Genomic DNA, 144,179 nt, shown 5'->3' on the forward strand with positions numbered 1-144,179 from the left:
TGTGCCTGCTGTACCATGTGCTTGTATAAAAAAAGTATCCTGTTATCTTTGTAATTCTTCCTTTGTGTGAAGTACCTGGTGTTTCTGACAGTCGCTTTGCTTTCCTATTAAAGACTGACCACATTAGGTGGGAGAGCACAGCATTGTCAGTTTTCCAGCTGTGCTGAGAACTCAGCCTGCTCTCCTCCAATGATATGACTTTTGCTGACACGACACCACCAACTCCCCCCCCAGGGAAGACCAGTGTTCTGCTGTTTTTCCACCCTTAGCTCTCTATGGTCCTTATGCAGCTGAAAACAGAGGGCATGTGGTCACTTATAAAAAAGGGGGGGAAAAGTATTTATAATGTTTTTATATGTATACACAAATGTTTTGCCTTTCACTTCTATTTTAAACTGAACAGGTTGTTTTACAAGGTAAGGTTCTACATATATTTTAAGATTAATGTCTGAATGCTGTAATCTGAAATCAAAGAATATGTAAGCTACTGTATTTTTAAAACTCTGTTACATTCCTATTTGGAAGTGGAATGTCACAGACATTCTTAAAGGTAAAAACTGCAACAGCAGATGCTGTGAATGATGTGTGTTTCTGTTAAAATACATGTCCATTGACAATCGCTCTCATCCTTCAGGTACTTAAATTGTCCCAGGAGCTGGAAAACCTCTTCTCAGTGTGAGGCTGATTATAAAAGCATTAATCATCATAGTATGTGTGCTGTGTGTTTGTGTATACATGTATATACCATTTATACAATGCCTTGAAAACGTATTCATACCAGTTTTGTCATGTTACGACCAAAAACTTAAATGTATTTTATTGGGATTTTATGTGATAGGTCAACACAAAATGGCACATAATTGTGAAGTGGAAGGAAAATGATAAATTGTTTTCAACATTTTTTACAAATAAATATGTGGAAAGTGTGGCGTGCATTTGTATTCAGCCCCCCTGAGTCAATACTTTGTAGAACCACCTTTCACTACAGTTACAGCTGCAAGACTTTTTGGGGATGTCTCTATCAGCTTTGCACATCTAGAGATTGACATTTTTGCCCATTCTTCTTTGCAAAATAGCTCAGAGCTGTCAGAGCTGTCAGATTGGATGGAGAGCGTCTATGAACAGCAATTTTCAAGTCTTGCCACAGATTCTCAATTGGATTTAGGTCTGGACTTTGACTGGGCCATTCTAACACATGAATATGTTTTGATCTCTAAACCATTCCATTGTAGCTCTGGCTGTATGTTTAGGGTCGTTGTCCTGCTGGAAGGTGAACCATCACTCCAGTCTAAAGTCTTTTGCAGACTCCAACAGGTTTTCTTCTAAGATTGCACTGTATTTGGCTCCATCCATCTTCCCATTAACTCTGGCCAGCTTCCCTGTTACTGCTGAAGAAAAAGCATCCCCACAACATGATGTTGCCACCACCATGTTTCACGGTGGTGATGGTGTGTTCAGGATGATGTGCAGTGTTCGTTTTCTGCCACACATATCGTTTTGCTTTTAGGCCAAAAAGTTCAATTTTGTTCTCATCTGACCAGAGCACCTTCTTCAACATGTTTGCTGTGCCCCCCACATGGCTTCTCACAAACTACAAACAGGACTTCTTATGGCTTTCTTTTAACAATGGCTTTCTTCTTGCAAATCTTCCATAAAAGCCAGATTTGTGGAGTGCATGACTAATAGTTGTCCTGTGGACAGATTTTCCCACCTGAGCTGTGGATCACTGCAGCTCCTCCAGAGTTACCATGGGCCTCTTGGCTGCTTCTCTGATTAATGCTCTCCTTGCCCGGCCTGTCAGTTTAGGTGGACAACCATGTCTTGGTAGGTTTGCAGTTGCGCCATACTCTTTCCATTTTCAGATGATGGATTGAACAGTGCTTCATGAGATGTTCAAAACTTGGGATATTTTTTATAACCTAACCCTGCTTTAAACTTCCCCACAACTAATCCCTGACCTGTCTGGTGTGTTTCTTGGCCTTCATGACCCTGTTTGTTCACTAAGGTTCTCTAACAAACCTCAGAGGGCTTCATAGAACAGCTGTATTTATACTGAGATTAAATTACACACTATTTACTAATTAGGTGACTTCTAAAGGCAATTGGTTCCACTGGATTTTAGTTAGGGGTATCAGAGTAAAGGCTGAATACAAATGAACACCACACTTTTCATATATTTATTTGTAAAAAAAATGTAAAAAACATTTCCCAATAAAGTACATTTACGTTTTGGTTGTAACATGACAAAATGTGGAAAATTTCAAGGGGTGTGAATACTTTTTCAAGGCACTGTATGTATATATTTTTTTTCTTTGAGGTTGGGGGGATATCTGAAAGCTAGACTTCTGCTTTAAGTTAGCTGGTAAAGGTTATGTGACTAACACAGTACAACATTACTACTAATATTGCTGGCTAGAAGTTTGGAGGCTGTGATTTCTGCCAAAGTGGGTTCTACTAAATAATAACTACTGACTGAGCCCACATTTTTGGACTTTATGCTTTATTTTTTTTCTAGGCTATTAAATTTAGGATACAAATAGTAAATGTGCTTTACATTTTGCAGAGACATGTTTACATTTGTTCCCTTGAGCAGTTATGCTAACTTTTTTATACGTATAATTCAAGCAGGTGCTCAATTTTTTGTAGAAGACTATAAATATATACTGTATATTTACATCCTTTCAGAAGGACATGTTATTTATTTTTTCAAGCAGGCTGGTTCAGAGAAATCTATTTATTTGATGTTGGAAAAACATCCAGCTGAAAGTTGAGGAAGGATCCCAGAAAAACAAGCATACCAGGACATTAAAAACAAATACGTCCCTGAAAACTAAAACAGTACAAAAAAACTCCTGTTTCTTTATTAGCACCATGATTTACTTTAAAACCTATCTCTGGGCAAAGCTCAACATCCCTCCAACCCCCCTCACCCATTTAGCTTTCTTTTTAACCTTCTAAAGCTTCATCCATGTCCCTCGCTGGCACATGTTTCTGGGTGCAGAGGAGCGGTAATTCAAAGCTGCAGATGTATCTACATTGACGGCCTGTCCCCTCTTACTGATATCATTGTTGCACACTTCTCATCTCGATCTTGAGAGGACTTCCCCTTCTGGAAAGCCAGTAGGAAGGGTCCACATCATATAGGCAGTGACGAGTATACCCAGTCAGGGCCTACAGTAAACAGAAGAAGAGAGTAGAACATCACATGACTATGGGTTTAGGTACATTAAGGTGGTTGTAAACCCTCACATATACCCAGAGAAGTGAATAGCCTCAGGTGATACACAGAGATAAAACAAATCCTCCTACATAGACTTTACTTGTTCATCTGCAGTCTTCTGCTCACTACATTTTTTTGAATGTGCAGATCATGTTAAAAATCTTTCTTCCTCTTTCAGCAGCACATAGGGGTGGGTGTGGAGTCTGGGCTTACACTGTTTGTGCGCTAAATGGAGGAAAGGGACCCCCCCCTCCACATAGGCAGAGGAACAAAGGAACATGCAGAGCTGTAGTCTGAATAGACAAGCTCTCTGCTAATCTCCCTCTAAGCACCCACTCCGACACAAATTTTAAGCTACTGTTATCTCATGTGTTGGAGAGCTTGTCAGAAGTGCCTCATACTGATAACAGAGGAACGAAGCACCAGAGAGAAACAACACTCAGATCTTTGGAGAGAAATAAGTAAACACTGCAGATATATGTGCTTAGTTCAAGTTTCATGAATGGGGTTTAAAACCACTTTAGGAATGTAGATTGCTTTTTATTTATTTTCTATGGCAGCAAATAGTTACAGGGGGGTAGGCTGGTTGACATTCTGCGCCTCACCTTGAACCATCATCAGGATATGCAGCCTCATTGACCAATAGAGAGGTGCAGGAGGCAGTATTAGGTGGGGAAACGCACCTATTGTTTAGTAGAAATCTGTATTTTTGGGCAATAGAGTACCCTGGGTTTTAACTCCACTGGGGTACCCTGAAAGAAAAAATAAGCATGTAGGCACATGATGTATATGATAGTCTATTCAGATCTCTATACCCTCTTCTCTATGTGCTGTTCCTCGGACTCCTTACTCCTCATGTGCCGTTCCTCAGATCTTTTACCCCCATTTCTGCAGTTCCTCAGACCTCTCAATCCTCTAAGTGCAGCTTGTTAGACCTCTCACCTTTATCCGTGCTGTTTGTCAGTCTTCTCACACTCTCCTTTCTATGGGGCTACTCATACCACTTACCTTCTCCACTCTGTGAAGCTCTTTGTACCTCTTATCTCTTCTTCTGCATCTACTTCCACTTCTAATCTTTGTTTTCTGTACCTTGGACCTTTTATCTGTATGCAGCTCTTCATATTTTTCACCACCACCTGCCATGCCCTGTGCAGCTCCTCAGTCCTATCATCCTTCTGTGCAGTCCCCCAGGCCTCTCACCCCTCTGTGTGCAGTCCCCCAGACCTCTCATTCCTCTGTGTGCACATCCACAGACCTCTTACGTCTCTGTGTGAAGTCCCTCAGGTCCCTCACCCCTCTGTGTGCAGTCCCCTAAGCCTCCCATCCCTCTGTTTGCAGTCCCCCATGCCTCCTACCTCTCTGTGTGTAGTCCCCTAGGCCTGTCACCCCTCTGTGTGCAGTCCCTCAGGTCTCTCACCCCTCTGTGTGCAGTCCCTCAGGTCTCTCACCCCTCTGTGTGCAGTCCCCCTGGCCTCCCACCCCGCTGTGTGCATTCCCTCCGGTCTCTCACCCCTCTGTGTGCAGTCCTCCAGGTCTCCCACCCCTCTGTTTGCAGTCCCTCAGGTCTATCACCCCTGTGTTTGCAGTCCCCTAGGCCTCCCACCCTTTTATGTGCATTCCCACAGGCCTCTCACCCCTTTGTGTGCAGTCCCTCAGGTCTTTCACCCCTCTGTGTTCAGTCAACCAGGCCTCCCACCCATCTGTGTGCATCCCCCCAGGTCTCTCACCCCTTTGTGTGCAGTCCCTCAGGTCTCTCACTCCTCTGTTTGCAGTAAATCAGGCTTCCCACCCCTCTGTGTGCAATCCCTCAGGTTTCTCATCATTCTGTGTGCAGTCCCCTAGGCCTCTCACTCCTCTGTGTGCAGTCCCCCAGGCCTCTCACCCCTCCGTGTGCAGTGCCACGGGTTGCTCACTCTCTGTGTGCAGCTCCTTGGACCTGTTAAATCTGTCTTCTGTGTACAGTTCCTGAGAACTCTGAGTGCAGCTCATGGGATCTCCAACCTCTCTCTCCTTTGTGTACAATTGAACCACATTCTCTTCTTTAACTGTGCTCCAGGGATCTTTCATCCTTCTACTTTTCTTACAGCTCCTCAGTCCTCTCACTGCTCTAGCGCCTCTTCTCTCTCAAGCCTGCTATACCATTTCTTGCTCTTGCGGTTCTATTTAGTCTTGTAACTGCCTGCTTTCTTTGTTACTCTTAGTGTTTCCCATTCTCACAATTTTCTTTTCACCATCTCTGCTATTTTACCTAATGTGCCACCTCTAACTTTTACCTTGTGCTGCATTCCACTGCTCTACACACTGTCAATCTTCATTCCTCTGTCCTTGCACCATCTCTCAGAGTTCTAGAGAAAAAAAAAATAAACAAAAAAAAACCTGGCCCAGAGATACTAGGACAGTGTATCAGGAAGTTCATAGCTATGCCAGTGTTGGCTTGGCGATTTAATGGAAAAGGATCCAAAAACACTGTTGGCTGCTTTTCTAGAGTACCAGCCTGATGCTTAATGGTTTCAAATTCTTCCTCCTCTTCAGTGCCCCAAATGTTGGCCCAGTTCTGATAGACCTACTAAATTGATGAGCAGGGGGCCTTGCATGCTCACAACCCCCTTTCTGGTGTCTGACAATATAGTTGGTTTCTGCGTATGTGTCAGTTCTCCCATTTCCATCTGCTTGTTGACTTTGGTAACCCACTACTTTGGTGCTGGAGTAGTTGATGTTTTTCAAGGTTCTGGAATGAAGTACTTGGCGACCTTCAAGAGGTAATACAGATTTTGATGATTTCCCAACAGGGGATGTGGTATTATTAAAATTGCTTTGGATGCTTTCCAAATGTTGTCTAGTGATTTTATTACATAAATGGATTACTTTTTTAGAATAGTTCTCATTGTGTGTGTAAATGCTCACAAATAGTTAAAGTGTCTTGAATAATTCAGCATGACTTCTAGATATATAATATGGAAGTTTGACAGAGCACGCTACCACAAAATTATCAGTCTATGGCTGCAGTTCTGTTTTTGGAAGCTTAGAGATGAGATAATATTCTTATGGCTAATGTTTTATTTTTTTTGGGAGCCCTCCACCTAAGTTTCATTTTCAAGTTCCCACTCTTAAGTGTCTTGGACAGTCAGTAAATACTGCTTTTTGAATTATTTTGTTTCAAAAGAATGTGAAGTGAGTAACACAGATGCCCAAAGAAAGTGAGTGTTTTGTTTAATTGTTAAAGACATTGGGAGAAGAGAAACATATTGGTAACCTTTTCATTAGTTAGATGGGTGGGTTTTAAACTCTGATTTAGTGAAGGTTTCAGGGGGATGGTTATTTGTCATCAGGTATGAATACAGTTGACTGTCATGTGACCAGTATCTGAAATTTCCTGGGTTTCTTTATCGATCATCTATGCAAAACATTTTGTTCTGGCTATCCATTATTAAACATGCACGGCTCCATGTAGATTATTTTTTCAGTCAATTCACAGTTTTCCTGAGTACTGGTTTCTTGTTTATTCTCCTTCCAACAAATACTTTCTTGCATACATTCAAGAGATAAATCAATGATTTGCCATTTACAAAATGCTGGTTCAGCCTCATCTTGAATACATAGTTCAGATTTGGTCTCTAGTCCTAAGGAAAGATGTTGAATTAGAAAGAGTGCAGCAAAGGGTAACAAAATGAATAAGGGGGATGGAGGACCTCAGCAATGAGCATAAATTACATAGATTACAGTTAATAATTACTATGAATAAGAGGCACTTAAAGTGATACTAAAGGTTTCATTTTTTTTAAATTAAAAAAAAAAAAAAAAGATATTATACTTATCTGCTCTGTGCAAAAATATTGCACAGAATGGTCCCTTACTTCCTTTTTGGCAGTTCCTCGCTGATATTGTCCGCTGCTCTGTCTTCTTCTGAGTGGCCCCTTAGCAAACCGGGTGCTAGGGGGGCACTCGTGCATGCGCTCCCTGGATGGGCTGTGTACAACGTCCATAGATACTCACAGAAGCATATGACTCCAACTGCTTCTGTGACACCAGGAAGTGAGAGAAGTAGTGCTGCAACCAGTTACAGCGATGGAGCGGTGAGAGCAGTTAGGTAAGTGTTTAGGGATGGGGCTGGGTAGGATAGGTGGTGGGGAGTTTTTTACCTTAACATAGAGAATGCATTAAGGGAAAAAAACATTAACTATAGAAATTAACATAAACTATTTTGACTGTAGAACCAAATTAAGGTGGATATGAATTCATTGTACAATCATATCAAAAGTGACTTCAGTAATTGCAATAAACTGTAATGCCCCGTACACACGGTCGGATTTTCCGATGGAAAATGTGTGATAGGACCTTGTTGTCGGAAATTCCGACCGTGTGTAGGCTCCATCACACATTTTCCATCGGATTTTCCGACACACAAAGTTTGAGAGCTTGCTATAAAATTTTCCGACAACAAAATCCGTTGTCGGAAATTCCGATCGTGTGTACACAAATCCGATGGACAAAGTGCCACGCATGCTCAGAATAAATAAAGAGATGAAAGCTATTGGCCAGTGCCCCATTTATAGTCCCGACGTACGTGTTTTACGTCACCGCGTTTAGAACGGTCGGATTTTCCGACAACTTTGTGTGACCGTGTGTATGCAAGACAAGTTTGAGCCAACATCCGTCGGAAAAAATCCTAGGATTTTGTTGTCGGGAATGTCCGAACAAAGTCCGACCGTGTGTACGGGGCATTACTCTTACGTCCTTGAAGAGGACACAGGGCCACAATTTGAGGTTAGAAGAAAGGAATTTTAATCCTTAGATTGAGGAAAGGGGTTGTTACTGTTAGAGCAGTAAAAATGTGGAGCTCCCTTCCCCAGGACATACAGTAGTCCTAGTTGAGAGTGTCGACAACTTCAAAAAACTTTTATATGTCTTCCACAGGAAGCAGAATATACAGGGCTATGGGAATTGTTTGAAAATTATAGGTTGAACTGGTTGGACCTGTGTATTTTTTTTTCAACCTTATAAACTATGTAACTATGTAATTAAAAATCAGCATTACAGTCTGGTATATGACTACTGGTAAATTTATTCTAGATGGCTAGGCATACTACTAATAAATGTTGAGATTAATAAAAACAACAGCACCACAGAGAAATTGTTTAGGGACTTAAATACCAAAAACAGACCGCTGCCACCCTAGCTTTGATAGAACATCAAATAAAATACTGTTAAGAAAATGAGCAGCGCTGGTCTGTGCCAACCCTCTGTATTATACTAATTCCCCCCACTAGTGAATCATAAATAACCCCTTCAACAATCCACTTCACAATACATATGCAAAAGGTGCTAGTGCAAAAACACAAAATATTTTATAACATATCATGTGCAAACAATACATATGCTAAAAGTGCTAAAGTGCAAATAATGTGCAATAATGCATATATCCAATCAATTGCATAAAAGTGCCCAAAAAATATATGCGAAAATCAAAGAAAGAAAAGTCAGTGTTATGTCAAAAAAGGGGAAAGCCCCAAGAACAGTCAAGTCTGGTGCTGTGTAAACTTCTCAGAGGTGCTTCTCATGCCACTGTGTGTAACATACCCGGTGTGATCCTTCACACTAAATTGACTCACCAGAAATAGTGGCTAGTCAAGTTATAAACCAGCTAATGTGCAAAATTCTGATCCATTCAATGATTAATGGCTCCAGACAGGGTCTCTTGCAATAAACCCTCTCGCACAAGTCATCATCGTACATGAAACGAGGATAGAACAGAGGAGGCTGGCTTTTCTACCTGGTGGGCCCGCTTCCGGTGATTGCGTTTCAAGGTGGTCTTGATTTGGAAATCTTGGTTATATAACCCACACTAACACTGTGATTCAAGGGGTGATTGTATGGAGACCACCTCTTAGTGCTTACAATGTTCCTGTTGTTCTATATCTATATTATAACACAAAACATGTTATTTCTGTTCACTTTAGTAGGTGGCCAAATGCTTACCTACGGTTCAAAGAAGACCTAACCCAACAGCCAAGATATTTTGTATTTTTGTTTTCCCCCAATTCTTATTGTTTTTACAGAGCATGCAAGAATTCTTCGCTGCTGTGCACAGTTACATAGTTACATAGTAGGTGAGGTCCATCAAGTCCAACCTATGTGTGTGATTATATGTCAGTATTACCTTGTATATCCCTGTATGTTGTGGTCCTTCAGGTGCTTATCTAATAGTTTTTTGAAACTATCGATGCTCCCCACTGAGACCACCGCCTGTGGAAGGGAATTCCACATTCTTGCTGCTCTTACAGTAAAGAACCCTCTACGTAGTTTAAGGTTAAACCTCTTTTCTTCTAATTTTAATGACTAGCCACATGTCTTATTAAACTCCCTTCCGCAAAAAAGTATTATCCCTATTGTGGGGTCACCAGTACATTATTTGTAAATTGAAATCATATCCCCTCTCAAGCATCTATTCTCCAGAGAGAATAAGTTCAGTGCTCGCAACCTTTCCTCATAACTAATATCCTCCAGACCCTTTATTAACTTTGTTGCCCTTCTTTGTACTCTCTCCATTTCCAGTACATCCTTCCTGAGGACCGGTGCCCAGAACTGGACAGCATACTCTAGGTGCGGCCAGACCAGAGTCTTGTAGATTGGGAGAATTATCGCTTTATCCATGGAGTTAATCCCTTTTTTAATGCATGCCAATATTCTGTTTGCTTTGTTGCAGCAGCTTGGCATTGCATGCCATTGCTGAGCTTATCATCTACTAGGACCCCAGGTCCTTTTCCATCCTAGATTCCCCCAGAGGTTCTCCCCCTAGTGTATAGATTGCATTCATATTTTTCCCACCCAAATGCATTATTTTACATTTTCTACATTAAACCTCATTTGCCATGTAGTTGCCCACCTCATTAATTTGTTCAGATCTTCTTGCTCTGCTTAGCTTGCTATCGTCTGCAAGTACAGACATTGAACTGTTTACCCCATCCTCCAGGTCGTTTATGAACAAATTAAATAGGATTGGTCCCAGCACAGAACCCTGGGGAACCCCACTACCCACCCCTGACCATTCCGAGTATTCCCCATTTATCACCACCCTCTGAACTCTCCCTTGTAGCCAGTTTTCAATCCATGTACTCACCCTATGGTCCATGCCAATGGATCTTATTTTGTACAGTAAACATTTATGGGGGGAACTGTGTCAAATACTTTTGCAAAATCCAGATACACCACGTCTTCGGGCCTTCTTTTATCTAGATAGCAGTTCACCTCCTCATAGAAGGTTAACAGATTGGTTTGGCAAGAACGATTCTTCATGAATCCAGGCTGATTACTGCTAATGATACTGTTTCATTACTAAAATCTTGTATATAGTCCCTTATCATCCCCTCCAAGAGCTTGCATACTATTGGTGTTAGGCTAACTGGTCTGTAATTCCCAGGGATGTATTTTAGGCCCTTTTTAAATTTAAATGGGCTTTTCCCCTATCCGCTGGTACCATTCCAGTCAGTAGATTGTCAGTAAAAATTAGGAACAATGGTCTGGCAATTACTTGACTGAGTTCCCTAAGTACCTTCGGGTGCAAGCCATGCGGTCCCGGTGATTTATGAATGTTAAGTTTTCCCAAATCTAATTCTAATTCTGATAGCCATGAGGGTGCTTTCTGTGATGTGTCACAAGGATAAACACTGCAGTTTTGGTTACTGAAGCCCCCCTGATTCCCCCGAAGAGAAGAATAAATTTAATACCTTCGCCATCTCCCCATCCTTTGTAATCAGATGTCTTTCCTCATTCTTTATGGGGCCATTATGGTCTGTCCTCCCTTTTTTACTGTTTATATACTTAACCACAGAACGACAAGCTGCCGCAGTTTTACTGCGGCAGAATGGCACGTCTGGGCGAAATGACATTATGTAACGTTGCTTCGCCCTGTGACCACTAGGGGCGCGCGTGCCCGCTGCTCGCCCCCGGAGTCGATGCGAGTGCCCGGCGGACGCAATCACCGCCGGGCTCCCGCAATCGCTGGTGACACACAGAGAACCGGGATCTGTGTGTGTAAACACACCGTTTCTGGTTCTCTGAGGGGAGAAGAGACTGATCGTCTGTTCATACAAAGTTGCATTCTTTATAAAGTCTGAATGCTGATGATGATCCCTCAACCTTGTATTTTTTGAAGGCCTTCTCTTTTGCTTTTATATGCATTTTTACATTGGCATTAAGCCATCCAGGACTTTTGTTCGCTCTTTTAAATTTATTACCCAATGGGATGCACTGGCTAATGCCCTTATTTAATACACTCTTAAAGAGAACCCATCTCTCCTCCATGTTCTTTGTTCCTCAGATTTTATCCCAGTTTATGCCTTCTAGCAAGGTTCGTAGTTTAGGGAAGTTGGCTTGTTTTTACTTTTCTTACAATATTAATAAAAAATATTGAAACAGAAGAGAGGAGGCTTCCATAGTGTAAAATAATCTAAAAACAGGCTTTTATTTAGAATATTCAAAACCACTCACATATTCAAAGTTTTTTCCCGACACTAGCCTAACAACGCTCAATCGTGTAGCCTATCATCTGGCACAGACCAGCGCTGCTCATTTTCTTAACAGTATTCTACTAATAAAGTATTTGTAAACTCAATCATTTTATTCTTATATAAACTTTATTATGTTAAGTAATCTTCAATATTTTTAATCTGCATCTGTCATTAAAACATTATCTGGTGGTCCTGCAATGAAAGTCTGTTCTACTACTTCATGTTATAGCTTGATAACACTGCCCACGTCTTCTGGTTGTGCTCCTGCATTGTCATCCTCACATATGCGTTTGATGTAGACTACAAGTTGCTGTTTCAACAAATATTACGCAGAGAAGGTCAGGTGTTGTCACTATCACGAAACCCACTATGCTTCCATTGCTGAAGTACATGCATATAGTCAGGAAGTGACCACAGAAGAGCAGCAGCACCAAGATGCAAAAAAAAGAGATGGAAAACAGGTAAAAATTAGTATTTTATTTAAAATAATATGTCAAATGACAAGATGACTTGCTACAATAATAATAAGACATGGCAACCTTGGATACAGTATTTGTCATTGGATGACTGAAGCTTGGGGTGGCATAACCCAGATTGCTCTTGACCTTTATTCCCCCCTCTTTCCTCTTTTCATACTCTTTTTTTTCTGTTCTACCTATTGTATTAACTAGATTTTGAGAATCCTAGATATATTGTCCTTGGACGCATGGTGACATCTATGAACACTACACCATGCCTGTTTTCCTATAACAGCTCTTATACAGCCTTAACCTGACACTGTTCTGTTTGTGAATTTTGTGGTAACTTGCCTGTTCATATGTGTGACTTTGATACTACAAAGAGGCTTGCACTTTGAAGGGATACCCCTTTATCAACGGTCACATTAACACAAACCTCGGCTTTGTTTGTATCTCATTCAGACATGTTTTTAAGTATCCCTTTTTTGTATAACTCACTAATGCTATGATGTCTGTTTGAATACTGGTCACTTTTGTACTTTGCACAAAAACCAATAAAAATATTGTAAATAAAATAATATGTAGCACCCCTCTACTTATGTGCTACTAGTAGTAAGTGTAGGTAAAAACATAGCTGGCTCTGGGTTAGACCTGAGTCATTAAATCTGGGTCAGGGTTAATAGAGGGCTGGGTGACTCATCCTGGCAGCTCTCTGGTGCCTCCCCCTGTTTCTAGGATATTTGAGAATGTTCTGGAACTAGAGGGTGGAGCCTAGGAGGGGCTGCCATAAATATTTATGAGACCTCAGCCAGTCCCCAGGAATGGGCCTGCCAGGGGAATGAGAAAACCCAGAAATAGACATAGGCCATGCCAGCAAGTGTGTTTGGGTGAAAGATGGAAAAGCAGTACTGAGGGAGGCTGTCGGTGGCCCTTAAGGGGAACCCTTATTGGGGGGGGGGGGTACCTGGGGCTGGAGCTTGGGAGTCTGGCCTGGGCTTGGGAGTCTTGCCTGGAACTATCCCACCACAGGAGGCAGTTGGAGGGATTCAAGCTGAAGAGGCAGCAGAGAGAGCTTCATTTGTGCTACTTTGTCAAAGGAACTGAGAGTTCCTGCATGTAATGGCCTTTGCTGAACCACCAGGAGTGAACAGCAGGTGCTGTACAAAGGAACCAAGTTTGTGCAAAAGCAAGGAAGAAGATAATTTTTGTAAATAGGGAGGAAGTTGTCCCTTGTTCTGTGTTTTGGATGTTTTCAAGTTGGGCATCCCATAATTCCATACCCCATTCAAGTTATCATAAAACAACAAAAACAAGCCAAGGACTGTTTTCTGCATTGAATAAACAAAGGAAATGCTGTGTGACTGGTTGTGCAGCATTGGGGAACCCTAACTTCAGCAACTTCTGCGGGGGTAGTGCTACAAATATATCAATTGCTTATAATACAGTAAGCCTTTAACAAACTAAATGCCATTCAGTTAGGGTTTCATCTACTTTAATTTGTTGAAACATTGCAGAGGTAGGGTGGCAGGGTGAACACAACCATCTTGAATACATTTACTATAGTGATTATAACAGAGTATGGTGTCACACAAGTTATTCCTTTTATTTTACCTATAGTACAAGGAGAACTTGTCATTTACAAAAGCATGTTTTACTAATTAGACAAGATAACACATTTCAGAAGTCTGTAAGTGTGGAAATTAAAATAACAATGTAAAAAAATCATTCTGGGAGCAGTCATAATAATCCTCAGCATCACTTCTGCATGAAACAGTGCTGAGAGTTTGGAAGGTTCTGGAATCTATGAAGCCCTGGACTACCCACCATTCTGTTATGGCTCTCCACAGCAAGCCAGTCACAAGTATTCACACTATGCAAGATTTGGAGTGTAATCACAGGCTGCGTACCCCTAGCCTATACCATGGCTGCTAAAGTCACAAATTACCAAGAATGTGTGGTCTACAACTCAGCTGGATCACAACCACATTGCCGCAGTACAACCGCTTTCTGTTTTCACACATTGCCACAGACTAAAATATGGATGTTTTTCTGGTTGATAGGAAAAAAAAGTGGAACTCATGGCTTTTTATCATTTAAGAATATTTAAAGCTAATATCATCTAGAATATGCAACATAATGCAGACAGACTAGCATTGTTTGTCTTTGCCGTGTGTTTTTTTTTTACCTTTTGCTGGCGTTGAAGTCTTTTCAAGAATTTGCTCTTGTCAATGTCTCTGACTGCAGGGTGGTAATATGGGTACTAATCCAGGGCAGGGATTCAGGAATTAGTGCTCCACACATTAAGTACATCCCCAACATTAGGGGTGCCCAAACTTTTGAGTAGCAAGGGCCACTTTAGCGACTTGGTAACCGGTCGCGGGCCACAATGAGCAGAGTGGGCGGATGACAGGTCCGTGTCCACTCTGCATATGCAGAGTGTACATGGACACAGCTCGCTCTACTCTATGGGCCCCCCGATCCAATACGCCCAGACAGAGGGGGATGAACCCCCTTCTGTTTTTTTTTAAGTGGATTGGATTGGAGAAAGGCGGGTGTAAAAGGACACAAGTCCGTTTACATCTGCTGCTCTGTAGAGGCGAATGGAGGGTCTGATTGGGTCCACCTGAAAAACAGACATGTGGACCTGATCTGACTGATCGTGTGAAAGGGGCCTAAGGCTGCTTTCACACTGATACATTGTGGTACCTGCACCTCAACTGACCTCACTCTTCACTTCTTCCTCAGGATTCCTGCAGGTATCGCTGGCTGCTGCTGTCTCCCAGGTGGGTATGGCTGGTGGCTACTGCTGGCTGTCCTCCAGGACTGGTACTGCTGGTGGGTCCTGCTGACAAGTCCTGCTGGTGGGTACTGCTGGTGGGTACTGTTGCTGGATACTGTTGACGGGTACTGCTGGTTGGTACTGTTGCTGGGAACTACTGGTGAGTACTGTTGGTGGGTACTGTTGCTGGGTACTGTTGCCGGGTACTGCTGGCTGGTGCTGCTGGTGGGTACTGCTGGTAGGTAATGTTGCTGAGTACTGTTGCTGGGTACTGATGGTGGGTGCTGCTGGTGGGTACTATTACTGGGTACTGCTGGTGGGTACTGTTGGCGGGTACTGCTGGTGGGTACTGTTGGTGGGTTCCCGATGCATCATTCCTGAGCATCAGTGTGAGGAATGGAGCTGGCGCTGGAAGAAGCATGCGGCTGCAGTAGAGAGCAGAGCCGATGCTTCCTGTATCGCTGCTGTCACAGGCAGAGTACATTTGGTATCACTCTGCCCTATGACAGGAGCCGACGCTATACAGGAACCATCGGCTCTGCTCTCTACTGCAGCAGCATGCTTCCTCCAACTCCAGCTTTGTTCTACAAACTGATGCTCGGGGATGGCAGGTCGGGAACCCGCGATCTGGACTTGCCAAACCGCCATCCCAGAACATGGTTTGTTGCTGTGGGTACTAGATGGGGGCATGTCGGTGGGTGCACTGTTTAATCTCACAGGGACTTCTGCACACATGGACCTGATATTTCCTGCTACATCTATTAGTCTGGCAATAGTCAGTGACGTACCCATAGGGAAGGGCGGTCCTCCCCAGGTACAGCCATGTTGGGCTTCTTCCCACTAACAGATGAACATTGCTACAGGCTTTGAAGTACTACCTTCTGTAGACCTCAGACACAGGAGTGACACAGAACCATGGAATGCTCCTCCTTGGCTCTGATGTTTTACATGACACCACCAAAGGGAAGTTTAGGAGAACTTCCCTCCAGTGGTGTATTTAGGTTTTATGCTGCCCTAGGCCTGACTAAACTCATGCACCACCCCTAATTTAAATACGACCCACCCCTTTCTGCCGAGGCCCCAACCCTTCCTGTTTAAGACCCACCCTATCATCTGTAAACCACACCCCTTCCTCTTTAGGCTCATTTGGCACCTTTCAGGGGGGAGGGGGGAACAGGTACCTGTTTTTGACAGGTACCCTTCCCCACTCCCTGGAGACTGCGCTGCCCCCTCTGAAGTTCGGCCCCCCTCCTCCTTCCTCCACTGGGGCATTCAGAAAGTGCAACGTGTTTCGCACACGGGCAGTAGTAAACCGTCCGGTTTCTCTTACTATGAATGATGGTGGCAAAACCCGAGAGCCAATCCAAAAATCGGCTGAGGTGTCGACATCTCGGGATCCCTGGACAGGTAAGTGTCCTAATATTAAAAGTCAGCAGCTACAGTATTTGTAGCTGCTGAGTTTTAATGTTTTCACGGGGTGGGGGCGGGACGCCTCTTTAATGAGTTTGCATTGATTTCAGCATTGATGGAGCACTTTATTGCAATATCATGATCTGCATATTAATGCACTTTCACTAAATGTGGACTGTTTAAAGGGATTGAATTGATTTTAGCATGCATGGAGCACTTTACACATGCCAGTGGCGGCTGGTGCTCAAAATTTTTGGGGGGGTGCAAACAAACTAAAAAAATTCAGAAAAAAAGACATCAATTGCAGCCTCACTGTGCCCCATTAAACGCAGCCACTGTTCCATCAAACGCAGCCACTGTGCCCACCAAACGCAGCCACTGTGCCCAAACGCAGCCACTGTGCCTATCAAACGCAGGCACTGTGCCCCACCAATCGCAGCCACTGTGCCCATCAAACGCAGCCACTGTGCTCACCAAACGCAGACACTTTGCCCATCAATTGCAGCCACTGTGCCCATCAAACGCAGCCACTGTGCCCCATCAAACGCAGCCACTGTGCCCATCAAACGCAGCCACTGTGCCCCATTAAACGCAGCCACTGTGCCCACCAAACGCAGCCACTGTGCCCACCAAACACAACCACTGTGCCCACCAAACGCAGCCAATGTGCCCATCAAACGCAGCCACTGTGCCATCAAACGCAGCCACTGTGCCCCATCAAACGCAACCACTGTGCCCACCAAACGCAGCCACTGTGCCCATCAATTGCAGCCACTGTGCCATCAAACGCAGCCACTGTGCCCATCAATTGCAGCCACTGTGCCCATCAATTGCAGCCACTGTGCCCATCAATTGCAGCCACTGTGCCATCAAACGCAGCCACTGTGCCCATCAATTGCAGCCACTGTGCCCATCAATTGCAGCCACTGTGCCATCAAACGCAACCACTGTGCCCCATCAATTGTAGCCACTGTGCCCTCAAACGCAGCCACTGTGCCCTCAAACGCTGTCACTGTGCCCCATCAATTGTAGCCACTGTACCCTCAAATGCAGCCACTGTGCCCCATCAATTGTAGCCACTGTGCCCTTAAACGCTGTCACTGTGCCCCATCAATTGTAGCCACTGTGCCCTCAAACGCTGTCACTGTGCCCCACCAGTTGTAGCCACTGTGCCATCAAACGCTGTCACTGTGCCCATCAAATGCCAACACTGTTCCCATAACACTGATATAATTTATTAAATGACTTTACCTGCTGTCCTGGGGGGTTCCCTTGTGCTTCCCTCTCTTCTCCTGACGTCACTGCCAGACCTCGCCCCAGTGCCGAGTAGAAGCAGTGCGGAGGAGGGTAGGCGGAGCATAAGGCTCCACCTCCGCCAGTCAACGGCCGCTTATGGGGGCGTGAGTCACACGCCGCCCCCCGCATGAGAGAAAGTCCCCCCACCCAATTCCTGGCTCCCGCCCCCGCACACATGCAGCCCACGGCGGCTGCCTTGTTGTAGCGGGCGGTGCTGCTGTGTATGGGCGTGCTTGGCAGAGGGTGGAGGGGCGTGAGCTCTGCTAAGCACGCCCATACACACGCCTCTCCACCCTCTGCCAAGCACGCCCATACACAGCAGCGCCGCTACAGCAAGGCGGCCGCTTCCCTCACTAGACATGATAAAGCAGCTTTTGGTATTAACTTGTGAATGCTCATCAAAGTTGTAATCTACTGTATATATGAAAAAGTATAGAGAAAAGCAATGTCCTCCTTTATGGATTCTGGTGTTGTGCTGTGCCTTATTGCAATTAATACATTGTATACAATAGAAAATAATATATTCAAAGGAATACAGTACCCCTAAATATGAATTTTAAAGTGTTATGCCACAACCTGTGTAAGATTACCTACAGAACATTTTTTTGTATGGTAACTGTGACGAGAGTCACTTTGGGCGGGGGCCCATGGAACCCAGAATCCCTTGGAGAGGTTGGGAAACCCTTGTTTCAGCTCCCCATGCACCTCCTATGTACCTCCTAAGTAACCCTGTGTCTATTAGGGGCACAGAGTGACTGAGAAAATGATGGAACATTGTAAGAGTTTTGTAGACTGTTGCCATGCCCTCTGAAATCCTTGCTTAATCAAAGCATTGCTTAGATATGGATTTCATGGTCTTCAATGTAGGAGCTGGTCCGTCTGCTACTGGGGGCTCCTGCTATTGTGTGATGGTGTTCTGTGTTTATACTTATGATAATGTGTATTGGGTCTTCTGAGCTAGTAGATGGCAAGTCTGACCTGTAAGGTCAGACCTCTGAGTCATAAACAAGGCCAAGGATAAATCCAAGGAAAAATTTCAAGCCTATTTACCGACCAGCCTGCGGACAACCGAATCAACCCGTCTAACAGTATGCGTTAAAAAAGGGGTTTAGACTGCACACATTTGCAAATACATGCGTAAGCTACAGGCCACGTCAAGGCACCCTGGTATCTGTAGTTCCTATCACTGACTAATGAGTGACTCCACAGTGGAAGCACATGCATTCTGTTGAGTAGGTGGAGGGCAGATGGACTGAAGGGAGCCCATCCCTTCTTAAAGGTACAGGTGCACACTGAGCATCCTGCAGATCGCACAATGGCTGTAAAGGTGTCAGTGCGTTGCCTGACCAATATAACATTTGTTGCAAAAAAGGGGTCCACTACGCCCACCTATGACTCGCTATTACAGTAAGCAGCGTTGGAGAGCAAATAGATATAGACAAGACCGAGGATAAATCCAAGGAAAAATTCCAAGCCTACTTACTGACCAGCCTCCTTTTTGGCAGACCTCTGAGTCACCTAGGCTGGTTAAATGACTAGTTAATTAGCTCATATTAATTTATGTTTCTGGTTACAGTTTGCATTGTTAGGGTAATATGATCAGGAGGGGGAACCTCCTTCTCAAGTGTATAAAAACCTGTATTCTTGTTCAAATAAACAGTTCCAGCTTTGCAGCCAAACGAGTCCTACCTAGTTCTTGGTTGTAATATGTGGCTATAATATCTAATATCTATAATCAGCCTTGAGTAAGCGGTATATGACGGAAGCACTTAAAGCAGAGTGTTGGACATTTCTTTACAGTAACCTTGCTGCACATTAGCCCCTTGTCAAACACATTCTGGCTATGATTGTGTGTTTTTGCCACTGTATTTTATCACCCAAAGATAGGTACATATATTATGGTGGTAATATGGTTGAATATTACCAGGAAAGTGACAGGAGGCGTTGATGATGGTGATGGGGGAGAGGGGATTTTTGCTGGGGATGAGTGGGAAATGAGAGACAGATTTTGGCTTGAGGAGGATAAAGAAGGAATTTCTTCCCCAAATATTGTCACAATTGGCCATTTGTTGTCTGCTTATTATCATAATCATAGATTATATATTGTCATGATCGTTTATTTTATGTCCACATATTGTTACAGTTGCCATTTTGTTGCCCCCATATAGTGATGATTGTCTGCTTATTGTTTTCCTTTTTTTTCCTGCGATGCTCTACATGCCCTACTATTAAAACCTTTTTTTACCAACATAATTATTTATAAAACATTCAGATAAAGAAAATCATCAGTTTTCATTTTTTTGTACATTATTAGGATTTATTTAATTTAATGATTACTACTGAAAACATTTTTCACATGTGTATGTGGTTAAAAATGAATCCCCTCCAGGTGTCATATACACTAGGTACATCACTGCCAATAAATAATTCAGGGAGGTTGTAGGCAGGTGTAGTCTATGTTCTCCACCGCAGGTGGCGCTTAACCGTAGTGGCAATGCAGATGGGAAAGTAAGTTGTGAGGAACTTGGTTCCTCTATGATTTTGTCGGTCACAGTGAGACAGCTATCTGATTGGATGTTGATGCCCCATGTGACTTCAGTGACCATCTTGGATGAGGGCACAGACTATTTAAGGCCCTGACTTCAAGGCTTGGTGCATATTTGGCGAATGGCTAGCATAGGGACAGGACAGGACTCCTCATGGCAGATGCTGTGGGTATCGGCAGGTCTTCAGACTACTGCTCTTTTTGTAAGTGGCTCCGAACAGGTTTCCTCCCCACTGGACCTGTTTGTTTACAGTATGTTGTACTTTTCTACAATATATTAATATTGCTGAAATTGGTCTCTGTGTGCTCACTGCCTAAACTACAACACCTAGCCCACACTTGGCATCAGTCAGCAGGAAATGTCACTCTTTGCAGCTGGTGCAGAAGGAGTTGCGGGGACCATTATGGCACCATTAACAGCAGCCTTGGCCCTGGTGCCTAAGTTTAATGGGGCTAACATCTCCCTATCAGAATGGGAGGAGAGACTGGAGAAGGTTGCTCGCCTGTACCAAGTCCCTCCTGGCTGGTCATGGAGTTGGCCATTGGTGGATGGCGCCCGTCAAGTGGTGATGGTGCTACTGGACTAGCCTAGAACAAATTATGGCACACCTGGAAGGCCTGTTCAGGGAAAACATTACAGTTCTGGAGATAAGACAGAGGTTCATTGTCTGCAGACAGCGGGAGGAACAAAGCCTCATCCACTTTTCAGTAGCCCTGGAGAAGGATGTACATGGCTGTCCCGACATAAGCTTCTCAGACAAGGTACCGAGGGATCAGTTTGTGTTGGGGATGAAGGCCGGCCCCGTTAGAAGAGCCATGCAAGAATGAATAAATGCGAAACCCTCTCTCACCTTCAACGACATTGTAATGGAATGTGGTTGCATGGTAACAGGAAGACGCTGAAGCAACTGTAGCTGTGACAAAGAGACATGAACTGCTACACATGAGGGAAAAGGCCTTGGCCTCATCACCCCTGTTGGCCATGCAGACTGCCATAAGGGAGCTAACCCAGAACTTGTCATCAGGGGGCAAGAGATGTCCACATTCAAGCAGGAGCTAGCCCACATTTCTAAGGGTGAGGATCCACTGCATAGGGATCCTGATGAGGACCAGAAATGCCACCGTTTATCTAGGAGCTCTCGGGGCTGAGGGATGACTGCCGGGAATGGCAACACAAGGTAGCATCAAGCCCATTTATCAATGACCTAGTAAATGACCAGCTGGTCCCTTGCTTGATTGACACTGTCTGAATTGTGCTGCTGGAGTGGTATTCGAAAGTCGCATAGCACACCTTACCACCCTCAAGCAACAGGGTCTGTTGTTCTGTTGTGGGTTGTTTCAACTGCACCCCACTGAGACTGTTACAGACTCATGAGCAGGGCCACAGAGACCGCTGGGACCAGGTAGGGGCAGTATGCAGTGTAAGTTTGGGGCAGAATGCAGTGTCAGGCTGGGGCAGAATGCAGTATTAGGTTAGAGTAGAATGCAGTGTCAGTTTAGAGCAGAATGAGGTGTCAGGTTGAGGCAAAATGCAGTGTCAGGCTGGGGCAGAATGCAGTGTCAAGTTAGGGCAGAATGCAGTGTCAAGTTAGGGCAGAATACAGTGTCAGGTTGGAGCAGAATGCAGTGTCAATTTTGGGCAGAATACAGTGTCAGGTTGGGGCAGAATATAGTGTCAGGCTGAGGCAAAATGCAGTGTTCGGCTGAGGCAAAATGCAGTGTCAGGTTAGGGAAGAATGCAGTATCAGGTTGGGGCAAAATTTAGTGTCAGGCTGTGGCAGAATGCAGTGTTAAGTTGGGGCAGAATGTAGTGTCAGTTTAGGGTAGAATGCAGTATCAGGCTGGGCCAGAATGCAGTGTCAGCCTGGGGAAAAACGTGGTGTTAGGTTAGGGCAGAAGGTAATGTCAGGTTGGAGCAGAATGCAGTGTCAAGCTGGGGCAGAATACAGTGTCAGATTGGGGCAGAATGCAATGTCAGGCTGGTCAGATTTCAGTGTTAGGCTGGGGCAAAATGTAGTTTTAGGTTAAGGCAGAATGCAGTGTCAGGCTGGGGCAGAATGCAGTGTCAGGCTGGGGCCAAGTACAGTGTCAGGCTGGGGTAAAATGAAGTGTCAGGTTAGGGCAGAATGCAGTGTCAAGCTGGGGTAAAATGCAGTGTTAGGCTGGGACAGAATGCAGTGTCAGGCTGGGGCAGAATGCAGTGTTAGGCTGGGGCAGAATGCAGTATTAGGCTGGGGCAAAATGCAGTAACAGTTTGGGACAAAATGCAGTGTCAGGCTGGGGCAGAATGCAGTGTCAGTTTAGGGCAGAATACAGTGTCAGGCTGGGGCAGAATGCGGTGTCAGGTTGGGGCAGAATGCAGTGTTAGACTGGGGCAGAATGCAGTGTCAGGCTGGGGCACAATACAGTGTCAGGCTGGGGCAAAATGCAGTGTTAGATTAGGGCAGAATGCAGTGTCAGTTTAGGGCAGAATGCAGTGTCAGGCTGGGGCCAAGTACAGTGTCAGGCTGGGACAGAATGCAGTGTCAGGCTGGGGCAGAATGCAGTGTCAGGCTGGGGCAGAATGCAGTGTCAGGCTGGGGCAGAATGCAGTATTAGGCTGGGGCAAAATGCAGTAACAGTTTGGGACAAAATGCAGTGTCAGGCTGGGGCAGAATGCAGTGTCAGTTTAGGGCAGAATACAGTGTCAGGCTGGGGCAGAATGCGGTGTCAGGTTGGGGCAGAATGCCGTGTCAGGCTGGGGCTGAATGCAGTGTCAGGCTGGGGCACAATACAGTGTCAGGCTGGGGCAAAATGCAGTGTTAGATTAGGGCAGAATGCAGTGTCAGTTTAGGGCAGAATACAGTGTCAGGCTGGGGCAGAATACAGTGTCAGGCTGGGGCAGAATACAGTGTCAGGCTAGGGCACAATACAGTTTCAGGCTGGGGCAAAATGCAGTGTTAGATTAGGGCAGAATGCAGTGTCAGGTTGAGGCCCAATGCCGTGTCAGGCTGGGGCAGAATGCCGTGTCAGGCTGGGGCAGAATGCCGTGTCAGGCTGGGGCAGAATGCCGTGTCAGGCTGGGGCAGAATGCAGTGTCAGGCTGGGGCAGAATGCAGTGTCAGTAAATTCAAATTCAATCACTGTGCTAGTAATGATAGTAAAGCAGGTGACGTAAATTGTATGGTGACAATAAAAAGCATAGAAAATATAGGTGTACGCAGCGCTAAGAACATAACATTAAAAATTAAAGTCCATAGTGTTTATGATAAAGTCCTTGTTTAGGGAAAAAAACTGGAACCACCCACGGTGTAGACATTGACACAAATCAGGTGAGCAGGAACTTATCCTCCACCGAACATCAACACACCAGGACTCTTACCAAAAAAAGAATGGACCACTAAATTACAGGTGGTCAAACAAGCATGATAAATCCACAGAGCCACGAAACCATTTCATGAGAGTCATAGATGGCTGGATCTTGTAGTCTCACCAGATGGATAGTCAGAGGTGCATACATAAGATACAAAAGAAGGAACTCCTCATGGTGTAATACAAGATCAGTGATGTGGGAGTAAGTGACTCCAACACTGGCCTAGCAGGACCTCCGATGGTCTGGGGCAGAATGCAGTGTCAGTTTAGGGTAGAATACAGTGTCAGGCTGGGGCAGAATACAGTGTCAGGCTGGGGCAGAATGTAGTGTCAGGCTGGGGCAGAATGCAGTGTCAGGCTGGGGCAGAATGCAGTGTCAGTCTGGGGCAGAATGCAGTGTCAGTCTGGGGTAAAATGCAGTGTTAGGCTGGTGCAAAATTCAGTGTCAGGTTAGGGCAGAATGCAGTGTCAAGCTGGGGTAAAATGCAGTGTTAGGCTGGGGCAGAATGCAGTGTCAGTCTGGGGCAGAATGCAGTGTTAGGCTGGGGCAAAATTCAGTGTCAGGTTAGGGCAGAATGCAGTGTCAAGCTGGGACAGAATGCAGTGTTAGGTTAGGCAGAATGCATTGTCAGTTTGGGGCATAGACATACAGAGGACCAGTGATCACCACCCCAATGCCCATCCATGGACACACAGGGCACCAGTGATCAGGACTTATCCTTCAAGACCCCTACTTTTAGGCTCCATGCACACTGGAGCTGATAAAGTGCAGTTTATTGGCGTTTGGGCGTTTTCTTTAAAAGCCCATTAAACTCCACTCTATGTTAGCCTATGTGTCTATGCACACATGGACGTTTCTTAGCTTTAATGAGCAGTGGAGTTTATGAGCTTTTTTCTGAACGCCAGAAATTCGCGTTCAAAGTGCCGTTTTTCATCGCTGAAAAAAAAAAAGCCAAACGCCGATAAACGCTCAGAAAAAAACGCGTTAATTAGCGTTCGGCGTTCTATTTTTTCAATACATTGTGGGAGTTTGGAATGCATTGTGGGATTTTTGGAGTATCCTCTGTGTATTTTTATTAACGTTAACGCTAAAAAACACTCATAAACACTCATTAACGCTAGTACAAAACGCTGTTAAAAGCTAGTTTTTCAACCAGTGTTTTCTGCCAGCAATCTGGCGTCAAGAAAAAGCTTTTTTGAGCTCCAGTGTGCATGGAGCCTTAGGAATAATGTAGTCATTTTAATCAATAACAAGCAGTACTGACAGCAGAGAGTGGCTAAAGCTATATGTGTGGCCGTATAAGGGCATCCTGCCCCTTTGTTTACGTCTGCTCATCTCTAGCCTTAATAGGGTCACTTTATAGAATATAACACATATATGCAATATATGCAAGTTTTGCTATACATGTGAATCTGACTTTATCTAATAATGGTGGATTAACACACCTGAATTTTAGAACTTCCTGCAAACCTGTAAAAACTGGGCCAGACATCAGAGGTCAAACAGTATACAGAACAAGCACTACTTCTGACAGTAGCCCATCATGCAGACAGTGCAAGAAGTAGGATATCACACCTGAGCTATGGTTGGTCACCTAAGATGTGTTACGATCCCCTTCCTCCAGTAATTTCACAAGTCCCATACAACTACCAGTCCAGTCCATGCTTCTAAAGGCTCCCAGACAAACTGCCAAGACACCGGACTACAGTCTGTCAGAGAGAGACTTCCTCATTACGTGTACCAGCATGAGCAGAAGGAAGCAGCACCCTCTCCCTGAGTCCCACCCAATCAAACAGCAAGCCTCGCAGGCTCCACTTCACCCGGGAATGTTTTTAATCAGAGTTAGTCGCCAATGAGAACGCCACCTGAAGAACATTAGCTGCTGGGGGAGGAGTTAGGGGGAGTGATTTGTCTCCTGCACTTTCTTCTCTGTCTCTTGTGGGCACTATGACCCTGCCCGGCAGCACACCTGAGCTCCTTATGTGTGCCCAATGCAGGCACCTGCGGCACACTGTCTGTCCTGTCTGTGATTGGGCTTGATTTCTGGGATGCAGCCCAGGACAAAGTCATGTTGGGACAGCTAATTACAATCTGTGGCTGTTCCAGCCAAATCGGGACAGTTGGCAACTATGCTTGTTCAATTAGGCTTTGACAATAAAACTCTATAAATAGACTACACATACCAACAATTAATCAATATGCAGTGCAAATATCAATATATGACAAAATACAATGAATCAATAAGTGAGTCCCAGTATGCAAATTTAAAGTTCAATTAAAGTGACAGTGCTTCTATGGACCTCCTGTGATAACGTAAAGTTTCGGTTCTCCTTATGGACATACAAAGTGCATTTTTGTGCCCCACATAGATGTACACTCACCAGAATTATTTAACCACCTATCTCTAGTATGGTCAATAAACGTTTGTGGGGCAATCCCTTGACAGGGCTGGACAGGGACAAAAATTTGGCCCTGGACTTCATCATGACCGGCCCACTTTAATTTTGAATGTCCCCAACAGCTCCCCCTTACATCAGAGAGTCCCCATTAGAAGTCCCCTTCACATCAGAGTCCCCATCAGAAGTCCCTTCACATCAGAGGGTCCCCATCAGAAGTCCCCTTCACATCAGAGGGTCCCCATCAGCAGTCCCCTTCACATCAGAGTCCCCACCAGCAGTCCCCTTCACATCTGAGTCCCCATTAGCAGTCCCCGTCACATCAGAGTCCCCATCAGAAGTCCCCTTCACATCAGAGTCCCCATCAGCAGTCCCCTTCACATCAGAGTCCCCATCAGCAGTCCCCTTCACATCAGAGTCCCCACCAGCAGTCCCCTTCACATCAGAGTCCCCACCAGCAGTCCCCTTCACATCAGAGTCCCCATCAGAAGTCCCCTTCACATCAGAGTCCCCACCAGCGGTCCCCTTCACATCAGAGTCCCCACCAGCAGTCCCCTTCACATCAGAGTCCCCTTCAGCAGTCCCCTTCACATCAGAGTCCCCACCAGCAGTCCCCTTCACATCAGAGAGTCCCCATCAGAAGTCCCCTTCACATCAGAGTCCCCATCAGATGTCCCTTCACATCAGAGTCCCCATCAGAAGTCCCTTCACATCAGAGTCCCCATCAGAATCCCCTTCACATCAGAGTCCCCACCAGAAGTCCCCTTCACATCAGAGTCCCCACCAGAAGTCCCCTTCACATCAGAGACCCCACCAGAAGTCACCCTTACATCAGAGTCCCCACCAGCAGTCCCCTTCACATCAGAGAGTCCCCACCAGGAGTTCCCTTCACATCAGAGTCCCCATCAGAAGTCCCCTTCACATCAGAATCCCCATCAGAATCCCCTTCACATCAGAGTCCCCACCAGAAGTCCCCTTCACATCAGAGTCTCCACCAGAAGTCCCCTTACATCAGAGTCCCCACCAGCAGTCCCCTTCACATCAGAGAGTCCCCACCAGAAGTCCCCTTACATCAGAGTCCCCACCAGAAGTCCCCTTCACATCAGAGAGTCCCCACCAGAAGTCCCCTTACATCAGAGTCCCCACCAGAAGTCCCCTTACATCAGAGTCCCCACCAGAAGTCCCCTTACATCAGAGAGTCCCCATCATAAGCCCCCTTACATCAGAGAGTCCTCCCTCTCCTCCCCCTCCCACATGTACTCACCGTTTTGAAGGCAGCTTCTTGTTCCTCTATCCAGTCATGTGATAACAAGTGACAGGGGAGAGAGGAAGGAAAGTCTGCCGGGTGTCCACCTCCCCCTGCAGGCTGGAGGGAGCATATCCCCTAATGCTCTCTCCAGCATATGACGGAAGCAGCTCCTCCTGACAGGAGTGAAATCACGATCACTCACTCTCAGTGAGGAGCGACTCTTGGACCGCACCTGACTGGCCCACTGAGCCATCGGCCCACCGGGAAACCCCCGGTAGTCCCGATGGCCAGTCCATGCCTGTCTCTTGATAAATCTGAGACTCTTGTGTGTCTCTCATGGCTTGTATGCTCTAATCAACCATCATGCTCAGAAAGGAAGGATAATAGAAAAAGAGGCTCATAGCGTAAAACCGTAAAGTGTATTTATTGAAAAAATAGGTATACTGTATTGCACTCACCTGCTGATGTGCCCTATAACCTGGCACTAGTTGTATACATCATTGTGTATGTATGGGGATGATGGCCGCGCCTCGCTCCGTTGGCGGAAGTCGGATGCGGTTCACCACCCGGAATTGACGTCAGTGGAAGTTTTGTCATGCTTACGTTCCAAAGCTGCTATACTTTACGGTTTTACGCTATGAGCCTCTTTTCCTATTATCCTTCCTTTCCGAGCATGATGGTCGAGTAGAGCATACAAGCCATTGGAAACACACAGGAGTCACAGAGGAGTCACAGATTTATCAGGGGATTGCCCCACAAACGTTTATTGACCATACTAGAGATAATAAAACAAAACAATACTCGTGCTATGTTATAAATCGTGAATGTGAAAAGCATATATAAATAAGACCTGCAGCTGCTGTCCACGAGGTGCTAAAACCTTAAATATCAATCAAAAATAAATACAGAGCTTGCAGTTGTGATAATATAACATTCCTGTGATAAAAACCACAATAGAAAAAACACAGTCTCTTGCAAAGTGCTCAGGTGCTCCAAATAAGTTCAAAAGTGCTGAAGTACTTCATATAAACATGCTGTGCCATGTGCCACACTCCCCTCTTGTATCCCCACTCACCAGAAACAATGGGCCTTCAGCTTTGCAGTCTGGAGGTCAAACACGCTAAGATCTGGTGTTGGTAGGGTAGGACTCTGGGACTCCTCAGCAGGATCTCCAAACATAAAGGGTCTTGGGGGTGACTAGAATATCCACCAGGCTCGATAAAAAAAAATAGATGCTCAAAGTGAAGTACTGCATAGAATCAAATTTATTGTGCAATCATAAGTGCCACTTACAGGATTGCTGGTAAAAACAAGCATAGGACAGAGAATGGACTCTTTCCGCGGTTCGCCGCGCCACGGCATGCATTCCACAGCGGGGGGAAGTGGCATCAGTGGTTAGGAAACCGGAAATACATCAGTGCTTTTCGCTCCACCTCCAGGGTGTCATCAAGGACATCAATGTCCTTGATGACGCCCTAAAGGAGGGGCGAAACGCGTTGATCTATGTCTCGGATATGGGCATCAAAGTTGACCTTCCCACTTTCTTGTGCCAGTTCATTTTGTGTTTTTAATGCTCTATATTCAATGCAAGTGAATTTGAGTGATTTGAAAATGTATGACTCGCCCTGGGGTAGATCCATGCCCCACATAGAGTTTCCATCCATGTGGGGCACAATAAAACACTTCATATGTCCATAAGGAGCACTTTATGTTGTCACGGGAAGTCCATAGAAGCACTGTCACTTTAATTTAAATTTAAATTTGCACTTATTGATTCACTGTATTTTGTTATATATTCATTTTTGCACTGCATATTGATTAATTGTCGAATGTGCGGCCTATTTATAGAGTTTTATGGAGTTTATATCATGTGTTGGCATATAGGAGACTGCAGCACTCACATACCATTAGCACTGGCACAGATTAACATATCCAAAAGTGCAGAGCATTTTTAATAAGCTTCAACAATAAAATGTAGAAGCTCGCTGGTTACTATGCATAGCTGCAGCAGATTCTTTGTGCACCAGTTTTAGTAAATCTCCCCTCACTCTGTGTGTGTGTATAAATATACAGTGTATATATATAAACACACTATATTGTCAAAAGTTTTGGGACATAAACTTGGGCATTTAGGCATTTGGGTGGCAAAAATATGAATGCAATCTATACACTGGGGGGAGAACCTCTGGGGCAATCTAGGATGGAAAAGGACCTGGGGGTCCTAGTAGATGATAGGCTCAGCAATGGCATGCAATGCCAAGCTGCTGCTAATAAAGCAAACAGAATATTGGCATGCATTAAAAGGGGGATCAACTCCAGAGATAAAACGATAATTCTCCCGCTCTACAACACTCTGGTCCGGCCGCACCTGGAGTATGCTGTCCAGTTCTAGGCACCAGTCCTCAGGAGGGATGTACTGGAAATGGAGCGAGTACAAAGAAGGGCAACAAAGCTAATAAAGAGTCTGGAGGATCTTAGTTATGAGGAAAGGTTGCGAGCTCTGAACTTATTCTCTCTGGAGAAGAGACGCTTGAGAGGGGATATGATTTCAATTTACAAATACTGTACTGGTGACCCCACAATAGGGATAAAACTTTTTCGTAGAAGAGAGTTTAATAAGACTCGTGGCCACTCATTACAATTAGAAGAAAAGAGGTTTAACCTTAAACTACGTAGAGGGTTCTTTACTGTAAGAGCGGCAAGGATGTGGAATTCCCTTCCACAGGCGGTGGTCTCAGCGGGGAGCATTGATAGCTTCAAGAAACTATTAGATAATCACCTGAATGACCGCAGCATACAGGGATATGTAATGAAATACTGACACATAATCACACACATAGGTTGGACTTGATGGACTTGTGTCTTTTTTCAACCTCACCTACTATGTAACTATGTAACTATGTAACTATGTAACCTGGCTTTACACGCAAATTAACTTTAATGGCACCCCAATCTTAGTCTGTAGGGTTCAGTATTGAGTTGACCCACCATTTGCAGCCATAAAATCTTCAACTCTTCTGGGAAGGCTGTCCACAAGGTTTAGGAGTGTGTCTATGGGAATGTTTGACCATTCTTCCAGAAGTGCATTTGTGAGTTCAGGAACTGATGCTGGATGAGAAGGCTTTTCTCTGCTCTAATTCATCCCAAAGGTTTTCTATGGGGTTGAGGTCAGGACTCTGTGCAGGCCAGTCAAGGTCCTCCACCCCAAACTCGCTAATCTATGTCTTTATGGACCTTGCTTTGTGCACTGGTCCAAAACCAAAGGGTGGCCCAACTGAATATTGAACCCTGCGGAATAAGACTGGGATGCCTTTAAAGTTCATGTGCTTGTAAAGGCAAGTATCCTATATATATATATATCTATATATATATATAGATAGATATATCTATATATATATAGATATATATCTATATATAGATATAGATCTATATATACAGGTGCATCTCATAAAATTAGAATATCATCAAAATGTAAGTTTATTTCAGCAATTCAATTCAAAAAGTGAACCTCATATATTTTATATAGATGCGTTACACACAGAGTGATTTATTTCAAGCATTTCTTTCTTTTAATTTTGATGATTATGGCTTACAGCTAGTGAAAACCAAAAAAATCTGTATCTCAGAAAATTTGAATAATACATAAGACCAATTAAAAAAAGGATTTTTAATACAAATGTTGGCTTACTGAAAAGTATGTCCATGTACAGTATAGTATGTACTCAATACTTGGTTGGTGCTCCTTTTGCATGAATTACTACATCAATGCAGCGTGGCATGGAGGCGATCAGCCTGTGGCACTGCTGAGGTGTTATGGAAGCCCAGGTTGCTTTGATATCAGCCTTCAGCGTGTCTGTATTGTTGAGTCTGGTGTCTCTCATCTTCCTCTTAACAATACCCCACTGATTCTTTATGTGGTTGAGGTCTGGCAAGTTTGCTGGCCAATCAAGCACAGTGATACCATGATCATTAAACCAGCTATTGGTACTTTTGGCAGTGTGGGCAGGTGCCAAGTCCTGCTGAAAAATGAAATCAGCATCTCCATAAAGCTGGTCAGCAGAGGGAAGCATGAAGTGCTCTAGACTTTCCTAGTTAGAGGGCTGCGCTGACTTTGGACTTGATATAACACAATGGACCAACACCACATGACATGGCTCCCCAAATCATCATTGACTGTGGAAAATTTTGCATTTCATTTGTAAATCAAGGTCTCAGAGTCCGGAGGAAGAGTGGAGAGGCACAGAATCCAAGTTGCATGAAGTCCAGTGTGAAGTATCCACAGTCAGCGAAGATTTGGAGAGCCATGTCATCTGCTGTGTTGGTCCACTGTGTTATATCATTTCCCTCTGCTGACCAGCTTTATGGAGATGCTGATTTTCTTTTCCAGCATGACTTGGCACCTGCCCATGCTGCCAAAAGTACCAATACCTGGTTTAATGATCATGGTATCACTGTGCTTGATTGGCCAGCAAACTCGCCTGACCTAAACCTCATAAAGAATATGTGGGGTATTGTCAAGAGGAAGATGAGAGACACGAGACCCAACAATACAGACAAGCTGAAGGCCGCTATCAAAACAACCTGGGCTTCCATAACACCTCAGTAGTGCCACAGGCTGATCGCCTCCATGCCACGCTTAATGACCATGGTATCACTGTGCTTGATTGGCCAGAAAACTTGCCTGACCTAAACCCCGTAGAGAATCTGTGGGGTATTGTCAAGAGCAAGACACCAGACCCAACAATGCAGAGGAGCTTTTTTTTTTTTATTGGTCTTATGTAATATTCAAAATTTCTGAGATACTAAATTTTGTGTTTTCACTAACTGTACGCCATAATCATAAAAATTAAAAGAAAGAAATGCTTGAAATATATCACTCTGTGTGTATCGCAGCTATATAAAATATATGAGTTTCACTTTTTAAATTGAACTACTGAAATAAATTAACTTTTTGATGATATTCTAATTTATGGGATGCACATGTGTGTGTATATGTATATATAGATATAGATATATATATATATATATATATATATATAGATAGATAGATATCTATCTATCTATCTATCTATCTATCTATCTATCTATCTATATATATATATATATATATATATATATATATATATATATATATATAGATATATATCTCTATATATAGATATATATCTCTATATATCTATATATAGAGATATATATCTATATATGGCATAAATGAGTATTTAAAAAGTCCAGCAATCAATCACTGAATCATAAAATACTAAAAACAGTTCAAGGTTTTCATAGGTGTAAAATCACTGATGTCCAAGCGTGCACCTTTTACCAGAAAGAAAGCATGTTCTACCACGTGATGCACACTCCCCCAGGGGGTCAAACTCACCGCAGACACCACACTATCTTCCTGGTGGATGGTAGCAGACACCCTCTGTAGAAGTCCTTGATGACGCCCTCTGTAGAAGTCCTTGATAACGAAACCGGTCAGGGCGTGGCCTACACGATGATCTGGAAGTGACGCTTGCGCTCCACGGTCTGCTACCATCCACCAGGAAGATAGTGTGGTGTCTGCAGGGAAACACACATCCCATCCTGGACAGCTAGACATGGTGACAGCGCCCTCTGGGCTTGCTTATTTGCTTTTCTCAATATGTTACAATGTATGTAGTTAGGATTAAGGGGAACACTGCTGTATAGGGGATTTTTACATGAATAAACAGGATTACGCTATGTCGGTGTTGCTCTTGTGTTTTATGATATATATGGAGCCCCTTTACCGGTGAATCCTGCGGATGATGAGGACTGACTATTGAAGTGGATGCTGAATACCCATTCAATTCTCTTTTAATAGTGGCTTCTGGTGAGTCTGACCCCCTGGGGGAGTGTGCATCACTTGGTGGAACATGCTTTCTTTCTGGTGAAAGGTGCACGCTTGGACTTTTTTACTACTCATTTATGCCATTTCTTCCTTTTTAAACAGCTGCTTGATACTATAAATATTTTGAATATTTATTTATTTATTGCTGCACATAGAATTGTGGGGTTTAATATTCTTAAGAGTTTTTTTATTTATTTATTTTACACTGCATATAGAACCGTAGGATTGATCTGGCGCTGAGCGAGTGTGTTATAGGCCTCTTTTTACACACCTTCTCCGCATATCTATATATAATATATATTTTTTTTATATTACATTTAGAGAGTGGAGAGGTGGTTTTTATTGGTGTTATCAGATTTCAGATTTTTGTACTGTACTTTTGAAATACTGTATATACATTGGGGCAAAAAAGTATTTAGTCAACCACCAATTGTGCAAGTTCTCCCACTTAAAAAGATGAGAGAGGCCTGTAATACTCATCATAGGTATACCTCAACCATGAGAGACAAAAATGTGGAAACTAATCCAGACAATTACATTGTCTCATTTTTTAAAGAATTTATTTGCAAATTATGGTGGAAAATAAGTATTTGGTCACCTACAAACAAGCAAGATTTCTGGCTCTCACAGACCTGTATCTTCTTCTTTAAGAGGCTCCTCTGTCCTCCACTCGTTACCTGTATTAATGGCACCTGTTTGAACTTGTTATCAGTATAAAAGACAACTGTCCACAACCTCAAACAGTCACACTCCAAACTCCATTATGATGAAGACCAAAGAGCTGTCGAGGGACACCAGAAACAAAATTGTAGACCTGCACCAGGCTGGGAAGACTGAATCTGCAATAGGCAAGCAGCTTGGTGTGAAGAAATCAACTGTGGGAGCAATAATTCGAAAATGGAAGACATACAAGACCACTGATAATCTCCCTTGATCTGGGGCTCCACGAAAGATCTCACCCCGTGGGGTCAAAATGATCACAAGAACGGTGAGCAAAAATCCCAGAACCACACGGGGGGACCTAGTGGGGGGATCTGTATTAATGGCACCTGTTTGAACTTGTTATCAGTATAAAAGACACCTGTCCACAACCTCAAACAGTCACACTCCAAACTCCACTATGATGAAGACCAAAGAGCTGTTGAGGGACACCAGAAACAAAATTGTAGACCTGCACCAGACTGGGAAGACTGAATCTGCAATAGGCAAGCAGCTTGGTGTGAAGAAATGAACTGTGGGAGCAATAATTAGAAAATGGAAGACATACAAGACCACTGATAATCTCCCTCGATCTGGGGCTCCACGCAAGATCTCACCCCGTGGGGTCAAAATGATCACAAGAACGGTGAGCAAAAATCCCAGAACCACACGGGGGGACCTAGTGAATGACCTGCAGAGAGCTGGGACCAACGTAACAAAGGCTACCATCAGTAACACACTACGCCACCAGGGACTCAGATCCTGCAGTGCCAGACGTGTCCCCCTGCTTAAGCCAGTACATATCCGGGCCCGTCTGAGGTTTGCTAGAGAGCATTTGGATGATCCAGAAGAGGATTGGGAGAATGTCATATGGTCAGATGAAACCAAAGTAGAACTGTTTGGTAGAAACACAACTCATCATGTTTGGAGGAGAGAGAATGCTGAGTTGCAACCAAAGAACACCATACCTACTGTGAAGCATGGGGGTGGCAACATCATGCTTTGGGGCTGTTTCTCTGCAAAGGGAACAGGATGACTGATCGGTGTACATTAAAGAATTAATGGGGTCATGTATCGTGAGATTTTAAGTGCAAACCTCCTCCCATCAGCAGGGGCATTGAAGATGAAACGTGGCTGGGTCTTTCAGCATGACAATGATCCCAAACACACAAAGGAGTGGCTTCGTAAGAAGCATTTCAAGGTCCTGGAGTGGCCTAGCCAGTCTCCAGATCTCAATCCCATAAAAAACCTTTGGAGGGAGTTGAAAGTCTGTGTTGCCCAGTGACAGCCCCAAAACATCACTGCTCTAGAGGAGATATCCTACAGGAGGAATGGGCCAACATACCAGCAACAGTGTGTGACAACCTTGTGAAGACTTACAGAAATGGTTTGACCTCTGTCATTGTTAACAAAGGATATATAACAAAGTATTGAGATGAACTTTTGATATTGACTAAATACTTATTTTCCACATTAATTTGCAAATAAATTCTTTCAAAAATCAGACAATGTGATTGTCTGGATTTGTTTCCACATTTTGTCTCTCATTGTTGAGGTATACCTATGATGACAATTACAGGCCTCTCTCATCTTTTTAAGTGGGAGAACTTGCACAATTGGTGGCTGACTAAATACTTTTTTGCCCCACTGTATATAGTATATATGGATGATAGTGGATGATGGATGACAACATTATGTAGGGACTTGTGCTTGATTGGTACTCTTTTTTTGGAGGGGTTTGTATGTTTTTAAATGTTTTTAATACATGGGTTATATTTGTGAGGTTTTGTACAATAGTGTATTGCCATATATTTAGAATATTTTTGTGGTGCGGAGGTTTGTTCGTGGGTTTTGTATTCTATTTTGATTCCCTTGGTGGCGCTGATTTGATTTTGTAAGGATTTTATTGTGGCCTGTCCTCACTGGAAATATTTCTCTTCCTTTTCTGCCTAAAGTTTGTTGCCTGGACAGGAAGTGAGGGCAAATCTCCCTCATGAGGACACAGAAGCAATAAAATCCTAACGGAGGTTAGGTAAACAGTGTTCCTCTCGCTGTTTGTATCCCCACGAGAGGTTTTCCCTTACTTCCTTTTCTGTCTGACACCTGTCCAACAGACGGAATGGAAGGTAAACAACTACAAGGCAATGAGCTTGGGTAGTTGACAGGGCAGCAACTGTCATATCCCAAGGGACCTCTTAGATCCAAGAGTAGTTTCTTATAAAGTCTAAATGTTTACATTTTTGCATAAATCAAGTTGTGACTGGTTCCCTTTAAGCAGAATATTTAGAGGAAAAAGTAGAAAAGATTACACTTTGACTGACCAGGGAAAGACATTGTGGTGAAAAGCTGTTCATACTGGAATTTACATGACAGCGCAGTGGATTGGTGGTAAGCACTTATGCCTTGCAGCACTGGGATCCTCTGTTTGAATCCTGTCCAGGATACCAGTTACATGGAGTTTGCATGTTATCCTTAGGCTTGCTTGGGTTTATTCTGGATACCCTGTTTTTTTCCCCACTTGCCAAAGACATACTGGTAGGTTAATTGGCCCTGGTATATGTGCATGTATGTGAGATAGGAACCTTGGATTGTAAGCTCCTTAGGGGTAGAGACTGATGTGAATGTAGAGTATGTACAGCACTGCCAAAATATGTCAAGCTATATATTTCATGTAATAAAAAATGATGTTTATAATTAATGGCCTGTGGTTGTTTGGAGATCAGACAAGCAAATCAATTGCCATATTGACCCGTTTATGGACAGAGTCAAACCTTCCTCACCCTGGCTATGTGTGCAGTAAACTGAAAGGCAGTATGTAGACTTGTAGTACAGAGCGGTAGCACATATGTTATTGAGACTTACACAGGACATAGGTCCCAGGGGTACAAAGTGAATGGGAATATAGTGACGTAGTTAGGGGACAATTAGGGGACAATTGGAAAAAGAAGCTCTGAGAATTAAATAAAAAAAAAAAACAGTTGTGTTATTTTTATCTTATTTAGAAAAAGCTATTTTTTACTTTAATACCACTTTATGTAGTCTTTTCCACATTTTGTTGTAACACTTTTTCTTTAAAAAAAACAATCATCAGCAGCAGTAAAGACTATGAGGTATTGTACTATCCCCTGGCTGGCTCATTTATTGAAGGGGGTTGGTGAATGAAATAAGATCTTGTGCCGAAATCTCCAACTGAAGGTGTAAAAACACAGCCTGTGGCTTCTCAGATGTGGCAACTGTTGGCCAATTAGTTAAGAACAACAGAAAGCCTATCTCCAGGTAAACTGCTCAGATACAATTACATCCCCAGCAGATGCAAGCAAGCTGCAAAAATGCAACGGGCTTGTTTTACTTAGTAAAGTAAATGTTCACTGAACTTATTATATATAGATTAACGCTTTTTTTTTTTATTTATTTGTGTGTTATTGTTCTAATCTGTATAATAAGGTCACTTGTGATTGCTATTTAGCAAAGTACTGAAGCCACACACCACTTTCTGAGTGGAAAAACAACTTTATTATTCAGCACATGCACAGACATGATCACTACACCCAAGATTCTCCCTATAGCATGTTTCACCGCCTATTGAGTAGAATTCCTGTATAAACCCAACTAGCCCTAAAAATGCTCCCTCCCCTCTCCTAACACCTATACTAAAAACCTGTGTAAGAAAGATGTGTATACTTATCTATTTTCAGGCCGCTCCAGTCCATCCATGTAGTCTGGCTTCCCTGTGTCAGTCAGCAGTGGTTGCAGGGGAGAGGAGGGAGCGCTGACAACGGAGGATGAGCCATAGGAGCCTATGGGTGACATTTCTGCTCCAGCCTTTTACTAGCCATTATTGAGCGCTCTCTCCACTTCCCTGCAGCCACCCCACTGGATAAAACAGCAGCAATCACGTGCCTGGACCTTAACCACTTGCCGCCCGCCATATAGCAGAATGACAGCGGCAAAGTGGTTGTGATATCCTGACCGAACGCCATATGAGGTGATCAAGATAACACAGCCGGCACGGGCCCGCGGGGGCACTTTTTTTAGCTGTTTTTTTTTAGATATGCAAATCCTCAGTTTCAGTCTCTCAACTGAAGGTTTGAGGAATGTTTAGGCTGCTAACAGGTAATGTGGACCTTTCTTCCCTTTCACTAAAAAACACTTTGGCATATAACTCTGCATACTGATATGAAGACATCCTACATTCATTATTTAAACAAACATCGTTTGCATTTACTTACAATTACTGTTTTTCCACTTCTTGGTTGAGTAAGCTACTGGTGGTGTAACCCTGGCCTCACAGCTGCATTCTGGGAAGTTCCTGTCACATGCTCCTGGTGGCAGACCAAGAGTTCTAGGCTGAGTTCCATGAAGACAAGAGAGATGAAGTCATGCCCTTAGTGAAAATGGCCTCCACAAGAAAAATGGAAAGGAAAAGAAAAATAATGTATTCAGAGAATAAAAAGCCTGCAAGTATCTATAAATATCTGTTTGTCTATTACCCCTACCAAACAATTCTAAAGGTGCCTTTGCTGCAATTTTTATAATAAGGGTGAAGTTTCATTTTAAAGGATAAGTTCGCTTTTGTGAAAAAATGTAAAATGCCCATGTGCTTTTATTATTATATTTTTTTTTAGGAGCATGCAGAGCATTGCATCTGTGATCAGCAGATCGTGGGTGTAATGTCAGTTTCCTGAAGACTGTCAGTATAGCTGTCTATCTTAACCTCCCCTACAAGCAGACAGTTACTGAAGAGCTGGAAGAATGAATGAACTTAAAGGCGCTCACTCATCATTGAAAACTACAGGCCGCCTGCCACCATGGAAGTCGGGACTTGTAGTTCATTCATTCAAAGAAATCTGTGAATGGATAACACAACCTTGTGGGCGGAGTCCCGCATGGCTGCACTGTTTTTATATTGTGATAGTGGGTGCCAGGGCCGTCTTTAATTTTGATTGGGCCCTGGGCAAACATTTTCTTGGGGCCCCCCCTCCATTCTGAGACATACAAAAAATAGCAGGTAGACTCAAAATCAGTTTCTGCAGCAGATCACGCAGCGATTGCAATTGTTTGCCAGAGGTTACAGCCTATCCTTACTGCTCACTGGCTGGTTTCTAGAGGTTACAACACATAATTTCTGCTTGCCGATTGGTTGCTAGAGGTTGATGTACATTATTAGCGCTCACTAATTGGTTGCTAGGGGTTACATCACATCATTAGCACTTACTGATTGGTTGCTAGAGATTAAAGCAGATCACTACTGTTTGCTGATTGGTTGCTAGAGGTTCATGCACATCATTACCTCTCACTGAGCAGTGGAGCAATCCCAAATAATTGAGCAAGTAAAGGGGCACATTAATACACATACTACAGGAGAGGTTCAGAGACTGCGGACATACTGCAGGAGACAATCAGAGACTGTGGACATACTGCAGGAGATTACCAGAGACTGCGGACATACTGCAGGAGACAATCAGAGACTGCGGACATACTGCAGGAGACAATCGGAGACTGCGGACATACTGCAGGAGACAATCGGAGACTGCGGACATACTGCAGGAGACAATCAGAGACTGCGGACATACTGCAGGAGACAATCAGACTGCGGACATACTGCAGGAGACAATCAGAGACTGCGGAAATACTGCAGGAGACACTCAGAGACTGCGGACATACTGCAGGAGATTAACAGAGACTGCGGACATACTGCAGGAGACAATCAGAGACTGCGGACATACTGCAGGAGACAATCAGAGGCTGTGGACATACTGCAGGAGACAATCAGAGACTGTGGACATACTGCAGGAGATTACCAGAGACTGCGGACATACTGCAGGAGACACTCAGAGGCTGCAGACATACTGCAGGAGACACTCAGAGGCTGCGGACATACTACAGGAGACACTCAGAGGCTGCGGACATACTGCAGGAGACACTCAGAGACTGTGGAAATACTGCAGGAGACACTCAGAGACTGCGGACATACTGCAGGAGATTAACAGAGACTGCGGACATACTGCAGGAGACAATCAGAGACTGCGGACATACTGCAGGAGACAATCAGAGGCTGCGGACATACTGCAGGAGACAATCAGAGACTATGGACATACTGCAGGAGATTACCAGAGACTGCGGACATACTGCAGGAGACAATCAGAGGCTGCGGACATACTGCAGGAGACACTCAGAGGCTGCGGACAAACTGCAGGAGACACTCAGAGACTGTGGAAATACTGCAGGAGACACTCAGAGACTGCGGACATACTGCAGGAGATTACCAGAGACTGCGGACATACTGCAGGAGACAATCAGAGACTGCGGACATACTGCAGGAGACAATCAGAGACTGCGGACATACTGCAGGAGACAATCAGAGACTGCAGACATTATACAGGGGATGGTCAGAGAACTTTCAGCAATGCACAGCTTTACAGTTAAATAACACAGCTCAGGGTTTAAACATTCAGGCATTTTATGGGTGTAAGGACATACCTGGCCAGCCAAACTTACTACATACATTCAGGACTGTGGGCAGGGCTTCCACTCTCTGCTCTCACTAAAGTAGCTGGGAGATCCACTGATGCTTTGTTGGGTGGGCCCTGGGCCCACATCACCCGTGAATGGTCGCCCCGATGACAGCTTTGCAGAGCACACAGAGGACACGGGAGGATGTATTCCGTGCTAGCCAGCTGAGAGGGGCGAGGCCCGGGAGCTCCACTGACGCTCTGACCCCGCCCACGTGCAGCCTGTGTACTTGGAATAGAGCGCCTGTAGTAAGAGCCAGTGATCGGAGTGGGAGTGTCATTGGATCTCCTGGCCCCGCCCCCAGACCTCTGTATTCACCAGCCAGTATAGAGGGGGCGGGGCCGGAAGCTCCACTGACACTCCCACTCCGATCACTGGCTCTCACTACAGAAGCTCTTTTCCAAGTACACAGGCTGCACGTGGGCGGGGTCAGAGCGTCAGTGGAGCTCCCGGCCCCGCCCCCTCTCAGCTGGCTAGCGAGGAATACCTCCTCCCGTGTCCTCTGTGCGCTCTGCAAAGCTGTGATCGGGGCCCCAATTCACGGCTAGCGCGGGCCCCCCAACAAAGATTGGGCCCAGGGCAAGTGCCTCGTTTGCCCTGCGCTAAAGACGGCCCTGGTGGGTGCGAGGGGAGGATCATGGGAGGATCATTGGGGTGCGGAGCCACTACTTTGGTAACATGTTACATATTAGACCCTGAATAGGGGTGTAACATGTAAGTTGTTACTAAAGGTGAATTTAGACTTTAAAGTGTATGTAAACCCCAATAATGAGCTATTGTTTGCCACCTTTTCATCTGTTAATTATACCATTGAAATCATTTATCCGTTTGACTTTGCAAATAAATACCTATTGATCATGTCAGAGATTTAGGCTGGGTTCACACTGGAGATCGCAGCGGCACACAGTAGGACTCTGGTGCGTCTCCATTCATTATTTCAGGTCTGATTTCAGCTCGAATTTTGGGCTGAATTCAGACCTGAAACTGACCAAAAGACGCACAGGGCTCCTGTGCAATTCACACTGGAGCCGCTGCGGAGATGTGTAAACCGGCTTCATAGAGAGCCAGTCACAATCTCCTGCTATGCAAATTGGATGCGGGGAACCCAGCCTAAAGTGTTACTAAATGCACAACAGTAAAATCATTGTGTATATGCAGCAAAGCATGCTCACTGTGGAACCTAAGGGGTTAATCCTCTGCATTGTGTAAAAAGGCTGTTTGATCCTGTCTTCTCTGATCTTCCACTTCTTCCACTGTCCCCAATCTATCTGATGTTAGAACAGAGGCTAGGGGACAAGCTGCCCATGCTCAGTTTGGTGTGTATTGCTAGAGAGTTTTTTTCTTTTTTGGGAGAGTGCATGTGATCAGCACAGGGCCAATCAGCACTGTCCAGACAGAGGGTCAGGGGTCCTACATCCTCATAGGAAACCAGGGGAGAATGAAAACGCCTCTTAAAAGCTTTAACAGACACTGAAGTCACAATACTGCTCTAACTGCTGATGAGAAAAGGTATTTCACCATAGTCTATCCTTGTACTCATAATATATATAGGTCCCTACTCATATGTGCAGGCATAGTATGGCATCATGAACATTTAAGAGTGATCTCTTTATTACAAATGTTGTGGCTTTAAAATTTGGCTATATATACTGGTTTAATCACATAGGCAGAATTTTTTTAAGCAGTTACCAGATTTCCAATATGTGGGCATAAATTTATCAGGCTGTATGCATCATAAAAGAATGCAAATATGTTATATGATCATTTCTTAAGTAAGCGATAAAGGTAAGTTCAGCTAAACATGTGTAGCCAAGGGTTTGCTACTACAGTTATTACAGTTGATGTTATTTCAAATGAGTTTGGCTCCCTCTAGTGACTGTTGGGCTCTGTTAGGATTTTTCCTTATTCTTGAGAAGGAATGCAGCAAAGTATTGTGGGAGATGTAGTTTGGAGGAGGAAGTGACTCTATTAGCTGGATCAGCCCTGAACTACAATACAGACAATGCAAAGCGCACAGCACTGCCTGCTGGGAGCAGTAATAAAAGGACCAGCGCAGCCTGTTTTCAGCCTCTCTGGACACCATTCAACACCTGCCAGCAGGAGGTCTGTGTGTGACCAGGAGTGAGAGACTGCGGCCTATACAGCAGAGAGCCAGATCGTCCGCCTCTGAGGGATACAGCCTTGCCATCTCAGAAAGCGGACCGGCCTGCACTTCAGAACAACTTGAAGCCTCTGCACTTCAGTCCATCAGGAGTTGCAGGGAGGCGGCACCATCTTCACCAGAAGGGGACACCAGGAGGGGATTCTGGATGAAGCCTCACAGCCTTTGGCGTTCATTGTGGTGAGAGGGCACTTGCCCATTTCAGTAGAGAGTACAATATTGCTGAGTGAGTTCTTTCTGCAGACTGCTGGTGAGACTTGTAGTTCCACGGAGGTGGACCTATTTCTTCACAAGCATCATACAGCTGAACTTTGGGGCCATGACTTTTCCCCTGCGCTGTAAGGTCAGTACTGTATTACACTCACACATAAGGAGGAATCTACAAGTGGCTATATTTCTTCAGTTAAGCAGTCACAAGCATATCATTTATTCTACAGTCATTTCTTTTCCTTTGCTTTGTGGATTACAAATACTGCAGTTTAAACATCAGGCTAGCTGAAGATATCCGGAGTTAAAAAACTTTCACCATCTTCCTCTTTTATCAAGCATTGCTGCTCTACTTATAAGTTGAACTCTGAATTATAGCCTAGGGGGAGCCATTGAATATATGCTAGAATTTATACTGTGTTCTTGAATGTAAGGAATATTATACTGCAATTCGGTCTGTGTGTTGAGGCCTCGGTGGGAAGATATTGAGTACTTATCCCTCTGTACACCTGTTCACATATACTCCCTAAAGTGAATATAAGGTTACTGGTTTTGCATACCTGAATTAAGTGATACCTATTGTCAATTACCATTTGTGTGTTTTTATGCTGTTTATTGTGTTCCATTATTTACCTTAGTAAACTTTCTGAGTGGTTCAGTGACATTGTGTGAGTTTCTCATTGCTAACATTATATTACATAATGGAACCCAAGGTGTCAGAGGTAAGAGAGAATCTGCAGAGTCAGGGTAACCAGTGGGGTATAGAGTCAATCAGCAGCCCTCACGGGGGTACCGCTACATACGAGATGCCAATATTTATTATGTTTTTTTAACTCTTCATAATGGCAACTTTCTAAGCTTTGAAAATTTTCAACTGGATAAAAAAATTCTAAATTCTAATAAAAACGTAATAATCCTATAATCCCTGTTTGCCTACCTAAGGGGACGTATAGTCGGTAATACTCTATGCAAGCATGGAGGAGTGTGCTCAGCTTTAGGGAATTCATATGCGCTTAGACCCTTGCTGGGTATGTTTGTACTTTATACGTGTGTTAGATTTTATTAAAGTAAGGAAATCATGCTCTATTACAAGTGAAAAAGCCCAGCAAGCATACTTATAAGCATAGTAATTCAGGTCTTTTGAAGTAATAGAAAAATTACTTTGAACATTTACATTCATGCTGCTGTTGCAGCATTATTCAGAGCCGGAATTCAGTTGCTTCGGCACCTTAAACTAACAAAAAAAAGCTATAATGAATTTGGCACTCATATCATTATATGCCTAGCAATGGGTTAATTAGTTTAAAAGTTCAAAGTAAATTTATCATTAAATTAAATGAAATAGTGAATAGATGTGAACACTAACTGATAAATGTGTGGTAGTCTGTGTTCTCCAGCTAGCATAACACAACATGCCACAATGCTCCTTTCTTTTTTAAACCAGGTTCCCTTTTAAAAATACTACAGCTGGCCACACACCAGTAGATTTTCTAATGAACATTTCTGTGAACATTTCTATGAAAATACAATAAAATTCTATGCAATAGAATTAAATTCCTGCAATCGATGACTTGATAAATTTTGATCTAAGGTATTTCAAAAAAGGTTTGCTTTTAATATTTGATTTTGAAGTCAATGGACTTTCCCCGAATGAAAATCATATTCACTGTTAGAAATTCATGCATTCAAGAAAAAATTTCCATCCTGTACCTGTGAATTATCTTGTCACTGCGGTTGAACATGAACATCAAATTGACCCCACTAATGATTAGAAAATAAAATGAAAAATTTGTAATTAAATTACACTAGTGTATTGCCAGCTTATTTTATTTATTTATTTCAGGTACTTATATAGCGCCGTCAATTTACGCAGAGCTTTACATATACATTATACATTCACATCAGTCCCTACACCCTCAAGGAGCTTACAATCTAAGGTCCCTAACTCACATTCATATATTATTGTTCTTTATTGATCTAAACTTGCAGCATTGTTCTGGGATTTGTGCAGCACGCTGGATATTTTCGGATCATTGTTACGCCTCTGAGATCATTCACATCCGTGATTTTGCTGAGAAATTTTTTTTTTTTTATAATGTTTAAGAATTAAAAAATGTATAAACTCTGTCCATAAAGTTTATTGAAGACAGCAGGAATGTTTGTACACAGTGCTCTTTACTCATTTGTAGAATCTGCAAGTTTTCGGCAAAAGAACATCCACATATGTATAAATATTACTGAAGTAAGTTTTGCTAATGTTAAGTTATTTTTTTGTTTTGTTTTTAACTCGCTTAACTTATCTGTCTTTAAAAAAGAAAACAAAATACACTACTGCAAAAAAGGATTCTGATCGTTGTATGTGAACAGTACACACATTGATCGTATTTAATAGTAAAATTCCTTTTTTAATTAAACATTATTTGTTTAACATTTACAAGTAGGCCTACCTGTGCAGCAGAAGTGACAGGGACAACTGCAGTGCTGGTGGTGTTGTAGATTGTCCCAGCCTCTGTCACTGTCACTTTTGCTGGACAGCTTGTAAATGAGAAGAAAATATATAAATAAACATTTGTTTAATAAAAAAAGGCATTTGTGTGCCAATTACTATCATGACATAAAACAAGGGAAAAAGCGAGAATGGGAGTTTTAAGGTACAAAAATAGTCAACTCCCATTCTCGCTTTTTCCCTTGTTATATTTACTATGGGGAGGCGGTGCATGTAAAAAGTTCTCTTATCCTTGGATAAAATTTATATTTACTATCATGACATATTTTAAGAACATGAAATGATTTCAATCCAAAACACAGTATTAAAAAAAAAAACATGTAATTCAATCTGATTTTGTAAATCATTTTGTAACTGAGGAGAACAATGCTTGGGTGTGCAGCATTTTGCTAATTAGTCAAAGTAGCATGATTTAGCTTAAGTCAGTTTCTAGACGGATGTTACAGGGCAATACAAAATTCACTCTGGGTGTAGCAATGTTGAATAGATCTCTGCAGCATCACAGCACAGAGAAGTAACAGAGGCGAGTGCTCTGACTCCATACAGCAAATAGGATGTTTTCTGCAAAACATCTGAATTTCTCTACAGCAGCTACATAAACAGCAAATGATAGTAAAACAAATGTAGATCCACATTAAACCATTTATTGGCAGGCTTTAATCCTATTGCTAAGTTTGAACCTTCTTACACATTCTGAATAATTCACAATACCTGATAGCCAACTCAGGAACCTACGTGTTTCTCTTTCTTTTTGATACACACATTTTTTTTATTTCCTTAGGCAAATTCCTCTTGTTCTATATGAGCTGTTCAATGTGTCCCAATAACAAAAATTTGATGTTAAAATCATAAAATAGCCAATTTTATGTCCAATATTTGCACTTTTGTAGAGCTTTTAAATTCATTATTTAATGAGTTTAGTTTTTACTGTTTCAAACTGAACTATAATAAAAACTGTACAAACAAAATGATAAAATCCAGCAAGAACACAACTTGTGGTCTTGCGAAAGATTGACTGAACTCAATCAAAACTTTGACAATAAAAAAATGCTGCTGTTTTGATCTACCTTCTGTGCAAGACCAATGTCTGCCTATATATTAGTTTTGGATGTGTATATACTGTATATATATATATATATATATATATTATATATATATATATATATATATATATATATATATATATATATATATATATATATATATATATATGTATATTTATGAGAAGTATTATGTGACCACTAAAAATTACTAAAAAGCTAACTATGAAAGAACTAAAAATAACTTTCAGCCAATTAATCTTCCTAAGAAAGTGACTAGGAGGACCAAGAAATTACAAAAGCTTTGCTTTTGTCAATACAGACATTCATCTTGTTCTTTGAAGGAAAGAAAAAACTTGTACATATAATTGTTTAGAACCTACTGAGCTCTAATGTATTTTAAAAAAAAAAAACAGATATATTATCCAGACAAATTCCATCCACAAAGTTCTGAAATATAGAAGACAAAACACATATAAATAACCCCAAAAACTCTCTAAAATGTCAATATGTAGCTAAGATCAAAAACTTGAGGACATGACCTCAAACTAGCAGGAGAAAACTAATCTTAGCTAATATTATTTTACTGAAAAAGTAGTTGATGCTTGGAATAGACTTCCAGAAGAGGTAGTTAGTCAGTCCACAGGAAGTTGGCTCAAATATGCTTGGAACAAACATAGATCTATAGTCAGACAAAAAATAAAAAAATAAAAATGAATAATAAAATGGGGCAGACTCGATGGACACATGGTCTTTTTTTTTCTCCTTAGAAAGAGGAGGACCAAAAAATTACAAAAGCTTTGTTTTTGTCAATACAGCCATTCATCTGTTCCTTTTGGAGGTAAGAAAACATTTGTACAGAACCTACTGAACTCTAACTATATTATATTATATATTATCCAGAAAACTTCCATCCACAAAGTTCTTGCTTTTCCCTTGTTATATTTACTATGGAGAGGCGGTGCATGTAAAAAGTTCTCTTATCCTTGGATAAAATTTATATTTACTATCATGACATATTTTAAGAACATGAAATGATTTCAATCCAAAACACAGTATTAAAAAAAAACATGTAATTTAATCTGATTTAATTTAATTTTTTCTCCTTAGAAAGAGGAGGACCAAAAAATTACAAAAGCTTTGTTTTTGTCTATACAGCCATTCATCTGGTCCTTTGGAGGTAAGAAAACATTTGTACAGAACCTACTGAACTCTAACTATATTATATTATATATTATTCAGAAAACTTCCATCCACAAAGTTCTGAAATGTAGAAGACAAGACACATCAATAATCCAAAACATTCTCTAAAAATGTCAGTCTATATAAGATCAAGAACTCAGGGACATGACCTCAAACTAGCAGGAGAAACGTTCAATACTAATTTTAGCGAGTATTTTTTTTACAGAAAGAGTAGTTGATGCTTGGAATAAACTTCCAGCAGAGTTAGTGAGTCAGACAACATGAAGTGGACTCAAATATGCTTGGGACAAACATAGATCGTTAGTCAGACAAAAAAGTAAAAGAAAAATTAATAAATAAATAAAAAAAACTAATAAAAAAAAAAGGGGGCATACTCGATGAACCGCTTGCTCTCTACGTCCATGGCCTTTTTTGAGGTAAACTGTTGACTTAGTGGCTTAATGGTGAATGAGAAAATGACACTGCCAGTATGAATTTTATGAAAATATAGATATGCTATTGCCTACAACATTTAGAACATGAATCAGTAATTTAACAATTGGAAAAAGTTCAGCCCAGGTCCCGAGATTAGCTCCTCCAGATCTCAGGCTCTCAATGCTTCTTCATATAATTTGTTTATTAAATCAGATTGTTCCATTGTTCCGTTTCCTAAACCAGAATAAAAACATACTGAAACCAAAATAACGTGACACACACATAACAAATACTGACTTTGATGATAATCGTGTCGTATGCCAATAAACGGTCTTAGGCCTCCCCCACACACTGCAGCAGTACAATAGCAATACACTGCAATATAAGCCCCATATGAAAAGTGCCCCATTTCATTCATAGGTACAGCTTCTATGTATAAAGTTACCTGTGCTTCCAAAAAAATGATATATGCAGATGTTATTGAAGTACACATGCATGGATGATTGAAATAAATAACTGCATGCCAAAATGCATAATAACTAGTTTCATGTGCATATTTATGACACATCTTAGTAGAGGCTGTTCAATTGTTCACTTGGCAAATTATAGTTTAATTTTGCAGAGAATGTTTAGTGAATTTTTTTGTGAAATTTTGTAAATGCTAGTAAATAAGGTGAACACGTGTCCAATATAAATACAAGCGAAACAGAAAAAAAAATTGGTTGGTTGAAGTGATCACAGCACCCTCTTATTTAGCAGGTTCAGTGAACCTTCTCTTTGTAAAGTGAACTGTGAATTTCTTGAGTGAACTGTCTTTGCTTCTATAGTAAATCAATGGCAATTTAGCAAAACAATTTTAATCCATACCCTAGTCGTGAACCCAAGAATGTGCTTTTTTACATTACCACTGATTTCCTAAAGTAGGAGATACTTAGCAAAATACATTTTTACTGATCTTAGTAAATTAGTTGAAGCTATGTTCAGTTTCAACGTCAAATGATGTAAAAAGCTCATTTCGAAAACATTTTTTTTTTTTTTGTAAATCATTAGATGATGAAAGTGAACACAGCTTTACTAAGCTAAGTGACTATTTACTTTGCAAAGTGAAGTCTTTACTTTAGCCCGTAAGAAGTCAAATGACATTCTGGACTTGAAGTGGAGATGATGCCTGCAGATACAAGCATAATCAAGATATCTTTCTTTTCAGCTAGTAATTCCCTACAATGTAAAAGCCATCCTAGTGGCTGATTAACCGCAGGATTACTTTTACAGGCAGCAAGAGAGGATGACCCCCTTCCTGTCGCCAACCAGCGCCTCTCCGCGCTCCCCCATGTGATGGGGTCTGATGCAGCGGCAGCAGGTTATCACAGAGATGGCCGTGGACTAGATGGTCTCTGGCCATCTCTATAATCCTGGGAGGCCAGAAGTCATGACGTCACTTCCAGCTCTGGTAGATGTAAATACTGCCATTTTTTTCCTGGAAAACAGCAATCAAAGTTTTGTTTTTTTACTCATGCTTTACAGGGTAGAGGAGCTATCTGGGGTCTTATAGACCCCAGATGTCTCCATAGAGAGGACCTGTCATGCCTGTTTTCTATCACAAAGGATGTGCACATTTCTTGTGATAGAAAATAAAAGTGATAAAAAATAAAAAAATAAAAGGAACAGTGTAAAAATAAAAAAATAAAAATAAATAAAATGTTTTTTTTTTTTAAAAAGTCCCGTTCCCTCATGCTCACTCCCGTATTTGTAAACAGTGTTTGCACTACAGATGAGGTATTGCTGCAAATGTTATACGAAAGCAATGATTTTTGCACTAGACCTCCTCTGTATGGCCCCTTTCACACTGGGGCGGTAGGGGGCGTCGGCGGTAAAACAGCGCTATATTCAGCGCTGTTTTACCGCGGTATTCGGCCGCTAGCGGTGCGGTTTTAACCCCCCCGCTGGCGGCCGAAAAAGGGTTAAAACCCCTCGTATAGCACGGCTATAGCCGCGGTATTACCGCGGTATAGCCGCGCTGTCCCATTGATTTCAATGGGCAGGAGCGGTTTAGGAGCGGTGAATACACCGCTCCTTCATCGCTCCAAAGAAGCGGCTGACAGGAGATTTTTTCTTCTCCTGCCAGCGCACCACTTCAGTGTGAAAGCCCTCGGGCTTTCACACTGAACAAACAGCGGAGGCTGTTTAGGGGCGGTTTGCAGGCGCTATTTTTAGCGCAATAACGCCTGCAAACTGCCCCAGTGTGAAAGGGGTTTAACTCTTATCTGGTAACCTGTCACCCATGAAGATTTTTAAGTACCAAAGAGCATGCACAATTTTAATCACTTCAGCTCGGAAGATTTTACCCCCTTCCTGACCAGAGCACTTTTTACAATTTGGCACTGCATCGCTTCAACTGACAATTCCACGGTCATGCAATGCTGTACCCAAACAAAATTTGTGTCCTTTTTTCCCCACAAATAGAGCTTTCTTTTGGTGGTATTTGATCACCTCTGACATTTTTTCTTTTTTGCACTATAAACAAAAAAAGAGCCACAATTTCTGAAAAAAAAAACAATATTTTTTACTTTTTGCTATACAAAAATATCCCCCAAATATTTAAAAAAAAAACACATTACTTCATCAGTTTAGGCGAATATATATATATATTCTTCTGCATATCTTTGGTAAAAAAAAATTCCAATAAGTGTATATTGATTGGTTTGCACAAAAGTTATAGCGTCTACAAACTATGGGAAAGATTTATGGCATTTGTATGCCATTTTTATTATTTTTTTTTTTTTTTACTAGTGATGGCGGTAATCTGTGATTTGTAACGGCATAGCGACGGACAGATCGGACACTTTTGACACATTTTTGGGACCATACAGTGATCAGTGCTATAAATATGGGGATAGGACTGACTGAGAAAGGAGACATATGGTTGTTCCTACTTAGTAGGAACAAACCATATGTCTCCTCTACCCTGACAAAACAGGGATTTGAGTGTTTGTTTACACACCCAAATCCCCGTGCTGGCTCTTGTGCACGTGATTGCGCATGGCCGGCAGCGATCATGCCCACCGGCCATGCGCATCAGGTCCCCTGCTGTGCAGCGCGTGCGCACGCCCTCTGTCGGCTCTTAAAGGGAAAGCCGAACCCGTACGGGGTTTCGCCCAGGGGAGCCATTCCGCAGCAGTAAATCTTCATGAGCCGGTCAGGAACCGGTTAAAGTGTGACATGTTAGGTATCTATTTACTCGGCGTAACAGAATCTTTTAGATCTTACCAAAAAATTGGGTTATATATTGTGTTTTTTGTGCATTGAAATTCATTAAAATGTATATTTTTCTCAAAAATTGCATTTGAAATATTGCTGCGCAATAAAAAATAGCAACAACCACAACCGCCTTTTTATTCTCTAGGGTCTCTGCTAAATAGCTAAATATAGAAATAAATAAATAAATTATATATATATATAATGTTTGAGGTTTCTGAGTAATTTTCTGACAAGAAAAAAATGATTTTTACACGTAGGCGGGAAATGTCAGAATTGACCTGGGTGGGAACTGGTTAATAAAAGGCTGACAGTGCAGATGCTGACAGATGTTATAAAAACATGTTACTGTATGAAATGTGTAAACTTTGGGATGGTTAAGAGCTGCTTTCTTAAAGCTGAATTCCAAGAATGAGACAAAATTTACCCTTACAGGTCCCCCCTTCCCCCTCAACACACCCTGCAAGGGTTAAATACCCTGTGTCTGGTGTATAAAACTGTAAGAACTGTTTGAGTTTGGTATATATGAATTAGGGGATGTGGGTGCCTTTTTTTACTCTTTATATGTCTGGCTTTCAGAAGAGATTGGGGATAGTTTACTAAAGAAGTCATTTTGACAATTTCATGTCCTTATTTCAAACAGCCAAACAGTTTCATTTGAATTAAAGCTAAACTCCAAAGACTCTTCAAAGAAAGCAACCTTACAATTAGACCCCCCCCCTTTTCACCCCATACTGCAAGGATTAAAGAGGAAGTAAACCCTAATGGGTTTTACTTCCTCTTTTTTCCATTGCAAAGTAAAAGCATAATGGGCTAGTATGCATCGCATACTAGCCCATTATGTGCCACTTACCTGCAAACGAAGCCTGCGTTGTCCACAATGTCCCCATTGGTGACTGCATCCATCTTCACCCCTCTTCCTTCCGGGGCCGTAGCTTCTGACTCTGTGACTGGCCGGAGTCACGTGACGTCACTCCCGCGTATGCCGGAGCCGGCCAATCATGGCACAAGCCCCTTAGAAACAGCACGATTGTGCAATGTGCATGCGCCAATGACGTTGGTGCAAGCATATATAGTAAATATCCCCTAAACCGTACAGGTTTAGGAGATATTTCCAGTACCTACAGGTAAGCCTTATTATAGGCTTACCTGTAGGTAAAATGGTGCAACTAGGTTTACAACCACTTTAAATTTTCGCTAATGCTAGGGGTAGAGGGATAAGTTGTAGACCTTAGTCCTTGCTGTAACGGTCTCTGGAATGTACCTCCTCACTGCAATGCTCTGGGTTGTGGATGGGCCCTTGCTGTCCACATGTACAATGCAGGATTACTCCTCCTGCATGGAACTTGATTTTGTCAGTGTTCGAGTATCTGAGAGAAGAGGCTTCAAAGGAACCGGGTGCACAAATGGAGGGAGCTTGTCAGAGCTAAAAATAAGGGAAGTATTACACCTTTTTCCTCTAACCCTAAAGTTAACAAACGTTTAAACTATAACTAGAGTATAAAAAAAATGTTTTCTTCATTTTGGTTAGAGCGGAGAGGGATTAGAACTGTCTGTGTCCCCATTAGAGAAAGTCACCCTCTTTATTTGTAATGTTTACTGATATCACCAAAAGTAAAAGAAAATCTCAAATTTTGGGTTTTCACTAGGACAGGAATAGAAGGGATATCTTCTATTGGGGACAATAGTTCTGGTGAGCCAGGAGACGACTATGGGTTCCTTCACTTTTGGATTCCTTCACTACTTCCTTTTTTGGTTACGGGACAGGAAGTGAAGGGAGAACTCCCCAATGAGAGACAGATCAGTTATCCAATCATGTGAGAAGCAACCTCCTGTTTTTTTCTTTTGTTAATCTGCACATAATTGGGTATTCAGAGTGAGCTCAGCTAAAATGTCATGAGGCAGATTTACTAAAGGAGTTGAGAACTTTCACTCAATACATTGTAGCTGTGTAAAGTGAACCAAGTGAGGCAAGGGTGAATATGGTATTATTCACAATTTTCTCTGTGCAGTGAATATAATTCCTGTGACTCAGTGATCATGGCTTCCTTTCATGTTTTGGTAGCTAAGTCAGTGTTCCTGTCAGTCCCTCTGCTATCCTATTAAAACCTGACCACACTAGGCAGGAAAACACACCATGGTCAGTTCTCTAGCTATGCTTGGAACTTGTCCTGACATGCACCCCCCCTGCCCAGCCTATCACTGGGCAGACCAGTGGGCTGCTGTTTCTACTCCCCCAGCTCTTATGCAGCTGAGACCAGAGATTATGTGATCACATATAAAAAAAACAAAAGAAAAAGGTATTTCTAATGTTTTTTTTATATCTATACGCAAAAGTTTTGCCTTTCATTTATATTTTAAACGGAATGGGTTGTTTTGTAAGGTGAGGGTTTACAATTACTTTGAGAAACCTAATAGTCACTTATTGGCCCTTAACCCCAAACACAACCCCAAACACAATCCCTAATCCTAATCATAAACCTAACCCTACACATCAACCTAAGTAAAAAAAGGAAGTGATATTTGGTATGTTGCATTGTGAATTGTATTAAGGCAGCCCATTCTGGTTCACACCATAAAATATAAAACTTAGGACAGCCCATTCATTTTGGTTGGTCAAATATGCGGAAATGCACAAAAACGACTGCAGGTGCAATTTTTAAGCTCCGTCGCACCAAACCACATGCTACAATAGTCCCATGCATTTTTGTGGCAGCAAAAGCATCCACATATGCTAGATGCTTGACGGTGGAAAGGCAGAAGGTTTTTTATCTTAATGCATTCTATGCATTAAGATAAAAAACCTTCTGTGTGCAGCAGCCTCCTCAGTACCCCCTAATTACTTACCTGAGCCCAATCTCTCTCCAGTGATGTCCACGAGTGTCTTAGCCATCCGGGACTCTCCTCCTGATTGCAGTGGCGCCATTGGCTTCCACGACTGTCAATCAGGTCAGTTAGCCAATCAGGGGAGAGAGGGGGCGGGGCCAGGTCGGGTACTCTGTTCCGTGTCTGAATGGACACAAGGAGCTGTGACTCGGCTCAGGTGCCCCCATAGCAAGCTGGTGGTTGTGGGGGCACTCGACAGGAGGGAGGGGCCAGGAGCAGTAAAGAGGGACCCGAGAAGAGAAGGATCCAGGCTGCCCTGTGCAAAACAAAATGCACACAGGTGGTAAGTATAAATATAAAAGTATAATATAAAGTATATATAAAGTATATATATGTTTGTTATTTTTTTTTTTTTTTTTAAAAAAGACTTAACAATCACTGCAAGAATGAATGGCACACCAGCATGTCTGTAGAGGACAGTGTGTTTCTGTGTGATGCAAGTGGTGTAAACCAGCCCTTAGAATGAACTGACAGCATGCATCACTGGAAGGGAAACCAAGCTGCAAATTGTTGTCCAAGTCATTGCACCACAACACTCCACGCATTGTGTTGTGCTTCAGTGCAGGTCCATTGGCACCGACTGTACTTGAGTGCTGGGGTGCCATTCTAAATGAACAAAGTGCCATGCATTATCGCATGTTGTTGCAACGTGCTGTTACTACACATTACTGCAATGCATAGGTGTGTATTCTAGCACTTAGTGTCGGTTCACACTGCTGCGCTGCGAATTTGTTCTGTTTTTTTGTCCTGTGTGAGGTGCGATTTTACCGCGAATTTACCGCGATTTTAACGCGATTTTACCGCAAATTTCAGGAGTTGGTCATAGCTGCGATTGATGTTCTAGCCAATGGAATCATAATGGAAAAAGAAAAAAGGTGTTAACTTCCTGTGTATTTCCTGGTTTTTGTGGAGAGTAGTGTGGTGGAATTCGCACATATCTGAACCAACAATGCGATTCCAGAACGATTTACATTGATGTCTATGGAGGCTAAATTTGCAACGCAACGCAGTAAACTCGCACAAGACCCTTTTTTTTATCGCATCGCATTCGTAGGGGAATCGCAACGCATGTATGTGAACGACGGTCATTGAAAACAATGACTTTATGGATGACATGCGAATTTAGAATGTTTTTGACGCATCAAATTCGTCATGAACTCGCATCAGTGTGAACCGGCACTTAGTGTTCAGTTGGAAATGTGTAAATCTTGGGTAAAGGTTGTGGGAATCTTGTGTGAAAAAATTATAAATAACTCTCAATGATGGTGTCAGGACTCACAAACTATTTGTTCTTTTATTTATTTATTTGTTTTATTTTTATGTATTAATTTATTTTATTTGCTATGTTTATTCTTGAGATATTAATTACTTTTTCTATTGATTTTAGGATTCTATTAAAAAAAATGTAATGATTGTTTTATACAATTGGTGAATAGCTGCATGGCAAAACATGCATTTGGCAATAGATTCTCCATAAAAAATCTAATTAATTGAACAATAGAAAATTACCCTTAACCTTCAAGCTCTGTGTAGTAAACATGCTCTCCATGAATATTAGATGATGGTTGGATATTAAGAAATCATTTTATACAAGGCCTTTCAGTCAACAGACATACATTTTTGGATATCATGGGCTTGTGTTCCTGGGTTGATTGCAGAGATATGTAGTGGTGCTGTTAACTAAGGGGATCAGCTAACCATCAGCTAGTAAATTCCATACTTACTGAACCCAAAGGTTCCTCCACAAGGCTTTATATACTGGTCAAAGGTTCACATAGATATGGGATGGTCATTGCCAAAAACAGTCAATTCCCAACAGGTATGATAGCGATTTTTATGTCTGTTGGCAGCAGAAGTCAATCCTGGCCAGTCATTCATTAGGGCATGATGATCAGCCAGATTCAGTATTTTTGACCGACCAAAATTATTTCCCCAGAGGTATGAGACTGATTTTGCCCTCTAATATCTATGGTCTGTCCTGACCACATACTATATCACACTACTGTCAGGCCTACTCTAATTCTCTTTAAGGGATAGGATGACGGTCTTCACATATTCATTTGTGCAACCTAAATTTCTCATTTTATGTTCAAATCTACAACAAAGTACATTGTAAAATAGTCAGCTTATGCTTCCCCAATTTAACCATTCTCTAATCCAGGCTTTCTCAACCAGGGTTCCATCAAAAGTTGACAGGAGTTCCTTGAGCAGTGGGAGATTGATCCCCTAGATCAGCGATGGCGAACCCATGGCATGCGTGCCTCAGCTGGCACGCACAGCCCTCTCTGTGGGCACGCAAGCTATAGTCTTCTGAGCAGCTCCAGGCACATAAAGGCTCCTCACACTTCACTAACAGGCAGATAATGAGGCCATTGGGGAGAGAGGACAAAGCGCCCGGTGTCTTCACACTGTCCCGGCACCACCTGCCTCCTCTGGATCGCACAGCACTTTGACTCAGCGTTCCGCTCACTGGAAGGAAGGAGTCAACTCATGGACTGGAAGGAGGGGTGGTCAATCACCTCCCTTTGGCCGGGGAATGAACAGCCAATTGACTGGCGCGGGAGGAGAAGTGGTTGTTTGTTTGCCCGGGTGGTTGCTTAAGTGCAGTCGCTTCATTCCATAGGTGAGAAAGCACAGAGATGAGGCCAGGTCATGTGACCTGAGCTACAAGTGATGAGCCGTGCCACATGACCATGTTCTGTGCTATGGTGATAGAAGGAGAGGTGTTTATGACAGGCTACAAAGTGTCACTGCACCACTGCACCACTGCCGTACCACAGCAGAGGGGGAGGGGGTGGTGAGCTGCAGAGGGGGGGGGACCAGATGTGTGATAGACAGGAAAGTGTGCCATGAGCTGCATGGAGAGGTGTGGTGCATGGTGAAGAGGTGTGCTATGAGTTACATGGCGATGTGTAATGTGTTGTAGCTTACTGATGTGATGTGACCGGACAACAGAGATGTGTGAGCTGAAGGCCGATACATAATATGTGCTAGAACTTTACAGTGTGATGGTAATGTGTGATGTTCTGCATGGTGATGGAGACGTGTGATGTGGAGCATGCAAATGTGCATTGTGCTGCATGGTGAAGGAGACGTGTGACGTGCTGCATGGTGATGGAGACGTGTGATGTGCTGCATGGTGATGGAGACGTTTGATGTGCTGCATGGTGATGGAGACGTTTGATGTGCTGCATGGTGATGGAGACGTTTGATGTGCTGCATGGTGATGGAGACGTGTGATGTGCTGCATGGTGAAGGAGACGTGTGATGTGCTGCATGGTGATGGAGACGTGTGATGTGCTGTATGGTGATGGAGACGTGTGATGTGCTGCATGGTGATGGAGACGTGTGATGTGCTGTATGGTGATGGAGACGTGTGATGTGCTGCATGTGATGGAGACGTGTGATGTGCTGCATGGTGATGGAGGCGTGTGATGTGCTGCATGGTGATGGAGACGTGTGATGTGCTGCATGGTGATGGAGACGTGTGATGTGCTGCATGGTGATGGAGGCGTGTGATGTGCTGCATGGTGAAGGAGACGTGTGATGTGCTGCATGGTGATGGAGACCTGTGATGTGCTGCATGGTGATGGAGACGTGTGATGTGCTGCATGGTGATGGAGACGTTTGATGTGCTGCATGGTGATGGAGACGTGTGATGTGCTGCATGGTGATGGAGACGTGTGATGTGCTGCATGGTGATGGAGACGTTTGATGTGCTGCATGGTGATGGAGACGTGTGATGTGCTGCATGGTGATGGAGACGTGTGATGTGCTGTATGGTGATGGAGACGTGTGATGTGCTGCTTGGTGATGGAGACGTGTGATGTGCTGCATGGTGATGGAGACGTGTGATGTGCTGCATGGTGATAGAGACGTGTGATGTACTGCATGGTGATGGAGACGTGTGATGTGCTGCATGGTGATGGAGACGTGTGATGTGCTGCATGGTGATGGAGACGCGTGATGTGCTGCATGGTGATGGAGACGCGTGATGTGCTGCATGGTGATGGAGACGTGTGATGTGCTGCATGGTGATGGAGACGCGTGATGTGCTGCATGGTGATGGAGACGTGTGATGTGCTGCATGGTGATGGAGGCGTGTGATGTGCTGCATGGTGATGGAGACGTGTGATGTGCTGCATGGTGATGGAGACGCGTGATGTGCTGCATGGTGATGGAGACGCGTGATGTGCTGCATGGTGACGGAGACGTTTGATGTGCTGCATGGTGATGGAGACGTGTGATGTGCTGCATGGTGATGGAGACCTGTGATGTGCTGCATGGTGATGGAGACCTGTGATGTGCTGCATGGTGATGGAGACGTGTGATGTGCTGCATGGTGATGGAGACGTGTGATGTGCTGCATGGTGATGGAGACGTGTGATGTGCTGCATGGTGATGGAGACGTGTGATGTGCTGCATGGTGATGGAGACGTGTGATGTGCTGCATGGTGATGGAGACGCGTGATGTGCTGCATGGTGATGGAGACGTGTGATGTGCTGTATGGTGACGGAGACGTTTTATGTGCTGCATGGTGATGGAGACGTGTGATGTGCTGCATGGTGATGGAGACGTGTGATGTGCTGCATGGTGATGGAGACGTTTGATGTGCTGCATGGTGACGGAGACGTGTGATGTGCTGCATGGTGATGGAGACGTTTGATGTGCTGCATGGTGATGGAGACGTTTGATGTGCTGCATGGTGATGGAGACGTGTGATGTGCTGCATGGTGATGGAGACGTGTGATGTGCTGCATGGTGATGGAGACGTGTGATGTGCTGCATGGTGATGGAGACGTGTGATGTGCTGCATGGTGATGGAGACGTGTGATGTGCTGTATGGTGACGGAGACGTGTGATGTGCTGCATGGTGATGGAGACGTTTGATGTGCTGCATGGTGATGGAGACGTTTGATGTGCTGCATGGTGATGGAGACGTGTGATGTGCTGCATGGTGATGGAGACGTGTGATGTGCTGCATGGTGATGGAGACGTGTGATGTGCTGCATGGTGATGGAGACGTTTGATGTGCTGCATGGTGATGGAGACCTGTGATGTGCTGCATGGTGATGGAGACGTGTGATGTGCTGCATGGTGATGGAGACGTGTGATGTGCTGTATGGTGATGGAGACGTGTGATGTGCTGCTTGGTGATGGAGACGTGTGATGTGCTGCATGGTGATGGAGACGTGTGATGTGCTGCATGGTGATGAAGATATGTGAGAAGGAGAAGCTGCTGCCAGGTACACCGACACTGAACGCCAGAGCCAGGTGAGTGTTGACCTGCAATCCCTCCTGGGGTGGGCGTTAATCACCTGGGTGGCTGGGGGTCTGCATCAGGAACAGTAAGACCCCATACACACTGTACAAATTTTGCTGTCTGATTTCCTTTAGATTTACCAAAACCATGTAGTGCAAGGGCCTGCCTGATTGCATACAATTTGAAACTCTTAAGATTTGACCTCATATTATATGGTTTTGGTAAATCTAAAGGAAAAAATCTACAGAAAATTTTATAGTGTGTATCCAGCTTTAGAAGAAAATATACAGAACTTGATGAGAGTGTGCTGTAATGTCTGGGGGTGAACATGTGACACATCAGAAATCATTGGGCTGTGTCACGTGGCATATAATCATATTACAGGTGGAGTATCCCTTATTCAAAAATACATGCACATGTAGTTTATTGTGTTTTTCAATTAAAAAAAAAATGATATAATTGAAAGCTCTATTATTGTGTTTTTCTTTTAAGACAAAAGATGTTAATTAGTTCAGACAACTGTATGAGTTGTTTTTTCTAAACTAAAACCTCCGCATTCAGGTTTAACCGCAGTGTTGGCACTTTGAAATAAATAAGTTGGTTTTGTGTTGCAGTTTGGGCACTCGGGCTCAAGGTTCGCCATCACTGCCCTAGAATATTGCCATATAGAGCAGAGAAGTGTTCTAATCCACTTGGAGTGTTAAATGCTCTAGTTATTCAATTTTCTTTATCCTTTCTTTATAAAACATTCTACAACTTACTGATCATGCTAATGTACCATGACCTATAGATAAAATATTGTTTTAGCAGGGGTTTCTTCAACAGACCTCAACATTATTTCAACCTTTTATCTGGGGTAAACTGGTTACTAAAATCTGCTCTAAGTAGTACAATCAGAATTGGGTCATGGACCCTCTCACTTTAAACACCCAATTAAAATGTATTTTTGCATTTTCTGCAAATTATTAATTGAATAACTGGGAGCTCACTGTGCCCAGAGGAAAACGCCTTCGTTATTAAATGTACCCAGTTGTGCCATGTTCTCATGTCCACAGTGTAAGTTGTTATGTCCACTTTTATCAATGACCTATTATTCAGCAATTTATTATTTATTACATCACACACCTAATGAGGCTTTTGTGAAAGGCTTTTTTTTTTTTATATATATAATTCTGGGATTATTTTAGTTTATTTTTTCTGGTGTAGAAAATGAAAATTCAAACTCACTGTATGGGCACTGAACAATTTTGAATTTTGTATATACAATATATATATATATATATATATATATATATATATATATATATATATATATATATATATATATATATATTATACAGGATTTATATAGTATATATATTAAAAACCTCCTAATGATAGGATGGAGTATAGCCAGGAGCACAGGAGGTTGTTTACTAAAACCGGAGAGTGCAAAATTTGGTGCAGCTCTGCATAGAAACCAATCAGCTACCAGGTTTTCTTGCCAATGCTTAATTGAACAAGCTGAAGTTAGAAGCTGATTGGTTACTATGCACAGCTGCACCAGATTCTAAGTGCACCGTTTTTAGTAAATCTCCCCCATAGTGTCATTGGGGTTGATTTAATAGGAATAGGAACTGTTAACTTTGAAAAGTAAAAATATAGGTTGCAAAGTAAGTGAGTGTTTAGTAAATAAGGTGAGGCACTGTGTTCATTTCAATACTTAATCATGTGCAAGAGAAAAAATAAAAAAAATGAACACAGCTTGCCAACTTATACTGAGATGGACTAGATGTATAAATATAATAGTTCAAGCTATTTCTGAGCTGCTCTTGTGATGTCCAGCTTGCCTTCCTGTCTACTGGAGGTGGGTGATGGGTGCACTTCACATGGGGCGGACATGGAGAAGGCATACAGCGCTCGGCACAGTTCTTCACTTGCTCCTTTCCCGAGGAAGTGCGTACAAAGCTGCGGCCTGTTTGTTTGGGCTGGACTTAACCCTTCCTGGGCAGGAAGCCTAAAAATTACAGGACCAGCTGCCCTGACATAGCACAGATGGATCTATGGATGGTCAGATAGATAGTGCCTGATATACTAAAGAAGTAAAGCATGTTCACTTTGCAATGTGAATTTTCACTTTACAATGGAATTTTCACTTACCTTTGCGAATGTGGCGAAAATTCAGTTTAATGTGAATACCAAATCAAGTGCAAAAAAAAACAAAACAAAAAAGCATTAGATTTTTGTTTACACATGACTTAATGACAGAAATCAGCAGAGCTTCACATGACTTACTAAGCTAAGGAAAAATTCCCTTTCAGAGTGTAAATTCACTTTACAAAGTGAACATGCTTTTTTCTTTTAGTAAATTGACCAAGTGTAGTTAGGGATAGATAGATAGTTAGATAGATAGATAGATAGATAGATAGATAGATAGATAGATAGATAGATAGATAGATAGATAAATCTGGCCATACATTACATTACAGGCATACCCCACTTTTAAGTACACAATGGGGTTTATTTACTAAAGCTGGAAAGTGCAAAATCAGGCTCACTTCTGCTCACTTCTGCATAGAAACCAATGAGCTTCCAGGTTTTATTACCAAAGCTTAATTGAACAAGCTGGGGTTAGAAGCTCATTGGTTTCTATGCAGAAGTGAGCCTGATTTTGCACTTTCCAGCTTTAGTAAATAAGCCCCATTGTGTACTTAAAAGTGGGGTATGCCTGTATACAATTTTCTTATTTTATTTCCTTTCCTTTAGATGTTCCTTCAACTAGGGGGCCTTACTCTACTACATACAAATTGAAAGTGTTTAGGTTTAACCTCATATTATATGGTTTTGGTAAATCTAAAGGAAAATTAAATTAGAAAATGACGTAATGTATGGCCAGCCTAAGAGTCATAGATAGATAGATAGATAGATAGATAGATAGATAGATAGATAGATAGATAGATAATTGATAGGGAGTTGTGTACAGCACAGCATATAGTAATGTGTTCTGGTACTGATATATTATTGTATAACATCATGTTCCTTTCATTGTCCATGAACTCCTAAAGGGCACAAAAACAGGGCAGTTATATAAAAGTTTTTTTTTTTTTTTTTTACAGTCAGTCACAAAAAGAAAATCATAAAAATCAATAAAAACACACATTTATCTAGTAGATCTCACTGGATGGCAAATGATGAGCTCCTATGATAGTTGAAGCTATGTAATAAGATAAAATTTTCTGTGTATGTAAGGCTAAGTTTACACTAGCTTCATAAGCAGGCATTTCATGGGCATGTTTGTATCCACACAAATGCCTGTCAAAATTGTGCCCATTACAATGGCCAGTGTTGTTTACACAGTCACGTTTGTGTGGCTTTATGTTTCTCCAAAACTGACCTGCTATGTGTTGTTCGGAAGGCTTTACCTAAATGCTTCCACCGATGTCAGTGTAAATGCACGTCTGTGTTTGAGATGCATATAGAAATTTTTACCAGCTGATGCGATAGTTCGAAAATATAGAAAACCAACACAGAAGAGGTCTCTTAAAAGCATTAGTTAGGCACAAACGCATTAAAAAGCAACGCATAAAAAATGACAATATGTGCGTTAATGGACGTTCAAATTTCTTTGCATGTGATGAGCCCAAAAAGTGTCTGTTCAGTTATTACAGAATGGTTTGGAGTGTAGGAGTAGAGTTCTGTAGAATGAATATTCGTCTGACACCTCCTGACCATGGACAGACCAATACAGGCAATCCTATGTACTAAATCGAGCATACAAATGCGCACATTAGCCTGTGCTTGTGTCACTATAAATCACTGCATACAGTACATAATACATGAATTCACATATAACCAGGGATCCATACATAACACATAAATCTGTATATACTAAAGCTAAAGGATCAAGTCATAAAGAGTCAATTCATATATAAACGGTCGCTGCAATATATACATTAAAAAAAATCATACAGAAAGAATCAAGCCAGGCAAAAAATCCCATTCATACACAAAGAACCCACTCATAGATAAAGGATCGATGGACGTATAAAGAATTAATTCATATTAAAAAGATTCGTGCATTATGGATTCATTCATTCATAAAGGATCGGAGGTCACTTCCATGTAAATATTGTTAATCTGACAGTGATTTTTTTCGTTTTGGTAACTAAATAAAATAAAGCCAATATAGAATGTCTCCCCGATATAGCAGATAGAGGATTTCTAAGCAGTTCAGCAATGATTTGTCCATGGGGTGTATACAGGACAGTGGAATGGCTAGCTGTGTCAAGACTGGAGTTCATTGCTGTCTGCCTATCCATGTACAGGTCACATAGATCAACCAATCACATGGGGACACGTGTCCGTCTGCTCCTTCAGGTCCTCACTACCTGTCTGTGTCCTACAGGAGAAGACTGGGACACTGACATAAAACAGAATCCCCTTTAAGTTAAACAAAAGAGAGCTATACAATGTAGTACTGACATATAAGGTTGGACCTGATGGACTTGTGTCTTTTTTCAACCTCACTTACTATGTAACTAAAAAAAAAAATATTATATACAATTAAATATAGTATGTTATTATTATTAATAATAATACAAACAATAATGGTAATAATAATAATAATAATAATTATTATTATTATTATGACTATTGATAACTGTATTATGTTTAAACTGCACATATTGGGGTGATTTAGATCTATTCTTATAACATTTTTTTAGGGGTACTAAGAAAAGCAGGATGTCTCCTGAAGCTAGCTGGACATTGGATAAGAGTAGAGAATATTGTGAGTTGCTTCTATAGTAAAAAAAATCCAGAGATTGAAGCGCTTCAAGCAGACCGGCTTGGTTCCCAAATCATTATGATTTTCCTCCAGAAACCATATAGGAAACGGTCTCGTTAGAAGAGGTTAGAAAACAATGAGATTCTAATCGCTGTTCTCTGCCAACAATAAAATGATTGCTCCTGTATACAGCAGACTGCAGTGTAGGTGTACATCCATCATCTATGTACTGTGTACTGCAGACTCCCGTGTAGGTGTTTAGATGTGCACCTATCATCAATTTACTGTATGTATACAACAGACTCCAGTCTAGGTGTTTAGATGTGCACCTATCATCAATTCACTGTATGTATGCAGCAGACTGCAGTGTAGTTGTATAGGTGCATATACATTAATGCACTGTATGTATACAGGAGGCTGCAGTGTAGGTGTATAGATGTGCATCAATTGACTGTATGTATACAGCAGACTCCAGTTTAGGTGTACAGATGTGCATCTATCAACAATTTACTGTGTGTATACAGCAGACTGCAGTGTAGGTATATAGGTGCATATACACTGATGCACTGTATGTATACAGGAGGCTGCAGTGTAGGTGTATAGATGCATATACAACATTAATGCACTGTATGTATACAGTAGGCTGCAGTATATCTGTCTGTTGTATAATCGCACACCCAACATCAATGCATGTGTACAGCAGGCTGCAGTGTAGGTAAATAGGTTCTTATCCATCATTGATATACTGTATATATAAGGCAGGCTGCAAGAACTGTTCGTGTTTTGTCCACTGTATAGGTACACATCCATTATCCATGCACTGTAAGTGTACAGCAGAGGGCAGTGTAGGTGTATAGGTGAATATCTATCATCCATGCATTGTATGTATAAGCTGCAGTGTAGTCGTGTAGGTGTACACCCATTATTAATGGACTATGGATAGGCTGTAGTGTAACTGTGAGTTCTGTGCACTGTATAGGTGCGCGTCCATCATCACTGCACTATATGCATTGCATACAGCCCCTTAGTGCACAGCCATTGCAGATCTGATTAATGTGCTGTTTCCTGATTGCTGCTCCCTCTCTATCTTATGTCTCATTAAGATGATTTGTACCCCTGTAGACATCCTGCCTGACCCATGTTCTCAATCAGTGGACAGGGAGGGGACACCTCTACTAGCTAATGTCTCATTGTCCAATTGTCTCATTAAGCTTCCCAGTTAACACAGAACTACAGATCACATTTTACTCAGTCGCTTTTTTTTCTATTGTGCAGATAGCAGCCTAGTGCTGGCCAGTGTATGAAGTCACATACTGTATGGAATCCAATCTGCTCTTAATCAAGTCCCACATCTCTATAGTATTCATCCGCCTGCTGCACTCTCCCTATGCAGACTAATCTGTAAAGCATTAAATGGGCCACAGAACTTTCCAATTCCCATGATAGGTTACTTCCTGAAGAAAGTTATACTGTATCTCACAAAGCATCTCTATCTGCCAGCATCAGACACTGCAGTACTCTGTCTATGCTGTGCCTACAATCTAGAACAAGGTCAGTATCCATACAACTACACTACACGTGTACAGTAGTTAGAGATGACAGCTGGCCCAAGAAGGTCCAAAAAGAGGAAAAAACAAATACATTATATATATATATATATATATATATATATATATATATATATATATATGTATTATTATTAATCAGGAAAAATAGCGCCACCAGTTTACATAGCGCTTTACTTTAATACAGTAGGAATCAGAGGGCCCTGCTCCTTAGAGCTTACAATCTAAGAAAAAAAAAAAAAAAATATATATATATATATATATATATATATATATATATATACACACATATTTTGTATTGATGATATTATTGGTATTTAGTTGGTGTGTGGTGTATATATATATATATATATATATATATATATATATTAAGTGCAACTCTCTGTAACTTTCTTAATAATAATCCAGCAAATAAAACATTACTTGCCTTACTCCTATCCCTATCCCTGCAATATATAAATTGTGCCTATTTCCTGTTTATCACCTATTTTGTGTATGAATCCTGGATATGTTTAGCACAATATGGTGTGCTTTATTAATTGTTCAGAGATAGAGATCAGACTGGCCATGTGCAGTGTAATGATCCCATAGAACAAAGACCAGACCCCATCCGTCCAGCGATGAGACTCAGGGAACAGGTCTGCAGGGCTCAGCCTATAGAGCTCTGGGCCCTACTCCTTACATCTCATACATGGATATAGTATAGAGATTCGCCATAATCGCTTTCACATATTCCTAGAAGAAAGACGTGCTTTCCAGTGCTAGTGTGAGAATCATTGACTTGTCAGAACTTGATCAAGTCTTCACATGTCTGCCTGTCAGTGAGTAGGTGTTTATTTGTGCTGTCTCCATACATGTGTGCACATCATACCCAGAATGTAGCTGTGCATTCAGCTGATGAGGCTGCCCTGGGTTTCCTTCCTGGCACTCATTACATAGAAAGGGCCCGGGATGTCCTGGGGAAGAGATCTGTCTGCAGCTCAGAACTGGCCTCAGGATGACAGCACTCCTCTCCTGCCAGCCTTCATACAACGAATATTCTTACTCTGTCCTTACAAACACTTTGCATGCTTCTACTGGGCTCACTTTATTGCCTGCATAGATAGCAAATGCCATAGACATAGGTGGGCACACAGCAAAAGCACTAACTTCCAATGATAAATAATAAATACCATAGAGATAGATAGATAAATAGATAGATAGATAGATAGATAGATAGATAGATAGATAGATAGATAGATAGATAGATAGATAGATAGATAGATAGATATTAAACTGCACAAGAATACACTATGCTGATTTATTTCCCTACATAGATAATACTTTTTAAAGAACATATAAATACACAAAATATATATTACGATTTAGAGATGGATAGATAGAAAATAGATAGATAGATAGATAGATAGATAGATAGATAGATAGATAGATAGATAGATAGGAATTAAACTTCACAAGCACTGCACAAGAATACACTATGCTGACTAATTGCCCTACATAGATAATAATATTTAAAGAACAAACACACAATGAGAAACCTGCACAAGATTCTACCTTGCTGACTTATTTTCCTGCACAAAAGGGTAATAAATCTCTCTCTCTCTAATATATATATATATATATATATATATATATATATATATATATATATATATATATATATATATATATATATATATATATATATATATAATGATATAGATAGATAGATAGATAGATAGATAGATAGATAGATAGATAGATAGATAGATAGATAGATAGATAGGTATTAGTGTCCTTACCCCATCAGCACTACATAAGACTTTAAGACTTTGCTGTGATTACATTTTTCCTATAGAGATAGATTGATAGATAGATAGATAGATAGATAGATAGATAGATAGATAGATAGATAGATAGATAGATAGATAGATAGATATGCCCTATGACGCTGATTTGCTAGAAGAGTACAGACTGATCACTTAGAAAAGTGGATTCCATTGACCTTAGCAAATACCACGAATCTATGTTCATTTTGAATACTCAAGCCTGTGCCAGGGAAAATTTTAAATTAGGATTTATTTTTTCTTGCATGCAATTGGGATAGGTAAATACAACTTTATCCTATAAACTCAGGTAACATTGACTTTGCTAAGTGAACTACCCTAAAATATTCACACCCTAAATACTCCTTTAGCAAATTAACTGTACCCTGTCATGACCTGCAAAGCAGACATTTCTACCATGATGATCTATTTTTTCCTACCCATACAAATAACAAATAGAAAAGTGAGACAGAAAGAGAAAGATATATTGAGCATAACTCTTCCTTATTTATACAGTAACAAACAAATCAAGAAGAGAAAAATGACATAATATAGGAAATGCATATTGAGTATATGTGCATAGGAGGTGGCCTGGAGAGTTCTGTGACACTTTAATATTTACTAGATTATTCTATACATTATGTAATAAAGTTTTTTGTTCTGAAAGTCCAGACTGTGTCTTACAATACACAGAGCGTTTACTAAAGAGTATAAACCTAAGTTCTGAGTTCTGCCGAAGCTTAATGTATACAGCTCATGTCCATGATTGAAAACATTAATAATAATAAACATACAACTAATTAAAATACACAAAAAAATATAATATGTAACTGCACTCAGCTGTGATCTCTGAATATGATAGCAGTGATAAGTGTCTGGTATATATATATATATATATATATACTGCATACGGGTTTGTAAGGACTATTTGGAGATGCAGAAAGCAGTAAAGTAGACAGTAAAAATGCCATAAGATCTTTACCTGTTAAGAAAATGCCATAGGCTCGATTCAAAATAGACACAAATAAGGATCTTTATTTTATCCTTGAGATTGTCATTTTAAACCTTATTTCTCAAGTTTAAGTTAACTGTCACTTTTTCAAGAATCCTTATCCTGCAGTTTGAATTAAAACTCGTATGAACGGCCAGAATTGTACTTTCCAAATAAATGAATTAGACATAGAGCCCACAGTCACCCCATCCCTGAGCCCCCATGAATATAGAGCAGCCTGCATTGTATGTACAGCACATACTTCCTCTGCCTTGCACACACAACTACAGCCTGCTACACCGCCATAGGGGAATGATCACCACCCCGGACACCAGCAATATGAAAACAAGTCTGACTGCTGACCTGTCAGTATATCAGAGATCTGTCATACTGAACACAAAACGTCAGGAAAATGAACCTCATAACGATTATTGTTGATATATCGAGTCAGGAACTGCTGCAAGAATAATCCAATTAAATTCATACATAAATCACTTGATAATTTATTATGTATAATAATTTAAATAACATATCTGGCTTATTTACTAATGTGCTAACATCATAAAACGTGTACTGTAAATAGTAATAAAAATACTGTATAAATTGAATAAAGCGTAGGGCTGTTTCGTTTTAATTTTGCAGGTACTGTATATAGAAGTCAGTATTTTATTTTATTTATTTTTTACCTAAAAAACAAACAAACAAAAAAGCCATTCCAGTACTCACAGCTACACATAATGGACGACTAGGATAAAAGAAAAAGAATATTTTATTGGGGGGATTTACAAGGCTAAAAATACAACCAAAACATAAAATCCAAAAAAAAAAAAAAGTGCTAACTGACTTCAGTATGAGAAAATTGGTCCCAAATATCGGCCATACACAGCTCAGAGTGTCAGCGGATTGTCCTCGAGGGAGGAGAGGAGTCATAACGGATTCTGCTGTACAAAAACACAAGCTAGGCACCAAAATACCGTGCGCTCATAGTGCGTTAACACGCGTTAAAACATGCCTTTTCCGGGATTGTAGTGTGAACAAGCTCAGGTACAGTGACTGAAATTAACACAAAGTATTACATTTACTAAAAGAGTAGCTGTTCACGTATCAAGGTGAATGTTCGCTTTCCAAACTGAATGTTAGTAAATAAGGGGAAGCTTTCTTACCTTTGAAGACCCAATCATGTGTGAAGGAAATAAAAAAAAAAAAAACAACACATTAATGGGTATTCAAGGTGAACACAGCGTCACTTTATTTACTACTAATCTGCTGGGTAAACAACCCCTAGTACCCCTCTTAGTAAATCAACCTCACATTTTTTCTCAGTCATAATAACACAAGCATTGATTGTACTAGTGTAGTGCAGTCGGTTGATTTTGCTTTGGGATTTGTATCCATACTGTCAATATAGTGTATCATCTTACAGAAAAGAGAAAGAAAAAATGTTGCCATCTTAGTATACAGAAAAATGAATGGGATAATCTATTGGTGTCAAGCAAGGGACTAGTGACATGTCCTTATTTAATGAAAAATGGAATCAGTAGCTGCTATGGGGGGTAACTTTGTGCCTTTTGTAAAATCAGATGTAAAACTAGAAGATGGATTTATTGGGTTGCTCTGGTAGTGCCCCCAAAATGTGGAATAATGCAGACAGTCTGTAATATACTGAAATAATGATCTGAATTGTGAGATGCACACTGGTATCTATCAGCACATCTTACACTACAAATGTCTCAAATTTACTGATGGAATGTGCAAAAATCCTTAATAATAAAAGTGGGGTGCTGTATGTATAAACCAGGTTCTCTTTGCACTTTCATTTTGAAATTCATAAAGTTTGAACAAACCTGGAGCTGTAGCACATTGCAATTAGGCTAATTTACTAAAGGAGTTGTGGATATTCACACAATAAATTGTGTGAATATTCACTTCAAGTATCCATTAATGTGAAAAGCAAATATCTGTTTATTTGCTTTATCTGCACATAAATGGATTCTTGAAGCAACATTCTCACAATTTCTTGTGTGAAGATATTCAACTTCTTTAGTAAATAGGCCAAAATTAATCATTTGTACTTTTGGGAAAAAAAGCAAGACATTTTACTGAATAAGTGCTCCACTTTGCTCCAGTTTTATGGTACATCTTCCAGCATCTGTAGTGGAACTACAAGATCCAGCACTTCCTAGGGTAGCATGCTGAGACTAGTAGTTGTCCAGCAGTAGAAAGAGCTATAGGATGCCAGCTCATGATCAGCACAGTCTGTGTATGTGTACCATAGCTGTATGCAGAATGTGTATGGTGTGGCTTCATATCAGTGTAAACATGGAGGAAGTGTCACAGTTAAGTACATCACACTACTATACAATGATACACTTACACTGCCTTCAGCAGAGGGCTGTAATAAAATCAGTTCCCCAGTGTCTCTATGGCACCAAGCCTATAATAATCCTCAACTACCAAAAGAGACTGGCAATGGGAGCTGAATCTTCTTAAAGAGAAATGTCTGTCTTCAGAGGGCTATCCAGGGGTGCGCGTTATTGGAAGGTTCTATGTCTTTGTGGGGTTCCCCAAATTGCTGGACTATGGGTTCTCAGAATTGGGATGCAATGTATAGGTAGTTCCGCAGTTCAGTCTCCTGGTGCCTTCCCAAACTGGTAAATTGTGGGATCTCAGTGGTGGGGGGCACATTGTAGATAAGTCCTCAGATCAATCATGTAGGGTCTCCACAGACTGGTGAACTGTGGGTTCTCAGAGGTGGGGTGCACTTTGTATTTAAGTCTTCAGATCAGCATTGTGGGGTCTCCCTAAGGGTGCTCGGAGCTGGGATAAACATTGTAGATAGATCCTCAAATCAGTCATTTAGGTTATCCCCAAAGCTGGGTGAACAGTGGGTTCGGTCTTATAAGGTCCTCTCTCAGAGGTCTATTCTGGGGTGCAGGGCACTGTGTTTGGTTTCATGGTCCCAGTAGGAACAGTGCATCATAGATAGCTCAGGTTGCCTGGCACAAGGGAACTGCACCCCATTAGGAGTTGCTGCAGGTGGCGGTGCGGGGCTGGCCGGGCTCAGCTGCTGGGGGTGATGAGCATGCGGGTGGTGATGATGGTGGCTCATACCATTGTAGGAGTTGACCATACTGGGTAATGACATGCTCTGTACTCTAGAATATGGACTGTAGGAGGACGATGCCGACAGTCCCTTCACATTGACTGGGCTAACATTGCCACCGGCCATCTGACAGGAGGTGTAGGACATAGGGGTTGGAGGCTGCCCCAGGGACCATGAGTTGTTCATGAAGGTGGACTGCAGGTACTTGGGTGGGGACAGGTAGCCGTAAGTGTCACTGCTGAACAAGCTCTTACCTGCCTGGAAATGGGTAGGAGGGGGTCGGAATGGCCTTTTCATCCGCCTTCTCCTTCTGTAGTTGCCCTTCTCGAACATATCCTCACATGCCGGGTCCAGGGTCCAGTAGTTGCCTTTCCTTTCTCCACCACCTTCTCGAGGGACCTTGATGAAGCACTCATTGAGGCTGAGGTTGTGTCTTATACTGTTCTGCCAGCCCTTCTTGTTTTTCTCATAAAATGGAAATTTACTGATGATGTATTGGTAGATGGCAGACAGGGTCAGTCTTTTCTCAGGGCTTTCCCTGATGGCCATGGCAATCAGTGCCACATAGGAATAAGGGGGCTTCTGAGACGGGTCCGGCTTCTCTTGTCCCTTTTCCTGGCTCAAGTCATCCTTGTCCCTCTCCACCTCCTTGCTGGCATTGGGGTTGTGGGCCATTAGAGCCACAGTGTTCTCATCAGATGCCTGGTAGGAAGCCATGTTGGCACCTCTCTGGCCAAAGCAGCTGCCCAGACTGGAATATTCCGAAGAGGCTGAAGTGGCACTCATAGGAGAAACTGGAGGTCCATATACCAGCTGCCTTGAGCTTTGGGTTTGATAGGTGGTATCTCCTGGATATCAGAGGCTGCCAAGTGAAAATGAAGGGTCAAGGGAACACTTCCAGACTCTGTACTTGATTATAGAAGTCCAATCTGCAGTCCAGAAGTCCTGACACTGGTGGAACCAGAGTATGTGACCACAGTTCAGATTTAGAGTCACCGCGGGTATCGGTGCCTAATTGCGTCCGATGGCACTTGTAGAGCACAGATGTCCAGGCGCTGCTTGCTGCAGAAGACTGCCTCTTGTAGCAATCAGCTCCTCTGGCTGTTGGGCACTGGCGGCGCATCAGATGAACTAGTGCTGTCCAAGTCTTGCCCCCTCTCTCGTGTTCCTCTGTCTTTGCAGGAGGCTGAGACCTGTGACTGAGGATCCTTCCTCTAGTTTCATTGTATTAGAAGTCAGCCAAGTTCCGCTTCCGTCAGCAGCTCCCCCTCTATAGCTGGGAGAGCAGCCTGGGGAGGGAAGGGTTCACCTCCAAGTCACAGACGTCCAACCTGACAGCTTGGAGATCACACCTATCATTTAGGCAGTGCGCAGCTTGGGGGCGCAGGGACCTCTCACCCCATATCCTATCCTATCCCAAAACCCTTGGCTCTTTAACCCTTGCTGCTCCACACTTTGCGCCTGGAGCTTTGTGCATAGCCTGCAGATCTGCCTCCTCTTGGTTGCATGTGCTTAGATTTCTATCCCAATGAAGCTCGCCTCTCTGCCCTTCTAGACAGGAGACTGGATCTGCCACAGGAGCCCAAAGCTAACACTTCGCTCATTCTCTATTTAACGCTAGATTTATCGTCACTCTGCAGATGATCTGTTTGTCCAGAGATCAGAGGCACCTCTTCATCATCCCTTGGTGACACTATATGGTGTGTGACAGCCAAAGGACTAACTTTCCGAGGACATTTCACCCCACCAGCTCCCTTCATTTATCGCTAACGAATCTTAATACAAACGGTAAATATTCGCATACTAGAAGAAGAAATACGTATAGGCGAATGGGATCAAGGCTTACATTTATTATGCGAAATGATCATCATTTGTGCACATTATTTCATGCAATAATTACCCAGCAGTACCGATTTTATATTAGTAAATAAGTGCCCAGGAGAATCGCTTGATTTTTACACATTTTGCTGACATATATAATGAATTATGTAGATGCACAAACCTTAGATTTATTAATGGAACTTAGCATGTTCACTTTGCAAAGTGAATTTTCACTGTGCAAGGGGATTTTCCCTTACCTTTGTGAATAGAAAAGCTGTGCTGATGTCAATCATCAACTGACATGCAAGCAGAAATCCTGTTTTTTTTTATTTCTTTCTTCTTCTTTTTTTTTTTTTTTTTGCAAATAATTGCAAATTTTTGCCACATTGAAAATGTTCTTCGCAAAATGAAAATTCACTTTGCAACGTGAACATGATCAATTCCTTCAGTAAATCAGGGTCACAGATTCATGTAACAATAATCAATGAGTAAAATGTAGCTAAAACAAGCCATCAGGATCACCTCGTACTGTGAATTGTATAAACTGAAGAGAGAAATCCACTTACTGCATTTATTGACTGCTTATTGCATGTATTTATTTATTTTACTACATTATCTCGTTCACTGTTCGCAGATAAAACAAAGATTAATTCACTTACAAGGAATTAATAGGACCCACAGCTCCCAGAGTAATCAATAATTATTATGAGCTGTAAAAGCATTTCTAATCTATATGATGGGTTAGCTGGAGATCCCAAAGAGGCAGTTCACATTGCATGTACACATGTCATAGAGAAGTGTTTATTGTTTAAGGAGGACTGTTATTGGGATTTGTAGATAATATCTCACTGGCCAATGACAGCTCAGACACATAACAATAATCATCAGCATCAATAAGAGAGAGGGGACTTTTATTAGCTCTGCTCACACTAGTACTGTATAGCAATGCAGATCTATCAGAGTCCATATTTTAATTATTATTATTATATTGTTTAAATAATAATAATAATAATACAAAAAAGTTTATTTGTAGATGGCCACTGAATCTGTAAAAAAAAAAAAAAAAACAACAAACATAAACAAGCTGTTATAGCTTTAGGTAACTTAAAGCTATACTAGAAAATAGCCAGTGGCTGTGGAACTACGTGGATTAGTAGAAGCTGGCTTGGCACGCTGATGTTTGTAGTTCTACATGATTTGTAGCGCTCCATAGTAATAGATATGGACATAGAGTGGTGAAGGTGCAAGGGATGATACAGGGAGATGTACAGTATATTCTATCTGCAGTCAGGTCGGTGTGATCACTGCGGCCCAGGCTGATCATTCACATGTTATATCGGACCTGTAATAGGAGGTTGATTTATTCATTCTGTGCATTTTTCACTTAGGCCAATTAAACTGTATTCATCCACTCATATGAAAAGAAAATAGGGTAGATTTACTAAAACTGGAGTATGCAAAATTTGGTGCAGTTCTGCGTAGTAGCCAATCGGCTTCAGCTTGTTTAATCAAGCTATGACAATAAAACTGGAAACTGATTGGTTTTTGTGCAGAGCTACACCACACTTTGCACTCAATAGTTTTAGTAAATCAACCCCTATGTCTTTTTTTAAAATGTATCTGCGCTTAAATATGGGTTCACAAGTTTAAGGCTAAATAATATACTGTTTTATAGTTAATCACCCCATTACGTCTATTACATTGTATAACAATTGTATAACAATATATATATAAAATGACAATATTTATATAAGATTTGTAAAACATTATACATAAATGACTGAATACATTTTCTATACAAAATGCAAAGCATTGCATATAACATACATTGACTATACAGTTCAATGCAGAATTATATATATAAAAAATAAATAAAGGTCAGTTATGTATCTTTTTTTTTTAAAGCACAAATATAATACAATCTCTGAATCATTGGCTATTATCATTTTTTTTTCTGCATAAAGCTCCGACGTCCCAACATCCCCAATCTGCTGGCATTGTTGAAGGGTCTGTGTTTAATAGTTCACAATTCCGACCACTGGAAATATTCTAAATAACAAACTCTACAAGAAGGACAAATAGAAACGGTGTGACGGTGTGCAATACTGGTTTGTCATGGGGTATTCATTATGGGGACTCTTAGGTAATAAGCACTGTGAATGGAAAGTAAGAACAATTATGTGCATAGGGTTACAGAGAACCTTAGAAAAAGCACAAAAAGTTAGAATAAAAAAAAACAGGAGAACAAAAGTATAAGAAAAAAATGAACGAATGTGCTCAACGAATAATAACGGCTATAACAAAATACATTTTTTCAAATTCTTCATTGTATTCATAATTAATCCTATAATTAATCTTTATTTGATCTATTATTCTTTTTGTAAATGAGCTTTGAGAATTAAAAGTAAATAAAAAACAAAACAAAAGAATTGTTGTTTCTGTCATTATAGACTCAAGAAAACAATAATAATAATAAAAACAATAATAATAATAGTTATTATTGTTTGGAATCACACAATTGTGCATTGGTAACACTGCAGGAAATTATACCCAATCCTCAGGACACGGGCAGTAATGGTTCTGAGATGTCCACGTGTCTACATAATTGTTTATTACACAGATATCTAATAGGAGATTTCCTGGATATGTTCTCCAGAAATATTTCATTCTGGTCACGAGGAATTTAATATAAAATATCTGGGACAAAGCTGTAATGTTATGGTATTGAAGCGTGCAGTGTAAACATTTATCCAGGCAATTCAATCAGCTCAATATTGGTAAAGCAGCTGCCGCATTCTGCCTGTACAGTATGGCAGGATAGGAGATGGCTCTGGGTATAAATATGTACAGTATGGCAGGATAGGAGATGGCTCTGGGTATAAATATGTACAGTATGGCAGGATAGGAGATGACACTGGGTATAAATATGTACAGTATGGCAGGATAGGAGAGGGCTCTGGGTATAAATATGTACAGTATGACAGGATAGGAGATGGCTCTGGGTATTAATATGTACAGTATGGCAGGATAGGAGATGGTTCTGGGTATAAATATGTACAGTATGACAGGATAGGAGATGGCTCTGGGTATTAATATGTACAGTATGGCAGGATAGGAGATGGTTCTGGGTATAAATATGTACAGTATGGCAGGATAGGAGATGGCTCTGGGTATAAATATGTACAGTATCGTAAGTGTACTGTCTGCCCCATGTTGTAAATCGCTGCACAAACTGTTGGCACTATATAAATCCTGTATAATAATAATAAGTCCTATATAATAATACAGTATAACAGAATAGGAGATGGCTCTGGGTATAAATATGTACAGTATGGCAGGATAGGAGATGGCTCTGGGTATAAATATGTATAGTGTGGCAGGATAGGAGATGGCTCTGGGTATAAATATGTACAGTGTGGCAGGATAGGAGATGGCTCTGGGTATTAATATGTACAGTATGGCAGGATAGGAGATGGCTCTGGGTATTAATATGTACATTATGACATGATAGGAGAAGACTCTGGGTATAAATATGTACAGTATGGCAGGATAGGAGATGGCTCTGAGTATAAATATGTACAGTGTGGCAGGATAGGAGATGGCTCTGGGTATTATTATGTACAGTATGACAGGATAGGAGATGACTCTGGGTATATATATGTACAGAATGACAGGATAGGAGATGGCTCTGGGTATAAATATGTACAGTATGACAGGATAGGAGATGGCTCTGGGTATAAATATGTACAGTATGAAAGGATAGGAGATGGCTCTGTATAAATATGTACAGTATGGCAGGATAGGAGGTAGCTCTGTATAAATATGTACAGTATGACAGGATAGAAGATGGCTCTGGGTATAAATATGTACAGTATGGCAGGATAGGAGATGGCTCTGGGTATAAATATGTACAGTATGACAGGATAGGAGATGGCTCTGGGTATAAATATGTACAGTATGGCAGGATAGGAGATGACTCTGGGTATAAATATGTACAATATGGCAGGATAGGAGATGGCTCTGGGTATAAATATGTACAGTATCGTAAGTGTACTGTCTGCCCCATGTTGTAAATCGCTGCACAAACTGTTGGCACTATATAAATCCTGTATAATAATAATAAGTCCTATATAATAATACAGTATAACAGAATAGGAGATGGCTCTGGGTATAAATATGTACAGTATGGCAGGATAGGAGATGGCTCTGGGTATAAATATGTACAGTGTGGCAGGATAGGAGATGGCTCTGGGTATTAATATGTACAGTATGACAGGATAGGAGATGACTCTGGGTATAAATATGTACAGTATGACAGGATAGGAGATGGCTCTGGGTATAAATATGTACAGTATGACAGGATAGGAGATGGCTCTGGGTATAAATATGTACAGTATGAAAGGATAGGAGATGGCTCTGTATAAATATGTACAGTATGGCAGGATAGGAGGTAGCTCTGTATAAATATGTACAGTATGACAGGATAGGAGATGGCTCTGGGTATAAATATGTACAGTATGAAAGGATAGGAGATGGCTCTGTATAAATATGTACAGTATGGCAGGATAGGAGGTGGCTCTGGATATACATATGTACAGTATGACAGGATATGGCTCTGTATAAATATGTACAGTATGGCAGGATAGGAGGTGGCTCTGGGTATACATATGTACAGTATGACAGGATAGGAGATGGCCCTTGGTATAAATATGTACAGTATGGCAGGATAGGAGATGGCTCTGGGTATAAATATGTACAGTATGGCAGGATAGGAGATGGTTCTGGGTATAAATATGTACAGTATGGCAGGATAGGAGATGGTTCTGGGTATAAATATGTACAGCATGGCAGGATAGGAAATGGTTCTGGGTATAAATATGTACAGTACGGCAGGATAGGAGATGGTTCTGGGTATAAATATGTACAGTATGGCAGGATAGGAGATGGCTCTGGGTATAAACTTTTCTCTTCGGAGAAGCCCACCCTGCATCCACCTAACATCAGTTCTTTTATTTTCTTCATCGGCTCATGGCCCACAGTTATTACCCTTTCGTATCACTTGACCCTCCCTCCTAGACTGTAAGTTCTCTGATTCCGCCTGTATTGAATTGTATTGTAATTGTACTGTTTGCCCTACTGTAAAGCACTGCACAAACTGTCGGCGCTATATAAATCCTGTATAATAATAAATTAAAAAAAATTAAAATATATGCACAGTATGGCAGGATAGGAGATGGCTCTGGGTATAAATATGCACAGTATGGCTGGATAGGAGATGGCTGATATTGATATATATATATATATATATATATATATATATATATATATATATATATGAAAAGAGAGAGCACCACTCACAGGTCTTCAGGAGGAGCTTGTGCTTTGTCGAAACGTCAAAATAAAATCTTCACTGTGCATTCACCCTTCAAGACCCATGAGTGGGTCTCTTTTGGATTATATGTCTTTGCTGCTCACCCAAGCCCATTTTTTTTATCTCTGATGTGTGTGCAATGGCAACAATTGTATAATATTGGATAAGAGATGGCTCTGGGTATATATACTCTATGTAGAGAATTACAGGATAAGAGATGGGTATATATGTGTACAGTATGGCAGCAGAAGATAGGGCTATAGATATATATGCACAATATGGCATGATAAGAGAGGAGAGGGCTCTGAGTGCATATACAGTATGGCATCAGAAGAGAGGGCTGTGGATGAATGGCACAAGAGCAAATAAGAGGACTCTGGTTGAATGTATAATAAGCCAACAGCTAAGAGGAAAGGGCTAGGAGATGGCTCTGGGTATATATACTCTATGTAGAAAATTACAGGATAAGAGATGGGTATATATCTGTACAGTATGGCAGCATAAGAGAGGGCTATAGATATATATGCACAGTATAGCAGCAGAGAAGAGGAGAGGGCTCTGGGTGTATATACAGCATGGCAGCAGAGAATTTAGGTGAATAAACAGTATGGCATCAGAGGGGAGGAGTGAGCTCTTGGTGTATGTACATGACACCAGAGAAGAGGAGAGGGCTATGGATCTATACACTGTATAGCAGCAGAGGAGAAGTCTTTGGGTTTATAAATGGTATGGCAGGAGAGGAGAGGCTTTTGTCTATTAACAGTATGGCAGCAGAGGAGATGGGTGTATATACAGTATGGCAGCAGAGGCAAGGAGAGTGTTCTGTGTGTATGTACAGTATGGCAGAAGTGGAGAGGGCTCTAGGGGTATGAACAAAAGAGAAGGATCCATGTATATGTATTGTATGAAAGTATGAGGTGAGTAGAAGGCACTGGGTGTATAAACAGTGTTACATCTGAGAAGACAATATGGCTGTAGATATATGTGCAGTATGGCAACAGAGAAGAGGAGAGAATTCTGTGTGTTTCTACAATATGACAGAAGAGAAGAGGACTCTAGATGTATGGACAGTATAACAGCAGAGGAGAGGGCTCTAGGTGTATGGACAATATGACAGCAGAGGAAAAGGCTATAGGTTCATGGACAATATAACAGCAGAGGCGATGGCTCTAGGTGTATGCACAATATGACAGCAGAGGAGAAGGCTCTAGGTGTTTGGACAGTATGACAGCAGAGGAGAGGGCTCTAGGTGTATGGACAGTATGACAGCAGAGGAGAGAGCTCTAGGTGTATGGACACTATGACAGCAGAGGAGAAGGCTCTAGGTGTATGGACAATATGACAGCAGAGGAGAAGGCTCCAGGTGTATGGACAATATGACAGCAGAGGAAAGGGTTCTAGGTGTATGGAAAGTGTGACAGCAGAGGAGAGAGCTCTAGGTGTATGGACAGTATGACACCAGAGGAGAAGGCTCTAGCTGTATGAACAGTATGCCAGTAGAGGAGAAGGCTCTAAGTGTATGGACAGTGTGACATCAGAGGAGAGAGCTCTAGGTGTATGGACAGTATGACACCAGAGGAGAAGGCTCTAGCTGTATGAACAGTATGCCAGTAGAGGAGAAGGCTCTAAGTGTATGGACAGTGTGACATCAGAGGAGAGAGCTCTAGGTGTATGGACAGTATGACAGCAGGGAAGAGGGCTCTGTGTGTACATACATTATGACAGCAAAGATGAGGAGTCTGGGTGTATGTATAGTATGGCAGTAGAAGAGAGGGCTCTGGATATATGCTCAGTTTGACTGCAGAGGAGAGGACTCTGTGTGTATGTGCGGTATGGAAGCAAATGAGGGGAAAGCAGAGAGCTTTGGGTTTATGTAAAGTACAACAGCAGGGCAAAAGAGAGTAGAGAACTCTTGCAGTGTGAGAGCAGAGGAGAGTGAGCTCTGGGTATATGCAAGTATGCCAGAAGAACAGAGTCATAGAAGACTGTGGCTGTATGTTCAGTATTGCAGCAGAAGATAGGGCTCTATGTATATATACAGTATGGGAGCAGAGAAGAGGGTTCTGATTGTGTGTACAGAGTGGCAATGGAGGAGATAGCTCTGGGTGTATGTGAAATTTGGCAGCAGAGGAAAAGAGAGGGCTTTGGATGGCAGGCAAGGGAGAACGCTCTAGGTGTCTGTGCAGGACATTAGGCAGGGAAGAATGCTCTAGGTGTATGTACAGCATGGCAAAAATAGAGATAGGTGTATGTACATGTACAGAGGAGATGAGAGGGTTTTGGTTGTGTGAACATTGTGTGAACATTGTGGGAACATTGTGTGAACATTGAATTAGCATGAGAGGAGAGGGCTCTGTGTATATGTACCATATTGGAGAAGTGGAGAGATGAGGGCTCTGAGTGCATGTACATTTTGCAGCAGGAGAGGTGAGAAGATAAGAGGACTTTTGGTGTATGGTGTTATGGTGTACAGTATGACATATAGGAGAAGAAGAGAGGAGACAGATCTAGATATATATATAGCAAGGTAGAAAAGAAAATGTGGTAAAGTGGTAGGGTTGCCACCTGTTCGAGATTCACCTGGAGAGTCCGGGTTTTGAATCATGTGTCTGGGTTTTATTCCACCTGAAACCCGGACACAAATATTCTGACAGGAAAGTGGCTCAGAACAGGGCCTGACAGGAGAGTGAGGGGGCACTATATGTGCCACATTACTATACCTTGGACTGCCTAAAAGGTGTCCTAGGTCTGTTACAATCCTATAGTGTATACAAAAAAATAAATAAATACTGTGCGCCTCTAAAGTGTTCGGGTTTGGCTTGAAGAAAAAGTGGCAAACCTATAAAGAGGCCCCTGTATGTATAGTATGGTGGCAGGGGAGGAGTGGGCTCTGTGAATACAACATGGCAGCTGGAGAGCAGAGAGGAAAAGACAAGCCAGGAGAGAAGGAGGGTTCGGGTTGTATGAGCAGTGTAGCACACATATAAAGAGGGAGATGATGAACTCTGAGTCTTTGTAGTATAGAAGGAGAAAAAGGGAAATAACAGGATAAAGGAAAGAAATGAAAACTGAGTGTTATTATATTATGGTATTAGTGTAGGACAGTGGTCTCCAAATTGTGGCCTGGGGGGCCAGATGCAGCCCTTTGCTTGCTTTTATCCGGCCCTTGGGGCACTATTTCATCCATTGATACCAACAATGGGGCATAATCCCCCCCCCCCGTAACCCCAACAATAGGATGCAATTCCTCCCAAGGATACCAACATTTGGGCCCAATGACACCAATGATGGGGGACAATTCCTCCCAAGGATACAAACATTTGGGCCCAATGACTCCAACGATGGGGTACAATTCCTCACAAGGATACAAACATTTGGGCTCAATGACTCCAACGATGGGGTACAATTCCTCCCACACCAAAGATGGAGCATTGTTTTTTCCGCCGTCATCGGGACCCTTTCTACTCCCAATGGCGAGTCTGGACCCCCTAAAGTCTGAAGGACAGTAAACTAGCTCCCTGTTTAGAAAGTTTGGAGACTCCTGGTGGAAGAGAATGAAGATGAAAGGAAAAACCTTAGGGGGTATATATATAGTAGGGTAGGAGGATAGAAGGGAACTCTCCCTTTACATATTGAGGTTGATTTACTAAAAGTGGAGAGTGCAAAATTTGGTGCAGCTCTGTATAGAAACCAATCAGCTTCCAGTTTTTTATGTCAAAGCCTAATTGAACAAGCTGAAGTTAGATGCTGATTGGCTACCATGCTCAGCTGCATCAGATTTTACACTATCCAGTTTTAGTAAATCAACCCCACAGTAGAATCGAGAGGATAGGAGTCAGAAGAGAGCCCTGTATGTACGTATAGAAGGAGAGGACAGGACAGTGCTCTGGCTCCAGTCCCCACACATTTCAACAGTAAGGCTGCACTGGATAAAAATAAAAGTGATTTAAGCCTTCTCATTTACCACACACACTTCCCAGCTCAATGGGTGAACTGGGTGCGCATCCAGCTGCATCCACATGGCATTAAGTACAGCTTGAAAGAGAATGACTAATAATAACATGCCTGTTCTCTTTAGTGAAAGCTGCATGCTCTCACACCTCTAAGAGGACTTTTCCCCATCACATAAGAATATGTTGTATGACATAGACCAATCCACTTATGTATTTTTTTACTACCTTATAATAGTTATATTTATTTTGGTTGATTTATTAAAGGATTGTTGCAGGCAGCGATTTGATTCTGATTTTTATTCTACAACTGTTTCTTACATTTTCTTACATTGTTTCTTAAATATTTTTTTACAACTCAAGTAGCTATTATTTAAAACACTTCAACTAAATAATGTTTATAGAATTTTGAAGACAAAACACTGAAACTAGGCCCCCTCCTGAATCAGAGCTAAAGCTCTTCAACAAAGCCCATGCTCCCTGCTGATTGGAGAGCTCTAGCAATGACTCAGGAGAGGTGAGGTGCACCTCGGGAGAAAGACAACTGCTTCCACACAAAGAACAAGGTTCCTTCTTTGCAAAATGGTGGATGCTGACAGGCTTTTCTATGCACACCGTGGCTGCTTTCTATAGGAAAAAGTGGCGGCCCATAATGCAGGGCGCAGGGGCGTCGCTCCCCCTAATCTACATGGGGGCGCTGGACGCATGGATTCCATTGGGTTTTGGGGTTTTTTTTAAGCACATGATTAGAGCCAGAGGCTCTAATAGGCTTCAAAAAAGGGTGGGCTCGGGGCGCAGCCCACCCAGTTGTATGACAATTGCCAATGAATATTCACGATTGTCACACTGATTCTCCTCCCAGCCAATCAGGAAGCGGGTCCTGAGACCCATTTCCCAATTGGCGGAAAGGAGAAGCAATGCATACTAGCACATTATGACATTGCCTTGCAGGATTTTTTTTTTGACCACCAGCGGTTTACTACCGCTTTAAAGCCCAATTGAACATTTAGTATAAATCATCCAAGTATATTTCAGCCACAGTCTGACTAGAAAAATTCTATCCCCTGCCAGAAGCTGTAAAGTGAAATCCTTGCTTTCTGTGAGTAACTGAACTCAATTTCTGTGAGTAACTGACTCAAACCTATAGCCATAGGTGTGCGCAGCCTATTGTATTAGGGTGTGCACCTCAAAGCTCCAACACATATGCCTTTGTGACATATTAACCCTCCTCTTCCCCACTCGTCATCCTAAAACAATGGGGGGGGGGGGGGGGAGAGCAGGGGAGCACACAGGGGGACCTGGGCAGCAGAAAGAAAAGGAACTGGGACAAGAGGGGTGGCATACATTGGTACCAATCCCCTGTATTTTCCTCCCGTGGCAGCTGAATATCGGCGAGAGGAAGAGGAGAAGCCTACTTTCAGCTGCTGCAGAAGAAAACACAGATCGGTCCCTTAATTTCCACTCCAGCCGCCTATTCTGTCCAAGTTCTGGGGGTTGGCAAGTAAGGATCGCGGCTTACCTGTCACCTGCCCACAATTGATGGGTTGCCAACTCCAGGATTAGGGTGTGCCCAGGCACGCCTATGCCTATAGCTCTGCAGCACAGCTCATGCTCCCTGCTCCCTGGTTCTGATTCTGCAGGGGATGTTTCAGATGGTTGCAAAGAATTCACTGCTTCTCCACAAAGAACAATGGTCCCACTCTACAGTTTGCTGGCAGGGGACAGGCTTTTATACTGAGGTTGTGGCTGATTTCAAATAAATGTATAAGAATATGCACACATTTTGTTTTGATACACCTGGAATGTATTTAGTTGATTTAAACTGAAAGCTCAGCTGATCTTTGATTGAGTCTCTTCCATTGCCATTCTCTAAACATATTACAATTCTTTATTGGAAATCTAGGTCTTAGGTGTCCTTTTATGAAAGTGCGGTAAAATACCGCTTTTCAGTTCTCAGGCATTCTCAGAGGAGATCGCTCTCCTCTGAGTGCCTGTTTATGAAAGTGTGTAGATCGCTTCTCATGTTGAGTTGAGGAGCGATCTACAAACGCCGGGAACTCCTGAGAACGGCTCCTCTCACTGTAATCTCGTGTGATATAGCGGGATTACAGTATGAGGAACCATAAAATACAAAAGTTTAACACAAATCAGCACACATTATTCCCCAACATATTAATAAAATAATAATAAATTCCCCCTACACAATATACATTAACCTAATTATAAAAAAAACATTGTTTTTATCAATATTTAAAGATCATACATGTTCCTATTTAAATGTGAATGGTGTATAGTAAATTAATGTAATGCACATATGTAATGCAGCTATACACCATTCATATAAATGCAAAATACATTTATAATCATTAAAAAAATAATTTTAATAAAGTATACAAGTATAAATATTTATTAATAAATTAAAATAAAATATATTTCATTATAGATAAACATAAAAATTGATAAACTGGTGCGATGCGAGAACACTGCGAATCCACTGCGGGTTCCCGCATCACACCGACTCGCATGTCAGTTCACACTGCCATATGCGAATCGCTGGGGAGTGTCAATACATTGTTAAGGACACCCCCAGATCAGCTTGCATATCGCACTGCGAACTGACAGTTCGGACATGAATCGGATCGCATATGTGTGAACACACATGCGATCCGATTCTGGTCCGAACAAAAAAAAGGGTCCTGTGCGTGTTTGCACCGAATGCGGTGTGATATCAGCCATACTATCTGTACAGCTGATATCGCACCGCACAGACATCGCATGTAATGTGAATGGCAGTGTGCTGCAAATAACATGCGATGCCTGTGCGATGTCCGGCATCGCACAAGTGTGAACTGGGCCTAAAAGTTAACACCCCCAAATCAGTTCGCATATCGCAGTGCGATCTGCAAACTCGGACAGTAATCGAATCGCATGGGTGTGAACACCCATGCAATCCAATTCTGCTGTGGACCAAAAAAAGGGTCCTGTAAGAGTTTGGTCCGAGGGCAATGCAAATTTAGCAATACTATCTGTATGGCTGAAATCGCATCGCACAGAGATCGGATGTGATTTTGCACTGCGGTGCGAATCACATCCGATCTCGGACACCGCAGCAGTGGGAACTGGCCCTAAATCATATTGCATTTGCACCAAAATGGTACAGGACCCTTTATTTGGTCCGCACTGGAATCGGATCGCATGGGTGTGAACACCCATGCGATCCGATTCCTGCACCATTACATAGTTCGCACTGCGATCTGTGAAATGATCTGGGGGTGTCATTAACTTTACATTGACACCCGCAGTGGTGCGCAGATGTCAATGTAGGTGCGATGTGAAAACCCGCACAGGAATCACGCTGGTTCACGCATCGCACAAGTGTGAACCCAGCCAGAGACGTGAACATCTAAAAAAAAATATATATATCTATATATAGATACATATATATATATAGATACATATATATCTATATATATATATATATATATATATATATATAGAGATACATATATATATATATATATATATATATATATATATATATATATATATATATATATATATAGATACATATAGATACATATATATATATATATATATACACATACATATATATATATATACATGAGATATATATATATATATATATATATATATATATATATATATATATATATATATATATATATATATATATATATATCTATGTATATATATATAGATAGATCTATATATATATAGATCTATCTATATATATATATATATATATATATATATATATATATAGATCTATCTATCTATATATATATATATATATATATGTATCTATATATAGCTATATATATGTATCTATATATATGTATCTATATGTATCTATATATATATTATATATATATATATATATATATATATATACACACTATAAATTCCTATCCTGCTGGTTTTGGGGTGTGTAATGGTGGGGAAGGTGTGCTCTGACTGTTTGGTGAAAGAAAGAAGTCAAAAGACTTCTTTCTTTCTCCAGAATATCAGCCAGTTTCAGGCTTCTCACTCTGATTCTCCACTTCTGAAATGGTGAATCAGAAAGTGAGAATTCTGTCACAGATCGCCAGTGAGGTGTGGAGATCGCACCTTCATAAACTGGCCGTTTCTGTGAATTCTCACTGTGCTGAGATAATCAGCGGAGAACATGTTCTCCGCTGATTATCTCAGTTTCATAAACTGGTAAAGCGCTGAGATCAGCGGTGAGACTCCGGATCGCCGCTGATCTCAGTTTCATAAAAGGACACCTCTGTGACATCTTCCTTACTTAGTACACAGCTGATATATGATATCAGACCTAACAAACTTTTTAAACATTCACAGCTTTCCATGGCAAACCACTCCTTATCTCTGATAGATCACTAATTATTCCTATGGAAGACATACAAGGGTTGATTTATTAAAGGCAAAAAGACTGTTCAAGGTGCAAATAAAGTTGCACTTTGCAAAGGAATTTTCCCCAGAGCTTAATGAAAAAAGGTGAAGCTTTAAAAGCATTTTTTTTTCTTTGCATGTGATTAGGTATTCTTTGAAAAGTGAAATTCCACCACATTCACTCTAAGGAAAATTGCCTTGCAAAGTGCAACTTGACTTCCAAAGTAAACAGCCTATTTACCTTTAGTAAATCAACCCCCGCCCATTACCACATCCATTCTCAACGCAATTAATGCACAGCAAATGAAGGCATCTTGCTTTGCATATGCTGCCATTCTTCCCCTGCAGTGAGCAGTGGAGGATTAAGGTGGTCATGAGCCCCTAGGCTACCTTTTGTGTGGCCCCCTTTACCAGGCATTTCTGTGGCCCCCTTTACCCCTTTTCTGGCATGCTTTACCAGAAAATAAATTATTTAGTACCATGTGTAAAAGGGTAGACCTATATTACACACCTCAAGTGCAACTCTCAGGTCTACAGCCCAAACACATTCAGACATGAGCCTACAATAAACAGCAATGCCACAGAAAAAAAGCATTCAAAATACACCTGCAAGCTGGTAACAGATTTTACCTTTCTAAACCAACAGTTAGGCCAAAAACGTCTGCAGCAGCTCCTGTTTAACTGAGGCAAAATCACAACATCCTGACAGAGACCAATCGAAACGCTGTGTAATATTCCAATAAAATAAAAGCCATACAAATACCATAAACAGCAGCAGCACATAAAAGCAAGCAATAATCAATAGCAGAACAATCATACGTTCCAACGGCAGGAAGTGCCAGCATCCATTGGCGCAGCCTGTCCATCGGACACCACTGCCATTCAGGAAACGGACTAGACTCACTCCCAGGATATCCGGCAGCTTTTGCCAACATGCTTGTTCACTATGTACCTTTGTGAGTACCTTTTTACAGTTTTATTAAACTCCATGTTTTTTACTGCACTTAGAGTGGCGCCTTTGTTTCATTTTCAGAGTGCATATAACACGCACCCTAACATTAAGAGGGAAGTTTCAGGAGAAAAAAACTTCCTACAGCCCCCTGCACAGTACACAGACCCCCTGCACAGTACACAGACCCCTTTCCCTGCACAGTACACAACTCTCTGCACAGTACACCCCCCCGCACAGTACACAGCCCCCTTTTCCTGCACAGTACACAGCCCCCTTTTCCTGCACAGTACACAGCCCCCTTTTCCTGCACAGTACACAGACCCCTTTCCCTGCACAGTACACAGACATCTGCATAGTACACAGACCCCTTTCCCTGCACAGTACACAGACATCTGCATAGTACACAGACCCCTTTGCCTGCATATCACACAGGCCTCTTTCATTATAAAGCCCCCTACACTCCCAGGAGACCCCCAGTCTCCTGGAAAAGAATACTCTAAAGTTGAGAAAACATCACTGCCAGCCCTTTCTCATACACCGCTCCTCCTGTGTCACTTATTGTAGATCAAAGCTTCTAAATACCTCAATTAACTCCGTTCTTCATGACCCGGTCATGTGACTGCTTTCCTCCTCTGTTTCATTGACGGTCACATGACCACGCTCCTCCTGCAATCAAAGGTTTTACTCGGGAAGGAGGTGGAGCTGGAGGAGGAGAGCGGCCAGACAGAGCAGCTTTAATTGAGGTAATAAGAATCTTCCATTTACATTGAGAGTGACACACAAGGAGCTGTGCATGAGAAAGGGCTGGCAATAATGTTTTCTCAACTTTAAAGTATGCTGGCAGCTGGCAGCGCTGTCCCAGGGACAGGAGAGGTGGTACAGCTGGCCTGACACCCCCCCAATGGGTGGCACCTGGGGCGGACCTCCCAATCCCCGCCCCCTGTTGGTAAAAAAACATTTATCGGTGTATTCGTATAACACGCAGGCATGGTTTTTATTCTACATATACATTAATATATGTAAATTAATAAAAATATCATGGCCAATCAGGGGCCCTTGCACACATGGGGCCCTAGGCTGCAGCCTAGACCAGCCTGTGCATTCATCTGCCCCTGGCAGTGGGCACAGGAAGGATTTCTAACTTTTGTAAATAGTAGGGATGGATGAAGTTAAATACAGTTACAGAAATGTGTCTGTTTTTTTCATAAATATGTCCCTGGCTCTAATTTGTCCAATGACTGACCTATATGAATATATTTAGATTGGCCATAAAAAAATGATTTTCTTACTCTTCCATAACAGAAGATTAGACCCTCAAACAATGTTTTTTTTAGCAGACATAGGGTTGATTTACTAAAGGCAAATCCACTTTGCACTACAAGTACACTGCAAGTGGATTTGGAAGTGTACTTGGAAGTGGGGGAAGATCTGAAATGAGGGGAAGCTCTGCTTATTTTATAATCCAATCATGTACAAGCAAAAATGCTGTTTTTTATTTTCCTTGCATGTCCCCCTCAGATCTACAGCGACTGCAATTCCAAGTGCACTTGTAGTGCAATGTGAATTTGCCTTTAGTAAATAAACCCCATAGACATCAGCTGGATGGCAATGTGGGTCATTTCTATAAGAACCACAATTTAATTCTGCTGACTGAAGTTTTGATACGCTGTAGGATTAGATCTTTTTTACCACATATATGCTAAAATCATTGTAATAGCAACACATTAGTTGTATTATTCAACAATTTGACATTGTATGTGGTCAAGATGACATTTTTACTATTTCATCACCTATTCATTAAGGATCCATTTACATTTTTGTGGTGTGTTTTGATGTGTTTTGATGCATGTGTTAACATGCACCGTATTAAGAGGGCCTACTAATTCGAATGGGATTCCTAATGCAGCCAAACACACTATGTGCTATCTTAGCAGACCAGAATAACACAGTAGAGCATTACCATGCAATGTGGTGTGCTTCAATGCAAGTACTTTTAGAAAGTTGAATTGGCACCGCAGAATATCAACACACTTAACAGCAAAGCAACAATGTGAATCCTATCTTAAGAAACTATCAATACATACTGTCAACAAATCATTCCCTCTCTGCAGCTGAACTGAATTTGTTACATGGGGCACAATCCTGGTGCTTCTTAGCAGAATGATAAAATAGGAGTTACAACCAGGGCTGCTTTAGAAATAACAGGGCTCCGTACAGCCTACCTGGCAGCCCCCCCCCCCCCCCTAAAAAAAATAAAAAAAATAAAATGATATTTTCACTAAAAAAGACACTTAAATCATTATTAGCAGACAAAGACATAGCATAACATACAAAAATCCTGCTAAATCTAAAATATAAAACTGCAGTGAGCTAATACATTTTTTTTGTGTGTGAATGAGATCCTGGGGCTCATTCACATAGGTACTGTGGCCTGCACAGTGTGAATCAGTGTATTTTTTTTTTAAATGTGGATATTGCTGTGTTCAGACAGGCTATCTTATGCTATGGGGATGCAACAGTTGTACAAACACATCCACAGGTCCTAATTTGATAGGTGTGTGAATTCAGGTGTATGGCCCTTGAACACTAAGACCCCTTTCACACTGGGGCGTTTTTCAGGCGATGATTTTTTTCAAAAAATTATTTTAGATTTTTTTTTACAATTTTTTAAAATAATTTTCTATGATTTGGTATTATTTTTAATTTTTTTTTTATACAACACTGTTGGGGGGCTTTGATGAAATATCAGGGGTGTTAACACACCCCTGACATCTCTCCTTTGTGACAGAGAAAGAAATTGAGGACACAGATTCTTCAGTTCCTCTCTCTGCCGCCTCAGCTTCACTAAAGATGAATGAACAGGAAACAGTGGCTCCTGTTCATTCATAAACTGAAACATAGTAAGCAAAGTTTACTATGCTCAGTTATTAATGAACACAGGAGCGATTGGTGCTAATCACTTACTGTGTCCATTCAAAAAAGGAAGGGGCCCCTTCCCCTGCTCTTTCTCCTGACACATCCACCTGTGTACCCACAGCAGCTGGCAGTAGGGGGACCCGGATATATAGGGGGCACACAGGGGAGAATCAGATGTGGGCAGAACAGGGAGAGGGATCGGTGCCGCACAAGGCATCCTTCTGTAAATTGCCCCCTGCCACACTGTTCCCCCATGCTACCTGGGTCCCCCTGTGTGCCCGGGCCCCTTACAGGAGGACCGGTGGTACCCCCTTATCGGTGGCCCTGGTTACAACAAATATCATCATCTACAGTGCATATTGTCATCGAAAAATTTCAAGTATCTGGAGAAATCTCTGTGTGCAAGGGACAAGCGCAATAATAGATGCCCATGATCTTTGTTTCCTCAGACGAAACGTCATTAAAAACAGTGAAAATATACAAAAACACTGCGCTCACTAAAATGATGAAACACAAAAGCGGCTACATACGCTGTGACAAAAAACAATGAAAGGAAAGTAAGAAAATGCAGCACTGAGTGAATATTTGGCAAAGAAAAATCAAGTCCACAAATCTTTAAACTCGATGGTGCATCTTGTGATAAGTGAATCATAAAGTCTCAAGGTGAAAAACTGTAAAATAATGAAGTGTCCAATTGTGTCAGAACACGGAAGGGGCCATTCCTGGTTGGTGGATAACAAGCATGAACTGACAGAGATGGTATAGATCCGTGGATGGAACCAACATCAATAATGCTCAACATCGATGGATAAGAAAAGATGGGTACTCTTACCAGATCTGGTGGACTCCCCTGTCAGCGACATGGAGTCAGTCAAGCAGTGAGCCCAGCCGGGCAGATGGAAGGGTTTCAGGATGGTAGAACTGGCTAGGTGGACTTCAACCGAACCTCAAGGGGTCATCAACCAAACCTCCAAGGATCAACAAGGCAGGTCATCAAGGTAAGATTCCAAACTCCAGGCTCTGGAGGCAGGATGTGTCACAAGTGGCCCAATAGGGGCAATCGCTCTCATCCAGATAGTATGTAAAGAAAAATTAAAACTTCCGCATAGTGCAGGTAAAATGGGGGAGATTTTTATTTAAAAAAACGAAACAAAAAAAATAGTGATCACATAAATAGCAAAGGCAGCATGGAGAGGGGGCAACCACCTGACGCGTTTCGACCTAATGGTCTTCTACTGGGGCATGGACTACCCACTCCATACTGCTAATATTTATAATAATCATAAAACACATAACCAGTTGGGAAGAGAGAATCCAATTGGATTTCATTGGACCTGAGACATCCACCAGGTCAGGAGGCTTGTCACAAGGGTCCGGTGAGCCAATAAACAAAGAAGTAAGAAAGGCAGGCGGGTGTATCCTCCAATAAATCCACAGACCGGAAATCACCAGTCTGTAGGAAGGACCACCCGCGTGGTCAAACACAAGGATGTGATGTGGCGCTGTAAAACCCGCCAAGCATCATTTCCTGATCACATGATCGGGAGGAAAAACATGTCACATGACCGCGGGGAAATCCCGCGATCTCGGCGAGAATCGCCACTGCGGCCAGGTGGATGTATCCCCAGCCAATCACGCCAAACATCTTTCCCAGACCACATGATCGGGGGCATGATTCTGTGGCAGACATCACTGCATGGGCTCAGGAATACTTCCAAAAATCACTGTCTGTGAACACAGTTCGCCGTGCCATCCAAAAATACAAGGTAAAGCTTTATCATGCAAAGTAGATGCCATATCTGAACATGATTTAGAAACACAGTCGTCTTCTCTTTTTGGCAACCATGTGCGCAACATCCTCCAGACTTAAGAGCAGAGGGGCCTTCAGTTTGCTATCAGCACTCAGTTCAAAAGCCTGCATCTCTGATGATATGGGGGTGCGTTAGCATGTTTGGAATGGGCAGCTTGCACATCTCGGAAAAGACAAGTGCAACCTCCATAGTGTAGTAAACAAAGTGAACAATATTTATTAATGATTATAAACACACTCACAATAGAGGAGCTTGTACAAAGCGTAAAAGTCAACGCTGCTGCCTCTAGAGACTGGAGCCACTGTGGAAATACTCTGCTTTGGCCATGAGCAGGGGAAAGAAGAGCACAGCCAGGAGGGAGCTGCTGCTGCAGGGAGACAACTTGACCAGGGTTTGAAGCTGGAGCCTGGATGGAGAGGATTGCTGGGAATGCGCTGGGAAATAGGAACGCGTTTCAAAGCATGTCACGTCTTCTTCAGCCTCAGCTTGCACATCTGGAAGCCCTGTAAATTGCTGAAATACAGTATATTCAGGTTTTAGAGCAGCATATGTTCAGGCAAGAATGGGGCAACATTCCTCTTGCAAAACTTGTGCAAATGTTCTCAGCTCCCAATAGTTTACAGTGTTGTTAAAAAAAGAGGGAGTGCTACACATAAACATTGCCCTGTCCCAACTTTTTTGGAATTGGGTTGTACTTTGAAACTGATGGCAGCAACACATCCCAAAAAAGTTGGGACGAGGCTTTTTGTTGCCCTATCCCAAACCTTTTTGAGAGGTGTTGTTGCCATCAATTTAAAAATTACCTTATTTCATTTTTTAAATGGTACATTTTTCAATTTAAACATTTGATATGTTTTATATGTTCTACTGTGAATAAAATATGGGTTTATGAGATTTGCAAATCATTGCATCCTGCTTTTTATATAGGTTTTACACAGTGTCCCAATTTTTTTTTAAGCCAGAAGAGGCACCAGAAAACATTAGGTTAGGTAAACTCTCCAGCACGCACCAAAAATTAAATATCAGTTTTGAATGGATTGACACTTTAAATAACTGTGCCCAGCTATCTGGACACCAACAAAATCTGAAAACTTTTACTTTTTTATTAGTGAGTTTCATCATGGCTAAGCAATTTTGACGGAATCCCTACTGTAGAAAACCAGAGCATAGAACTCCTCATGTTGCATAATAAATAGGCACAACTAAACTACTACACAAATTTGTTTTTCTCCCACAGCTGTGCAGTGGTAAAAGTAAGGCCTGTGCACAAATGAAGGAGAATTCTGCTTAACTGGAGACAAAGCTTTTTTTGGTAGAGTAACGGGGGGGGGGGGGGGGGGGGGGGGGTTTCCATTTGTGTCCCATTGCCAAAACAGGAAGTGAGAAAATCCTTCCAAAGTGAAGGAATCCTGGTGTGTCACCAGGGTCCCCATAACTAGTATCCCCATTGGAAGATTACCCTTTTATTAGTGTTTTGATGTCAACCCAAAATTTGGATTATCTTTTAATTTCACTTTGATAAAGGTAAACAGGACAAATAGAGAGGGTGACTCAATTGAGATATGCATCATGGAGTAGGGGATTATTGCGGTGCCAAAAGAAAACTAAAGTACATAGATAAAAATATACAATGCTTTATTAACAAGGTTAAAAAATGGTACAATGTTACATTTCAAAGATGTGCACCAAAAAGAAGGATTATAAAACCGCAACAATTCGTAGCCAAGATTACAGGACTTAGCCTGGGAGCGTGGTGGCCAATCCTGTAAGCAGGTAATCGAAAGTCCTACATGTTTCGCCTAAAGCGGCTTCCTCAGTGACAGTTGGTTTACTACTGTACTACTACTGTAAATTCCGCAGGTCACCCAGGGCAGACGTGGAAGGAGTCCGGAGCAACTCCAGGATATCAGGGCACATTAAGAGAATTGTGTATATATAATATTGGAAGAAAGGAAATTAGAGACAGGACACCCGGAAGGCTAAAATGATGTTTTAAAAAGTGACAATCAGATGGTAGCAAAACTTGGACAGATAATCCAAAAAGAGATCTCAAAATGATAAAGCAATATATTGGACTATATGCTTATCGTAGAAGTGCTTGAACAGCTCAAAAGGCATCCGTGATGTGCACTGACATGGGCATGGGTGTCCTGGGGTCCCCGGATGAGGTGCCGTATCGTACCGAGGACCATCCAGTCATTTCAACCCTTTTCATGTCCAGAGAGGGTGACTCTCCCTAACGGGGGCACAGACAGCAAGAAAAACTGACATTTGTTATAATCCCTCCCCACTCTATCCAAAATGAATAAAAGGTTTTGCCTTTAGTTACAGTTTAATTGCACATAGACATGTGGGAAATCTCTGTCTGACAGGGCTGATCCTTTCTTAAGCTGGCCATACATGGCCTGATTTTTTCTTGCACAGCGCACAGGCTAAGTGAAAGAAAATCAATTTCCCCATCCACACTAACAGCTTAGAATAGATGGAGGAAACTCCACTGCCAGAGAAAGGCTGGTCTATGGTTCCTGTCTCACATGTCTACACATACTAAGACCAAAAGAGACAGTAGCCAATTAATCTACCAGCATCTCTTTGAAGTATGCATGAAACTGGAATTCCCAAAGAAAACCCACACAAGCACAGTGAGAACATGCAAACTCCATGCACATAGGGGTTGATATACTAAAGGCAAATAGACTGTGCACTTTGCAATGTGCAGTTGCACTCTTAAAGTGCAGTTGCTCCAGAGCTTAGAAAATGTGGTAAAGCCTCACTTTGCAAAGAATACCCAATCACGTGCAAGGAAGATAAAAAAACAGCAGTTTTGCTTGCACATGATTGGATGATGGAAGTCAGCAAAGCTTTACCTCATTTACTAAGCTCTGGAGCAACTACACTTGCAGAGTGCAACTGCACTTTGCCAAGTGCACAGTCTATTTGCCTTTAGTAAATCAACCCCATAGTAACCTGGCTGGGATTCAAACTGAGAACCCCCTTGCTGTAGGTAGATGTGCTAACCACTAAGCCACTGTGCCAGACCCAAGCTAAAATGTAAATTTTCTTTAAGTTCTGGATAGAAAAGGAAGGCTTAGAACCTTTGTGAAGTTTTTATTGCTGCCTGTGCCCCCACAAAGGAGTTTTTCCCATACATTCTATCCCAGTGACAGGGTGACAGCGTTCTAACCCTTCCTCACCCTATCCAACATGAATAGCAACAGTTTGGACTGGAGCTGGGCTTTACCGCCATCTGATCTGTCACCATGTCATGAAGGCATAAAGTACTCTGCTCCAGGGTTTTACCCTCCTCTTTATTGCTGCTGATTCTTGGTAACAAAAGGGCTATGAGAGAGGTATGGGGAGTGTGAAGTCACTGAGATGACATGGAAGAATTACAGCAATGTCAGGGATATTGAGGTTAATCTTCCCCAGGTGGGGGATACAGAACTGTCACACTTCTACCAGTACAAGAAGATGACATGGTGCTTGTCATGTGGCATTCTCCTATCTCTAGCTATCCTTCCCTCTGATCCGTAGAAGTGTTTTGGCTGTGTACACATCATATAGACTCATAACAGCTGCAGGCTCTGCCTATATCTTTTATAATTACAGCTTTATTACTGCAAATTGGATAAACACCTAATGGCCAGTAAGCAGGGCTATTTTCGTCATCCTTTTGATGTCTATAGTATTTTATGAAATTTTCCAGGTTGTTTGAATGATTATTTATTTATGTGCACGAAGAGAGCTAAAAAAGACACAGTGAAAGAACATATTCTGGAGATGGATTGCCTTTTATATAGTAAAAAAAGTTATAAAGTAAAATAAGCATATGGCACCATCTAAGTGACTCATGTTGTTGCTATGGAATTCATTTAGTAAGAATTGTACAATTTTCTGCTGTTACACAGTATGTACAGTGGACTGTGAGGAAGTGCCTAAGGCAGAGGGAGACCAGGGCAAGCTTAAAGAACTTTAACCAGTGCCGGGACAAGGACATCTAGTGCCCAGGGCGAACATATCAAACTGCGCCCCCCAAGATGTATAAGCATTAAGTATCAGCAAAAATTCCCAATCCCCCCCCCCCCATCACCCCTCCCAACACAAGCCCTCCTAAATCACTCTTAACAGTCCCCCCAGACACAAATTCCCCCAACTAGAATAAAACTCCCTGCCACTCCGCCAAATTCCCCCTTCCAACACAAATCCCCTTCCCCCAATCTCCTTGTGATGCCCCCCCACCTCAGATGATACCACAGTGCCCAGGGCATCTGCCCCTCCTGCCCACCCCTTGTCCCGGCCCTGACTGTAACCCTCTTATTATGTTTATTTTTTTTAGGCTACTTCTGGGCTTTTTTGGCCAAATTCAGCAAACTTCCTGTAGGGTTCGTGTGCAAGAGTGGTCCCCCCCCCAATATTTTTGCCCTGCCCCTCCTCCATAATTCATCTTTGATTCATTTTCATTTGTTCGCAGATGTGCTGAAGACCTCTGCCAGGTTTTTGGGACCCGGCAGATATTTGCAGTACATCTGCACACAAGTGAGTGTTTCCAGTGCATGAGAACAAAATGCGGATATCTTGGACCTGGATAGCTGTATTTGCTGTCACTGGGACCTGAAAGTAAAGCTGGCTCTGCTGGCAAATGATCTAAGGATGGTTTGCAACAGTCATGCAGTGTAGAGTACTTTGTATTATAACGTTATAATGAAAGATTGTGTCCATGGGAAGTGCTCATTATTTATCAAAAAACTGTTCTTAAATATGTAAAAAATCTCTGCAAGTGTCCTGCAACTCTTCTCTTTTCTCCACAGGACAGGGAATGCTTTAGTCATCCAAAGTGTGCCATATCCTAACACTACCTAAGTCGGGGAAACTTTTTTTAGAGAATAAAATATTTCTTTGATATGTGGTCTTGAAAATGACTTTGCACTAAAACTGGCCATACACAATTTGTGAAATCTCCTTTAGATCTACCATCAGCTACAAAGTGCAGGGGGATGACTAATTTAATTCTAAATGGTTTAGATTGTCTTCATATTACATGTGCAGAACCTAAAGGACAATCAGATTGGTATAGTGTTTAGCAAGTTTTATGCTGAACTGTTGCAATATGTCAGCACACCTTACCATATAAAAAGAACATTACATGCATGTGAAATGTTGTGAAATGCATGTACATACCCAACTCTGGAATAAATGCATCTGAATTCATTAAAGCTTAATACATATTCCACTTGTCATAACAGTCTTTTTCCATGTGTACTCCTGCCTCAGAGAAGTAGATTTGCGATTCTAGGATTAAATTCAGTTTTAATGCAGCATTAAAAGAGAAGCTCAGGATTTTAAAAATAAACATTTATACTCACCTAGGTGGATGCAGCATCAATCTGATGCTGCATCTGTCCCCCGCTGGCTCTGCAGTGAGAACTGAGAGCTCAAACACTGCTGATCACTCAATTCTCCCCCTCCACTTTGAGCAGAGAGCTGTGACTGTCAGTTAGCAGCTCTCTGGTCTCCCTCCAGCGCTCATTGTAGTGATGGGCAGTGGCGGGGGCGGGAGGGCCTGGCAGATTGCTGAGAGGCTGAGACAGGTGCTGGTCCAGTGTTCTGGGTGGATACCACTATATGGTCTGGATCTTTCCCGAGCCTGGACCGGCTGAGTGACATCGGCTGACAGTGGGCCCAATGTTGCCCCAAAACGGGTCACAGGAGTGCAGAATAAACTGCACACCTGTGATTCATAGGAGAAGTATGGCCAAAAAAGCTTGTAAGCTGCCAGAAAGGAAAAATAGAATTTGCCATTCCTGACTGTTTTTATAGGCATTATACATGTAGTTTTTAGGGATATTTTTTAGGCATTGTACCTATGCTTCAGCTTGTAAAAGAGCAATGTGCACAGTCAGCTTTAAAGCTCATATTTAGTGAAATGACAGTTGGGTGGAAGAATGAAAGGTCCACCTTTCCCACCCTGCTTTGCATTGTGGGAATGCATAGTATAGGTGCTATGAATAAAGCATGAGTGCCTGTCGCAAGTGCAGTTGCTGATATTAATCCCCACAATACCGCAAGATCACCACTGTATCTGGGTATCAAGGGAGAGAAGACTGAGGATTTCTACTATAAACAGCAGCCATCAGCACATGGGACAAACTGTTCTAGTGGCACTGGCACTGGTGTGGATAGCGATCAGGAACATTGTTAGAGGCTGTACCGGTCTGGTGTCACTGTCACTGTTGTGGCACCGATCAGGAACACTGTTGTTGGCTTACGATGCTCTAGTTACACTGAGACTGGTGTAGCTATCAATCAAGAAGACTGTTTCTGACTGCACTTATCTGGTGACACTGGGACAGGTATGGTTAAGATTAGGAACACTGCTGCTTACTGTGTAGCCAGGAGCGGGCTATCTTTACCTGCAATCAGGAGACACTGTGAAGCCTTATGCTATGTACAGACGATAGGATTTTCCAACAACAAAAACGTGGATTTATTTCCGACGGATGTTGGCTGAAACTTGTCTTGCATACACATGGTCGCACAAATGTTGTCGGAAATTCACAACGTCAAGAAAGCGGTGGCGTACAACACGTATGACGAGCCGAGAAAAATGAAGTTCAATAGCCAGTGCGGCTCTTCTGCTTAATTTTGTGCGGCAGAATTGTGTATACACGATCGGAATTTCCAACAACGGATTTTGTTGTCGGAAAATTTGAGAACCAACTCTCAAATTTTTGTTGTTGGAAATGCCGTCAACAAATGTCCTATAGAGACTACACACGGTCGGTATTTCCGACAACAAGCTCACATCGAAAAATCCTATCGTGTGTACAGGGCATTACTGTTGTGGAGCGGTTTCCTCCTAATGTTTAACCTGGACTCTGTGCTGTCACTTCCTGAATGTAGAGTGACTGAGCTCTAAATGCAAAGCAAAGCACAGCATCTTGGGACGTGTAGTTCAGGAAACTGGGACTTCACTTCTAGCTGGGCTGTCTTGAACTACAACTACCAGATGGCTGGGAGAGAAGAACAGACTGCTGGGAGAGCTTATAAAAAAAGCTGTGCTAGGCCTAGATCGCTCTCTTGGGACCCCGGCCTGGATCTGCAAACAAGGGCTCTGTGCTTGAGGGTGCTGGCCTGATCACGGCCTGTGCAGGAAGAGTCATTGCGTGTGTGTTCAAGAGGCATCCAGTGCCAGCATCATCTGGTTGATCGGCGGCAACTTGGAGGTCGCTCCTGCTCCATACACATCAGATCCAGCTGGCCCATGGCATGGTGTGGCGCAATGAAATGCAAGGTCGGACGCCATCCCCTGAGCCAGGACCCTGAGGGAGTCACTGTAAAGATCCAAATCTTGTCGCTAACACCATCAGTGGCAGGTATAGGTGAGCGGGCACTTGCCCATCTTCTCGTGGTAGATACTGCAAGCAGGCAGCATTGTCTCTATCACTGCCTACATCTGAAACACTTTGTTTCACATTACACCTGGAAAAGCAGCTACAGCATTCATCTCGTGTCAGAATAGTACAGGCATACTCTTCACCCATTGCTTGCTAAAATACACCAGTTTGAGCTGCTTTGAGTTATTCTGTTCACAGAACAACCTCTAACATAAAAGACCTAAAGTGCTAGCTGAAGATCTAAGGACTCCATTTCTTTAAAGGAACTACATCTACCCCCACCCCCCTGCTCTCTGCAGGAGATTTACATTTCAGTGCCAAAAAAGGCCTTGTTAACTAGGACTCTGCTTCTTAAAAGAGCAGGTTAAAGTTTGCAAGTTAAATTGTTTATATTAAACTTCATGCAATATTACACTTTGTCGGGGCCTGTGGGTTAAGTTACAGGAGGGAGCGGTCTGACACTGTCAAAGGCCATTCCCCTGCCCTCCTCCTGCCTGTTCCCATAGGTTTCCTATTTCTAAGCAGGGGTTTGACTGTATCTAATTGTTCCTTTTATTCGGCCATCAGAAATTGTTTGTTGCCATTATTGCCTCTACCTTCAGAGGTGCTCTTATAAGGTACTGCTGTATGATACAAGCTCATGACATTTACTCTTATTGCCTTTATTACATCAGTAAACAAAGATTGATTGGTTTATCAGATGTCATTGATAAAAATGTCTGAACCCAGGGTGTCAGAGGTGGCGGAGGACATGCAGGGTAACCAGTGGGGTACTGATTCAACTACTGGAACTCACGGGGGTTGTGCTACATCCGGGGGCTCATCCAGCATACCCCTCATGGGATGCTCAAGAGGGTCATGTGACGAGCCCAGGGCTGAAAAGAGAATAGACTCGGTCACTGCAACCAACTGGGGACGAGAGCATGGAACTCGATTGGAGCTGACCACAGTGGTGAGAGTGCCCGCAGTTGAATAGGCTGAAAGGGAAGTGCGACAGCTGACGAGGAAGGCTGGTCACGAGCAAGGGTCCTACCTTGTGGATATGAGACCCGAGTTTAAAGAAGATTACACTTACATTCTGCTAGAGTGGCGAGAGAGTATCCCAGCTGGATACAAGCTCATGACGCCCTTATTGCCTTTATTACATCAGTAAACAAAGCTTAATTTGTTTATCAGATTTGTGTGTGTCTTTCATTATTTTTGTCATTAATAAAATGACAAAGTCAGAACCCAGCATGTCAGAGGTGGCGGAGGACTTGCAGGGTCCGGGCAACCAGTGGGGTACCGATTCAACAAGCGGCCCTCACAGGGGTAGCGCTACAACTGCACTCGTTTTGGTCACTGGCACTTGTGTGCTGGCAATCAGGAACACTATTGCTGGCTGCTGGCTGCTGGTGTGGCAGCGATCAGGAAAACTGTTGCAGTGACAATGGGACCAGTGTGACAAAGATCAGGAGCAATGGGGTTTATTTACTAAAACTGGAGAGTGCAAAATCTGGGGAAGCTGTGTATGGTAGCCAATCAGCTTCTAACTTCAGCTTGTCCGACTAAACTTTAACAATAAGGCCTGGAAGCTGATTGGTTTCTATGCAGAGCTGCATCCGATTTTGCACTCTCCAGTTTTAGTGAATCAACCCCACTGTTGCTGGCTTACATTGGCCTAGTGATGCTGGGACTCATGTAGATGTGGTGTTGATCAAGACCACTGCTTCTGACTCATACTGGACTGATGACACTGCAACTTTTGTGGCAATGATCAGGAACACTGGTTCTGGCTGCACTGGTCTGGTGACACTGGGACTGGTTTGGCAACAATAAGGAACATTCTCATGAACTTCCTATTTAAGCTTTGCCTTTGCACTTCCTGTTCGCCAGATTATTGTGCTCCCTCCAGCCAATATCTTGCTCTTGTCACTCCTGCTGTCATCTGCATCTTTGCTACCGCTCATTACCAACCTTTGACTTTTTCCTTGACTTTGCTTTCACTTGATCCCAACTTGCAACCACTTGTTACCGACCTTTGGCTTGTTCCTTGACTACGCTTCTGCTTGAGCCCAACCTGCAAAATATGCTATAGCTACTGTTATCCAAGCCTGACTTCTGACCATGATACAGCAGGGTTTATTTACTAAAGGGAAAGAGACTGTGTACTTTTCAAAGTGTAGTTGCATGTTGCAAGAACAGTTGCTCCAGAGCTTGGTAAATGAACAGGAGCTCTGCTGACTTCCATCATCCAATCACGTGCAAGCAAAAATGTGATTGGGTACTCCTTGCAAAGTGAAGCTTTACTTCCTTTACTAAGCGCTGGAGCAAATTTACTTGCAGAGTGCAACTGCACTTTGAAAAGTGCATAGTCTATTTGCCTGTAGTAAATCAACCCCTATGGCTTGAACACTATATCTTCATTACCACTCCTTACCTACCTTTGGCTTGTTCCTCGACTATGCCTTTGCTTGGTCCTAACTTGCAACCACTTATTACCAACCTCCTGCTTTATTTCTGACTATGTTTCTGCTTTATTTCTGACTATGCTTCTGCTGGATCCCTAACCTGCTATATCTGCTACTGGACTACAGCGTGCTCACCTCCTGGTGGGGAAATCCTAAGGACTGCAACCTTGTATTAAAATGCTGAAAAACCCATCTACACCATCAGGAGTTTTAGTGATTAGTACTTAGACCCCACACATTGAGTGAGCCCACATCATTTTCCAAGGTGACCTGTTTGTATACTTATACTGCTGGTCAGTGGGAGCCTCTCTACTACTATAGCTGCTGGCCTCCGAGCCTGACCCCTGACCGTGACAAAATGGCTTAATGACACTAGCCCTTGTGTGATGGCAATCATGAACAATGTTGCTGGCCTACACTGGTCTGGTGCCACTGGGACTGCTATGGTGGATCAGGACCACTATTGATGGCTTACACTGGTCTAGTGAGACTGGAACTGGTATGGCAGAGATCAAGAACACTGCTTCTGGCTACACTGGTCTGGTGACGCAGGGAATGGTGTGGCAAGGATTAGGAACAATGTTGATGGCTTGCATTGTTGATGGCTTACATTGGTCTGGTGACACTGGAACTGGTGTGGCAGCGATCAGAAACAGAGTTGATGGCTACACTGGTCTGGTGACAGTGTAACTGGTGTAGTGGAAATCAGGAACACTGTTGCTGGCTTCCACTGGTCTCATGACACTGTACAGGGTATGGCAGCGATCAGGAACACTGGTTTGATGACACTAGCATCGTGTGCATTGTATACCCATGTGCACACACATGAGTACCTACACAGGAATGTGGAAAATAGCATTGATTTTTACTGCTAGGAAAATAGGTAAAAAATACAGAGATGCATTGCAAATACAAGATAATATTAAATGAAAGAACATATATAGTATTTGATATATTGTTGTATACTGCTGTGAGAGGTGTGTGCCCAGAAAATAGGTCATTTTTTTCCAGAAGCTTGGAAGGATAACTGAGAGGGCTGAGTCTGTGAAGAGTATTTATGATGACTGAATAGAAAATAGGAGGTGGGTATAATAAATCTGTCCCACAACAAACAGGAAAATAAAAAAGGTACCAACTTCTTTGTCACCAAAGAAAATCTGGTCAAGTTGTTTGTGAGTCATGAAGCTGCTGTCAAACTGTCTTCTTCATATACAGATCAAAGTAGCACATTGCTCACTTCATCAGCCCATATAAAAACCACACCTTCACAAGTATTACTAGAAACATAGGCCACATCTATATTTGCAGGGAGGACTGAGAGACATCACAACACCACAAATCCCTAAAATCAGTGTAACCTTACGTCTTGTATATTCTTCTGGAGGCCCATATCATATGATATATTATGATACAACCTCAATATTATAGTAGACATGACATGTTCTCTTTAGTTATACTGTCAGAAAACATTGCACAATATAAATAACTTGTTAGCTTGAATAATGTCTTCTAGTTAATAATGACAAGAAAAGTAGAAAGTACTAAAAAAATTCAATTTTACAGGTGTTTTGCATTTCTTTTTTTATAACTTGTTAATGCACCTCTACATTAGCCTGTGTCCATGCAGGCACACATAGGCATTCAGAAGAGGAGAGTTTACAGGCTGGAAAATAAACATCAAAAGCGCGTTTAGACAAGGAGTTGAAGAGCAGAAAAAAACGCTAGACATGTCTAGCATTTGAGCGTCAATGCATTCCAATTGCTAGAATAAATTAATATTCTGGCCATTGGAATGCATTAAGGCTAAAATGGCAGACACACCTAAAAGCATATGCAATACATGGCTTCAGCCCCGGAAGATTTTACCCTCTTCCTGACCAGAGCACTTTTTGCGATTCGGCACTGCGTCGCTTTAACTGACAATTGCGCGGTCGTGCGATGTTTCACCCAAACAAAATTGACGTCTTTTTTTCCCACAAATAGAGCTTTCTTTTGGTGGTGTTTGATCACCTCTGCGGTTTTTATTTTTTGCGCAATAAACATAAAAAGAGCGAAAATTAAAAAAAAAACACATTATTTTTTACTTTTTTCTATAATAAATATCCCCAAAAATATATAAATTCTTTTTTTTCTCAGTTTAGGCCGATATGTATTCTTTTACATATTTTTGGTAAAAAAAATCGTATATTTATTGGTTTGGGCAAAAGTTATAGCATCTAAAAAATAGAGGATAGTTTTATGGCATTTTTATTTATTTATTTTTCTTATTAGTAAGGGCAGCGATCTGCAATTTTTATCAGGACTGTGACATTATGGCGGACACATCGGACATTTTTGACACTATTTTGGGACCATTGTCATTTATACAGCGATCAGTGCTATAAAAATGCATTAATTACTGTGTAAATGACACTGGCAGTGAAGGGGTTAACCACTAGGAGGCGATGAAGGGGTTAAGTGTGTCCTAGGGAGTGATTCTAACTGGGGGGGGGGGCTACTAGTCACATGACAGCGATCACTGCTCGATGACAGAGAGCAGTGATCTCTGTCATGACACAAGCCAGAATGGGGAAGTGCCTTGTTTACATTGGCACTTCCCCGTTCTGAGGCTCCGTGACACGATCGCCGGGATAAGTTACACAATAAATTACCCAATTTTTGGGTAATTTTTTAGGCCTGCATGACAGCCAAGAACGTAGCATCTTTAAAAAGAGAGGCCAGATAATGTAGCTCCTCTACATCCTCAATGTGTAGATTTTGATATTTAGTCAAAACTTGATGGCCCAGGTCAATAAATGCAGAAATTGCTGCACTATGGTAAGGAAGATAAGCTGTGGAAGAACTGGTTGGAATAGAAGTACTCTGAGAAACTGAATAACATCTGAGCCTTATACTTCACTCTTGCACAGTCTGATCTCACTTTACTGCCTTCACTACATCCTTTCGGTGTGGTAGCTGTATTAGTTTTCATTTTTCAGGCTTCGTTTTCCTTATTATTACCTGACAATTCTACCAATAACACACTTCTTGCCCCTGGGTGGCAACACTCACTTCTCAACTGTATCTATGGAGGCTGCAATGGTTGCCACCCAGGATGGACTTCAAGTATGTCTGCTTTTGTTCATCTCCATGAGACCTCATTCAAGCTTGTACAGGTGGCCATACAGCATAAAGAAGTCACTTGTTTAAGGCCCAGCAGGCGCCCAGGAGTGACAGGTGTTTGTATCCAGCTCTCTGTACAAATCACTGACAGGCTGCAATTGTATGCATCTAAACGTTTGCAGGTGTATAGTAGGGTTGCCACCTTAGCCCTTTAAACTCGAACACATCTGAATTACACAGGTTCTAAGGCTAATTTAATGCAGATAAGACACCAAGTGAGTTTAGTTACCACCTTAATCAGCCACAGAACCTGTGTAATTAATATGTGTTCAGTTTTAAAGGAATGAGGTGGCAAGCCTAGTGTACAGGGGTGCATGAGAAGCCCTAAACACAGACAGTTTGCATCCAGGGCTGCTCATTGTATGCATGCATGCAAACACTCAGATGTGTGATGACACAAGTACAAAAACTGCCTATCATTGATTTGTACATGCGGCGGTATGCAAACACCTGTCAATCCCAGCAGCATTAACAAGTGCCTTCTTCACACCGTACGGCCCTCTATGCCTGTGCGAATGAGGCCTTACACGGAGGATGATGTGATTTGTAGATTATAGAAAAAAGATAATGTTTTACTTTTAATTCTAATTCTAATTCTACTTCTAATTCTAATTAGCTCACAGATAGTAATGAGTACATTGCACTTTTGGAAAGATCAGCAGGCATTGCATTTGTGTAGTGGTACAGGTGATGTGAAAGACAACATTTACAGCATGCAGTTTGTATAAGATCGTGACTTTCAATGGCAAAACAAACATGCTACTCACACATGGGTTATATGGGTATCGATCCAGAACAAAATAATACATAGCAGGTTATCTGTTAGAAACCATAGCACAGCGTGAAGAAAGCTAAACCAAGTCCTTCTAGTCAGCCAATGTACACAAACATCGGGCTTTGTCAATGCCACAATGTTTATGTTTATGATAGAATCGGTTAGGGAATTGTGGCCCTAAATAAATACATTAGAGAAAAGTACATATCTTGATGGAACAAATACAACCATGACTTCTGAGCCATAGAAAGAAAAGAGATGTGGTTTTTGTATCTGTTCCGTGCATTCGAGTGGAAAAAACAAGGCCAAGTAAAGGCTACAATTCAGACTGACGGCTCCCATCTGATAAACATGGTGAGAATATGTTGCGGTATGGACAGACTTTTCATTTTGAAGCCATTTTAGGCAACAGCAAATCTAAAACTACACAACCTACATATAAAGAAAACATAGATTTGCCACGAGTCAACTAAAGAGTAACTTCAGGCAACAAATGAAATCAGCAAGTGGTCCCCTGAAGCCCAACTCTAGGAAACGTGAAAAATATTCCTTGTAGTGAGGCTGTGCCTATACATCAGGGGTTAACTGCTTGTTTGGGTCGTGAAGACATAGTAACCTCTTAATCCTCAGAATGTTTTACCCCCTTAATGAGCAGGCCATTTTTTGCGATACAGCACTGCGTGACTTTAACTGACAGTTGCACGGTCATGAGGCGCTGTACCCAAATAAAATTCATGTTCTTTTTTCCAACAATAAGAGCATTATTTTGGTGTTATTTGATCACCCCTGCATTTTTTTGCACTATAAACAAAAAAAGGACGACAATTTTGAAAAAAAAAAAAAACAATATTTTTTACTTTATGCTATAAAAAAAAAGAAAAAACAAATTTCTTCATCAATTTAGGCCAATATATATTCTGCTACATATTTTAGAAAAATTCCCAATAAGCGTATATTGATTGGTTTGCGCAAAAGTTATAGTGTCTACAAACTGTGGGATAGATTTATGGAATTTTAATTTTGTTTATTTTTTTCTTTCTAGTAATGGTGGCAATCAGCAATTTTTTGCTGGACTGCGACATTGTGGCGGACAAATCTGACACTAAGTGACACTTTTTGGGGACCAGTGACACCAAAACAGTGATCAGTGCTAAAAAAAATGCACTGATCAATGTATAAATGACACTGGCAGGGAAGGGGGTAACATCAGGGGCGATCAAAGGGTTAAATGTGTTCCCCAGGAGTTCTTTTTAACTGTGTGTGAGGGGGGTGCTTTGACTGGGGAAGACAGAGGTCTGTGTTCTTGCTTAGCACAAGATCTCCATCTTTCCCTCTCACAGGGGTCTGCCTTGTTTACATAGGCAGGCTGCCATTCTGCCCCTCTCTGGAACAATCGTGGGGTGCCAGCGAACATCGAGTTTGCCGGACCTGCTGATTGGCTCCCGCATCCAATCACAGCGGGAGTGGGTTGACAGAGGCTCATGTGCGCGCCCCAGACCCGGAAATAGAAATCATGTACAGGTATGGGATTTCACCCAGGAGGGCCGCCCTGCAGCAGTATATATGCGTGGGGTAGTCCAGAAGAGGGTAAAGAACATCAACTTGGCATTAAGGAACATATTTGGGGAATTTATATATATTTTTTTAATAAAGGACTTGTCAGATGTTTGGGTGTCCTTATTTCTATGGTACTATGTACCCCATACTTATTCACATAGGGATTGGAGGCCTCTGGGGGCCCCTTTACTATTAAAGGGGTCTTCTAGATTCTCGTTAGCCACCCACCCACAGACCTCCACAACCGCTGCCCAGGGTTGTGAGGAAGAGGCTCTTGTCCTCATCAACATGAGGACAAGGTGCTTTGCCTGGGGCATGTGGCCTGGTATGGTTCAGGATGAAGGCAAAGCCCCCCCCACCATCCTTTCCTAACCAGCCAGGCTGCATGCTAGGATTAAAGGTCTGGTAAGGATTTTTAGGGGGACTGCAAACATTTTTATTCTTAGGAGATCCCCTTTAAAATCCATACCAGGCACTTTGGCATTTCCTGGGGACCTCATGCATTTTTTTTTTGCAAGAGGTATACTATTATAATCCATACCTGACTCAAAGAGTCTGGTATTTCTTGGCGGGAGCTCTACACAATTTTGAGATTTGCCCCTCCATAGGCAGGATTAGGACACCTTGTGGCATGTTTTTTTAAAGAATTGGACATTTTTAATGTTTCACACTGTTCCTCTGGCCAAATGGAATTTATAAAAAGAACTGGTACATGTTCCTCACCCCCAACATGCTATTTTTTTACACCCCTTCCCTATTAGCCCAGAAAATGGGCATTTTTAATTTAACAGATTCACCTCCCCTTGATTTCAGTGGGGTTTGGGTTTGGCATTCGAACTTGCTCAAACTGAACCCAGAGCAGTTCAGCTCACCTCTAATCAATAGCTCACAAAAACTCTTTTGGCTGAATGGTCACAAATTACAACAGCCATGTGGCCAAAATCCTGTAAAAAAAAAGCTTGCCCAGAAGATTGTGAGCTGTTATCGATGAAAAGGGGAGGCCAACACTATATTAATAGAATTAAAAAGTTTTGAAAGGGGATGTCCAACAAGCTCTTGGCTATACTCAGTATAATAAGCAGCAGTGAGCAGGAACTGCTACATGTGACATATGACTCTAGGATAGGATGTAGTTACATAGTTACATATAGTTACATAGTTGGGATAGGATATTTGTGCCTTCTTTTGCATTACTAGTGGTTCACTGACTTGTGTGTCTAGTGCTATCAGTTTTAGGTTATTAGTGATAGTTGTCAGCTTTCAGTAAGGAGACTGACTAGTTGCTTATGAAGGAGATACCTGTATAGTGCATTTAAATGAATAGAGAATGGGTGTCAAATTTTCTTTAAAACCCTTAAGGTGGTAGTAATGTGATTTTTTGGACTTGTACCTACAGGTAAGTCTATAATAAGGCTTATCTATCGTTACATTGAATATCTCCTAAACTTGCGATGTTTAGGAGATATTCCCACTGGATGCAGCCGATGACGTCACCGGCGCATAAGCTCTGAAGAGCTCCGTGCCATTGGCGAGGGCTCCTGCGCGCATGCGTGGGAGTGACGTCATCGTGGCCCCGGCCACTCATACAGCTGGAGCTTGAGAACCAGGAAGGAAGACCGGGGGTGGATGGAAGACCTGTGAGCAGTGACAGCTTGCTGCTGGATGGCTTTGTACTATGGTAAGTATTTCATAATGTGCTAGTATGCAATGCATACTCTAGCCTGTTATACCATTAAAAAATAATCAAAATTTGTTGCACTACAGATCTTTAGTATCAGTTGGTTCAATAAGATATCAGCAGCCAGCAAAATATTGAAGGAAGTCAATAATAGATATATATGGTAAGTGTGCAGCGCTTTAAATCCCAAAAGGACAATCCAGGAATAAAAGTTCAATAGTAGTTCAATCTGCGATAGACAGGGAATAGAGAGACCCATCACCAGCACCCGACAATACAGCCGCTTACCCCATGTGGTGGACCCTCATCACAAAGGTCACATCAGCTTATGTAAAGTAAACTCAGGTAAGAAGGAAGCCCATCAATCTTCATACACTTACTGCCAGTTCACACAGGGGCGACTTGTCAGGCGACCTAGCCGCCTGACAAGTCGCCTCCCATTCTGTACTACGGAACCGTTCTAATAGGAGCGACGCAAGTTGCTCCGACTTAGAAAAAGGTTCCTGTACTACTTTGGGGGCGACTTTAGGCGACTTGCATAGACTTCTATACAGAAGTCATTTTGCAAGTCGCCGTGGAAGTCGTGTGCAGGTTGCCTCGTGAGGCGACCTGCAAGTCGTGCCGCCCCTGTGTGAACCGGGGCTTAGTGGCAGCAGACCGGATAGTGGATGAAGCAAACCTGGATGTGACTCTCCTTGTTCAAAAATTACCCTCCAGCGGTAATCATCAAGTATATGTCATCCCATGCAGACAAAAGGAGATAAACCTCATTGCGCAGTACATCATAACAGTATTTATTCAGATAAAAATTATTGAAATTGCACTCACATTGCTGACAAATATAAGCAAGCTCTGTTTGTATGTATACAGCCTCTCCTCACCAGAAAGATGGCCGCCGTGTCCCAGCATGCTGTAGCCTCACATTCGCGACTCCTCCCTACGTCGTTTGAGAGAATCATGTCGTCAGGGGTGTGGCTAAAAGAGCACTTGAGTAGTTTATATATGCTGCCTGGACACAGTAATTAACATGAGGAAGTGGGATATGCTCCAAATACCGCATGTGACAACACTGCTCACAGATATATGATATATGTATGGATATATATATATATATATATATATATATAGCTGCTCATATATCTATTTATGTTACATAAGCTGATGTGACCTTTGTGATGAGGGTCCACCACATGGGGTAAGCGGCTGTATTGTCGGCTGCTGGTGATGGGTCTCCCTATTCCCTGTCTATTGCAGATTGAACTACTATTAAACTTTTGTTCCTGGATTGTCCTTTTGGTATTTAAAGCGCTGCATACTTACCATATATACGTTATACCATTACCTTTATGCTAGCAAGGTCTCTGGCCTTGTCCAGTCTAATGAGAACTTTCCAGACCAAAGATACCTGACATCCTTCTGTATGTGTTGGCTTGCGAGGCATAGTGGGTGCAAGGTGAACCAGGTTATTGGGCGCCAGACACTTCTTAGATGTAAAAGAGGTTTTATTTCTCTTAAAGTGGATGTAAACCCTCCCTAGTGACTTTTAACTATAGGTAAGCCTAGAATAAGGCTTACCTATAGGTTTTGGAAATATCTCCTAAACGTGCGCCGTTTAGGAGATATTTCACTTGTAGTGCGCCTTTGATGTAATCGGCACATGAGATACCCTATACACCCATAACCTGACCTTGAGTTGCCCTTCTCGTATCTACTACCACCAAGTACCCGGTCACCTAGTGGTAGAAGAGAAAAGTGCAACAACGCCAAACTTAGAGAGAAATCAATGGATCTCTAACAATTGACCAGGGTAACTTACTCCTGGTAAGTAAATTTGTGAGGAGCATCCCTGACTAAACCCCAGGGTGCTACATCTGCATGAGATTTTTTATTTTTTTTGCAAGCTGCGGTTTACTACCACTTTAACACCCTTATTAAATTAGTGAGTTGTTTGTTATTGTATTGGTGTGCTGTATCTTATTCTATAATTTTTATAGCACATTAATGTTATTATATTAATCATCTGGTAATCAGAATATTGTCAAAACACTTAACTTTAAGAAAGCACATTTTCCAAGGATGAGTGCTGCTCTCCGGGACTTAGACTGGGAGGGAATATTGGCATCAATGGACACGGAACAGAAAGGGGAATTCTTCAAAGTGACTGTATGTAAACTCACTGCAAGGTATATTCCCATGGGAAATAATTTTAAAAGGCTAAAAATAAAACCTATGTGGTTCACCGCCAAAGTCTATAAATAATAAAAAAAGAGCTTTTAAAAAATATAAAAATGAAGGAACGCTATCATTGTTTAAATGTTACAAAGAATATAACAGAATATGTAAAAAGGAAATTAAGGATGCAAAAATTCAAATCTAACAACAGATTGCAAAAGATAGTAGGACAAACCCCAAAAAATTCTTCAAATATATTAATAGTAAAAAGGTCAGGTCTGAGCATGTAGGCCCTTTACAAAATAATCTAGAGTGGGTGACTGGGGACCAAGAGAAGGCAAATTTAATAAATACTTTCTTCAGCTCTGTGTATACAAAGGAGCATGGGGGAGCTCATGTCCATAATGAGGGTGGTAGTGACACAGCCCCAAATGATCCACAATGGCTCAAAAGTGATATGGGCCAGAAATATTTAGACAGAATAAAGGTGGATAAAGCACCTGGACCAGATGGCATCCACCCACGGATCCTAAACTCGTTAATGACTGGAATGGTACCACTGGATTGGCGCAGAGCCAATGTGGTGCCCATATGTAAAAAGGGATCAGAGTCTTTACCAAGTAAGTATAGACCTGTTAGTTTAACTTCTATAGTCAGGAAGATACTGGAGAGTTTAATAAAAGACCACATAGACGAGTTCTTGCTGGAAAAAAATATTTTAAGCAACATACAGCATGGGTTCATGAAAGACAGAAGTTGTCAAACAAACCTGATTTCTTTTTACGACAAGGTAAGTAAAACCTTGGACAGAGGGGTGGCTGTGGATGTGGTATACCTGGATTTTGCAAAAGCATTTGACACAGTTCCCCACAAATGGCTCATGGGTAAGGTAAAGTCTACAGTCTTGAAAATTTGTAAATGGATAGAAAACTGGCTAAAAGACCAAATTCAGAGAGTAGCAGGTAATGTTTCTTACTCTGAATGGTCTAAGGTTATCAGTGGTGTACCCCAAGGTTCAGTGCTGGGGCCCTTACTTTTTAATACCTTTATAAATGATATAGGGTCTGGGATTAAAAGTAACATTTCTGTCTTTGCAGATGGCACTAAGCTATGCAGTGGAATAACGTCCTTACAGGATGTCTCCAATTTACAATCCGAAAACAATGCACTGTCTAATTGGGCAACTAAGTGGCAAATGAGGCTTAATGTTGATAAATGTAAAGTTATGCACTTGGGGGCTAAGAATATACATGCATCATACATACTAGGGGGAGTACAACTGGGGGAATCAATGGTGGAGAAGGATCTGGGGGTTTTGGTAGATCATAAGCTCAATAATAGCATGCAATGCCAAGCTGCGGTTTCCAAAGAAAGCAAAATCCTTTCTTGTTGTAAGAGAGGTATGGACTCCAGAGAGAGAGAGATATTATTTTGCCCCTGTACAAATCATTAGTAAGATCTCATCTGCAATGTGCAGTTTAGTTTTGGACACCAGTTCTCAAAAAGGATATCGGGGAACTGGAGAAAGTGCAGAGAAGGGCAACCAAACTGATAAGAGGCATGGAGGAGCTCAGCTATGAGGAAAAATGAGAAGAACTGAATCTATTCCCTCTTGAGAAGAGGACATTAAGGGAGGATATGATCAACATGTACAAGTACATAAGTGGTCCATATAGTGAACTTGGTGTTGAGTTATTCACTTTAAGGTCATCACAGAGGACAAGGGGGCACTCTATACGTCTAGAGGAAAAAAGATTTCATCTCCAAATACGGAAAGGTTTCTTCACAGTAAGAGCTGTGAAAATGTGGAATAGACTCCCTCCAGAGGTGGTTCTGGCAAGCTCAGTAGATTGCTTTAAAAAAGGCCTGGATTCTTTCCTAAATATACATAATATAATTTATAGGTAAAGTTGATCCAGGGAAAATCCGATTGCCTCTCAGGGGATCAGGAAGGATTTTTTTCCCCTGCTGTAGCAAATTGAAGCATGCTTTGCTGGGGTTTTTTGCCTTCCTCTGGATCAACTGTGGATGAAAGATTGTGTATATGGGATTGTGTTATTATTACAATTTTTTTTTTTTTTGGTTGAACTGGATGGACTTGTGTCTTTTTTTAACCTGACTAACTATGTAGCTATGTCAGAGGATTGTTGGACACTGTACCACCAAAATTCTTAATTGAATGTCAGTTTCTGTATGTTATTATTAAAGTGGTTGTAAACCCTCATTTTAAAAAAACAACCAAAAAACAAACATGTCATACTTACCTCCACTGTGCAGTTTGTTTTGCACAGAGTGGCCCCGATTCTCCTCTTCTGGGCTCCCTCAGCGGCGCTGGTGGCTCCTCCCCGCATCGAGTGTCCCCGTTGGAGAAGCGCTCTCCTTGGTGGACACTCGTGCCAGCGCACTCCTGAGTCCCGCATCTGTGTTAATTCACACAGAATGTAGGACTCAGTCCCGCCCTCGGTGTGGCCTCATTGGATTTGATTGACAGCAGCGGGAGCCAATGGCTGCGCTGCTATCAATCTATCCAATCAGGACACGAGACACCAGGTAGAGCTGGTGTGCTCGTTCCCAGCCGGAGAAAGATCGGGGTCAGGTAAGTAAAACAGGGGCTCGGGGGAGCTGCAGCACCACAGAAGGTTTTTCACCTTAATGCATAGAATGCATTAAGGTGAAAAACCATGAGGGTTTACAACCCCTTTAATCTCTGCTCTGTTATTTCATTACCTCTCTGAGTCATTGTATCACACCACTGCTTGTGATTAGGCAGTTATGGTAAAAAGTCAGTGAGGGATAATTTACTAAAGGAGCAGACAGAGACTGTACACTCATTAAAGCGAACATTTACTTAGCCTATTGAATAAAATGATCCAATCATATGCAAGGTGATCAAAAAAAGCTATCTTTCTGGTCCTCTGTTCATACCTTTTCCAAGTTCTAACAGGTGGATGTCCAAATAGGAGGACCTGTTACCTGCCCAACGCTATCACACAGGGGACTTGTTAGCATCCTTGTGATTGAAAAAACATTAAAGTATAACTAAAGGCAAACCTTTTTTCTTAGTATTGAATAGAGTGCAGAGGGATAAGAACGCTTGTCAGTTTTTTTTGCTGTCTATGCCCACATTATGTAGATTCAGCCTCTCTATTTGTCCTGTTTACCATTATCACTGAAAGTGAAAGTATAGAAAATACCAAATTTTAGGTTGTCCCAAAAAAGTAATAGGGAGAAAATCTTCCAATGGGGACACTAGTTCTGGCGACCTGGGGGTTTCCAAGGAATTCACTTAATTTGCATGGATTTCCTCTCACTTCCTGTTTGGCTATGGGACAAGAAGTGAAGGGAAATCTTCAGATATAGAAAAAAAATCTGACAGCGTTTATAACCCTCCCTTGCTCTATCCAAAATGAAAAAAACATTTTTGCCCATAGTTCTACATTAAACAAAGAAAAAAAAAACATAAAACAAGTATAAAAAATAGTAAATCATTTTTTTTAAAGCACACCTGTCACCCCCTTACATGCCCCAATTCAAACATGCAGCATAGATCAAGCACGTGTATCTAAACATAAATTGTGCCACACATTGGAGTGAGAACCATAATTCTAGAGCCATAATTTCACAGTTAATGCTATACTGATAACCTATAAAGGCTTCTTGCCATTTCACGGTACTTGACATGTTTGGTATATATTTATTCAATGCAACCCCATTTGTTGTATTTTACCAAAAAATTGGGTATTGTATTATGTTTGTTTGCACTAAAATTCATTTTAATTTATTTTTTCCTGAAAATATGCATTTGATAAATAGCTGTGCAAATATCGTGCAACATAAAAAATTGCAACTACCATCAATTTATTCTCCAGGGTCTCTGCTTTCCATAAATGTATACTTTTTTGGGGGGGTGTAAAGTATTTTCTAACAAAAAAAAATGCAAATTTTTTAAATGTGTGCAAGAAACTAAAAATGTACCCCTGTAGACAATTGGTTAAAGTGCAACTCCAGGATATCATCAACCAGTCTCCCACCTCCTCTAACTAACCACTGGGATGAAAAAAACCTATTCAAATCCCCATTTTACTTACCTGAAGCCACGATCATGCGACAATCCTTCTGTCTTCTGTGTAGTTCTTGGGTCCTTCTTTGGGTGTCCAAATCACTGTCTGCATGATATGTCTGTATGATATGGACAACTCCTGTTGGTGGAAACGACATTTCCCATAGCCAGATCCATTCTCATAAGCTCCAGAGGCAGGAGAACTCAGGGGGTGGTCAGGGGACCAGTACCCAAGAAGATAATGAAAATGTATTCTGCTACATGTCTTTGGTAAAAAAAAAAATCCCAATGAGTGTCTATTGATTGGCTTGCGTGAAAGTTATAATATCTACAAACTATGGTATATATACTGGAATTTTTATTTATTTATTTATTTATTTACACTACTAATGGCAGTGATCTGTGACTTATATTGGGACTGCGGCAGGCGATCTGCACTAACAATGTGAAATGTGTGCTGCTTTTAATAACAAATCTCTTTGTTTCTTATCCCTGAAACAGAAAGATCGTTCCCTATGTACGGAGGCATGTTTTGACTGAAATCACAGGGTTCTGGGTTGTGATTACATTACGGGCAGGTGATCTGAAAGTGGTTAAATGCACATATAATCTGATAGGAGAAGCTTTTGTTGAAATTAATTGTCTGGTGACAGGGTCTCTTTAATGTGTTTCTCATTCAAAACTCAAAAGTCATGTAAAGCCACAACTTTAGTTTTGAATAGAGAAGTAAAAAATCCCCATCTGTTTTTTTTTTTTTTCTTCAAGCGGGCCGTGCACCACTTGGCAAATTTCCCTTCCTGGACATGCAACAGTAAATTACATAAAATGTCTCAAAAGTAAACAGAATTCTCATTTTAGCTGTCACATGAACAGTTGTGGTCCCTATAAATCATTAAATCATGTTGAGGTTCCTCTAATTCATTCAATGAAATGAATCAATTGTTTAGTCATTTGGGTATGTTGAGGTTCCCCTAAGTAATCCTAGTTAATTGAATCACTTGTTTGGCCATTCGTGCATGTTGAGACTTCTCTAATTCATCCAATTAAATCAATGAATTTTTTAGCTGTTTGGGTACATTGAGGTTCCTCTAGTTCATTTAATGAACTCAATCATTTTAGATATCTGGGCATATAGAGGTATGGGTGTTTCCTGAGCTTCCAGATATCAGCACTGGAGAATCAGAGTCACCTTCTATACAGGGCCGGTGGTAGACTGTTATGCACCCTAGGCAAGACCAGCTACTTGCACCCCCCCATGAAGAGGGGGGTGAGGGGCAGGTGGGGCAGTATGGGGGGCTAGATGAGTTAGTATGGGGGGTGGAAGAGGCGGTATGAGGGGTAGGTGAGGCGGTATGGGGGTGGGTGAGGCAGTATGGGGATGGGTCAGAAAGTATTGGGGGTGCGTGAGGCAGTATGGGGGGTGGGTGAGGCAATATGAGGGGTAGGTGAGGCAGTATTAAGGGTGGGTGAGGCAGTATGTGGGGTAGGTGAGGCAGTATGAAGGGTGGATGAGGCAGTATGAGGGGAAGGGGAGGCAGTATGAGGAGTGGGTAAGGCAGTATGAGGGGTAGGTGAGGCAGTATGAGGGGTAGGCGAGGCAGTATGAGGGGTAGGCGAGGCAGTATGAGGGGTGGGTGAGGTGGTATGAGGGGTAGGTGAGGCAGTATGAGGGGTAGGCGAGGCAGTATGAGGGGTAGGTGAGGCAGTATGAGGGGTAGGCGAGGCATTATGAGGGGTGGGTGAGGCAGTATGTGGGTTGGTGAGGCAGTATGAGGGGTGGATGAGGCAGTATGTGGGGTAGGTGAGGCAGTATGAAGGGTGGATGAGGCAGTATGAGGGGTAGGTGAGGCAGTATGAGGAGTGAGCGAGGCAGTATGAGGACCGGTGGTAGACTGTTATGCACCCTAGGCAAGACCAGCTACTTGCACCCCCCCATGAAGAGGGGGGTGAGGGGTAGGTGGGGCAGTATGGGGGGCTAGGTGAGTTAGTATGGGGGGTGGAAGAGGCGGTATGAGGGGTAGGCAAGGCGGTATGGGGGTGGGTGAGGCAGTATGGGGATGGGCCAGACAGTATTGGGGGGTGCGTGAGGCAGTATGGGGGGTGGGTGAGGCAATATGAGGGGTAGGTGAGGCAGTATGAAGGGTGGGTGAGGCAGTATGTGGGGTAGGTGAGGCAGTATGAAGGGTGGATGAGGCAGTATGAGGGGAAGGTGAGGCAGTATGAGGAGTGGGCGAGGCAGTATGAGGAGTGGGCGAGGCAGTATGAGGAGTGGGTGAGGCAGGATGAGGGGTAGGTGAGGCAATATGAGGGGTAGGCGAGGCAGTATGAGGGGTAGGTGAAGCAGTATGAGGGGTAGGTGAGGCAGTATGAGGGGTAGGCGAGGCAATATGAGGGGTAAAAATATGGATGAATGAATGTACTATATGAAACAGCAATTAACCCATCAAAGCAGCGCTATTTTCAGTCCTCAATGCTGACTGATAAAACAAAGTCTTTGTAAATGCAAGCAAAACACATGCAGGCAGGCAAATTCCAACAAAGACACAGCGGTTGGAGCTCGGTCTGGATTCCCTTATGTGAATAGTAGATCTGATGAGTGCACCTTTCACCATCTATTGGGACACCTTGTGCTGCTCACACCCCGTAGGGGTTCAAACTCACCGGAGCCAAGAGGTTAACAAGCCTTGGATCAAATCCTCTCTCTGGTTACTCCCGAAGTCCTCCAGGGTTGATAATTAGATAACAGCAACAATGTCCACATGTAAAAAAGAGACCCCGAATAGTCCAGTACCGTTTTGATAATTTATTGTAAGTCACAAATAAGAGAAAAAAACTAATAAAGTAAAGGGGTGGGTGAGGCAGTATGTGGGGTAGGTGAAGCAGTATGAGGGGTAGGTGAGGCAGTATGAGGGGTGGGTGAGGCAGTATGAGGGGTAGGTGAGGCAGTATGGGGGTAGGCGAGGCAGTATGACGGGTGGGTGAGGCAGTATGACGGGTGGGTGAGGCAGTATGTGGGGTAGGTGAAGCAGTATGAGGGGTGGGTGAGGCAGTATGAGGGGTAGGCGAGGCAGTATGAGGGGTAGGCGAGGCAGTATGAGGGGTGGGTGAGGCAGTATGTGGGGTAGGTGAGGCAGTATGAGGGGTGGGTGAGGCAGTATGAGGGGTGGGTGAGGCAGTATGAGGGGTGGGTGAGGCAGTATGAGGGGTGGGTGAGGCAGTATGAGGGGTAGGCGAGGCAGTATGAGGGGTAGGCGAGGCAGTATGAGGGGTAGGCGAGGCAGTATGAGGGGTGGGTGAGGCAGTATGTGGGGTAGGTGAGGCAGTATGAGGGGTGGGTGAGGCAGTATGAGGGGTGGGTGAGGCAGTATGAGGGGTAGGCAAGGCAGTATGAGGGGTGGGTGAGGCAGTATGAGGGGTAGGTGAGGCAGTATGAGGGGTGGGTGAGGCAGTATGAGGGGTGGGTGAGGCAGTATGAGGGGTAGGCAAGGCAGTATGAGGGGTGGGTGAGGCAGTATGAGGGGTAGGTGAGGCAGTATGAGGGGTGGGTGAGGCAGTATGTGGGGTAGGTGAGGCAGTATGAATTGTGGATGAGGCAGTATGAGGGGAAGGTGTGGCAGTATGAGGAGTGGGCGAGGCAGTGTGAGGAGTGGGTGAGGCAGTATGAAGGGTAGGCAAGGCAGTATGAGGGGTGAGTGAGGCAGTATGTGGGGTAGGTGAGGCAGTATGAGGGGTAGGTGAGGCAGTATGAGGGGTAGGCGAGGCAGTATGAGGGGTGGGTGAGGCAGTATGAGGGGTGGGTGAGGCAGTATGAGGGGTGGGTGAGGCAGTATGAGGGGTAGGCGAGGCAGTATGAGGGGTGGGTGAGGCAGTATGTGGAGTAGGTGAGGCAGTATGAATTGTGGATGAGGCAGTATGAGGGGAAGGTGTGGCAGTATGAGGAGTGGGCGAGGCAGTATGAGGAGTGGGTGAAGCAGTATGAGGGGTAGGCGAGGCAGTATGAGGGGTAGGTGAGGCAGTATGAGGAGTGGGTGAGGCAGTATGAGGGGTAGGCGAGGCAGTATGAGGGGTGGGTGAGGCAGTATGAGGGGTGGGTGAGGCAGTATATGGGGTAGGTGAGGCAGTATGAGGGGTGGGTGAGGCAGTATGAGGAGTAGGCGAGGCAGTATGAGGAGTGGGTGAAGCAGTATGAGGGGTAGGCGAGGCAGTATGAGGGGTGGGTGAGGCAGTATGAGGGGTAGGCGAGGCAGTATGAGGGGTGGGTGAGGCAGTATGAGGGGTAGGCGAGGCAGTATGAGGGGTGGGTGAGGCAGTATGAGGGGTAGGTGAGGCAGTATGAGGGGTGGGTGAGGCAGTATGAGGGGTGGGTGAGGCATGTGTATGGGTGAGGCAGTATGTGGGGTACATCTGTGTGCCAGTTTCCTGCCTGCAGTGATGTAACTCCCTGGCCAGGTAGGTCTGATGGAGGAAATTCTACTGATAAGACAGTACAGCTAGCCCTCCTGTACTGGGCCTGTTCCCACGCCCAGTATAGGAGGACTGGCTGTATTGTCTTATCCGTAGAATTTTCTCCATGAGTTCAAAAGGGGAGCTCAGGCACGTACTGAGCCAGAGGGTCTGCTGTACTGTCTGTGACTCTTATGGTTCCCCCTGCTTTCTTCCTCAGGGTGCATTGTAAGGGGATCGATTCTTGTATCTATGCCCCCTTCCACCCGCTGTGTGCCCCCCCCCCCTTTACCGCCCCTTTCCTTTTATGAATGAACACAGTGAGCAATCAGTATCAATTACTATTGTGTCCATTCATTACTGATGTTTAGTAAACTGTTTACTATGCTTCAGTTTGTGAATGAACAGGAAGCCACTCAGCACAGAGCACTTCCCATTCATTTACTGTCCAGTGCAGCTGAGGTTGGAGAGAAAGGGATTTATGAATCCTTGTCCTTCATCCCCTCTCTGTCTCAAATGTGAGACATCAGTGATGTGTTTAGACCCCTGACATTTCACCAAAGCCCCCCTCCAATAGGGCAGTTAAAAAATGTAAAAATAAAATAAATAAAAAAATAAATATATAAATAAAAAATACAATTCTAAAAAAATGTAAAAAAAATTACAGTTCTAAAAACTAAAAAAACTAAGGGCTTGCTCATGTGTGAAGAGTAGTCAGCATTTGGATTGCTCTTCAGAGAGCATTTGACAGGCAGTGAGGAGACACATTGCCTCCTCACCACCTGCTTTAGCCTCACACTAACACACCGCAACCTTGTCAGCGCTATTCAGTTGAATGGATCTTGTTTAATGAGGGTATAGTTTCTGTTATGGCTGTAAAGCATAGCATTGTGCCCATGGCATTTTAGTGAAAATACCATTTGATTTTTTTTTTTTTTTTGGGGTGGGGGGTACTGTATACGTCTAATCTTTTGTATCATTTATTTGATTGATAAACAAATCATTTAGTCTTTCCCTGAGTAAATGTTTAACTGATCAATTCATTTTTTATAAATGCTAGAGGAGAGATGTGCACATCATTGACCATGCGATATGAGACACTATATATCTGTACAGTTATCAATATTTTAAATATAATTCATTTTCACAAAGCCAAAACCAAATTAGAATACATTGGTATTTTAAAGTTTGTATCTGTTAAAAAGTATACTCACATATAATACAACAAAGACAAATCCGTATTCTATCGGAGACTGCAGGGGGTATTCTCTTCTAGGGAAGAGACTAAGGATATATATATATTAGTGTATACCACGCTGTTATGTTTTGTCATGGATAAGTGATACATTTTATATATTTATTTTTTTTACTACTCATGATTAAAATTGATACTTTTTATCCCAGACACAATCTTTGTGTTTTAACACCATAAAAGGCTGTATTCTTTTTAGTTTTGTTTTGTACCATGTGTTTTTGGAAGGACAGGTTATATTATTATTACCTAAAATGACCTAAAATTAATTTGTTTTGTTAGATTAGATTTTACAAAATAATAATTTGATCAACTACTACTAATACTCCTACTGTGAAAAGATCCCCACTCCGCGCTCACCGGGTGGCTCTCCTGTCCTGTTCTGTGTCATGGCTCTGGCTCTGGCTGCCTGGAGTGCCTGCTGTCTACTACTCTATTGTGATGAGCGCACTGCAGACTATGGCTGAGCTGCAGGAGGAGGTCACGTCACCTGAGTCTGGTCAGGTAGGTCAGTGCGTGTCAGCGTGGGTCAGTGTATGTCAGGTAGGTCAGTGTGTGTCAGGTAGGTCAGTGTATGTCAGGTAGGTCAATGTGCGTCAGGTAGGTCAGTGTGGGTCAGTGTGTGTCAGGTAGGTCAGTGCGTGTCAGGTAGGTCAGTGTGTGTAAGGTAGGTCAGTGTGGGTCAGTGTATGTCAGGCAGGTCAGTGCATGTCAGGTAGGTCAGTGCGTGTCAGGTAGGTCAGTGTATGTCAGGTAGGTCAGTGTGTCTTAGGTAGGTCAGTGTGGGTCAGTGTATGTCAGGTAGGTCAGTGTGTGTCAGGTAGGTCAGTGCCTGTCAGGTAGGTCAGTGCGTGTCAGGTAGGTCAGTGTATGTCAGGTAGGTCAGTATGTGTCAGGTAGGTCAGTGTGGGTCAGTATAGGTCAGGTAGGTCAGTGCGTGTCAGGTAGGTCAGTGTGTGTCAGGTAGATCAGTGTTGGTCAGTGTATGTCAGGTAGGTCAGTGTGTGTCAGGTAGGTCAGTGTGGGTCAGTGTATGTCAGGTAGGTCAGTGTGTGTCAGGTAGGTCAGTGTATGACAGGTAGGTCAGTGTGTGTGTCAGGTAGGTCAGTGTGGGTCAGTATAGGTCAAGTAGGTCAGTGCGTGTCAGGTAGGTCAGTGTGTGTCAGGTAGATCAGTGTTGGTCAGTGTATGTCAGGTAGGTCAGTGTGTGTCAGGTAGGTCAGTGTATGTCAGGTAGGTCAGTGTGTGTCAGGTAGGTCAGTGTGGGTCAGTGTATGTCAGGTAGGTCAGTGTGTGTCAGGTAGGTCAGTGTATGTCAGGTAGGTCAGTGTGTGTCAGGTGGGTCAGTGTGGGTCAGTATAGGTCAGGTAGGTCAGTGCGTGTCAGGTAGGTCAGTGTGTGTCAGGTAGATCAGTGTTGGTCAGTGTATGTCAGGTAGGTCAGTGTGTGTCAGGTAGGTCAGTGCGCGTCAGGTAGGTAACATCCCCCCCCCGGTGCCAGGCTCGGACTTCAGGCTGAAGCCCTTGGTCTTTTTGCCACCTAGCAACGCCCCTGGCTGTATCTGACACTTTTCTTCAATATATATCTTAAATAAACTTCCAAGTAAGATGGCCCAGTTTACTAGGTGCTCCTAACAACATATTGTAACACACCCTTCTGTACAAGAGGTCAGAATGTATAGCTGGCTAGTGTAACTTCAGCTATAATGGCGCTGTTCCCTTAAGGCAAGCAGGCCTATTGGTACTTGGTTGCCTAGGACTTTATGCACAATGCTGTATTCTCTGGTATGGTATTACAAGAGGCTGAGCAATGTAAAAAAAAGAGTGCCTGTGGTATGGGGAGATACAGAAATCTGCAGAAACTGGTGGAGACTATAGCAGAAATGTACCTAGCGGTCGGCCCAGGTACCTTGCAAACCCACCCTAAGGCACATCCGCAAGGCATAAACAGAAAAGTTAGTGCTACTACCCATACACCACATAGATAGCAGAGCTTCCAGGTGCTCGATCCACAGTCGCTGGCTGAACGGAAAAAATGATCTGCGCTCTGATTGTAAAATTACTTAATTTTATTGAATAGCGACAGTGAACAAATGCAGATTAAGTCAGTTGACGCGTTTCAGCCTATAAGGCCTTAGTCATAACATCCGCAAGGCACCAAATACTGTATGTGTGAAGAGGTCCTAAATTGTATGTAAACCCTTACTAAGAACTTCTCTTATTTGCTCCCTTTTTGTCTGTTAAATAGTTGAAACAGTTTTATTATCTGTTTGATAAGTAGAAAAAAAAAATCTGGTTGAACCTGTTAAAAATTTAGTGTTGTCCTATGCACATTGTCCTATGCCTTTGTTATCTCTAGAAGCCTAATCAACCCTCCTTGTCCAGGATTTACATAGATGTTCATCTGAATACTTTGACCAGTGAGATCAATCAAATCGTTAGGATCTGTCTTCCTCAATTTATGATTTCACGGACATCGACGTCACCAAACTCCTCCCCCCTTCCCTTCATTAGCAAAAGGAGGCACTTGGGGAAGGGGGGAGGAGTCCGGTGACGTCGATGTCCATGACGTCACCGGATCATGCTATGCTGCATATACAGACTGATTTTACTGTTGTGGGTTTAGTAACACTTTAATTTGGCCATTTTTAGGGCTAATAGGCAAACTGCTGGGAAGCGAGGTACTACCAGGCACATGTACCAATGCAAAAAATAAATTGTAAAAATACCGTACAGAAGGGGGAGGCTCTTTTCATGTGGCTTTTAGGGTATCATAAAAATACACAAATCCTTTAAATAAAATACTTTGGTAACAATAAAGCTGAACCGCATGCCTACTAAATAGTATGTGCGGGGATATAGAAAGAACATCTGCGACTAAATTCATGCCACTTGCAGATTGACCCTGACTATTGTCTAATACTAACCATTTTGGTAATTAGTACATGCTGCACTGATGGTTACAGCAAAAAAGAGGCTTAACCATTTCAAATTCAGAAACAGATATCGTCTATAAAAAGGGACTATTTTTCAATAAATTCTTTGGGCGATGATCTTATCTTTTTAATTGTTTCAGCATGGGAATACTTTGAACACTGATATTTAAGTAGGATTATTCGTTCAGAGTTTGAATATCAAAAGCAATTGACAGAATGGGGCCTATAGCCAAATAATGACATCCTCTAGCTCCACCCCTTTTACCACCAGTACACGATTATTGTTGGCAAAATAAAAACCAAAATGACGTATTGGAGGCATTATGCTGTCTGCTATCTGACTATATATGCAGGACTACCATTAACCCCTAGGCACCGACGGTATGCAAATATGCAGCCTCTCAGCGTGTGGGCCTTGGTGCTGACCGTACACATATTTGCGTACCGCATTATAAACACAGCACGTGTGAGGGCCTGTGCACCCTCGGCATAGTTACCGGCGGCTATAGGAAGGCTCCCGATCACTTCTTGTGATCGGGAGCTTTCCGATCATGTGATCACTGTGACAGCCAATCATAGCATTCACATGATCGGAAACCCTGCCCCGGCATCTAAAACCCCTTTAAGGGCCAGGAGGTGCCGATGTCAAGGGGTTAAAAAAACAGCCAAACTTTCTGATAATAAATTTTAATAAAGTCAATTATACCTAAAAAAAAGAACCAGCCCATAGTCAGTTTATACAAAAATATTAGTCCTAAAGTTGAACTTTTCATTTAAAGTGGTTCCTAAGCCTTAAGGTTTTTCACCTGAATGCATTCTATGCATTCAATGGAATAACCTTCTGTGCTGCAGCTCCCCCCCAGACTCCCCCTTTTTCTTACCTGAGCCTGATCTGATCCAGCGATGTCAATGATCGCAACGGCTCCTGCCTCTGTCTCTCACCACATTGGGCACATTGATAGCTGCGGGAGAAATTGACTCCTGCTGCTGTCAATTAAACCTGGTGATATGGAAGCAGGGGGACGTGGCCGTGTCCCGCTGTCTGTGTCAATGGAGCGAGCATGCATGGGTGCCCCCAGGGAAAGCAACCGATGAAGAGGAGAGGCCTGGAGCGCCGGCGGGGGACCCCAGAAGAAGAAGATCTGGGCTGCTCTGTGCAAAACCATTGCACAGTGCAGAGCAGGTAACTTTAGGCATGTAAGCTATTTTTATTGAAAAAAAACTAAGCTTTAGTATCACTTTAGGTATATTCTTCAATAGCCACAAAGGATATATCCACTTTGTGTGCATTAAATTTCTTTATAAACTCAGATATTACCTTAAAAAAGTAGCAGTAACATTATCAGTGGGCTGTACCTATCCTGTGCATTGAACAGAGCTGTGGGAGGGACCCAGCAGGCCCCACCCACTACAGGCTGTCTGCAGAAAAGTACAGGGGGGGGCGGAGACAAGACTGGTTACCCTGCACAAGGGGAGAGAGCAACAGTGACTGGTCTTTATTACAGGAAGCTCTGCACAGAGGTTTATTTTATTTGATTTATTTCAGGTACTTATATAGCGCCGTCAATTTACGCAGCACTTTACATATACATTATACATTCACATCAGTCCCTACCCTCAAAGAGCTTACACTCTAAGGTCCCTAACTCACATTCATACATATTAGGGACAATTTAGACAGGATCCAATTAACCTACCAGCATGTCTTTGGAGTGTGGGAGGAAACCGGAGTACCCGGAGGAAACCCACGCAGGCACAGGGAGAGCATGGAAACTCCAAGCAGGTAGTGTCGAGATAAAGTTTCACACTGATTGTGGTGATTCCATTCTTATTCATTTTTTTTTAGGTTTCCTGCCAGTAACACACTTACTGTCCTAGAGAAACAACACTCACTCAGTGTACTATATCTATGAAGGAAGAGTGTTGTCACTTTAAGACAGAACTACAGTACACCTCCCCTCTCTTCACCACTTTAACACATGAAGGTATTCCGTAGTCCACAGTTTTAATCCATGCAGGAAGATAAGCGTGCTTGCTTGAGATAGTGCTGCAGTGTCCACAGGAAGTTATTAGCTTGCTTGATTTTTGACAGGATGAAGGTCAATTTTTGTACTTATCAAACAGACATAACAAAACACTTTCAATGGTATATTTAACAGAATAAAAGGAACCAAATAAAAGAAAGTTCATTGTTCGGGTTTAATTACAGAGATAATTTTACAGAGAGAAAATTTTGTTTGGTTGAACATCCAGTAAAAACACCATTATTTGTTTACGCTGTTTCCCTCATGTTTGTACTGTGGAATGCTTTTATGAAGCATGCTACAATAAAGATGATTTTACTGGACGTGCGGCCACCAAGCAGAATTTTTTCTAGACTATGAAGATGGACAGGGCCAGCACCTGTTATTGTGATAGTAGAGGTGGAGAACAGGAGACTGACCTGGAGCGGTGCCCATCCTTTTAATTACAGGGGACTGTTAAGTGACACTATTATGCAACAGGAGACAGTGGATCAAATACTTCATACTTCAGGTGATCTCTTACCTTCCAGGGCCAAGACTCATCCTTAGTCACAACAAACCTGTTTTGCATAGGTGTGTGCAGCCTATTGTATTAGGGTGTGCACCCCAAAGCTCAAACACACGTATGTCTTTCTCTGCTGCCTCAGCTGCACAGGACAGTGAATGAATGGGAAGTGTTCCGTGCTGAGCGGCTTCCTGTTCATTCACCAACTGAAGCATAGTAAACACCGTTTACTACGCTTCAGTTATGAATGAACACAATGAGTGAGTGCGTTCACTGTGATAATTAAAAAAGGAAGGCACTGGTAAATGACATAATTACTTGCCCCTTTCTCCACTCTTCATCCTTAAACATCCCCGCAGCACTGCAGGGCGTGGGGGGACAACATGGGGGAAGCCCAGAGAGTAGGGGGAATTGGCAACGCATGTAGCCGAACCCCATGCGCATGCCTAAGCTGTTTGGAGAGAAAAACGGATTTGCTGGCCTCTCCTTATTAATATTTGCTGACCCTATTGTTTCAATACTTTAAAGCTGAACTCCAGACATAAACTATTTTTGTACATTTGCACAATAAAAATAAATGACCACCTTTGAAGTGTGCCCCATTTCTGGATGCTGCAGTGTTCATAATGCCCATACACTAAACTCTGTATTTTAGCATGCAAGCAGCTGTCAGTTTTGTCCTGAAGTGAGGTTTCAGCACATAACATTCTTTACTTTTTTGTGCACTGCAAAATAATACAGCATGTTTGCATTTTCCCACACTGCACATCACACCATCATTGTGGTGTGAACAAGGCACTTTGAAAACACTTGGCTTTTATCTACCCTTGTAGTGACTGGCATTTATCCATTGCGGAAATACTGAACCATACTATGTACAGTCACTGTATATAGCATGGTCAGGCCCTGCATCCCTTACTTTCATTCAGTCTGCACTCACCTGTCAGCGCCCAATATCCAGAACTGAGATATCCACTTCCGGCTGTGGTATACTGATCACAGTGGGTCTCTTACTATATCCACATCCTCCAATCATAAAATACCTCCCATTTTTTTCAAGGAGTGCAAGGCGTTCTGTGATTGGCGGTGGGGAGATCATGACATTCACCCTCACCTCTTGCATGCTGTGAAAAGTGTGCAAGTCTTTTTCTGACTGGAGGATGGGGTTAAGCGAGAGACCCACTGTGATCATTGTACCACAGCCAGAAATGGAAATCTCAGTGCTGGACATTCAGTGCCCTCTCCCCCGGACAGGGGCGGACTGACCATTCGGGCTCTCGGGCACTGCCTGAGGGTCCCATGCCACTAAGGACCCCATCAGGGTTGCCAGCCTCAATAAAACCAGGGACATTATGTAAAAATCTGTGTTTTTTTTTAAATCCCAAGATTATAGCTGCCCCGCCTCTGCAGTACCTTTTCAGTGTGTGTGTATTCTGTGTGTGTATACTGTATGTGTGTGTGTATTCTGTGTGTGTATACTGTATGTGTGTGTGTATTCTGTGTGTGTATACTGTATGTGTGTGTGTATACTGTGTGGTCCCATAATCTATTGGCTGGGGGCCCCATAATCTCCTATTGCCCGGGGGCCCCGTAATCTTCTATTGCCCGGGGGCCCCATAATCTCCTATTGCCCGGGGGCCCCATAATCTTCTATTGCCCGGGCGCCCCATAATCTCCTATTGCCGGGGGGCCCCATGAGTTGTCAGTCTGCCCCTGCCCCTGGATATGCTGCTGGCTCACACAGGCTTTTTTCTTTCCATGATCTTCATATGGTTCATTGGAGACATTTGCTGATCCACATTTTGGAGGATTTCTATTATCCATATTTCGGAAGATTTCCATTAGAGCTTCAATCTCAACTTCTGGTGTTGGAGGTCCAGTGTTCCTTCTCGGAGTCTACCTATTTAGTACTTTTTGCCTGACTGAACCACTGCCACTGGCATGTGTGTTCACATCATCTGGTAAGAGTATTTACCCCCCCTTAATTGGGCCAAGGACGCACTACCTCGGGTGATCCTATTGTGGCTTTTAGGTTTCTACATGCACCTTCTCCTCTGCACTGTACTGCTTTCTTGGATCCCTCTTTCCTGAGTGGACTGTTATTACATATTTTGGCTTTCATACACCATTACATGAACTTTATTCACCATCCAATCTTTTGTATTTTCACCATTATATGAACTGTATTTATTATACAATCATTTGTACTTGCATTTGGTCGTTCAGCAACCTTTAATTAAGCAATGTAGTTAAATTACTGCTTTGTATGATGTCTTTTGCACACGATTTATGTTTCAATATTTTGTTTTAGCGCTACACTTATGTGTTATCTTTTGTTACAAATTTGTCGATTTTTGTGTTAGCTGCTTAGATTTGTGTTTATGGTTAGCACAGTAATCTCACCCCATCCACCAGCAGAAGAGTGTGGGCTAAATGAAAGTAAGAGATTAGATGAATGCTGCAACAGCCCGGAATGGGGCAGGCTTCATTAGTGCTATTTTTTTACTGTGCCAATGTACAAAATTAGTATTTGGCTGGAGTTCAGCTTTAAAGCCTAGTACACACAGGCCAAATGTTGGGCGGCATTGGCCAGTTCAACAGAAACCGGCTTCTGTTGAAGGGGCATGACCAAAAAAGGTCTACTGATCAGCTCCAGATCAGCGCTCTCAGCCAATGGCTGAGAAAGCTGACCAGAGTGATCTTTGGGGGCTGTCCCCCCTGTCAGAACACAATAGAACAGCAGGGGAGATCGCTGTACTAAGCGGCTCCTCCAGAGCTGTCAGTTTTTTTCATTCAGCCCTGCTGGGTTGAACGAAATATAAAACTACTAGTGTGTTCCAGGCTTTAGTCAATGACCCAGAACAATATAATTACATGCAAGAAAAAAAAAACACACACAGTATTTTTACTTGCACATGATTGGATGATGGGAGTCAGCATAACTTTACTTCATTCACTGAGATAAGGGAAAATTCTCTTGCAAAGTGCCAATTTCCTTGTTAAGTGAACAGCCTATTAGCCTTTAATAAATCAACCCCAATGAGTCAAAATAACAGCCAGTCAATAAGTATTTTCATAATGAAGTAAGTAATGGCAGCCCCCAGCACAAGTAAGTCAACTCATTTATGATCATTTACTGCTGAATATTCAGAATCTTGCATATGCACAAATAAAATGTACAAATCACTAATGAAACACACACAATAAAAGAGGACTAACATTATCAATCATGATAATAATGAGTAATTAATCCCAGTGATGTTATGAGATTTTCCTCCTTCTCTGCTTCCCTGGCTATAATAACATTGTTTCTACTGTACCCTTAAACTTTTAATGTTTACTATACCAAGGATATTCCTTTCATATGGACTGTCACAATGTTGTTAAGTCTCTTTCATATGAATTGTTACAATGTTGTTGAGCTACTTAATATTGGTTATTTTTAGCCCCTATTTGTTTTATATGTTTATATACTGAATGCTATGACTGTACGTTAGCATATTGCATATCCATGCTTTATGTAATTATTTTGCCCATTTCTTTTCATTTTTTGTATTTTGTTTCTTTTATGTAAACTTTCCGGCTGTTATTCCACTTCTATCCACTAGATGGCCTGCGATCTTGTGCCCCCATCGCCTCTGTTTCTGCACAGACACTCGGCGGGTAAGCTCCACTCGCGCAGCGGGGGCTTACGACAGACTCGTTTCTGTCTTCGCCCCACCATGGCTGCGCGAGGAGGAGCGTGTTCACGTTCTCTCCACCGTCTCCTTGACGATCGGCGAGTCCTTGCCCACCGGTGACGAGCCGACGCGTGACGTCATCACGTCCATTTTATGCCGCGCGCCCCCACGTCAGAGGGACGCCCTGACTTTCGTCTTTAGGCTGCGCTTACACGCAGCTGCACTGGCGGAGGTGTTTGCCTTCTTTCCTATTGGCTAATTCCCTTATCAAACAGGTATTTTAATGCTCACTCCCGGGCGGCCTGTGTCAGTTCACTGGCCGCTGCCGGGATGTCAGCAATATACTCAAAACGTCCAGTCTAAGGTAAATACTACGTCCTTGATTAGCCATGCATAGGCATGGCTGTCTGCCCTGAATTCTTTTTGTACTTCCCTTCACTTTCCCCCTTACTCTATGAGGTCTTTTTGAATTTTTGGTACAACTTTTCCCTACAGTGGCAATTGTTTTCGCTGTTGGGTGGATTGGGCGTCCCTTGTGAATGTGCCCCTACAGACCGGCCCATGGACACATAGACACTGCCATCTGTGGACCTTTGCAGCCAGCACGTTCCTTCCCTGTTTGTTTTTACCCTCCCCTAATGAGTCTGATTATGTAAGTACTATTTATTTGGCATTTTTCTACATTTGTATGACAGACTTTTTCTTGATGTTTTTGTCATGTCACTATGTTATCACATGAATATATATTTATGTTTCAGATAAAAGAACATTTTTACCCAATTGTGTAAACCTCCCTGAAGAAGGAATATACATGTCCGATTACGGTTTTTCCGAAACATGTCGGGATGTACACGATAGTTACCAACCCCTAACCGCACCCAACTTTTATTGGAGCGGCCTATTGGGATTGCTAGCTTTGGGTGATATCTATTGTTTGTTCTAAACATTCTATATCAGCTCATTTTGATCATTGTCTTCAATGAGTGAACTGTATTTTGCCTTTTAAAATTCTTACTTTTTGTATATCAATAAAGTTGGCATTTTGTGCCTTTTATACATATATCCGCTCTCCACACTTTTTTCCTGCCCTGTAAAGTCCATAGGGGCATCTCCTATATGCGCTTTGTTGCAAATATCCTCTCTTTGGACTATCATTAGTAATATTTTTGGGCTGTCAAGAAGACTAAAGGTGGCCATTCACTAGTAGGTTATTAAAAAAAAAACTTCTGTACGAACATTTGATGGAAAATGCCTATGAAAATTTTCAGTACAGTCAATGACTTCACAAATATTTAAATTGAATTTGCTTTCAGGAAGAATGGACTTTAGCAAAAGGAAAAACCACACACACTGCACTCCTGATCCTTCAAATTTTCTTTTCACTAAGGTTGAAAAACAAACATCAATTTGACCTTCCTAACAGATAGAAAATCGAACAAACGTTCTTAAAATAAAAACTTTCAAACACCATTCTACTAGTGTATGCCCAGCATTACATGCCATCATTTCTTTTAATGCAAATAAAGGACATTAAGTATTATTTTTTTAAATATTTGTTAATCTGTTGCCATTATCTGACAATCTCTACAAATTCTGTTAGAACTTTTTAATTACGTTATCTTTTCTTGTGTTGATGCCAAATGAAGTCTTCTGGTCTAAAATTACAACTCTGATCTCTAACCTAAGTGGAAATCCTTCCTAAACCTTTAAGTATTTTGTTTGCATGGTGAGTTATACAGTGATCACACTTTACAGACTGCAAAGCATTTCAGTGGCTATAGCAGACTGATAATGATTATGATAATATTAGATAATTAGATTCGATAGATTTTTAGATAATGATTTGTGAGTTCTCATGGTAGAAAAAGCAGTGCCACCCAACTTGTGATTGTCAGCATCATGGTAGAAGGGGTGCCTCCAACTTTTGACTATTGGCATCATGGTAAAAGAAGGGGTCCCCCTCCAACTTGTGACTGTCAGCATCATGGTAGAAAAAGGGGTGCCCCAATTTGTGACTGTCAGCATCATGGTAGAAGAAGAGCTGATCCCCAACTTATAAATGTAAGAATCATGGTAGAAAAAGGGATGCCCCCAACTTGTGACTGTCAGCATCATGGTAAAAGAAGGGGTGCCCCAACTTGTGACTGTCAATATCTTGGTAGAAAAAGGGGTGCTCCCATTGTGACTGTCAGCATCATGGTAAAAGAAGGGGTGCCCCAACTTGTGACTGTCAATATCTTGGTAGAAAAAGGGGTGCTCCCATTGTGACTGTCAGCATCATGGTAAAAGAAGGGGTGCCCCAGCTTGTGACTCTAAGCATCTTGGTAGAAAAAGGGGTGCCCCCAACTTGTGACTATCAGCATTATGGTAGAAGAAGGGGTGACCCCCACCTTGTCCCTGTAATCACCCTTATTAAAAAAGGGGGCGCCCCCAACTTGTGACTGTCAGCATCATCGTAAAAAAAGGGGTTCTCCATCTTGTGACTGTCAGTTTAATAATAGAAGAAGGAGTGCCCCCAACTTGTGATTGTCAGCATGATGGTAGAAGAAGGGGTGCCTCCTAACTTGTACCTGTTGCTTTCAGTTTTTATGTCTGTACAAATATTTGTATAAGTTAGCATATTCATTGATATCCATACTTACTGGAGTTCTTCTGCCAGTTCAATTCTTCAGAATTTTGGCAATTATATTTAAGTATGTATTCTTAATTCAATAAAGTGCCTTCAATTGCTGTCAACCTCCTCAAAATTGCTTTTTTTTCCTGCTCTGATCCAACTTCCAGTTAGATGGTGGATAGTGGCTATGTATGTAGGAACAATAAATTGTGGATGGTGGCTACATAAACATAGGAAAGTGGCTACCCTTTATTGCTCTCTCACGAAATGGACTAGAGACTTTGGGCTATGGGATGTGTAGGGTGCATGGAGCAGTACCCATGATGGCAACTAACATACACTGCTCGTTCCAAACAAACGGAAGTGAAGGGGAAAAACAGAGGTTCAGAAGTCCACAGATTATTATCAAATAATAGATTACAGGACCATTAAAGTGATTGTAAAGATTTAATTTTTTTTTCTAAAATAACAATGTGGTGCCCATATTTAAAAAGGGATCAAAGTCTTTACCTAGTAACTATATACCTGTTAGTTTAACTTCTATAGTCGGGAAGATACTGGAGAGTTTAATAAAAGAACACATAGACGAGTTCTTGCTGGAAAAAAATATTTAACCACTTCAATACCAGGTACTTTCCCCCCTTCCAGCCCAGAGCAATTTTCAGCTTTCAGAGCTGTCGCACTTTGAATGACAATTGTGCGGTCATGCAACACTGTACCAAAACTACATTTTTATCATTTTCTTTTCACAAATAGAGCTTTCTTTTGGTGGTATTTGATCACCTCTGTGTGTTTTTTTTTGCTCTATAAACAAAAAAAGACTGGCAATTTTGAAAAAAAACTGATGAGCACTGATAGTCGGCACTGATAGGCCGCACTGATGGCACTGATAGGCGGTACTAATGGGCACAGATAGGTGGCACTGGATAGGCAGCACTGATGAGGAGTCACTAGACAGGCATTAATGAGTGGCATCTGAAGGGCACTGACAGGCATTACTGTTGGGGCACTGATTGGCACTTTTAAGGGCACAGATTGGCACTGTTGTGGTCACTGCCACTTTTATGGGCACTTGCAGGCGTTCTTTCTGGGGCACAGGCTGGCAGGTGATGGGCACTTTGTGGCAGCTGATGGGCACATCTGATAAGGACTGTGCTGATAATCAATGTGCTGATTATCAGCGCAGACCCCCCCCCGACAGGGAGAGCCACCGATTGGCTCTCCCTGTCAGTGTGAACCGAGGAAAGCCGTTTACCAGCACTTCCTGGTTCAAGCGATGATCAACTGTGATTGGTCACAGCTGATCACATGGTAAGAAGCCTCTGTCAGAGGCTCCATACCAGAATTAGAGTTGTAGTGTGTCAGGCTGACACACAGCACCTCTGATCGCCGCGCTGTGCACGCCGGCTTATTATCCTGATCACGTCATATGACATCTCATCAGGATAACTAAACCATTTTGCCGCCGTCATTTTGCTATATGGCGGACGGCAAGTGGTTAAGCAACAGACAGCATAGATTCAAAAAAGATAGACGTTTTCAAACAAACCTGATTTCTTTTAATGAAGAGGTAAGTAAAACCTTGGACAGAGGAGTGGCTGTGGACGTGGTATACTTGGATTTTGCAAAAGCGTTTGACACAGTTCACCACACACGGCTCATGTGTAGGGTAAAGTCTACAGGCTTGGAAATATCAGTTTGTAAATGGATAGAAAAGGATGTCTCCAGTTTACAAGCCAATATATATATAGCTGTGGGTGTTTATCATTATTTAAAAATATTACCAATTCTTTCATAGCATCTAGCCATTATGTAATAATGTATTATGTCTACATGGTATGGAAGGGTTGGTCATATTTTTCCTCTTGATCTAGCTGTAAATTTGGTGTCCTCATATTTAGAACAGTAAGGCGTTTACACCAAGGTCAACAAGGTCAGGCTGCTGCTTAATGTTTGTTTTTATGGCTGATCCGGACAATGTGAAGCTGCCCACTCCGGATCTGCTTTCTAACATTTGGGAGGTCCTCGGAGCTGGTCTTGCTGTTTGCTCAGAGATTTCCCTGTGGTCCTTGAGCAGCTTATAACAAACCTCACAATCTGTAGGAAACCCCACACAGAGGACTTATTGTCACATGTGGCATCAAAGACCCTGTACATTGATGGACTGGCAGATAAAGAGGATCCTGTAGTATAGTGGCATTCAAGAAAACACTGTGCTTTTTGCACAAAAAGAAAAAGGAGTATTTGTATAGCACAATAGTAATTATTAAGGGCCGATTCATACCTAAGGGAGCACGTTAAGGTACACACACAGTGTGCTTGCTGGTATGCATTGCACACGTGTGGTGCTTTTTTTTTTTTTTTACTTTAACAAACATGACAGTTTATTTTCCTCTATGTGTGGCAACATACATTTATTTATTGGGACTGTGCTGGCCAAAGCTGCCCAGCGTGTTAGCAGGTCTCCTAGGGGCCCTGCTAACACCAGCAACACCACATGCTGGTCTAGGGACATCCTACTGTAACCTCGTCCTGAAACCCAAGGGGGGGTTTGCCAACTCTCCTAGCTTCAGGGGAGGCTCTGCCATCTTGTCTTCATACACAAAACAGGCCCAAGGCCCTACAACAATTTTCTAACAATTTACTGTATTGTGAATGTCATAACACATCCCAGTTTCAGAGAACATCTTCCAGATAAAAAAAAACTACTAAAAACAAAGCGATCACATACACACTCAAATATATCAAAAACGTAGATACTCCTCAACAATATAAACAACCCCCCCCCCATTATAATTTAAACAAACAATAGTAAAAAATTATGCAATGAGACTAATCGAGTAGTGATACCATGGGGCATGTAGCCAGGAGGGAATACATATGTATTTGAAACCTCCATCTCTCAGATTCATGCTAAACTGGACACCTGTTTTGTACAGAACAAATTGGCAGATACAGTATCTCCCAAAAGTGAGTACACCCCTCACATTTTTGTAAATATTTTATTATATCTTTTCATGTGACAACATTAAAGAAATGACACTTTGCTACAATGTAAAGTAGTGAGTGTACAGCTTGTATAACAGTGTAAATTTGCTGTCCCCTCAAAATAACTCAACACACAGCCATTAATGTCTAAACCGCTGGCAACAAAGTGATTACACCCCTAAGTGAAAATGTCCAAATTGGGCCCAATTAGCCATTTTCCCTCCGCTGTGTCATGTGACTTGTTAGTGTTACAAGGTCTCAGGTGTGAATGGGGAGCAGGTGTGTTAAATTTGGTATTATTGCTCTCACTCTCTTGTACTGGTGACTGGAAGTTCAACATGGCACCTCATGGCAAAGAACTCTCTGAGGATCTGAAAGAAAATAATTGTTGCTCTACATAAAGAGGGCCTAGGCTATAAGAAGATTGCCAAGACCCTGAAACTGAGATGCACGGAGGCCAAGACCATACAGTGATTTTACAGGACAGGTTCCACTCAGAACAGGCCTCGCCATGGTCGACCAAAGGAGTTGAGTGCACATGCTCAGCGTCATATCCAGAGGTTGTCTTTGGGAAATAGACGTATGAGTGCTGCCAGCATTGTTGCAGAGGTTGAAGGGGTGTGGGGTCAGCCTGTCAGTGCTCAGACCATGCGCCACACACTGCATCAAACTGGTCTGCATGGCTGTCGTTCCTGAAGGAAGCCTCTTCTAAAGATGATGCACAAGAAAGCCAGCAAACAGTTTGCTGAAAGACAAGCAGACTAAGGACATGGATTACTGGAACCATGTCCTGTGGTCTGATGAGACCAGGATAAATGTATTTGGTTCAGATGGTGTCAAGTGTGTGTGGCGGCAACCAGGTGAGGAGTACAAAGACAGGTTTGTCTTGCCTACAGTCAAGCATGGTGGTGGGAGTGTCATGGTCTGGGGCTGCATGAGTGCCACCGGCACTGGGGAGCTACAGTTCATTGAGGGAACCATGAATGCCAACATGTACTGTGACATATTGAAGCAGAGCATGATCCCCTCCCTTTGGGGACTGGGCCGCAGGGCAGTATTCCAACATGATAACAACCCCAATCACACCTCCAAGACGAACACTGCCTTGCTAAAGAAGCTGAGGGTAAAGGGGGTGGACTGGCCAAACATGTCTCCAGACCTAAATGCTATTGAGTATCTGTAGGGCATCCTTAAACCGAAGGTGGAGGAGTGCAAGGTCTCTAACATCCACCAGCTCCATGATGTCATCATGGAGGAGTGGAAGAGGACTCCAGTGGCAACCTGCGAAGCTCTGGTGAACTCCATGCCCAGGAGGGTTAAGGCAGTGCTGGAAAATAATGGTGGCCACACAAAATATTGACACTTTGGGCCCAATTTGGACATTTTCACTTAGAGGTGTACTCACTTTTCTTGCCAGCGGTTTAGACATTAATGGCTGTGTGTTGAGCTATTTTGAGGGAGCGGTGCCTTTACACTGTTATACAAGCTGTACACTCACTACTTTACATTGTAGCAAAGTGTAATTTCTACAGTGTTGTCACATGAAAAGGTATAATAAAATAATTACAAAAATGTGAGGGGTGTACTCACTTTTGTGAGATACTGTATATGGACTAATCTGCACACCAAGGCAATTTAACATTCCTCTTCTATCAGGGTTAAAGCTCAATAAATGCATGGATCCATGTGATAACCCGAAGAAGAAAGTTTGGCACACTTTCAGTTTGTCATGGCAAAAAAGATGATAACTAGATGCATTTTGTATGTTACTGGGAATAATTGCAACATTGTATTTAGGAGGAAAGCATTTCATCTCAATATCCAGTTATGCTTGTACTGCAGTCATTCACCAGCAAAGTCATTGAGGAGAACAAGCACCTGCTTCACTTAAACAAGGATTCAACAGGTAGTCAGGATCTTTCCATATACAGTACATGGACCAACTGTACAATCAGTCTTTCTACATCCAGGTTCTAGTAGATGACCACCAGTTCATATAAATAGATGCAAGTTACAGTGCAACACAGAGTTAACTCCACTGCTGAGTACATGCAGATTTATTAATCAGAATAAACAAATAACTCCTCCCTCAACATACATGCACCGATTTAAGCTGTTCTGCCCAAATGAGAATTCAGTTGATAGCAACATACCACCCAGGAGATATGCATTCGGGGTCATTCCACATAAATGCACCAACTGGGATTGTACAATTAATCTTGCTTAATCCAATTTCTAGTAGATGATCACCAGTAAGCTACCTGCCTAACTACAGATATATTATCAATGTAGACAATGTACTGTAAGTCCTCCCTCCACATACATGCACCGATTACTAGACCATGTAAGATCACAAATATTTCTCCTTAAATCAAGTGGTGCCAGTGCTTCTCCTTTCCAGCATATATGATCATGCTCCCACCGGTAAGCACATATTGGAGTATTGCAAAGTGGTTCAATGGTCATACACACGGTGGGGTTCAATCTAACTTATGCAGACAAGATATGAATGTGAAAGCATACAATAATACTTATACTTCCATGTTAATAAATGGGGCTTCATGGCTATGAATGTTCCTTCTAATGAAGAGAGGCAGAGGAATCCTAACAAAGGGTAACATGCCAGAGACATAACTTCACTCGCCCGCATGTCCATGCGGGTACAGTCCTTCCCTGGGAGGGGAGCTACATCAACATGTTTTGTTCTAATCGAGAACTTCCTCACAGGGAGCACACCCCACTAATGGTAACTTTTTTTGTTCAAAAATAAGGGGTTTTGAAAATGCTACTTTATTTATTATGTGGATATAATCTTCCAGATACAGAGGGGCTGCCAGCCAGCATTCAATTTCCTAATTTGTATTCTTACACCTCCATACCCTGAAGGTACTTGTGAGACAGACAGGGCCCACTGGAAAACTCTTGTGGCACCTCACTACCACATGTTCGGGAACTCCAAGGCTTCTTCTTCCTAATCCATCCCTTTGAAATGTCCTTCTTCCTCTTTTATACCCTTTTTAAGGGAAAGGAGTCCCACCCACACCAATTAGAGAACAGGGTGAGGCCATCCCAAAAAGAATTCTAACCCCTGCCTACAAATAGGCTGGTGTAAATAAGCCTAGTACACACAGCGGACTGAACGAGAAAAAAGCTTGTCAGTTTAGGTCAGAGAAATCCAATGTTAGTACAGCGATCTCCCCTGCTGGGAGACCCCCCCACTGCCAGAACACTCTGGTCAGTGCTCTAAGCCAATTTCTGTCTTCTGTCCGACGGGCTGCAGTACACATGGGCCGAATGTTGGCCGGTTTCTATTGAACCGGCCAATGCCACTGACATTCGGCCCAGGTGTACAGAGCTTAACACTCAGTTGGAAATACTTTACTTTTAGGTGCATTCATTTAGGGCAGGGGTAGTGAATTAAAATTCAAGGAGGTCAAGTCACTAAAAAAAAATTTCCGGCCAAGGTCCAAATCACAAGTCTATGCCATTGTACAACGATTGTACGTGTCTTCCTTCCCTTTTTTGGCACAAGCCACACTCTCTGGTGCTTTTCTTACAGTTTCCTCCACACGCTCTGGTAATACTCTGTGAATGTATATGTCCCCAATAGTGTTCCCCCTACATCAGGTGCCCCTACCAGAGTAATTAATTACATTGGGTGCCCCTATCAGACTACCCGCATAAATCAGTTGCCACCGTCAGGGTACCCCCTTATATCAGGTATTCCCATCAGGTTTCTTCATCAGAAGGCTCCCTCCCTTACATCGGGGTGTCTCCCATCAGTGTGCCCCCTTACATCATTTGTCCCCATCAGTGTGCCCCCTTACATCATTTGTCCCCATCAGAGTGTCCCCTTACATTAGGTGCTGTCATCAGAGTGCCACCTTACATCATTTGTCCCCACCAGAGTGTCCCCTTACAGTAGCTGCCATCATCAGAGTGCCCCTTTACATCAGGTGTCCCCATCAGAGTGTACCTTTACTTAAGGTGTGCCCATCAGAGTGCCCCTTTATATCAGGGGTCTCCATCAGAGTACCACTTTACATCAGGGTCCCCATCAGAGTGCTCCCTTACATCAGGTGTCCCTATCACAGTGCCCCCTTAATTCAGGTGTCCTCATCACAGTGCCACCTTACATCAGGTGTCCCCATCACAGTGCCACCTTACATCAGGTGTCCCCATCAGAGTGCCCCCTTACATAAAATATGCCCATCAGAGTGTCCCTTAACATAAAATGTGCCCATCAGCATGACCCTTAACATAAAATAAATAGCATGCTGATGGGCACATTTTATGTTAAGGGGCACTCTGATGGAAACATTTCATGTTAAGGGAAACTCTGATGGGCACAACAAAATGTGCCCATCAGTTACATAGTTAGTCAGGTTGAAAAAAGACCATCTAGTTCAACCATAAAAATAAATAAACATCAGTGTGCACCACATTCTGCCCATCAGTGTGCACCTTAACAGATTATGCCCCACATACCTTGAGGGCAGGAGAGAGCACATTTGGCGAGCTGCAGGGGGGAAAAAGCTGCAAGATATACCTCGCATTAGAGCCAGGAGCAGGGAGGCGGTGTTCTGACAAAATGTCGAACCTGGCAGAATGAGCAACCCGCGTCACTTCTGTTTTCTTTAAACCGCGAGCAGCAGGGGGGCAGGCATGACGTCACACCCAGCCGGGAGACAGCAAGAGCCGCGGTGAGGAGCAGGAGGCGGGGCACACACATGCAACGTCTTTGGTTGCTGGAAAACGCGTGGTCCCTGCAAACCAATGACTGGTACTACACTGGTGGCCTGGCGGTCCGGGTAGGAGTGTCCAGCGGGCCACCATTTAATGACGGCTGATTTAGGGCATTGGCTCATGAATAGGAGTACATAAATACAAACATAATCACAAGAGTGTCTGCATAATTTTTGGATTCATGCAATACAGTTTATCAGGTTAGTGCACCCTAGTTAGTTTGCATTCTTAAGGTGGGTACAGATGCATCTAAATTCATCAGGGAATGGCCTGAATTTCAATCTACGATTGGCGTTCAAGTCAAACTGGGACTTTTGCGTTTCTATCATATATTTTTAACAAATTTTAAGGTGTGAAAACAGCATTTTTTTTTACTTACTCCCCTGCTACATTTATACTCTTGTCCCAGTGTTTAACTAATGCCTGGAAAGCTTCGGCATAGAAAGATTTGTCAGTACGCCTGAACTATCCTAGGACAGATTGCTTCACTTCGTCATCAGTGCTGGAATGCTGACCTCCGAGGAACTCTTTTAGGGGTCCAAACAGGTGGAAATCACTTGGAACGAGGTCCAGGCTGTAAGGGCGATGTGGTAATACCTGCCAGCCGAGTTGCTGTAATGTGCACATATTGTGGTGAGCAGTATGAGCTTGTGTCCAGCATTCGTCACATGTAAAGATGCGATCAAGAAAATCCTGGCCTTCCCTTTCAAAACACTCCTTCAATACAGCGCAGACTTCAACTGTTTTGTGCCGGTCAAAGCGGAAAGCTGTCTTGGTACCTAGCATTTGTTTACTTTTCAAAAATGCAAATGTTCGTGAATGATTGTGTTAACCATTCCCTCAGAAAGAATCATCTCTTGTGCAATTTTATTACGGGTTATGCATCAATTATCCAGGATCAGGCGTTCCACACTCTGAATGTTCACAGGAATGACTGCTGTCGGCTGGAAACCACCACGGCCTGGATCTTCACTGACAGACATATGGCCATCTTTGAAATGTTTACACTATTCAAATGTCTTAGTGCGGCTGAGTGTCTCATCATCGTACTGTGCTTGAAGTCTTCTATAGATATCCGTGGGTTTTATGCCTTTGTTCACAAGAAACTTCATCATCACATGCTGTTCCATGCACGCACTAACACTGTTGTCTGCCATCTTGATTAACAGTCTCTGGACTCTGGCCTGGCCTGCAACATGTGCACTGCCTATCAGTAATAGGACACACTTGCCACTTGCATGTAGTACTGCCACGCTAGCATCCCTTTTAATACCTGTAAAATTAAAAGTCCTGGTTTGACTTGAACGCCCCTCCTATGTGTGACGCTGCCTGTTTGACAGAGGTCAGTCGTTAGATCAACTTCTGTTGAATGGTCACGCTGGAAAAGTAGAAGCTGACAGCACTGCACAAGAGTCACAAGTGTCAGCAATAAGGCAATACTGCTGGCCCCCCTCAGCAGGTGCCTGGGCCCCCCTTTTGAAATAATGAGGCCTGGGCCCAATACAGGAGGGCTGGCTGTAGGGTCTTATCAGCGGCCCTGCTCATTTGTTTCACATAAGGGGTATAAAGGGATAAAAAACATAAAGGTATTCTGTGGTCCACAGAGGACTACTAGCAGAGACTGAGTAGGGCTCACCTCTTGGGTTTACAGAGCAATAAAGCCACCATTACCAAATCACTACAGGAAGTTTGATGTTGCATGCATTTTCAGAAGATCCACAGATATTTTTGTACTTGCATTTTGAAAGAGACAAAACATAGAGACGTGCATGTATTACAGAGTGGTACAGCATATGTTTTTATTTATTTATTCATTTTGCCAAGATTTACACATTCATTCCAGAAAATATTCCAGACTATAACACTTCAGTGCCTTACATTATAGTACCAATTGCAATTTAAAATGCTTTGTTCCAGAGGAAGGACATTTCTTAAAGTACTGAGCTGTAAAATGATGTAAGGAAGTGAAGCCTTTGTCAACGGAAAACATAGATCATCATTTTTGATTTGAATACTCAAACCAGCTGAGGGACACGATGAAGAAACAATAGGGCTGCATGTGGCCCCCAAAAAAACACCAGTTTTACAAGCTTGGTCTAGAAGCACATAATTTCCAGTGGATTAATTATATCAAGCATCTTTAAAGAACTTTCGATAGGACTGTTAACACCACTTGCAATGCCTATTAGTACACAGTTGGGAACCAACTAAACAAGAATATTGGGTGACAATCTAGAAGATCAAATTGCCACATCCATAGGACCTTCTATGATCTTCTCAGCAGCTTGTCTTATGCATGATTTCTCTGTAACCTCAATAATAAAGAAAAAAATGGTGTCCAATAAGGTAAAATAATCTTTGTGTGGAATAATGAACCCTTCCGAGTGTGCTTCCTGAACCTTCTTTGTTATCATTCTCGGAGGAATTCTTAGCAAACTTAGAGATCATGTCGATGGGTATTGTTTTTCTACGTTTGCTGCACCTCAAACACTGGCCAGCAAAATCCTACTGACTTTAACTAAGCAATACACATTTGCCATGCTTTGCATTGTACTGTCCTTCTTTGGACAACGCTTGTCTTTTTAGGTCCACTTAAACTGCAGGCAAAACAGATCAAACACTGCCTTTACTTATCAAATGCTGGATTCTTCATTAAAACGCAGTTGTATGTGTTTGAATGGAAAATGCAGCATTCCACTAGAAGGCCTGTTAATGTGAACCCTTATGCCCTGTACACACGATCGGACATTGATCGGACATTCCGACAACAAAATCCATCGGATTTTTTCCGACGGATTTTGTCTTGCATACACACGGTCGCACAAAGTTGTTGGAAAATCCGATCGTTCTGAACGCAGTGACGTAAAACACGTACATCGGGACTATAATCGGGGCAGTAGCCAATAGCTTTCGTCTCTTAATTTATTCTGAGCATGCATGGCACTTTGTGCGTTGGATTTGTGTACACACAATTGGAATTTAAACGATCGGATTTTGTTGTCGGAATTTTTTATATTCTGCTCTCAAACTTTGTGTGTCGGAAATTCCGACG

At 42.4% G+C, this 144,179-nt stretch overlaps 1 protein-coding gene across 1 annotated transcript; it reads right to left on the minus strand.

The window, feature by feature from the left end:
• Positions 1 to 68,894: 68,894 nt before the first annotated feature.
• On the minus strand, positions 68,895 to 72,704 carry FOXL2 (forkhead box L2). Its single transcript, XM_073625872.1, has one exon. It carries the CDS (start codon positions 72,242 to 72,244, stop codon positions 71,267 to 71,269), a length of 978 nt encoding a protein of 325 aa, XP_073481973.1. The 5' UTR covers positions 72,245 to 72,704; the 3' UTR covers positions 68,895 to 71,266.
• Positions 72,705 to 144,179: the final 71,475 nt, after the last annotated feature.

The sequence above is a fragment of the Aquarana catesbeiana genome, linkage group LG04 (genome assembly GCF_042186555.1).
Source record: "Aquarana catesbeiana isolate 2022-GZ linkage group LG04, ASM4218655v1, whole genome shotgun sequence".
Taxonomy (NCBI): Eukaryota; Metazoa; Chordata; class Amphibia; order Anura; family Ranidae; genus Aquarana; species Aquarana catesbeiana.

What these genes read in the sequence shown, in the direction of transcription:
- FOXL2 (XM_073625872.1), bottom strand. Translation starts at nt 72,244, where the DNA reads ATGAGTGCCACTTCAGCCTCTTCGGAATATTCCAGTCTGGGCAGCTGC.